This window comes from Primulina huaijiensis, chromosome 1 (genome assembly GCF_012295235.1).
Source record: "Primulina huaijiensis isolate GDHJ02 chromosome 1, ASM1229523v2, whole genome shotgun sequence".
NCBI classification, from domain to species: Eukaryota; Viridiplantae; Streptophyta; class Magnoliopsida; order Lamiales; family Gesneriaceae; genus Primulina; species Primulina huaijiensis.
In genome coordinates this window covers 21,130,483-21,269,492 of record NC_133306.1, presented here as the reverse complement: position 1 = coordinate 21,269,492, position 139,010 = coordinate 21,130,483, and the positions used below count along the sequence as shown (strand labels likewise).

At 34.5% G+C, this 139,010-nt stretch overlaps 9 protein-coding genes, 1 long non-coding RNA gene and 2 pseudogenes across 18 annotated transcripts; 7 read left to right on the top strand and 5 right to left on the bottom strand.

Annotated features, from left to right (window-relative positions):
- Nucleotides 1-19,562: 19,562 nt before the first annotated feature.
- Nucleotides 19,563-21,926, top strand: LOC140984097 (kirola-like). Its single transcript, XM_073451280.1, has 2 exons — nucleotides 19,563-19,844; nucleotides 21,378-21,926. Exons 1-2 carry the CDS (start codon nucleotides 19,658-19,660, stop codon nucleotides 21,644-21,646), a joined length of 456 nt encoding a protein of 151 aa, XP_073307381.1. The 5' UTR covers nucleotides 19,563-19,657; the 3' UTR covers nucleotides 21,647-21,926.
- A 2,263-nt stretch (nucleotides 21,927-24,189) lies between these two features.
- On the bottom strand, nucleotides 24,190-28,729 carry LOC140984085 (casein kinase 1-like protein 3). Of its 2 annotated transcripts, XM_073451273.1 has the most exons (15): nucleotides 28,515-28,728; nucleotides 28,375-28,415; nucleotides 27,776-27,845; nucleotides 27,252-27,400; nucleotides 27,057-27,152; nucleotides 26,893-26,963; nucleotides 26,459-26,520; nucleotides 26,309-26,372; nucleotides 26,121-26,205; nucleotides 25,916-26,042; nucleotides 25,655-25,731; nucleotides 25,451-25,505; nucleotides 24,892-25,028; nucleotides 24,502-24,689; nucleotides 24,190-24,345 (listed from the first exon to the last, which is right to left on the bottom strand). In XM_073451273.1, exons 1-14 carry the CDS (start codon nucleotides 28,588-28,590, stop codon nucleotides 24,510-24,512), a joined length of 1,290 nt encoding a protein of 429 aa, XP_073307374.1. In that variant the 5' UTR covers nucleotides 28,591-28,728; the 3' UTR covers nucleotides 24,190-24,345; nucleotides 24,502-24,509. The 2 variants fall into 2 exon arrangements, with proteins under 2 accessions (XP_073307374.1, XP_073307368.1); XM_073451267.1 differs by having other exon boundaries at nucleotides 28,375-28,729.
- A 2,035-nt stretch (nucleotides 28,730-30,764) lies between these two features.
- Nucleotides 30,765-38,043, bottom strand: LOC140984080 (putative E3 ubiquitin-protein ligase LIN-1). The gene is made up of 14 exons (XM_073451250.1): nucleotides 37,857-38,043; nucleotides 37,661-37,752; nucleotides 36,410-37,570; nucleotides 36,188-36,332; nucleotides 35,835-36,095; nucleotides 35,267-35,573; nucleotides 35,050-35,174; nucleotides 34,863-34,979; nucleotides 34,144-34,275; nucleotides 33,939-34,061; nucleotides 32,187-32,297; nucleotides 31,947-32,093; nucleotides 31,071-31,316; nucleotides 30,765-30,972 (listed from the first exon to the last, which is right to left on the bottom strand). Exons 1-14 carry the CDS (start codon nucleotides 38,037-38,039, stop codon nucleotides 30,955-30,957), a joined length of 3,168 nt encoding a protein of 1,055 aa, XP_073307351.1. The 5' UTR covers nucleotides 38,040-38,043; the 3' UTR covers nucleotides 30,765-30,954.
- Nucleotides 38,044-38,504: 461 nt separating this feature from the next.
- Nucleotides 38,505-43,520, bottom strand: LOC140972481 (putative E3 ubiquitin-protein ligase LIN-1). The gene is made up of 8 exons (XM_073434901.1): nucleotides 42,487-43,520; nucleotides 41,294-41,479; nucleotides 41,098-41,189; nucleotides 39,847-41,007; nucleotides 39,625-39,769; nucleotides 39,272-39,532; nucleotides 38,704-39,010; nucleotides 38,505-38,611 (listed from the first exon to the last, which is right to left on the bottom strand). The coding sequence occupies exons 1-8, from the start codon at nucleotides 43,288-43,290 to the stop codon at nucleotides 38,505-38,507; spliced, it is 3,063 nt and encodes a 1,020-aa protein (XP_073291002.1). The 5' UTR covers nucleotides 43,291-43,520.
- Nucleotides 43,521-51,309: 7,789 nt separating this feature from the next.
- LOC140972472 (chloroplast processing peptidase-like) lies at nucleotides 51,310-54,576 on the top strand (annotated as a pseudogene).
- Nucleotides 54,577-58,535: 3,959 nt separating this feature from the next.
- LOC140972464 (heparanase-like protein 3) lies at nucleotides 58,536-66,534 on the bottom strand (annotated as a pseudogene).
- A 1,478-nt stretch (nucleotides 66,535-68,012) lies between these two features.
- Nucleotides 68,013-72,182, top strand: LOC140984054 (translocase of chloroplast 90, chloroplastic-like). 4 transcript variants are annotated; one of them, XM_073451232.1, is made up of 3 exons: nucleotides 68,013-68,228; nucleotides 69,221-69,356; nucleotides 69,752-72,182. In XM_073451232.1, exons 2-3 carry the CDS (start codon nucleotides 69,233-69,235, stop codon nucleotides 72,022-72,024), a joined length of 2,397 nt encoding a protein of 798 aa, XP_073307333.1. In that variant the 5' UTR covers nucleotides 68,013-68,228; nucleotides 69,221-69,232; the 3' UTR covers nucleotides 72,025-72,182. The 4 variants fall into 4 exon arrangements, with proteins under 4 accessions (XP_073307333.1, XP_073307319.1, XP_073307327.1 ...); XM_073451218.1 differs by having other exon boundaries at nucleotides 68,014-68,228; nucleotides 69,746-72,181; XM_073451226.1 differs by lacking the exon at nucleotides 68,013-68,228 and adding an exon at nucleotides 68,242-68,463 and having other exon boundaries at nucleotides 69,746-72,182.
- A 3,827-nt stretch (nucleotides 72,183-76,009) lies between these two features.
- On the top strand, nucleotides 76,010-83,570 carry LOC140984042 (probable sucrose-phosphate synthase 1). The gene is made up of 13 exons (XM_073451208.1): nucleotides 76,010-76,379; nucleotides 76,466-76,555; nucleotides 77,475-77,716; nucleotides 77,906-77,969; nucleotides 78,146-78,847; nucleotides 79,396-79,509; nucleotides 79,659-79,790; nucleotides 79,881-80,057; nucleotides 80,752-80,805; nucleotides 80,887-80,949; nucleotides 81,052-81,978; nucleotides 82,177-82,304; nucleotides 83,026-83,570. Exons 1-13 carry the CDS (start codon nucleotides 76,197-76,199, stop codon nucleotides 83,303-83,305), a joined length of 3,156 nt encoding a protein of 1,051 aa, XP_073307309.1. The 5' UTR covers nucleotides 76,010-76,196; the 3' UTR covers nucleotides 83,306-83,570.
- A 1,655-nt stretch (nucleotides 83,571-85,225) lies between these two features.
- Nucleotides 85,226-105,200, top strand: LOC140984016 (uncharacterized). 3 transcript variants are annotated; one of them, XM_073451175.1, is made up of 16 exons: nucleotides 85,227-85,538; nucleotides 86,500-86,567; nucleotides 87,443-87,598; nucleotides 87,689-87,856; nucleotides 89,004-89,154; nucleotides 89,725-89,799; nucleotides 93,325-93,605; nucleotides 93,678-93,821; nucleotides 98,410-98,544; nucleotides 98,737-98,835; nucleotides 100,891-100,947; nucleotides 102,284-102,488; nucleotides 103,612-103,730; nucleotides 104,283-104,351; nucleotides 104,683-104,781; nucleotides 104,857-105,200. In XM_073451175.1, the coding sequence occupies exons 1-16, from the start codon at nucleotides 85,415-85,417 to the stop codon at nucleotides 105,094-105,096; spliced, it is 2,190 nt and encodes a 729-aa protein (XP_073307276.1). In that variant the 5' UTR covers nucleotides 85,227-85,414; the 3' UTR covers nucleotides 105,097-105,200. The 3 variants fall into 3 exon arrangements, with proteins under 3 accessions (XP_073307283.1, XP_073307276.1, XP_073307268.1); XM_073451167.1 differs by having other exon boundaries at nucleotides 85,228-85,538; nucleotides 89,725-89,804; nucleotides 93,330-93,605; XM_073451182.1 differs by lacking the exons at nucleotides 103,612-103,730; nucleotides 104,283-104,351; nucleotides 104,683-104,781; nucleotides 104,857-105,200 and adding an exon at nucleotides 103,370-103,566 and having other exon boundaries at nucleotides 85,226-85,538; nucleotides 89,725-89,804; nucleotides 93,330-93,605.
- LOC140984034 (uncharacterized) lies at nucleotides 103,614-107,335 on the bottom strand. Of its 2 annotated transcripts, XR_012176531.1 has the most exons (3): nucleotides 106,674-107,335; nucleotides 105,836-105,914; nucleotides 103,614-103,624 (listed from the first exon to the last, which is right to left on the bottom strand). XR_012176531.1 is itself a non-coding variant. In XM_073451193.1 (2 exons), the coding sequence occupies exon 1, from the start codon at nucleotides 107,262-107,264 to the stop codon at nucleotides 106,686-106,688; it is 579 nt and encodes a 192-aa protein (XP_073307294.1). In that variant the 5' UTR covers nucleotides 107,265-107,335; the 3' UTR covers nucleotides 105,698-105,914; nucleotides 106,670-106,685. The 2 variants fall into 2 exon arrangements, 1 of the variants encoding a protein (XP_073307294.1); XM_073451193.1 differs by lacking the exon at nucleotides 103,614-103,624 and having other exon boundaries at nucleotides 105,698-105,914; nucleotides 106,670-107,335.
- Nucleotides 107,336-125,968: 18,633 nt separating this feature from the next.
- LOC140984006 (homeobox protein knotted-1-like LET12) lies at nucleotides 125,969-130,262 on the top strand. Of its 2 annotated transcripts, none has more exons than XM_073451157.1 (6): nucleotides 125,969-126,642; nucleotides 128,505-128,625; nucleotides 129,227-129,420; nucleotides 129,515-129,646; nucleotides 129,732-129,868; nucleotides 129,950-130,262. In XM_073451157.1, exons 1-6 carry the CDS (start codon nucleotides 126,136-126,138, stop codon nucleotides 129,951-129,953), a joined length of 1,095 nt encoding a protein of 364 aa, XP_073307258.1. In that variant the 5' UTR covers nucleotides 125,969-126,135; the 3' UTR covers nucleotides 129,954-130,262. The 2 variants fall into 2 exon arrangements, with proteins under 2 accessions (XP_073307258.1, XP_073307250.1); XM_073451149.1 differs by having other exon boundaries at nucleotides 129,942-130,262.
- A 2,622-nt stretch (nucleotides 130,263-132,884) lies between these two features.
- LOC140960045 (uncharacterized) lies at nucleotides 132,885-133,637 on the top strand. The gene is made up of 2 exons (XR_012172096.1): nucleotides 132,885-133,267; nucleotides 133,298-133,637. It is a non-coding gene; the product is annotated as an uncharacterized lncRNA (long non-coding RNA).
- Nucleotides 133,638-139,010: the final 5,373 nt, after the last annotated feature.

Here is a 139,010-nt window from a genome sequence, read left to right as displayed (position 1 = left end):
ATATATTAGATTTTTAAATTCGGTTTTATGTGAGGATGGGCTATCGAGTAGAAGCCTGACCTGACGTGGTATGAATCTTTTATTTGGGTCAATTATGAAAAATTATTATTTTTTATGTCAAAAATATTATTTATTAGTGTAAATATAAACATGATTGATACGTCTATAAAAATCTATAAAATCGTCACACAATAGACTTATTATCTCGAAACCCATTAATCGTAAAAAAAAAAAAACTATTGTATTAATATTGTGAATTAAATAAAATTGAGGAAGTTGGTGAAAAATCTCTAATCAAAACATTTATTTGGGTTCACTCCTTACCCACAAAATTGTTGTACTATGTCATACAAATTTTTGTACATTTTATGTGGAAATGTGGTATACTTCATGTGAAAATGTGGTACTAAAAAAGTATCCAAGGACTGAACATAAAAAAAACGACGATTGGAGATTGATGGTCAATTTTACGAATAAAATTCTCTTCAACTTCATTTTCGGCTCGTCAATTATTGTAGAGACAAGGATTGTGTATGCATCAGATGATTTAAATACCGTGGGCCAAAATCATCCGAGTATTTATTCATTTGATGCGTCATACCAAAATAATATATAATATTTTATTATTTATTATATGATTGCGTATGATCTCACTTAAAATTAATTTCGAGATCTTATGCAACAATTATGTACATATTTGAAAATGACTACAATTTAAATAATGAATCTTGCAGATTTTTTTTGAAGGAAGTGGAATTAAAATAATGACAAGCGTTTACTAATCTAGCTTCTTGCCTGCTTGTCGCGAAAGAAAAAACTTGTATGAAACTATTTCACGGGTCGTATTTTGTAAGATAGATTTTTTATTGAGGTCGTCAATGAAAAAATATTACTTTTTATGCTAAGAGTATTACTTTTTATTGTGAATATCGATAGGGTTGACCCGTCTCACAGATAAAAATTCGTAAGATCGTCTCACAAAACACCTACTCGTCGAAAAAATAGGCATTCCAAATCTTGTAAAATCCTCGAATTTGTTTGTTTTCGACTCATACAAGTCCAAGGCTAAATATGTAAAATCACCAAATAAAATATAAGCAACTAGTATCACTGTTTGGTGTAAATAATTATACATTAATTAATTACATATCATTGTTTTTTCAAGACTTAAGAATTGTCGTGGGAATTTTCGATACGCATTGGATAAATATCTCGATTAACTTAATATTCTACAAACCACATTATTATTCAGATAAACAATAATGTACATGTCGTGTATGATAAATTCGTCCTAGAAGGTGTTGGTTGATAGTGAATCAAACCATTGACTATTGAACAAACGTTCACATACTCCACCAATTGTTTCATTTAATGCTTGAAACATGACGTTTAAATTACCAGATTATTTTAATTTTTATCATTTTATTATTCATAAAATAATACTGAATAACTGATACCAATTCTAACCCAATATTGTAAATCATATTGTTCAAATTAGGGGTGGTATATCGTACCATACCGTACCGAAAATTTCTATATATCGATTTTCGGTATACGAAATTTTCGATACATATAACTAACATACCGATTATACCGAAATTGTACGGCATATCGAGATTTCGGTACGGTATCGGTATATACCGTTTTATACCGAAAAAAACATTACATTTTAAAATTTTTATAAATTTATTGTTTTAAAATATTATATGTTTTAAAATTTTTGTATATTTTTTCGGTATTTCGATATTACGGAAATTTTCAAATTGCATACCGTTACTCAACCGAAAAATTCGGTATTGTTATCGTACCGTACCGAAATCTTCGGAAAATTCGACATTATTTCGATAAGATAATCTCGAAATACCGAAAATTTAGTATTTTTTCCCATCCCTAAATTTCAAATGTTTGAAATATGTTATTTGGCTGCCATTGGGAAATAAAAAATATCAAATTCCACTTAGAACCTACTTCATGCCACTATTCAGACACGTGATTGATCCAACTCTACCAGTCTACCAACCAGTCACAACTTACGTTTAATAACTTTGATTAAAGCGCAGCGAAGGACGGGAATTGCGATAATCGACAAGGTTATCGTAAATAAATATTTTGGGAAATTGGCCGTTTCACGCCGTCGATTTTTTTTATATTTAGTTCGTGGGTATTTTTTTATTATCACATTTCTACATGAAGTGTAACACATTTCTACATGAAGTGTACCACATTTTGTATGACATAGTACCACAATTTTGTGGGTAAGGAGTGAACCCAAAAAAATGTTTTGATTAGTAATTTTTCACCAACTTCCCCGATATATTTGACCCCAGACACGTCATGATGGTATCTATATTTGCATCGATTTATGTGCCATAATACAGACCAAATTTGGAGAATTATAAAAACAATATTAATTCAAAGAAAATAATAATTATGGATTTTAAATAAATCGCCTGAAAATTAGAGTAACAATATACAATAGCAAAGTTCTCAGTGCTTTATACGAAATATATTTCACAAACAACAAAATAATAAATAATTGCATTTCAATAAGTGATATAATAAAATAAGTTACCAAAATAAATATAATTAACTTATTTATCAAGTTAAAGATATAGAACATCTAGAGGACAAATTGAAGTAAATTGATTTCAAATCTATGAGTTGTCAAGCCTATCAACTGACCCGTCTCACCATATAAAATAAATATGATAAAATTAGCAATTTCTCAATCCGTCAAAACGGTGGCTAATTCGTCTTCCTAAATGATGGGTTGTAGCAAGTTACAGATCGAACCGTCCCAATCCATAAAATTACACACAAAATATGAAAAGATTATCATCCCGTCTCTCTGTATAAAACAAGCATAACGTCATCTCCAACCCATAAATATATTTTGGTGCAGAAATAACATTTATCTCCAACCAATTTACTTCAAATCTTACATTAAAAAGTATATTCCAAGAATATTCTTTTTGTTTATTATTTATTTATAAATTTAACAATATAAATTTGTGTGTTAGATGTTTAATTATAAAATTATTGTAAAATATATTTATAAATTTATATAATTAAATATTTTAATTTTTATGATTTTATATTTAATTATTAAAATAATACAATAAATATTATCTAATTATTTTTATAATATAATAAATATTATACTATTATTTAAATATATCTAATTATTAACTTAATATAATAATATAATATTATTATATAAATAATATTTATGATTAAACAAAACAAAAAAAAATTTAAAAAAAAGAAAGAAAAATGGCGCAGAGAAGATGGAGCTGCGCTATTTTGCAAAATAACGCAGCTCCATTGGAGATGAACCCTGTGCCAAAATAGGGTTGGAGATGGTCTGATGTGAATGACAATATTTTCGGGAATTTTGACAAAGCATTCATATATTACATCAATATTTTTCATGAACATTGACCAACTTAGATCTTATATAATATTTTTTAGATATATTGATGATTCTTATATCTTATATAAAAATTTCTGAAGAATGTTGACGAACCTTAAATTTGGAATAATATTATTATGAATATCAACATATTCTAGATCTTATATGAATATTGATAAATCTTCATCTTAGATCAATATTATTCAAACAATATTGACATATCTTATTTCAATTCTTTTCAAGAATATTGATAAATATTATATTTTGGATTAATAGTATTCAACAATATCATCAATCTCTAAATGCTATGGTATAAAACAAATTACTGCATTCAACACTAATTATGAAAATGACACATATTTTCTAATTTGCATTATATTTAGCCAATATTCTTCTTGAATATTGGCAAACTTTAGATCTTAAATAAATAATTGTTGAAAATCTTAGATCAAAATTCTTAAACAATTTTCGACAAATCTCGGAAGATCAATAATCTTCAGAAATATCGACAAACTTTAGATATTTGATCAATATTATTCGGGAATATTGATACATCTTAGACCTTTATATTTTATTCATAGATCTGTCAAGATTATCAAAATAAAGTCGTGTCGTACTATTTCAGGAGCATCAACATAAAATAAAAAATTGTGCTTCTTCAGTAGCATCAATATAAACCTAGCATTTTTTCTATTTCGAGATCATCAATATAAATCTAAATATTGTGCTTCTTCGAGACATCCATACAAAGGCTAAGAATAAAATTATTTATGATTTTTATCTTGAAGATCACTTGTGCTGAAAACATGTTATAACTTTAATAGAATATTAGATAAAGATAAGACGGAATATAGAATATAAATAGGATAATTGAATTCTATTTCACTTCAGTACAGGCACTCATATTTATAAGATAAGTGGAGTGGTTTATACATGGAAGAATGTAATTATTTCTCAATCAACAATACAATCAAATCAATTACTATTATAATAATAACATTATTCTCATTTAATGTTAATTCAAACAATAAGTTTTGCTTTGAAGGATAGTGTGTGTTGTACCACTATCTGTTAGACATTCATCTCGATATTGCATCATTAATCTAAAAATAAATGCATAATTAAATAAGTTATAACTCAAAGATAATTACATCCAAACGTTTATAAATGAAACATTTTATTAAGTAAAACTCCAAAATAATAATTTTAACATAAATTCAAGTGCTTCAAAGACAAGTATGATGATATTAGTAATTGCAATCACTATACAAAAATGTCAATAAAAATACATATCACATCAAGCATATTCAATTTTCTTTATTTTTCGTTGTCAATCAAATGATCTTCTGGATCTTTAATTCATTCACACTAGGTTTCGATGAAATATAATTTTAACAGACATTGATTGCTCCACAAACTTTATGTCATACTTGATAAAGATCGATTTAAGTAACCTCAGTATATTCGAAGATTGATTTGAGGTCAGGATATCATCAAATACGAGTTAGAGAGGAGGATATTCAGATGACAGCATTCAGGACCAGATATGGGCATTATGAGTTTTTAGTTATGCCGTTTGGATTGACGAATGCTCCAGCTGTGTTTATGAGTTTGATGAATAAGGTATTTCAGCCTTATCTCAATCAGTTTGTTATTGTGTTTATTGATGATATATTGATATATTCCAGGAGTGAGGCTGAGCATGTTGGGCATTTACGTTCAGTATTACAGGTACTGCGAGATAGACAGTTGTATGCCAAACTCAGTAAGTGTGAGTTTTGGTTGGATCGAGTGGTCTTCTTGCGTCATGTTATATCGAGAGATGAGATTTCTGTTGATCCAACGAAGGTCGAAGCCGTGTTACAGTGGTCTGCACCTACATCTGTACCAGAGATCTGTAGTTTCTTGGGTTTAGCAGGTTATTATCGTCGATTTATCGAGGGATTTTCAAAGATTGCTAGACCTTTGACACAATTGACTCAGAAAGGTGCGCGATTTCAGTGGTCTGAAGCATGTGAGAGGAGTTTTCAGGAGTTGAAGCACCGACTGACGACTGCACCGGTGTTATCAATCCCTACAGAAAACGAGAGGTTTGTTGTTTATACTGATGCATCATTACATGGTTTGGGATGTGTTTTGGTAGGATCGACATGTTGTGGCATACGCCTCGAGACAGCTGAAACCACACGAAACAAGGTACCCTGTGCATGACTTGGAGTTGGCCGCCATTATCTTTGCCTTGAAGATATGGTGACACTATTTATATGGTACCTCGTTTACGATTTATACGGATCATAAGAGTTTGAGATTTTTGTTACTCAGACAGAGTTGAATATGAGGCAGAGACGGTGGTTAGATTTGTTGAAAGATTATGATTGTGAGATTGAGTATCATACTGGTCGAGCTAATCTTACTGTTGATGCATTGAGTCGTAAAGTTAACTGTACTGCAGAGGATGTGGGTCGTTTATCAGCTATGATGATGTCTTATTGTTCTTTGGGATATGATTTTGATATCTCGACGACTCCGATCCAGGTATCTACCTTATTAGCTGAACCTGATACTTATGGTTGTATTCGTGAGGCACAGATGACATATGAGAGAGTTCAGCAATGGAAGAAGTTAGTTTCTCAGAAACAAGATACTCATTTTAGAGTGGCTGATGATGGCAGTTTGAGGATGAATGATAGATGGGTAGTTCCTGATATATCTAAGTTGCGTCAGGGTCTGTTGCGGCGTGCACATTGTAGTCGATATTCTATCCACCCTGGTGGAAATAAGATGTATAAGGATCTACGCTCTCAGTTTTGGTGGAAGAGAATGAAACGTGATGTGATTGATTTTGTATGTCGATGTCTCAATTGTCAAAAAATCAAAGCCGAGAGGAGAATGCCAGGAGGTGAATTGAGGAGTTTAGAAGTACCGACTTGGAAATGGGACCACATATCGATGGATTTTGTGACACATTTGCCAAGAAGTACTGGGACTATTGATGCTATTTGGGTGATTGCNAATATATCTAATTATTAACTTAATATAATAATATAATATTATTATATAAATAATATTTATGATTAAACAAAACAAAAAAAATAAAAATAAAAAAAGAAAAAGAAAAATGCTCAGCTCTGTGCCAAATTTGGCTCAGAGGAGATGGAGCTGCACAGCTCCATTGGATTTTTAGCGCAAGTTGGAGATGGTCTAATGGCTCCAAAAAATCAGGCCGCTAAACCTAATGATGGGTTGCGAGACGACAACAGTGCCAGCTGTTTTTGGTAGTCATCATCTTGGTTGGATCGAATGGGTTGATGGTTCACATTTGTATTTGGACACCATTGGATGAAGGTTGTTCACTAAGGTAACACCAAATGTCCAAATCGTGCTGTGTACGTCAATTAATGTTTCCGCGAACAAAAGTAAAATATGAAACACAAGACATGCATCCACCAGCTATTGGAACTCATAATTAATGATTACCAATTTGAAGTCCGCTCTCGAACACTCATCAATCAAGTGTCAGATTTGATGTTCACCAAATCAACTTTTAATTTGAATTTTATTGATTTTTGAGTAAAAATAATCTTTGTTTTAATAATATTTTACGATTTTATCTGATTATGATATTTATTTTATATGTATATACATGTAAGCTGTATGGATAAAGTATTTGAATATATTATAAGTATCATGGGGTCCAAAAGTTACGTGAATCATAAAATTTGTTAAGAAGTGTATTGTATATTCTAAATTCATTCCTAGTCGATTAATCCATTTAAAACAAAGATAAAGGTAGATCGAGCTTGAGACTCGTATCTGTGATGTAAACAACATGTTTCATTGATAAGAATATGAAGATGTTCATTCATGCATATGGTTGCTCATTGGATGAGGCACTGAACAATCATCCATCAGACTTTTCGAGTGGTTATCACTTATCGAGTATATTAGCATGTGTTTATTATTGTACAACGTTAGTCCTTTGAGTCGGGACAATATGGAGGCTCTATGTTTTAGCATTGTAATTTGATTCATTTACATGCTCCATGAGGGTCATCGGATGGCCAGGTTGTGTGTAGTTTCGACATACGTGGGAGCCGATACATTTTAGCGTGGAATTCACCGCTCACATATGATTGTGGATATCATATGTGTTTTAATAAGTTAATAATGCATCTGGCCAGAGTAAGATATATGTATTATGGAAAGGTGTTTCCTGAATTGTGCATACGATGTCACTTTGATTACTCAAGATACATCATGTCGTTATCAAATTCATTTTCAATTCTCATATACCAACGGTATACGATCGGGATATGTGTTTAAGGGACCATATTGTACGTTAAACATATATAACATATTGGTTCTGACATGTACAATCAGTTATACATAGGTGATCATGAGCCAATGCTACTAAATGCTCTTACCTTGCTCCGATGGGTGCAATAAGACCCAAGTTCTGAAGTTCTTGATCAAAGAGTTGATGAAAAGAATGAGTATTATTAGGATAAGCCTGAATAAGGATAAATTTTGTTCTGAATCACATGAATTTGTTAACTCACGGCTAGTTGTATCACTGAACCATTGAGAGTAAAAAAAATATTGAATTTTGTGTTCTTGTTGAGATATTCGAATTCAAATAGTTGAATTTTGTATTCTTGTTATTTATGGTAAAAGATGTTTTACAAGAAATTTTAATTATTAATAAATCATTTGGATAGGTGAGTAAATGTGTTTGTACAATTTATTAATTTATTTTTAATCATGGAGGTTAGTGATACATTTAAAAGAAACGTGATTTAAGTGATAATATTTGATATTATGTTTTTTATAATATATGATATAAGGATGATAAAAATTATCATGACTAAAGTATTAAGTGTATGTTATGATATTTTACATTGCTATTTTTAATTATTTGATATTTATTAAATTTTGTTTGTTTGTGATCTGTATCAACCCGTTAAATTTTTATTCAAATGTGTCATGAAAATTTAAAATATTATATTTAGTGAGAAATTAAGATTTAAAGATGGTGGACAGAGCCTTTACGAGTTTTGAAGATCGAGTAGATGTAAAATATTGGTATTTTTTGTAATATTGCATTTACATAATTGCATTTACCAAGATATTGGACATTGGATTTGTGTATGTTTCTCACGGATAAAATAAATCTCGATTATCGATCATATTTTATTATTTATAATGCATGTGATATATTATAAATAATTAATACGTGTGTTATTATTAATAAGAGTTGCATGAATTCGGCAAACATACAAACAAACATGACATAAGATTTTAAATTAATGTTGACTAAAATTTTCAAAATGAAAAATCCATCATTTTTGTAAGATTAAAAATTTATATCAAGTCCATAAAGGGAAAAATAAACTGAGCTTAAATTCTTCTTGCCTTCTATCAACGATTATTAGATGATGAACGCTACATGTGGCTATTGTTTGATCATATTATTGGGGAAGATCTGGAGGTCGGAAAGTTTTGATTTTCATTGTCATACTTGATGTGAAGTACGTGAAATTCCCATGAGTTTAGATCAAATTTTTGGGAGGCTTTGATGCCGGAAAGTTGTGACTTCCACTGACATACTTGATGTGAATTACGTGAAATTTCCATGCTTTCAGCTCATATTATTGGGAGAGTTCATGGTGACCGTTCACTAAGATTCGACATTGATGGGTCGAGCTAGACACGTGAAGATAAATGGAATCATATCCTGCTTATGTGAAGCATAAAATAAGAGACAAATTAGACAGTAGAGCTAATTTATGATATTTTGTGGGATATCAAAAGCATTATGTTAGATATTACTTATATGATTCCAAAGAAACAAAAGTCTTTATTTCAAATAATGTCACCTTCTTATATAAGTATCTCTTTAGAGAATGAGTTTCTATTAGGATATGTGAGATGAGAACTCGAGGAGATTCGATAAATACCCGCTCTTGAAATAATAAATACCATGCTCCAACATCCAGTTGAATAAGTACACTTTCCTAAGATATCTGAAAGGATCTCAAGGCCACCTAAGAGGATAAACATGCTTCTTGAACAGGTCCAAGATGAGTTCATTTCTAGGTGTGATCCAAAAAACTTCAAAGAATCATTAACTGATGTCGATTTATTCAAATGACTTGCAGTCATGCAGTTTGAGATGAACTTCATGTATTCAAATCAAGTATGATCATTAGTAGATCCGACTAAGAGAATTGTTCTCATATGATGCAAATGGATTTATAAAAAGAAACTTGGAGCAGGTGAAAATGTAATGATCTTTAAGGCTATATTGGTAGAAAAATGATATACTCAAATGTAAGAAATTGACTATGTGGAAATATTTTCTCGAGTTGCAATATTTAAGTCCACTAGGATACTGTTAGCCATAGTAGCATAGTATGACTATGAGATACAATGAATGGATGTGAAGACATCGTTCTTTAATGGTGATATTAAGGAAGATAATTACATTTTTTAGCCTGAAAGATTTATATCAATAGGAAATAAGCATATAGTATGCAAACTTCATATAGATATTTATGGACTCAAACATGCATCAAGGAGTTGGAACCTCAGATTCGATAGCATTATTATATTTTGATTTTGTCAAGAATCTTAAGGGTACAAGAAGGTTTGTAAGAGTGTGGTGATATTCCAAATAATTTATGTTGATGACACACTACTCGTTGAGAATGATGTATGATTGTTACAATTAACTAAAATATTATTAGCGAATAAATTATCAATGAAGGACATGGGTGAAGAATCATGTATATTAGGAATACAGATCCTTAGGGTTAGATCAAAGAGAATGATTGGGCTCACCCAAGCCACTTATATACTAATGAGATTCTCTACGAAGGATTCTAAGAGAGGATGTCTATCAATGTGTCATGGTGTAACTCTATCCAGGTCTATATACTATAATATTGATGAGGAGATAGGAATCATGACAAGGATTTCATATGCGTTTGTCATTGATAGTATTACGTATCGTCTTATATCTATTCTACCTAATATAGCACTTGCACTGAGTGTTGCCAGAATATATCAGTCGAACTCTGGTCCATTGCATTGAAAAGTTGTAAAGGATATTCTTAACTACTTGAGAATGACTAAGAATTTGTTCATGGTTTATCGGGTGGAGAATTAAAATTAGAATGCTACACCGACTCTAGCATATGAATGATTTTAAATCAACATCTGGATTTGTATTTATGCTCAATGGTGGTGTTGTCTCTTGGAAAAGTTATAAACAAGACAACACAACTTATTCAACCACTGAGGCCGAATAAACGGCAGCAACGAAATAGGCTATTCGGATAATGAATTTCGTCCAAGAGTTTGATGTCGTTCCTAACAGAGTTTATCTGCACGCAGTGTATAGCGACATCACTGGTGTCGTTGTGCAAGGAGCTGTATTGGTGATTGCCAAGTCCAGAGATGTTGGCGCACATGCGCGATGAGGTGCACGCATATGCGCGAGGTGCCCAGTATCTAAGATTTCATTCCAGAGAATGTCGCGCATATGCGCGGGATTAGGGCGTGCATATGCGCGAGTAGTAGAATTGGTTGACGCCGAGACCAGTAGGTCTCGCGCATATGTGCCGGTAGAGGTCGCGCATATGCGCGAGACGTGCAGGGCAAAGAACGAGCCACTTGCCCCTCACCATGTATGATATATAGATATATAGTCAAACCTCATTCAGTATTCCTCAGAAAGATTCGAGAAAAGCTCCAGAGGAAATTGAAGTTTACGAAAGATCCGTCCGTCAGAATTTCAATCCGACTTCAGTATCGTGTTTCTATCGACAAGAGCTTCCACTAGACGTAAGTTTCTTATGTTTTTTATATGATTTGAAATTATGGGATTGCCAGAATCGGATATGATTCATATATGGTGTTCTTGACATAGTAGACATCGTATAATTGAAAACAGATTGAAGAACAGATACCGTATGAAATTGTTATTAATTTCGGAAGGGATTTGATTTAGATCTGATATCAGATTCGTATTGTGATTGATTATGAGTTGAGATTGATATCAGTTGATAATTGTATTGCTGGATATATTGAGATTGTGCAGTTATGCCGTTGAAACCAGAATTTGATTTAGTTCTGATTATATTCAGTATTGATTTGAGTGGTGTATTGATATTATACCCCTCGATATTGTCAATGCCCCTCGATATTGTCAATGCCAGATTGAGTATTGACAGGCTTTGAGTTCGAGACTTCGACAGAGTCAGATCGACAGAAAGAAAGGTATAAATCAATGTTGATCCGGGATTGCACAACTCAAGTTAGATTTGACTTGAGTTTCCCTAAATCACATACTTTACTTTATTGCATTGATAATTGCAATTGAATGAGATTGATACACTTGAGCTATTGATTGATGTATGGAGTCATAGGCTGATTCGCCTAGTCGTTGGCTGATCGCCAAGGCACTGGACGTGTAAATTATATCGATGTCGCTTAGGAGTTGATTCATTCCTATCGCTGAGATTCGATATATGTGTTAATGTCCAGAAACTGGGATCCCTAGATTAGAGATGAGTCGAGTCTGAGATGACGAGTCAAAGAGTTTTATCTGTATTCACTAATGTGTCATAAATTATGATTTATGTTTTGTGATGCATGGTTTATGCTTTTGTATATGACTTTATGCATTGCATGTATACATTGTTTATACTTGGATTATATTCTCACCGGAGTTATCCGGCTGTTGTCTTGTTTGTATGTGTGCATGACAACATGTGGAACAGGATCAGGGTCAGGAAGAGGATAAGAGAGAGTCAAGATTAGCGTGGAGATCCAGACTTAGAAGTGAATCTGTTCCATTACTCGACATGTAGTAAATGAACAGTAGTCATTATGAATCACTTTTGTACAAGACTTGTACCATAGACCTGGATATGGATCTTATATCTGAAATAAGATTTATTTCATTGTTGCGCACTCATGTAATTTAAAAAATTTTATGTCCCACATTTTCTTAATTGCTATATTAGATCTTAATAGTGATTAAAAATATGAATTTGGCTCGGGTCCCCACAAAAATACCATAAGGTCCACAACTCACGTAGATCATGAAAATCATTAAGAAATGTATTATATATTTTATATTTGTTTCTAATCTATTCAGCCACATATAACAAATAAAGATCGTTTGATCTCGAGACTAGCATATGTGATGTAAACATCATGTTTCTATGGTAATGACATGGAGATATTCATTCATACATACGAGTGTTCATTGGATGAGGCACTAAACAACCATTCATCGAACTTTTCAATTGGTTATTATTTGTCGAGTAGATTAGTCAATGTTTATAGTTGTACATCATTAATCATTTGACCCAGAAAACATGAAAGCTCTATGTACTAGCACTGATTTTGATTCATTTACTGACTTCATGAGGGTCATTGGGTGGTGAGGTCGAGTGTAATTTTGACATATAGGAGCCGAGGTATTATAGTCGGGGATTCACCGACACGTGTGGATATCATATGTGATCTGATGAGTTAATAGTACAAGAAATCTTTAGCCAGAGTAAGACATGTACACTATGAAAATGTGTTTCCATGGTTGCACATACAATGCTACTATGATTACACACACACACACACACACACACACATATATATATATATATATCACATTGTTATCGAATTCATTTGCATTTATCGATATTCCAGTGGTTACAGACTCGATATGGATATATATGTTGAAGGGGTTGTACTACACAATAACCATAATATATACTAATCATAATATATTGGTTCTTGCAGGCACTATCAGTGATACCTAGGGGATCATAGGGCGATGCTACTAAATATATTACCATGATCCAACGGGTGCAATCATACTTTAGTTCCGAAGTTTTTGATCAAAAAGTTGATGAAAAAAATGGTCTAATTAGCATAAGCCCGAATAAAAAAAATATTGACCTGAATCACATAAAATTGTGTTCCCGTTGAGGTAATCAAATTCAAAATATTGAATTTGGTTACTATAAGTTTGATGAAGATCAAACATATGGCTTACAAAGGAGTTTATAAGTGTATTTCTTATTTGAAAGTTGTGAAAATTAGCTTGACTGCTAATTTTGTTAGGATAGTGCAACTATCTAATTTAGTAAATGATTTTCATAATAAATAACTGTAAAAATTGAACAGTAGATTTTTCATTATATTAACGAGTTTTGTATCTTCATCACATCTACGTTTTCTGATTGTCGATTGAGAATGTAATGAACCACAATCCTAAAATGTTTAATTAGAAAACATGAAAATTTAGTCAAATTTTGATCAATAGATTTTCAATAGTCAAAGCACACATGTAATATTTTAAGAGAATCTGGAATTAACTTATTATTTAAATAATTGTTGGTTAATTAATTTAAATATTTTCAAGAGTTGAAAATAGTGTATGTGAATATTCTAGAAGGATCTAGAGTTTGTTGATTAAATAAATAATTATTTAATTATATCATGTATTATCAAAAGTTGATTTGTATTATTACATTATTCCCTATCTTTTTTTTTGTATTTGTTTAAAAAATTAATATTGTTATATAAATCTAAGTTAATAATTTTAAAAAATAGGTACTAAAATAAAATTAGTTTATGATTAATTTTATTATTTCATAACTTTATGAATAATAATTATGAAAATTTTAATTTTTTAGGAAATAAATAATATTGCACCAAAATTAATTATTTAAAGACAAAAACTTGTGTGAGACGGTCTCATGGATCGTATTTTGTGAGACGGATATCTTATTTGAGTCATCCATGAAAAATGATTACTTTTTATGCTAAGAGTATTACTATTTATTGTGAATATTGTTGGTCCCACGTGCGAAATTTGAGATAATAAACCCGAAAATAAAGAATAAACTGGACACCGAGATTTACGTGGAAAACCCCTAAAAATTATTAGGGTAAAAACCACGGGCAAGATGAAAAGAATTTCCACTATAATATTTTATGGTGTACAACTCATTCACTGTGTTTTCAAAGAGAACACACACTCTCTTAATACATGAGAACAAAACACCTCACTAATATTATAGAACTAAGCACTCAAATGCTTATAAGATGAGAGAAAACTCGAAGAAGGGATGATTTCAGAATGAAGGGGGGAGCTCTATATATAGAGCCTCCTGTCAGTGTGAAGACGCGTATAAAACGCGTCTTCTAAAATTTCCACGAAATTTCATTTTGTTCAACAGATGCGCAGCCCATGTTTTATTTTTATTTCTTTGTGGTCCCCTCTCCCACTTTTGCCGACATTTCTCCCACTTGAAGATTTGATTGAGAATCAAACATATCTCCACACATCCTTTCAATCTTGACATTCCCTGCTGCTTACGTTTCTGCTAAACCACTTGAGAATCTACACCACTCAAACTTATCAGTGTTTACTGGCTTGGTCAGAAAATCAGCTATGTTATCCTTTGTATGGATCTTCTGCATATCCACGCTTCCTTCCTCTACTACTTCCCGCACAAAATGAAATTGTACTCCAATGTGTTTAGTCCTGGAATGAAAGTCTGGATTTCTTGCGATGTGCAAGGCACTCTGACTGTCACAAAACGAAGAAACATTTTCTTGTTTGTGCCCGATCTCCTCCAATAACCTTTTAATCCATATTGCCTCCTTGCAACCTTGAGTAGCTGCCATATATTCTGCCTCTGTTGTAGATAACGCTACAACTGTCTGTAGTTTTGAAACCCAGCTTACTGCTCCCCCTGACATAACCAGTAGTAGATTTCCTCTTATCAGGATCACCAGCATAATCTGAATCGACATAGCCCCTGAGTGTAAAATCCGATCCTCCATAACATAATGCATCATTCGATGTACCTTTAACGTATCTAAGGATCTTCTTGACAGTGCTCCAATGCTCTCGTCCAGGATTGGCCATATACCGACTAATTGTTCCCACTGCTTGAGCAATGTCCGGTCTTGTACAGATCATGGCGAACATCAAACTCCCCACTGCTGATGCATATGGTACTCGAGACATCTCCATCCTCTCTGCTTCACTGCTAGGACACATATCGGAAGATAACTTGAAGTTAACAGGAAGAGGGGTTGATATTGGCTTACTATCTTGCATGTTGAAGCGTTGCAAGACTTTCTTCAAATAATTTTTCTGGGAAAGCCAAATCTTTCTATTACTTTTGTCTCGGTTAACTTGCATCCCAAGAATCTTGTTTTCTGGTCCCAAGTCCTTCATATCAAATTTCCTAGCCAACTGTGCCTTCAATCCTTGGACCTGATCTTTATTGGGGCCTGCTACCAACATGTCATTCACATACAACAGCAAAATGATATAATCATCACCAGACCTCTTGAAATACGTACAAGGGTCTGCACTCAGTCTGTTGTATCCAAGGCTCATGATATAGGAATCAAATCTCTTGTACCAACACCTCGGCGCCTGTTTGAGACCGTACAGAGATTTGTTCAACCTGCAAACCAAGTTCTCTTTGCCTTTTTCCGCAAAACCTTCTGGCTGGAGCATATAAATTTCTTCTTCAAGATCTCCATGAAGAAACGCCGTTTTCACATCTAGCTGTTCTAAATGTAGGTCAAACACCGCACACAATGTCAGCATCACTCTGAATGTTGTAAGCCGAACCACAGGAGAAAATATCTCATTGAAGTCAATGCCTTCTTTCTGAGCATATCCTTTTACCACCAATCTAGCACGATACCGCTCCACTTGGTTATTGCCATCACGCTTGATCTTATAGACCCATCTGTTTCCAATGGCTTTCCTTCCTCGTGGTAGTGTATCAAGATCCCAAGTTTTATTCTTGTCTAATGCCTCCAACTCTTCTTGCATTGCTATCTTCCACAATGATACATCCGAGCTTTGAGTAGCCTCGTGGAAACTCGATTGCTCACCATCCTCTGATAATAGACAATATGCAATATTGCTTTCAGTGACATAATCTGAAAGCCAACCTGGTGGTCTTCTGTCTCGTGTTGACTGCCTCACATTGGAAATTTCAGACTCAATATGTTCTTGTGCTTCGTGCTCTGGTACTGCTTCACAAGAAATTTGACCTTCATCCGTTTTATTTTCCACCTGAAATATAGTAGTTTCTGAATTCGATGTGCTTTTTGTCTCCCTTTACTTTATCTTCCTCAAAGATAACATCCCTGCTGATGACAAGCTTGTGAACAGTAGGATCCCACAAGCGAAACCCCTTTACTCCATCAGCATAACACAAGAAGATACATTTTCTGGATTTCGAATCCAACTTTGATCTTTCTTGCTCATTGTACAGAACGTACACAGGACTTCCAAATGTATGCAAATGAGAATAATCTGTTGGCTTCCAGTCCACATCTCCATCGGAGTCTTCAGATCAATCGCCACTGAAGGAGAACGATTGATAATATAACAAGCGTTTTTGACTGCCTCCGCCCAAAATGACTTGTCTAGACCCGCAGTCCTCAACATAGCTCTTGTTCTGTCCATCAAGTTCATGTTCATCCGCTCCGTCACTCCATTCTGTTGAGGTGTGTAAGCCGTTGTGAACTGTCTTTTGATGCCTTCATGTTGACAATATGCATCAAACTCGTCACTGGTATATTCTCCTCCATTGTTAGTCCTCAGACACTTGATTTTCTTTTCAGAATCAAGTTCAACCCGCGCTTTGAAATCTTTGAAGATCTGAAAAACATCTGATTTCTTCTTGATTGGATACACCCATCATCTCCTAGAGAAATCATCAATGAACGAGACAAAATATCTCGCTCCTCCTAGGGATACAACCGATGCTTGCCAAACATCCGAATGAATCAGCTCTAATATGTTTTTGCTCCTGGCAGTAGAAGTGTCAAACTTTAATCTGTGTTGTTTACTGGTAACATAGTGCTCACAAAAAGGTAGTGACACTTTTGTAAGTCCTGGCAGCAGCTTCCGTTCTTAGAGAATTTTCAACCCTCGTTCTGACATATGCCATTGCTTTCTATGCCATAACACTGTTAATTCTTCTCCTGAATCAATTGATGCAACAACTAGTTCTGCCTCTTTGTGTGTTTCTCCCAAAAGTACAAACAGATTTGCAACGACCTTTTCCGCCTTCATAACCACAAGCGCGCCTTTCACAATTTTCATGATCTCATTCTCGATACGAGTTTTTCACCCGATGTCATCCAATGGCCCCGAGGACAAAAGGTTTTTCGTCAGTCCTTTCACATGTCGTACCTCCTGTATGGTGCGAATGGTGCCATCAAACATTTTAATTTTGATAGTACCGACCCGAGCGATTTCCAAGTCATGATCATTTCCCATGAATACAGATCCTCCTGAGACTGGGTCATAATGGTCAAACCATTCTCTCCGAGATATCATGTGCCATGTCGCTCCTGAATCCATAATCCATGTGTCACAAAATTTGTGTCTGCCTTCTGCAACAGTTGCTGCTTCGCGGAATAATATTTCACCACTGCCTGAAGTACTAGCCACATTTCCTTGAGAACTCTTCTCGATACTCGTACACTCTTTCTTGAAGTGCCCTTTACCGCCACATTTAAAGCAGTAAATATTTTTCTTCTTACTTCTCGACTTTGATCTACCTCGTATTTGGCTCCCACTGGAGTCACGGTCCATAAATCTTCCTCTTATCATCGGTAAAGCCTCCGCCTGCTTCGAGGTTACCAACTTGTCTTCCTTATTCTTGCGCCGACTTTCTTCTCCGAGAACCGCAGTTAAAACATCATCGAATCTTAGAAAGCCCATAAGAATATTTTTGGTTATGTTGATGATAAGTTGATCATATGAATCTGGTAGACTTTGAAGTAGAAGCTCCGCACGTTCATTTTCCCCTATTTTATGCCCCATGGAAGTGAGTTGGGCAAATAGAGTATTCAGTGTGTTGATATGGTCGGTCATCGATGAAGAATCCGCCATCCGAAGAGTATAAAGCCTTCTCTTTAGGAAAATCATGTTGTGTAGGGACTTTACCTCGTACATCTTTGTCAGAGTATCCCAGATAACTTTTTCTGTTTTTATCTCAGAGATATTTGACAGTACTTCGTCTGCTATGGCCAAGTGTAAATTGGCAACAGCATTATCATTCATCTCATTCCACTTTCCATCATCCGTAATCTCCACCGGTCTATCTGCAATAGCCGCCAAGCAATTCTCTTTTCTTAAAACTGCTTGTATCTTTATTTTCCACAGCATAAAATTGCTTCCGTTGAACTTTGCTATCTCGTACATGCTCGTCATTATGTCTACAACAATTTTAGTAGACTGGGAAAAATAATCCCGCTTTAAATAAAAAATCTCAAAAAAATCTTTTCTGATGTGGAAGATCAGTCTAGGCTGCAACCACAGAGCATACTTAGAATTTTAAGAAATTTTAAACCAAGGCTCTGATACCACTTGTTGGTCCCACGTGCAGAATTTGAGATAATAAACCCGAAAATAAAGAATAAACTGGACACCGAGATTTACGTGAAAAACCCCTAAAAATTATTAGTGTAAAAACCACAGATAAGATGAAAAGAATTTCCACTATAATATTTTGTGGTGTACAACTCACTCACTGTGTTTCCAAAGAGAACACACACTCTCTTAATACAGGAGAATAAAACACATCACAAATATTATAGAACTAAGCACTCAAATGCTTATAAGATGAGAGAAAACTCGAAGAAGAGATGATTTCAGAATGAAGGGGGAGCTCTATTTATAAAGCCTCCTGTCAGTGTGAAGACGCGTCTTCTGAAATTTCCACGAAATTTCATTTTGTTCAACAGATGCGCAGCCCACATTTTATTTTTATTTCTTTGTGGTCCCCTCTCCCACTTTTGCCCACAAATATTGATAGGGTTGACCCATCTCACAGATAAATATTTGTGAGATTGTCTCACAAGAGACCTACTCATATTTAAATTATTCAAGATAAAATTTAATATACATATTTTGATAAATTCTTGAAATAGATTATTTGTTGTAAATAAAATGGCAAGATAATTTCAATGAGTTGAAGATAATTCTGAATTTGGCGTAAAATTATTCTATTTGTTGCAATAAAATAGAGTTATTAATTGAAAAGAGGATTAGATGCAACTAGCCCGTCGTCATCTTATTTTCTGTTCTATATAATGAGGGCAAGGCAGAAGCTGCTTGCTGTAACTTTCAACCAAACTTGTTAGTAGCCTTCAGTTTGCATTGTATCCCTAGGAATAGCGATGGGTTTGATCGGTATGCTGATTGCTGCGACGGAATTCAAGGCCGGTGGAGATTTGTTTCATGACCTTTTCAAGAAAAAGCCGCAGCACATTTCCGCCGCGAGCCCCGACAAAGTGCAGGGCTGTGATCTGCATGAGGGTGAATTTGGAAAGGTTGGTTCCATCATCTGCTGGAGGTATACTCATGGTGAGACTAAAATATTTAATTTCCTCAAATTAAAGGACATTTATTTACTAGCTTCTCTTTATGTTCTTTAATTTGTTGCATGTTAATTTTGTTTGTGTGTGTGTGTGTGTGTGAATTTAAGCATGTAGATACGCATGGATATGATTCAGTCTATGTCATATCGAGAGTGTTATATCTTATATGTTTTGATATAAGATGATTAATATAGTCATCTTATCAAGCTTTTTTCGGAAGTTTGGAGAAAACTGTCATCAATAGGATTTCACTAATTCTATCTTTCCGGTGAGAAAGAAAAAGCGTGAATCAGTTAATGATTTTGTATTAAAAGACATCGAGAATAACACTTTTGGTATAACATAGATTCATCGGATTAGTGTTACCCAAATCCAAGAGCTTGAAATATCATAGGGAGGAGATTCAAACTTAAAAGTTGGCCGAATAATGGAAAAAATCAATTGTGATGATGATGATGATGATAAACTATTATAGAAAATTAGCACAAGAAATACTCCATCTTCTGTAAAACTCATGATAACTACTTATATAACTTTTTTTTTTTTTTTTTGGTATCAAAATCCAATTTTTTTTTAATGATGTTATAGGATTTCGATTTAATTTTTTTACACAGAGCATGGATTTTATTATTCAGTTAATGCAAAAATTATCAACATGTTGAGTGAGTATTTAATGAAGTGTAGATTACTACAGTAAGACGTATTTTATTAATATCAAATAGATTATTCAACACAAAAAAAATTAAATTTTATGAATATAACTTTTCTTGAAATATGTTTCAGCCCAATTAATTTTATTGATTCACCCCAATTTCCAAGATTAATTCTAAAGTATACATGAATCTGTTAGAAAGTAATGGGCATATAAAAATTCGAGATCACGTATAAGTCTCTGGTGAGACAATCTCACGAATCTTTATCTGTGAGACGGATCAACCCTACCGATATTCACAATAAAAAGTAATACTCTTAGCATAAAAAGTAATGCTTTTTCATAAATACCCAAATAAGAGATATGTCTCACAAAATACTACCCGTGAGACCGTCTCACACAAGTCCTAGTTATAATTAGCTCGTTTTTCCTTTACTCGGGGTGTTGATGGATATCCAAGTTTAGGGACGAAAAAAAGAATTACAATACAGCCTTTTCACCAAAAATCCGATGGGATTTAATTTCAGATGCAATCAAATTTGTTTTTTCCCTAAAAATAGAGGTTTGAACCCAAAAAAAAACAAAACACCTAGGGAGATATGATTTGGTAAAAAAAAACAAAATTCAAAAGGTCGAGATCTGAGTTTAGACAACTGCGTAATGCCTCGGGCTCGTATCTTCAGATTGTACGCTTCCATACAGCTCGCATTTATATCAACATGTGGAAGACTGACAGTACAATATTATATTATAAAATAAATCATATTATTTTAATATATATTTGGTTGCAATATCATCTATTAAAATTTGACTTTTATCCTAATTTGTTCGAGTTTTGAATATTTTATATTTGTGAGCAATAAATAGATGGGAAAGAAAGGACAGCCAAACAAGTGATTCAAAAGATAGACGAGAATAAAAAGTTGATGGAATTCAAGATGCTTGAAGGAGATTTAATGGAGAAATACAAGGCATTCCTCATAACCATTCATGTGGAAAACAAAGGTGACATTGAATTGGTAACATGGACTTTGGAGTATGAGATGCTTCATGATGAAGTCGAGCATCCGATTTCGTTGCTATCCTACTTCATCGACGTCACAAAAGACATCGAGACTCATCACATTGGGAAATAGTATGTCGAATGTTAATCCATGCTGCATCGAGAATAAATCTTTAGTTGTATCTGTTGCATATGTACTCGTATAAGTAAGAACGGTTCCCCTCGTTGTGTTGTATATACCAACTTATTATTGGTGTGTATCAAGGCAAAGTGTGTGTACAAATAAGTGATAGCTTGGTAGAGATTGTGAACAAGCTGCACATGCGTCTGAATGTTTGTAAGAGATGTCATCTACTATGTTACTTTGAGTTCAAAACCTATATAAATGTCTTTCCAATGTTGTGTGCTCAAAATTTGTCTCTCTAAGATTTTCTTTTATTATAATGAATTTGATAGTTTTGTTGCTTAGCAAATTCGAGGAATGGGATTATTAAATTCCTTGAATAATAGAGTGACATTCATGATTGGGCTTGGGCTGTTTTTAGTATACTACGAAACCGGGCTATTAGGCTGGTCATTCGGTTTTGTTATAAAGCCCAATAACCTGCCCAAACGATTTGTGCCGGTTTTTTAATCGGTCGAATATTTTCTACGTTTCCTAAACAGATTCGGGGCTCCGCTAAAAAGGAGCTCAAAAGCCAAAGAAAAGATTGAAATTGCTCTATGTTAGTAATACATTAGTATTATTACATTTTAGAGTTTTCTATGTCAAATTTATTAGAAATCATTTGAAACCGAGCAAAAAGAGGCCCCCCAATACTTTCACATAAACGCATTGTTAAACCAACGAAATCGAATATATACGATCACTACGAACTCCACGCTATAAACTGACACACAAAGAAAACGAGTGATTTCGTATGCGAATATTTAAACTAATGATATTGGAATGTCACATTTTTTTAAAACCAGATTATTAATTTGTAATATAAAGAATTAAGGTACCTTACCCTGATAGACGATAGTAGATTTTTTATAAAAAATAGAAAATTGAACTTGAAAAAAATAAACTGATACATTACACATATAAAAAGCATAGCGATAATATTTGAGTTAATAGAACTTCAAGAAGTTAAAAAGCATCCAACATGCCAAAGTTGGAACTTGGGACATCAAGTGAAGATACGCTAGTGCACTGCACCAAAGAGATTTACTTCACCGCAATATAGGTCCGATCATATAAATATAGACACACATTCGCCAATAATAACTCCCACTCATTTCAAGGCACGAATAAAATAGATGAACTGCACAATTTCGTTAGTAAATGTAAAGGTTGAATAATCAACAAATTATCGGTAGTTTGTTCCCAATCACAGAAAACTTTAAACTTAGGAAAATCAACAAATAAAGCAGCCCATGTTCTTGCTTCCTACGGTTTATTTGGGGGGTCTTTTGTTTTTAAAATTTGTTGTCCACTTATTCTCAGCCCCTTCGTAAAACAGAACTTTGTTGGATCATTAATGAAATGTTCTTTCATCACAAATAAAAAAAAAAAGAAAAAAGAAAGAAAACTTCACACTTATCTGGCATTGGTTGCATCTGCTATAGCGATAAACATCGCCACCAAAAATTTATCTGTTTATACAATCAAAATCAGCATAAAGCGCTGGTGACATTGGTATTTAGCAGTAACAAAAGCAAAAAACATCGGTAACATTAAACCATGCAAGAACCCAAATATAAGAAACATGGATCATTCAGTCTGGTTTAGCAAGCTAGAAGGATACATAAATGACACCAAAAACAGTTTCTTTAACAAACAAAAAGATCTCGACATAGAGTAACCAGATGATGCAGAAACATAAATAGGATAATTTACATAGGATTCAGCACATCATAACATGCTGGATACGTTACCTCCCAAAATTAAACGAAAGAAACAACACACACAAAAAAAAAAAGATTCAAAATTAAGTGTGTTAAGCAGATGGTGCAAGATAAAAGTTAGGAGAACAATTAAATTCAGCATGGTGAGAAATTATGATCTATATGACGCTAAAGAAGGAGAGGACTGAGAGAGGGATCAAAGATAAAAGGCATTTTCTCCTTTTGACAATCGCAGAAAGGGAAAAGAGCACTCGGATTCCAAACGCCAGTAAAAAGCTTGAGAGAACCAGGAAAGGACCCACGAGCAAATTATGACAAGAAACAAAAACAAAGGAACCAGTCAATGGAAGAGGTTTTTGCCCTAAACGAGAAATAACTGAACAAGGCACAAAATTTGACAAATATTTCATCGCCAACAAATCCAGTCAGATTAACCAGGCATTCTCATGACAACACCGGGTGCACAGAATCAGAATCTAAAGGTGTCAAAGTTACATCATAGCATTAAAATGTCGTGCACATGTACAATAATTCAACAGCCACCACATGGACAAGTGAGACAAAATGATTTGTCACCGATTAACATTTCATTCCTCTTACTGAACAAAAAAAAAAAACAAAACAGCAACTAAACAGTTGCTTCAATGTAGGAGAAACAGAACCCTGACCTATATGCAAGCGCAAATACCAAAGTGTTCACTGATGATCTTAATTAAGACATCTAACATGTGCTTCACACCATAAAAGAATAGTGCATTTCACTTTAACGGCACACCAACTCCTATGTAATTGAACATTACCATATTCCACTGAAATGGAAATGAAGTCTTTATACAATGGTCATCCCATCCATTACTCATTACAACCTCAACAATTTCACACAAGCTGGGGAATGAACTGAAATGCATAGAATATGTGCAGTACTTTTGACAATAAGTTTACCTGGAAAACATAAACAAGAAGTATCTAAGCAAAAGAAAATGGTTTCGTGAACATGCATCATAAATTGCGTGCTGAAATAAAAAAAGCTACAGATAGAAAAATAGAGGTGGAATTGGCAGGTGGTTGAGGGAGAAAGAGGCTTAAGGGGATGAGTACCATATAAATCATTTGGAAGAAGAAATACGGCGTAGGGAAGAAATCCAACTACTTGAAGGACCACTGCTATCACCATTTTCTTGAGTAGCATTTGCTTCGGTTGATAAATTTGGTTTTGAGGCATTCCCTTTTGCCAAAACAGCAGGAGTGAATGAAGTAGGTGTCAACTGCGGTGCACCGCTTTGCACCTACAAAAGAAAGAACATCATCTTTCCAGTTTAACTAAAACAGGAAGAACATGATATGATTGCCTCAAACAATAACAAGCACAAATCAAATGTTATGAACCCATTATCACAAAAACAAACTTATTCTTAAAGAAAGAAAAGGAAATAAAAATGCAGAAGAGATTAGCTTGCTTCACTTTCTCTAACCAAAAAGGTTGCGTACATTTCTATCCATAGGGATCCCATGGGAAGGATTTCGATTCGCCGGAGATCTAAATTGCATCTGAACACCAGGATTAGTAGCAGCATTATTCGACCTCATACGATCACCCAATTCAGCTGAAAACAATGTATTATTGTCTGAAAAAACGACATGCAAAAGATTCCAGAATTAGCCATCTCAAAAAAATTGGAAATTATCCTTCTTACATGCATAATAAAAATATTAAATTTATCGTTATTCTTATTCTGTTTTTCATGCCTTATATTTCAATTTCAACCTTGTTCATATATGTTCACAGCACCGAAAACCATATGACAAAAATTAGGCTCCAACAATTAACTAAAGAGACTATATAGATTCCAATGCATAACTCCATTACTTGAAAATAATAATAACATTAATAATAGCTTCATCTTTACACCAGCTAGTAAAGACAGTGTTTCAATGCACAGGAACCACCTTCAAACAATTGAATCGTTAATATTATCTTTGATGGGAAACAACATATACTCATAAGTTATCACTAAACTACCAAATCCACGTGTCAAAAAAATCTAACCTCGATGCTTTTCCATGTCCATTGGAACTGCTCGACTACCCTCACCAGAAATTGGCTGTGAAAATCAATCGCAGCAGTGTGGGAATATTATGCACACCAACTCACACAGTAAATGAATATTTTTTATAGTATTCTTTCCAAGAAAGTTATGAAACATGTTGAATCAGAAAAAATAAATGAAATAACAATGAAAACAAGTTATACCTGCAGCTGGGTTTTACTTGTTTGTGCCTGTTGATACTTCAGAATGGTCCAGTCAAATACGTAATCAAATTCATACCCTGCAAGATGACAAGAAACAAATCAACACTTCAAGCAATAAAAGATATGGGGACGATCCACAAATCAATTTCAAACTTCAGTTTTCCGACCAATTTACAATATCCAAGAGTGATTTATCACCCACGTGAAACTTTTATGAAGCACGGTATCTATGTAAACTTGGAATAAAGCCTTGGCCCTAACCTTCACGGGTAAACAGTTCGCGAAACAGGCGTTTCAAAAATCCATAATCAGGCCGTTGGTCAAATGTCAATGAATGACAATAATGGAAGTAGGATGCAAATTCCACAGGATGAGACTTGCACAAAACCTTCAAGATATAATTAATGAACAACAAAATACAGAGAAAAAAAAGACCATAAATAAAATTATAGATTAATGTATCCACCTCAATGGGAGTTGACAGTTTTTTCTCACATATTTTGTCATATTTTTGCTTCTTCGTTGCAGCTTTCAGTCCCTGCCATGGAAGGCTAGAAGAAGATTCGGTTGGTCAAAAATTGTACAAGCAATGATCACATCCTTAAATAATGGAAAGCATATTCAAAATAGCGAAGGAGAAAAGAACAAGCAGACCTTCCTCTCAAGAAATACAGAAGTACATATCCAAGGGACTCCAAATCATCCCGACGGCTTTGCTCTACATAATAAATAAAGGGGGATTTCAGAGCCTATCACGTCACTCTTTTATTGAAATAAATAAAACAAAGGGAAGTCTAGCTTTACCAATCCCAAGATGTGTATTACAACTTGCATATCGTGCGGTTCCTGTCAAATTCTTATTCTCCCTGTAGAGTTTAAAGTTAAACAAAATAATGAAGATCAATAAACCTGAGATAGACTGCCGCTCACAAGTGTAATGACATGAAAACACTGAAACAAATCAGAAAATGATTCAAAGAGAGAGAAAAAAATCGCAAGTTTAATTTCCCAAACAACAAAAATGAAGGGTGTTGAAAATGACCCAAGATATCAAATGAGGTGTGGCCAACCTCAGGCAAACCAATTACTCAATTGGTAGAACATGTGGTTTCTCAGGACTTCAACTCCCAAGCTCAAACCACATCAATTACATCATAAGCAAAATTTATTATAAAAACTAACAAAAATGTAGAAATTTTTGCCAATGGCTTCACAATTCAAAGAGTGAAAAATGTAACCTGTATGGAATGTGCCGGTTTGTTGTGGAATCTCGATATCTTTTAGCAAGACCAAAATCAATAATATAAACCTATAAAGTGTAGTAAGGGAATAAGAAACATAAAAAAAGACGAGGTGAAAGGCTAGAAAAATCACAAGAAATGCTAACATAAAAATGCCATACCTGATTTGCTTTTCGACCAAGACCCATCAGAAAGTTATCAGGTTTAATATCTCGATGTAAAAACCCTTTAGAATGCACAAATTCTATTCGAGTTATCTATAGATACAAAAAAGGAGAAAAATTCCAAATCAGAACACCGAAACAACTTGTTACCACAGAAAAGGAGATAACAAAGACCATTTATCTGTAGCTTACCATTTGATCAGCCAACATCAAGACGGTCTTCAATGATAATTTCCGACCGCAATACACAAAGAGATCCTCAAGGCTCGGACCGAGCAAGTCAAGGACAAGAACATTATCATCCCCGTCCACACCAGACCACTTTATACCTGGTATGCCGCCTAAAAAGAGAAATGGAAATGCTTTAGAGACACGTAATGAAGACACAGTTCGATAGTCAGTATGACTTAACCAAACATGTTTACTGGAAGTAAGACCATGCCTCAGGACATAAAATAAATCTCAAGGAGACACTATCAACTTTGTGAGCGTTGCCGACAAGCAAACAAATTTATGAATCTCAAGTGAATATATACACTAAAGCTTAATTTAACATATTGGTAAAGCAATTTCTGATATATTTCATTTGTCTCAGACATCAAATCAAAATAATTGGAACGAACCAAACATCAATCTATTGTCATTCACACAACCCATGGATTTGAATAACACGTGCCAATTGCATAGCGAATCCCTTGGGATTCAATAGTACATACTTCCTCCTTGAAGAATGTTGTATAACTTGGCCTCATAAAGAAGTTGAGGGTGCTTCGTTTTATTATTTTCCTGAAAACAGAAACAAATAGCAAAAAAACTTTGATCAGCATAAAAAATTACATTGACTTAAAACCTTATCTTCAACAAATAAACAAACAGACCCAATTGTTCCATTTCTGGAAACATGACCCTTAAAATAAAATAAACCAAATTTCTAACAACCCACGTATACTCAATTTAACAAAGTATTACCAACCAATTCATGTGCAATGTGGTCATGTTTTTGAAGCAAATGAATATGAGGAACCTGATCCGATGTTCCTTTAAAACAAATAAATGTGAAACCCAATCGATGAAGCACTTAAAACCTACTTACAATTAAACAAAATAACAATGGACCTGAATTACAGTAGCTTTAGTCTAATTACCACTTCCATTTCATGAAAACAATAATAATGAAACACGATAAGCGATCCACTCCCGCTGCATGCAATTTTACAATTCTATTCTCTCTCAGCAAATATGCAGGAATAGAATCCACCAGTTTCATGAGCTAAAGACGAAAATAAAAATAAAAAATAATAATGTCCGAACTCACGATTTTCACAGCGACGATCTCAAAACTATCGATATGCGTAGCTGCGTAGGGGGAAAAAATCAGAAAAATAATATATAAAAAAAAGGTAAATCTAAAGTGACGAAGAGAAGTATGATACACAAATTCAAAAGAAACCTCACCGAGAAAGATTTCACCGAAGGATCCACTACCGATCTTACGGCCGAGCTTGAATTTGCCTCCGATGATCCTCTCCATCAGATCCAATCTCAATTCTCATCAACCGAATCCAAGCTTCTCGAAATTACTGTTTACAAAGAGCAATCGAGGAATTTTTTCCGGACAAAAAACAGAAGCCACACACCGAAAAGGGTTTATTGTTTGTTAGGTGATATATATTATTACCCCTATTAATCTCAAAAATCAAAAAAAGAAAAAGGAAACCGATGCATTGACCAGTTGTACAGTACAACTCGAGTCAGTACTCGATCTGCCTGGCAGCCATGCGGATTTGGGATGGCATGCCAACGTGGAGGAGAGAGAAATACTGTGGATTTCGTAATTTCATGTATATTTGCTTTTAATTACAGCAATAATTTACTTTATAGATGATTATTGAAAGATTTTTTCCAAAATTTTAAATATTCAAAAACTATTAAAAACAAAATTTTCATTTAAAATTAATTACTCAATTAATTTTTTTGGGTGATTTCTCAAACATATTTCTCGATCATGTAATAACTTTTCTTTCTCTCTATAATCTTTATAATTAAAACGAAAAAAAAAATCATGTTAATTAAACATTATAAATATTGATCTCGGGTATATTAGATAGATCTTATCAAGTTAATTAAACATTATAAATAATGAAAAAAATCATGTTAATTAAAATGAAGATATATTTCTCCATTCATAAATTAGTATTATTGATGGAATAAATATGATTTTATCGTTAAGTTATCTAGAAATATATCCAACCATCTTGTACTTATCAATTATTTAATAAACATTGTCTCTGTCTCTGAATAATAACGTTTGATCAATAGTTATGAGATTGATTTTTCCTAACAATACAGTTCGGACAAGAATGTCGCATATGATTTGTTCGGCTATCAATGCATATCGATAAATAACGATGGAAGATTTTCTATCATTTTTTAAAAAAATTGAAAAAAACCATTATGTCTACCTTACTCAATGGGCACATTATAGGGTGTACCATCAGGAAGAGGTTAGATATTTCGGCCAAACAGCTCACTTCTTTTTAAATCTACAAATTAATCTCTAATTTACTATCAAATATCATCAAATCTTCTCTCTTATTTCATTTTAGTCTCTAATTTTCAAATAACAGCCCTTAAAATATGAGTCCTGTGACATTTAGCTTTAAACTCGGATTTATAATCATAAATTTTAAATTCAAAAAACAAACAAAATTCAAGAGTTGGTAGATTGTCATAAATCGATAAAATTTGAACTTGTACCTTGCCAAACAAGCTATAATGACGACGAGCAGTTCTGTTGTGAGACAATTTTACGGATCTATATCCATGAGACGAGTTGATCCAGTATATATTTGTAGTTAAATTAATATTTTTTATATAAAAATTAATGTTTTTTCATGAGTTGGATCGAGTTAAAAATTTGTCTCATAAAATTGACATATGAAACAGTTTAACATGAGTTTTTTGGTGTATGATAATTATCTAACATCCACAAGAGTATTATTGTTTTAAAGATATATCTCATTCAATGCATTTACAAAACATATCTCATTGTCCGTATACACAATCTCCAAACATAACACGGATACAAACCGCTTGGGAATGACTCAAACTCGGAATGTTATGTGATTTGTGTCAAAATTACTGTTTCATTATTAACATTAAAATTATAATCGAAATTCATAGATTTCAAATTCATAACATAATTGATTTTATATTCAAGTCGAATTAGTTTGTTCGATGTTTCATAAGCTTGATTCTCATATTACTTTGTTCCAAAATAGTTCATTTTTCAAGCATACGTGCCCAGAGTATTCGTACACTCATTTTTTTAATAATGAAATTTTGATTTAATGATAAAAAAAAAAAAAAATTTGCTCAATTTGGTTGATTTGCACACTAATAAACAAGTTATATCCACATGGCTACAGTTAAAAGCATTAAGACTATACTTTGATAGATATATTTCATTTAGTTTTATTGTTTACAATAAAACATTATATCAAATCTTAAATCCGCACATTACTTATTTATACATAGTACTACTACAAAGTAAAATGAATTTCAAATAATATCATTATTGAGTGAAACTTGAAATTCATCTTTATTAACATTAAAATACTATATAAACATGTAAGTAGCGAATTTCAAGCTTATGATCTTACTTCTCTAAACAACAAACATACATTTGGAATTTATAAATTTGAAATACATCAATCCAAGCACAACCTTAGGTTTTATTACGAATTGACTAACCATACATTTCTTTGTAATAACATCTCCATCAATGATGGATAAATATGTGTGTGTGTGTGTTTATTCCTAAAAGAAAAGAATGTAAGAATTTAGGGAAGTCTTGATTCATAATCACCAAACTGTACCAATTTGAGTGTCTCCTTCAACTCAAAGTCCACGTCTGAAAGAAAAATGAATAAAGTTTTTTAAAATTAATCCTCTTTTCGTGAAATAAAATACTTTAAATTAAGACATGTCTTGTGATTTAGGAATGAATACCTGAATCCTGCCATCAGAAGTTCCAATAAGCAACATATCTTGATTGGGATCAAGAGCCAAACAATGAATTTTTGCGGTTGAAGAAGTTTGGAGAGTTTCAACTTTGTTGTACTTGTTTTTGCACCAAACTTCTACTGTCCCACCTTTACACCCCAAGTATATCAGTTCGGAGCTCACCGCCATCGTCCGGACTTCCATCGTCGACGCCAATGATCCGACCAAATTATAGTTTGAAGTGCTCCATATCTATGAATCATGCCGGATTAGTCAAAGATTGGCAGCATTTGGAGATGATAGTGAACATTTGAGTGACTATCAACATGATCTCGACAAAAAATTTAAACATACAAATATAATGGAAAAAGTGCCTGATCGGCCTTTTAGCCGTCTAGTTTTCAATTTTATTAATTTTTTCGATCGTAAAAAATGTCAACACATGTGTGTGCTAATGACACGTGTGCATCGGTCGATAGTGTATATATATATATATTGTTGGGTGCAATAATTGTCCCTGCTTAGTAGAGCGATCGAACCGTGGTGCTTGAGTTGATGTGCGATTTAAAAGATTTGAGTTGCACCATTACCATCAGCTATAGTTTTTGGTAAAGGCGGTAAGCACTCGGTCCTACAATTGGTATCAGAGTCAAGGTCATGGGTTTGATTCCCATTGATTGCAAGGAGTGCAATTATTGGGAGGGATATTGTTGGGTGCAATAATTGTCCCTACTTGGTAGAGCGATCGAACCGTGGTGCCAGAGTTACTGTGCGGTGCAAAAGGGATATTGTTGGGTGCAATAATACCACCAGCTATAGCTTTTGGTAAAACGGTAAGCACTTGGTCCTACATATATATACACATGTATGTATGTATATTACCTTGACAATGGATCCATCGAATGAAGAACCTGCAGCATATATCAGCCCATCATGAACTTCCAAGGCATAAATAGGATAGGCTCTTTTAATCAATTTCTTGGATCCATTTTGAATATTTCCCATTGTTCCCGTGACCAAATCAATTTCCTGAAAGGAAAAAAAAACAATTGTCAATTTATTTTTCTGGTTTATGCATATTTTCTTGGCACATATTCCACAAGTATTGTACTAAAAACATACCTGAATGCTATTATCTTGGCATCCACAATACAGTTTTCCTTGTACAAGAGCCAAACATTTAGCGTACTTATTCTGGTTAAGGAATTTTGAGGATCCATTCCACGAGTGTACCTAAAAACATGTGAACAGAAGATCTTTAATTATCTACATTAACTATATTATAATAGAAAATATATTACATGGTCGCACCCACAAAAAATAACTTAAAGAATATATTACGTTAGTATGTTAATCTTAGTAATATACTATGATATTTTAAAAATGTTAACACGTTGATAAATTATACAAGTGAGTATGTGCTTGTGATATAAAGTAATTTTCATATACATTAGTTAATGAATAATTATTTAAAATATATATAATTTATATTTTTTATCAAGTTTTTATATACGAATTATTGTTATATTTTTTTTTATGTATTTGTGTATGTTTAGTTCTTATTTACGTATGTACTTTGAATATTACAAACTATTTGTTTTTATGATCTATTTTTTAATATCAAATAGGCTGTAGTATTAAACATTTGAAATCATTTATACTTTTTAAGTTTTAGAGTTGTAGCGTAGTCAAATTATATGCAATATTTATGTCACTTACTTGAACGTGGAATTTTTTATTTTCTTAATTTTTTATAAATAATTAAAAAAACATAATATAGAAATTGAAAATCACAAATCAAAAGATCTCGTACTACCAAATTTTGTGTATTGAACTTATAAATTTGTCTGATATATAATTTTTTTTAAAAAAAGTGCAATCGTGATCCATTTTTTAATATAAAATAAAATAGCTATATAACATGTGAGACAATGAAGCTAATTGTTGAAAAATTATGCTTAAAATTTATATATTATAAGAGCTGATTTTGGAACTGAAACGAAGAAAATTTTAGTTCTAATTTTGGCTCCAATGTTTTTGAGAACCAAGGTCGAGTTTACATTTAGACCCTTAATAAATATTAAACAATCTTAGTAGATGTTTCAAATAATACCAAATTTTGTGTATTGAATTTATAAATTTGTCTCATATATAATTTTTTTAAAAAAAGTTATACAAAAATATTTACATTTCTTGTTATATCTAAACTCTCTGAATTCTTATAAGATATTCATATTTTATGAGATTATTAATATATTAACATTCGTAATTACTGATATAAAATCTAATAAATAATTTATTGAATTCTTTACTTTCAATTCTTAGTTAAAAAACCAATAAAATATGTTAGTATTAAACTTCATATTATCATATTATTCTATTCTTATCATGTTATTATATTATTGCATATATAGTTATTTTTTTCATATATCTTCTTGTGACACTGTAATTTATTACTTAACTAAAAATTGCACTAAAATATAATTACAAAATTGCACTAAAATTATATATAAAAAAACATGTACATAGAATATTAAAAGGATAAAACATTTAAAGATAATATAAAGATGGATTATTTGATAAAATTAATATGAATTACATTTTATCCTTGAAGTTATATAAATTATTACAATAATGTATATTGTAGTGATAATTCTTTAACTATTAATTATGTATTAGATGGAATAAATAGAAATTTTGATATTTTGTTTTTGTCGTTGAAGTAATTAGAATTTTACATATATATCCTTATTGAGTTTTTGGATTTGTATTCATAAGAAGATCATTTTTATCTTTTTACAATTATAAAAACAAAGCTCATTTATCTACACTGTTATAGACATATAAATATAAATATAGATATAGATATATTACCTTGACTCCGGCACCTTGAGGAATATAGCAAGCCATGCTATTAGCAACCACTAGGCTGTTTATTTGATCCTTCATCTCCTCAACTTGTTCAAAATGGATTCCATCCTCTTCTACAGACCATACCTGCATACATTTAAGCGAAACTTTCGGCAAGTCGAAATCTAACTCGACTAGCGCGGACTCGAAGCACGAAAAAAACCTGTACCCTGACAGTGCGATCGAGTGAACCGCTGTATAGTTTGTCCGATGATTGTAGTATCGCCAAGCTTGTAACTGGTTTAGTGTGTTCTCGAACTTCTTGAATGATTTGTATCTTGGAACCTTTGTTGGCCCATACCTTTAGCAATGAAGAAGAAATTATTGCAAGTTTTAAGTGCCAACGGCACCATTTTATTAACAAAATTCAAAACAATTCAGACAGGAAACTATGTAGCCAATCACACTAGCTACTCCCACGCAAGCAAGACTAGGCATAATGAGTTCCGGTAGCACTATTTCTTATCCAGCCTGTTCCAAAAAATGATTAACTCGAGTTGTTGTCGATTTTGAGCACTTATAAACACATTCATATTCCCCTGATATTTTGATGCGACATTGGGCATTACCATCATCTCGGTTGGATATACAATGTTCACATGACATTCTTTCGCACTCCACGATCTCCAAGTACGCAGCTAGTGATCTAGATGAACAATCCATGCACACACGAATTAATTCCCGTTCCACAAGTTGGTAGATTGTTGCATCATGAGCTTCAGTAACAACTACTCCGCAACTCTTACATCCAACTAGAATGATTAATCTAAGTCGCTACCGAAGGAATGATACCCATTTTTAAACACATTTAACGAGCCTTACTTGCAGGAATGGTTGTGTTACTGTGTATGAATGCAATCAGTCTAAAAGGAAAATGATGATACTTACTTTTATAGTTCCATCTGAATGGCCGGAGAAAAAAATTCCTCTGAAGCAGGTTATGGCCAGAACTTCTCCATTCTCGCTGCAATCTTCTTGACATAATTCTTGATGATTCCACAGATCCTGAAACCCTTACGAAGATTAAGGCGTCTAATTCATTAGAATAAACTGTTGCGAGGTGTACAAAACTTACTGCACTCGTGTCGTGCTCTTCTGAGAAGACCTTTAGCATCTCAAATGCCATGACAGATGATTTCTTAAGTTCCCTCAATCCTTTCAGAATATCCTTCATGTGCAAGGATAGATCATGCAATCCTTCTAAAATATGCAAGAATGCAGGAGTAATAACAAAATGCAACTTGGAAAAATTCAAGCACGCTGTTTACTATCCATTTAAATTGGCCACAGACCTGGATCACCGATGAAAGTGTTGAGTGCAATCATGGAAAGGACTCTATTTTCAATGTTCTTTTCGGTTTTGAAAATGGACACAAATCGCTTGAGCAAACATACGCGCGCAGCACCTACAATCCCCATGTCCGGAAGAATGGACAACATGTGCACAAGCCAACTAGCCGTCATCAAGCATATTGAATATAAATCCTCGTTTGTATTGTCCAGGCCTTCTGCTAAAGCCTCAAACAGCAACCCAAATTCATGGCTGACTAGAACAAAAGCCACTCTTTTCTCCCAATCTTCAGCAGCTTTCTCTTCTTCCTACAAAGTCAGTAAAAAGTATCAACAACTTCAGCAATCAATTCGCAGCAAGACATGGTCGGAGCCAGAGGTGGGTGAGCAGTAGTGGCATTGTGGCAACGTATTTAGTTTTTCGTTCTCTCTTGATCCATGTAATTTTAGTAATATATTTTCACGATTTTGCCCGTGAATTTTTCGGGCTTAAAAGCTTTAGTTTCACGCGATACTAAAATCCTGACTCGCAGCTAGAATCACAAAATTTGATGAAAAAAAGAAACTGACCATTGTGTCCTGAGGATCGGCAGAAACATTGTGGCGCCGCTGATCCTTTCTCATAAAGGCTCGATAAGTCCTGTCAAGCCCGGCTCGTTTAAGAAGAATGGCTCTTGACAGGGATTTCCCTGAATATGAGAACCTTCCCTGCAGTGCAAGCACTGTCTCTGCAGCTGAAATCTGAGTAACCGGGGACTCTGAATTTCTGAGACATGAAATAAGAGCATCCATGGCCTCTTCACGATATATGCTCATCTTTCTCGGTTCATCCTAAAATATTCACATAGTTAGTTCAGATGTTAATAAGAAAAAGAACAAATACACAATAAGTAAGAGATACACAATAAGTAAGAGAGGCGTACGAGAAGATCAAGTTGCAAAATTAGGCCGGCCACTATGGGAGACTGAGTCTGCGGCGTATTTTGTAGATATGTAAGAAGAGAATGCATCGTACTGAAGGTACCTTCTTCCTTCAAGATGTGCAAGATTTGTTCGTTCAAATTTCTTCTGCAGAATTTTGGACAGAGTAAGTCACACACGATCATAATGACAAACAAATACTGATGATGAATAGGCTTCACCACCTGTTCATTTTTACTAGTTCCGACAGAAAATGAACGATCTCGAACTGTTCATCGTCATTTACTTCAACAAAGATCTCCAACATAGCAGCTAATTTGGCTTTACTAGAAATAACGTTCCTGCATTTCCCATCCTCCAGCATGCATCTCAGCAAAATACTCACAGCTGCAGTCTTTTCCTCCACACGTTCAGCTTCCAAACTAGATATCACTTTCTCAATGACTTTGGCTGAAAGAATGCTTCTCAAGATTTCAGTTATAGTTGCTTCGTAGGAACTTCGAAGAATCTGCCCAAGGAGAATCACTGCCGCTGTTTTGGCCGTTGTATGCATCTTCGGCACATTATCATTAGCATCATCATCAAGTACTTCCAAAAGATAGTCCACGATATCCATGTCAACAAGACTCTTAGCCGCAGGCCTTAAGAGGTGAACTAAAACAAGTGCTTCAATTAAGCCTTTCTTGAAAAGTTCAACAAAGCATTCCACATCGGAATCAACCCTTTTTAGTGTCTTGATAACATTGTCATCTCTTGATCCGAACTCGGTCAGGAGAAAAACAATTGACCTCAAGACTTTGGTATCCGCGGAGTTGAACATTGTCTCCACGAACCCATTAATCACCGGTGGTTTTGATAACATGGCCATCATTTCCGAATCCGCGTTTGCTTCCTGCCAGCACCTCTCGATTCTGAGGACAGCCATTTCAGAATCCCCCAAGACTTCTGATGCACAAAGGTCTGTAATCGCAAGTCGCAGCTCGCTCATGGTTGCATCAATGGTGGCTTGACTTATCACACTATTTGGTGAAGACAAATGAATTGACGGCCCGAATTTCGGTTCACTAGCCGCTCTTACCCCTCCATATGGGCTATAATCAGAACCTGGATTCTGTTCTTTCCAGCTTGCAATAAGACGTTTGAGCACATAGTTCGTCTTAGGCAGCACAGTACCGGTATGCAGCGTCTGTCGAGTAATGGGACACGTAGAATTTCCCCTGTCCAGCCATTCTTGAATTGCGCTCCTCTCGTAGGTCTGTCCGGTCTCGAGCGTTACAGGGTCATCGAATATATGAGTAGTTATGGGGCAAACAAAATCCTTTGGGAGAGTATGCTTTCCTCCACCAATATGAATACCCACATCTCCCATTATAGAAGAGAGATAACTGATATAAAACAAAGTTCAAGAAAAGAATCAATCACATTTTCAAACAGATAAAACAATCCCATTAATACTTCCAAAAAAAATCACTTACCGGCTTGATTCTTCACCCGAAAAAGGTCGCTTTTGCTTCTGGGCTGGTTGGCTCCGCCTGGAGTCAAACAAGGCCGTTGGTTTGATCTTTTCCTATGAGATAAATAAATAATTAAGACAAGATCAGCATAGGAATATCAGAACATAAAACATCGGGACTTTAATTTATTTTCCTTGTTAATGTCGATGAATTCCACCTCTATTTCAGCTTCAGAATCCGAGGAAGAATCATGGGTGGCGTTGGAATCATCACCACCTTTGCTGGTTTGATTTCCCGTTAAGATTCTGGGCGAAACTCTCTCGGGGAAAAAGGATGGAAACCTTGACAGATTCTTTGTCCCGTTGCTCAGTTCAAACGATTTATCTGCTTCAGTCCACATAGGCTGTTTTAACATTCAAAACAAAATTTTCTTTTTTAGCTGTTTCGTCCTTTTCTTAAAAATATACTACACCAAAAATAATATTTCCAATATAAATAGAGAAAAAGTGCATTAAAACCATATATATATATATATATATATGTATGTGTATATATATAAATATATTCCCGTATATGGTGGACTTCATCGGGTGAACTAATTAAACAGCACAGCCATATTGAGTATTTTTGGCGGATTAAAAATATTAAGGTAGTAATAAAAACGAAATAAAGTATTTTATCATTTATTACAAACAGTACAATAAACAAGGTATTGTAGAAAACAAAATCTGTCAAACCAAACAAAATAGATAAACTTAATACGTACTTAAATATTGTCACTCAAGCTATGGTTTGAATATCTAAAATGCTTGGTAAAAGTTTGTGTGAGACGGTCTCATGGGTCGTATTTTGTGAGACGGATCTCTTAANAGAAGACCTTTAGCATCTCAAATGCCATGACAGATGATTTCTTAAGTTCCCTCAATCCTTTCAGAATATCCTTCATGTGCAAGGATAGATCATGCAATCCTTCTAAAATATGCAAGAATGCAGGAGTAATAACAAAATGCAACTTGGAAAAATTCAAGCACGCTGTTTACTATCCATTTAAATTGGCCACAGACCTGGATCACCGATGAAAGTGTTGAGTGCAATCATGGAAAGGACTCTATTTTCAATGTTCTTTTCGGTTTTGAAAATGGACACAAATCGCTTGAGCAAACATACGCGCGCAGCACCTACAATCCCCATGTCCGGAAGAATGGACAACATGTGCACAAGCCAACTAGCCGTCATCAAGCATATTGAATATAAATCCTCGTTTGTATTGTCCAGGCCTTCTGCTAAAGCCTCAAACAGCAACCCAAATTCATGGCTGACTAGAACAAAAGCCACTCTTTTCTCCCAATCTTCAGCAGCTTTCTCTTCTTCCTACAAAGTCAGTAAAAAGTATCAACAACTTCAGCAATCAATTCGCAGCAAGACATGGTCGGAGCCAGAGGTGGGTGAGCAGTAGTGGCATTGTGGCAACGTATTTAGTTTTTCGTTCTCTCTTGATCCATGTAATTTTAGTAATATATTTTCACGATTTTGCCCGTGAATTTTTCGGGCTTAAAAGCTTTAGTTTCACGCGATACTAAAATCCTGACTCGCAGCTAGAATCACAAAATTTGATGAAAAAAAGAAACTGACCATTGTGTCCTGAGGATCGGCAGAAACATTGTGGCGCCGCTGATCCTTTCTCATAAAGGCTCGATAAGTCCTGTCAAGCCCGGCTCGTTTAAGAAGAATGGCTCTTGACAGGGATTTCCCTGAATATGAGAACCTTCCCTGCAGTGCAAGCACTGTCTCTGCAGCTGAAATCTGAGTAACCGGGGACTCTGAATTTCTGAGACATGAAATAAGAGCATCCATGGCCTCTTCACGATATATGCTCATCTTTCTCGGTTCATCCTAAAATATTCACATAGTTAGTTCAGATGTTAATAAGAAAAAGAACAAATACACAATAAGTAAGAGATACACAATAAGTAAGAGAGGCGTACGAGAAGATCAAGTTGCAAAATTAGGCCGGCCACTATGGGAGACTGAGTCTGCGGCGTATTTTGTAGATATGTAAGAAGAGAATGCATCGTACTGAAGGTACCTTCTTCCTTCAAGATGTGCAAGATTTGTTCGTTCAAATTTCTTCTGCAGAATTTTGGACAGAGTAAGTCACACACGATCATAATGACAAACAAATACTGATGATGAATAGGCTTCACCACCTGTTCATTTTTACTAGTTCCGACAGAAAATGAACGATCTCGAACTGTTCATCGTCATTTACTTCAACAAAGATCTCCAACATAGCAGCTAATTTGGCTTTACTAGAAATAACGTTCCTGCATTTCCCATCCTCCAGCATGCATCTCAGCAAAATACTCACAGCTGCAGTCTTTTCCTCCACACGTTCAGCTTCCAAACTAGATATCACTTTCTCAATGACTTTGGCTGAAAGAATGCTTCTCAAGATTTCAGTTATAGTTGCTTCGTAGGAACTTCGAAGAATCTGCCCAAGGAGAATCACTGCCGCTGTTTTGGCCGTTGTATGCATCTTCGGCACATTATCATTAGCATCATCATCAAGTACTTCCAAAAGATAGTCCACGATATCCATGTCAACAAGACTCTTAGCCGCAGGCCTTAAGAGGTGAACTAAAACAAGTGCTTCAATTAAGCCTTTCTTGAAAAGTTCAACAAAGCATTCCACATCGGAATCAACCCTTTTTAGTGTCTTGATAACATTGTCATCTCTTGATCCGAACTCGGTCAGGAGAAAAACAATTGACCTCAAGACTTTGGTATCCGCGGAGTTGAACATTGTCTCCACGAACCCATTAATCACCGGTGGTTTTGATAACATGGCCATCATTTCCGAATCCGCGTTTGCTTCCTGCCAGCACCTCTCGATTCTGAGGACAGCCATTTCAGAATCCCCCAAGACTTCTGATGCACAAAGGTCTGTAATCGCAAGTCGCAGCTCGCTCATGGTTGCATCAATGGTGGCTTGACTTATCACACTATTTGGTGAAGACAAATGAATTGACGGCCCGAATTTCGGTTCACTAGCCGCTCTTACCCCTCCATATGGGCTATAATCAGAACCTGGATTCTGTTCTTTCCAGCTTGCAATAAGACGTTTGAGCACATAGTTCGTCTTAGGCAGCACAGTACCGGTATGCAGCGTCTGTCGAGTAATGGGACACGTAGAATTTCCCCTGTCCAGCCATTCTTGAATTGCGCTCCTCTCGTAGGTCTGTCCGGTCTCGAGCGTTACAGGGTCATCGAATATATGAGTAGTTATGGGGCAAACAAAATCCTTTGGGAGAGTATGCTTTCCTCCACCAATATGAATACCCACATCTCCCATTATAGAAGAGAGATAACTGATATAAAACAAAGTTCAAGAAAAGAATCAATCACATTTTCAAACAGATAAAACAATCCCATTAATACTTCCAAAAAAAATCACTTACCGGCTTGATTCTTCACCCGAAAAAGGTCGCTTTTGCTTCTGGGCTGGTTGGCTCCGCCTGGAGTCAAACAAGGCCGTTGGTTTGATCTTTTCCTATGAGATAAATAAATAATTAAGACAAGATCAGCATAGGAATATCAGAACATAAAACATCGGGACTTTAATTTATTTTCCTTGTTAATGTCGATGAATTCCACCTCTATTTCAGCTTCAGAATCCGAGGAAGAATCATGGGTGGCGTTGGAATCATCACCACCTTTGCTGGTTTGATTTCCCGTTAAGATTCTGGGCGAAACTCTCTCGGGGAAAAAGGATGGAAACCTTGACAGATTCTTTGTCCCGTTGCTCAGTTCAAACGATTTATCTGCTTCAGTCCACATAGGCTGTTTTAACATTCAAAACAAAATTTTCTTTTTTAGCTGTTTCGTCCTTTTCTTAAAAATATACTACACCAAAAATAATATTTCCAATATAAATAGAGAAAAAGTGCATTAAAACCATATATATATATATATATATATGTATGTGTATATATATAAATATATTCCCGTATATGGTGGACTTCATCGGGTGAACTAATTAAACAGCACAGCCATATTGAGTATTTTTGGCGGATTAAAAATATTAAGGTAGTAATAAAAACGAAATAAAGTATTTTATCATTTATTACAAACAGTACAATAAACAAGGTATTGTAGAAAACAAAATCTGTCAAACCAAACAAAATAGATAAACTTAATACGTACTTAAATATTGTCACTCAAGCTATGGTTTGAATATCTAAAATGCTTGGTAAAAGTTTGTGTGAGACGGTCTCATGGGTCGTATTTTGTGAGACGGATCTCTTAATTGGATCATTCATGAAAAAATATTACTTTTTATGCTAAGAGTATTACTTTTTATTGTGAATATAAATAGGATTGACCCGTCTCACAGATAAAAATTTGTGAAACCGTTTCACAAAAAATCTACAAGTGGAAGTGATAATGATGTATTTGGATTTGGGTTCGTTTGACTTTTTATACATATTAATATTAAGATTTTAGGTATTTGTACAATTTATTTTTTATAAAAAAAAATAAAGCTCATGTTACATGTATAACAGGGTTTACACTTTATGTTACATAATGCATTCGAAATAAAAAAAATTATCTTAAATATATTTTTGAAAGAGTTTTCTAAATAAAATATAAATATAATTTTATTATATCAAATACATTTAGTAATTAAATTTGTAACTTTTATTGTACGTATAATTTTTTTTTTAAATAAACGATAAAATAAAAAATACAAAAGTGACGTTTTTTTGTAAATAAATGTCCACCAAAAGACAACAAAAATGTGACATTTTATGGAAGATGTTAATTGCTAGGGTAACAAGTATAATTACATTATACCGTCTGTAAGTGGGACCAAATTCCTGGCTGTTCATCTTCTTCTCTTCATCGCTGCACACAGCCGTCTCACCACGGCTTTCAATATTGCTCCTTCGCAGTACTATTGAAGGTGGATCAACGACATTTTCCTCGTCTTTATTTTGCAAAACCTCTTTAAAGTAACCCACAAATGTCCTGCAATTCTCGTCGAGTAAATCCTCGTAATCCCTCTCCAATTCCTTGAAGGCAGAAGCCTGGTCGCCGCTCATTTTCGACAACAGTGTTGTATTGTTGGAAACTATGGATAAATGATCATCACTGTAATTGACACCTGAATCGTCAATAGTAAAGGATGGATTAGAGGCCAAGATGTTTGATCTGTGATCGTTGTACCATTCGAGTACTGGGAGAAAATGCATGAGAAACAATTCTTCGAACAGAAATGGCGCGATTTCTCGTCGACATAACGAAGGGTCTGCGCGGAACACATCGAGAAGACTGATCGAAGCGTCAACGGGCCGGTGGGAGAGGGAGTACACTAGAGACAAAAGAAACGAAGAAAACGCAGTATTTTCAGAAGAAAGAAGCTTTTCCGCAAGGCGGAGAGACGAGCTCCGTATTGAGGAGCTGGTGGTGGAGATGGCGTTTTCTACAGTTTGCGAGGCGAAGTTGAGGGATTTGGTGAGTGGGGCAGGAAGTCTGCTCGTGAGAGCAGAGAAAACATGGCGGCGTAGGTCGGGTCGAGAGAGTGTTTCGGCGAAGAAGGCGGTTGTGTGCCGTAGCACCGATTCCTGCACCGTGGTGGCTCCGGCAGCCATTACGGCGGTCGTTCGGAAACTTCAATCAAGAGAGGTGGATTTGGATTGAATTAATGATGGAGCGCAGCTACGTACAAATCAATAGTTGTTGATAATTGGAGAGTTGAGATTTGCCGGCTGGGCCGGCCATGTCTATTGTCCATTTGCCGCGTCGGAGAATGAATCTGAATTCTTAATTTGGCGGAAATTCTGATTCAGACAACACAAAGCGAACATAAAAGTGGACCAGATCCACCAGCATGAATCAGTCATCCTATGTATAATAATTAATTTAATTACCATCTTCTCAAAAGTGATTTTATGAATTATCATAACAAATTCATTAGTCTAAATCGAGCTATATTTATTTAGAGAAGGACCAAATTATGTAGAGTATATCTCTTGTGAGGTGGTCTAACGAATTTTTATCTGTGAGACGGGTCAATCCTACCGATATTCACAATAAAAAGTAATACTCTTAGCATAAAAAGTAATATTTTTTCATGGATGACCCAAATAAGATATCTGTCTCACAAAATACGACTCGTGAGATCGTGTGACATAACTTTTTGCAAGTATGTAATTATAAATTGGCTCGGAAGGTGCATGGAGACAACAAATGCAGACCAAACAAAGTGTAGATTTCAAATTCGAAGTCGAACAAAAAGCATTTTTTGAAAATTTATCCGGGAAAAAATACTTTATGTATGAACGTGGAGGTTAATAATGAGAGAAAGGAAAATATTTTCGAAATGAACTTAATAAACATTTATAAATTTATGATATGAAATAAAAAGGACAAATTTTATATATAAAAAAAGTTTATGGTTTACGTATTTTAAAAATTGTAGAATATATGCTCTTGTTTCCGTGAACTCAACTGGGAGTGTAAACGAATCGAGTCGGTTCGTGAATATTTTGAGTCGACTCGATAAATATTTGATTTGTATTCGAATTTATCGAACTCGCGCTGAACCTAGACATGTTCGAAATTTTTTTTTGAGCAAAACTCAAGCTAAAATTATTATGTTCGATAGTTCGAGAGTCTTAATATTTTATTAATATAATATAATGATATAATAAATATATATATATATTTCGAATTTTTCGAAAGTTTTGAGCTTCCAAACAAAGTTCTCGAACTTTAATATACAAGCAATAGTTCGAATAGTTCACGAACAGGTTCAACTATTTTGAGCCGAACATTAACTTGAACTTCATTTCGAGCCGAGTTCGAGCCAAAATATTTGAAATTTGAGCCGAACTCGAATATATTTAATTCGAGTCGACCTCAAACCTTAATTTTTTACTATTATTCAGCTTATTCGATTCGTTTGCACCCCATCTCAACCAACTTATTTCTAGTTTGTAACAAGTTATACATCTAAAAGTTTAAACAAAAAAGAAACCGATGTAATATTTCAAACAAAATATTAGCAAGGTAATTAGGGATGACAATTTTCCTAACGGATTTAGAGCTCCGCGGGACAAATTTTAACAAATTTAGAATTATTATAAGTTTACAAAAATTAACTAATACAAGTTTAGAATAGGGAAAATTTAATTTGTCGGTTTTAGATATTACTCATGTATTTATTAATGTTTGGTTTTCATTAACTTGTAATATTAGTAGGTATTTATTTCGCTAGAAGTCAATCTACCCATCAAATACTATTTATTTGATATTAGCATTTGCACCGAGAAAAACATATATTACACGTAGTAAAATAAATCCAAACAATAATAAAACAAAAAAATGAAGTAAAACGATGTTTAATATTTCAAAATTGTAAGAGAAAGTTGTTATTTTCTTTTACTTTTACTTAGATGAATTTTAATACGTATAATATATGTTTTATTCTAGAGTCATGTAAGAAAACATCGGTCCAAATTCAATGAGTTTATTGGCTTCAAATGGAAAAAAATTAAGAACAAAAATAATTCCAAAATTAGTGAATGGAAATCAATTATTAACAAATTATTGGAGTACAAACTCACAAAATACCAACTTTATCGTACTAAAATTACAATGTTCCTAAAAAAATTTAGGTGGCTAATTCATGTAAAAAAAATTAACTAAATACAAAGTTTAGAAATTAAGTGGCTAATTTGAGTAATGCTACATGTACAACCAAATTTGTAAAACAATTCTTATAACACAAAAAATTCAATACAAAAATTTTATTTCTCAAAATATCATGATAAATTCAATACAAAATTTCATAATATAATAACAAAATCATATGATTTAATTATTGTAAATATCATTGTACGATATTTTGATTCTATCTCTATATTGTTAGCTAATTTTAATAAGTGGGAATCATGGGTCAGCGAGGAAAGGGGGGCACTTTAAAATATAACCCTAAGCAAATTTTAATTTTAAATATTAGCGTTTTAGAATTTAAAATTTGATAAATAACATCCACTTAAAAAAATAATTAATTAATTAAAAAACAAAAGAAGCGTACAAAACAGAAAGGAGAGAAAGGAAATGAGTTCTTGTTCCCTCCATTCTTCTCAACCTTCTCACAACTATTCTTCTTTTCTTCATCCTTCACTCATTGGTCTTCTCTTCAATTTTTTTTCTTCCTCTACATTAAGCAAGAGAATATTGTAGTCATTTGTTTTCCTAAAAAAAGTTTCAATTTTTCTCAACATTGTCAAAGATTTTAAATCAAGTGTAAGTTCTAATGTCATCTCAATATTTTTTATCGATTTATTGGTTTTTATTACAATGTATATATTGTAAATATAATTTTTCATATATTTCATTCTTAATTGTTCGGTCGCCCAAACATTCTGTTTTCAGTCGCCTAATTCTGTTTTCAGTCGCCCACTTTGATATGTTATGTCATCCGACTATGTTAAATCATTTAATTTTTATGACATCTTTATTGCTTATTTTGTATAGGAATGACGATCAGCCAGATTTTGATTAATTCTAATGGAGAGTGGAAGAATGATAAACAAGAAATTATGAGTTGTGCTCACCTTATTACCTTGTATAGGAATGACGATCATCCAGATTTTGCATTAGCAGCTTGTCCCTACTCGGATACCATTTACCCCGTGCCTCATTCAAGAGATTGGAAGATTCCCGATTATATTTCTAATTTGGAAATGTTACCTCCTAACTTCAAGCCAAAACGGGGGCGACCAAATAAACGAAGAAGACCATCTATTGGAGAGTTTGGACGGCAACAAAAAAGGAAATGCAGCCTATACAATGATGTTAAGCATTATAAGACGAAATGTACTCGTAAAACCACTTGATGTAATAGAAAATATTGTTTTTTGAAATTGGATGGTTGGATGTTTTTTTTAAATGTAATTGAACATTAATGATTTAGTATGAATGAATCAAAGATATTTTGTACTATTCAATCTATAAAAGGTGATCAAATTAATGTTTTGTGGACTATTTACTATATTATAGTATATTATAATCGTGTGAGTATAAAATATAAAAGTGACGTAAAATAATTCAAAGAGCGACTGAGAGCGACTGAGTGATATATGATTCTTATAATAGAAAATACAAGCAACTTCACGTTTGGAGTCTATTTACTCTATTTTAGTAAAGTATAATGAAGTGATAGTGTAAAATATAAAAATAATGTCATAATACAAAGAGCGACTGTGTAAGGCCCGAGATTCTATCATTTTAATTCGAGATTATTTAATTTATGAATTATGGAATGTTGAGTTATATTCCATGGTTTTACAATTCCATAGAACTGAAATTGAATTAAAAAGAGTTGTGAGGACTAAATTGCAAATAGTGAAGATTTCAGGAGCTAAAGTGCAATTAATGATATTTAATGGGACACTTGGCTTGCTATGTATTGAAGTATTTATATAATTCCAATCTCTTTCACAATTCAGAAGCAAGAAACCGAGAGTTCTCCAGAGCAAATTCTCTCACGCTTCAATTTTGCTTAGAATTTGATTTTGTACGATCCGTCTATCAGAATTTCAATCCGAGCACAGTACTGTACTCCTCTCGTCAACAGCTACTACAGGACGTAAGTTTTATTGAGTTCTTTTATCATTTGAAATTATGATATTGGAGGAATTATTATTTGATTATTATATGGTGTTCTGGATATGTTAGACATCGTAGAATCGAAGTCAGATCGAAGAACAGATTGATTATGGTATTGTTATGATTTTATGATTATATTGATTGAAATTGAATAGATTTGGATTATGGATTGATTACAGATTGTATTGGATATGGGTTATGATTGGTAATTGATATCTGTTGATATGGTATTAACGGGAAGATCGGGATTGTACCGTTAGGCCGTTGATTTTGAATTAAATTCAGATTGATCAGATTCGGTATTGAATTGGGAATGGAATGTTGATATTGTTATTCTCGATATGTCCTTTCAGATTGATAGAGACAACCTTGAATTCAAAACTTCTATTCTTCAGACCGAGACTACAAAAAGAAAGGTATAAATCAATGTTAAACCGGGGAGAATGACTCGAGTTAGATATAACTTTAGTTTCCCTAAACCACATACTTATTGTTATTATATGCATTTATTTGAATTGATATGCTTGTTCTATTGATGTATAGAAAGCGTGATTCGACGATTGGTCTTGTGACAGAGGTGCCAGACTGTGATAGAGTAGTCACTGGCCCATTGCACATTGTCACAGAGGACTTATTGGCGGAGGTGCCAAAGTCTTTGACGGATAGGTCAAGACACTAGATGTTTGGTTTATATCGATGTTTGATTAGGAGTGGATTTACTTCTATTACTGAGATTCGATATAGTATGCCAACGTCTGGAAACCGGGATCCCTAGACTAGGAATGAGTTTAGTCTGAGCTGTAGAGTCACGAGTTATTTACAGTTTTAGATCGATTTATGTTTTCATATTTAATACATGATATTGATATTTGTTTCATGCTTTTATATCGATTATATGATTGCATGTTTTGTTGATTTATACTGGGATGTATTTCTCACCGGAGTTATCCGGCTGTTGTCGTGTTTGTATGTGTGCATGGCAACAGGTGGGACATGATCAGGGTCGAGGAGATGATGAGAGATTGATTAGAGTGGAGACTACGGACTTTGATGCTAATAGGGTTTCAGCACTTGATGTATAGCTGTTGAACCTTAGTTATGAATGAATGTATGTTGTACAAGAATTGTACTGTTATTACTGATATGTATATTAGATTGATTCCATTATGTTCCGCACCGCATTTTAAAAAAAAAAAATTTAGACCCAGATTAATTAAATTGATCCAATTATTCCAATGACAATTAAGAAGATGATTAGCGTCCGGGTCCCCACAGACTGAGTGATATATGAGTGCTCTAATAGAACCACTTGATGTACTAGAAAATATTGTTTTTTGGAAGTGGAAAGTTGGATGTTTTTTTTTTTAATGTAATTGAATATTAATGATTTAGTATGAATTAATCGAAGATATTTTGTACTATTCAATGTATAAAAAGTGATCAAATTAATGTTTTGTGGACTATTTACTATATTATAGTATATTATAATCGTGTGAGTATAAAATATAAAGTGACGTAAAATAATTCAAATAGCGGCTGAGTGATATATGATTCTTATAATAGAAAATACGAGCAACTTCACGTTTCGGGTCTATTTACTCTATTTTAGTATAGTATAATGGAGTGATAGTGTAAAATATAAAAATAATGTCATAATACAAAGAGCGATTGAGAGAGACTGAGTGATATATGAGTGCTCTAATAGAACCACTTGATGTACTAGAAAATATTGTTTTTAGCTTATTTCACACTATTTTTCATTTTATAATCTCTTATCCATAAAAATATATCATAATATATTAAGTAGCATATAAAACATGAACTTGCTAAATATTTTTTACTATATAACTCAGTCGTCATTCGGTCGCTCCCATGCGCCATTCGGTCGCCCTCAGTCATTTTTGTCTTATTTCACATTATGTTTAATTTCGTAATTTTTTATACATGAATACATACCATAATATAGTAAATAGGATATAAAATACGAATTTGCTCACTTTGTTTTTACTATATACTCAATCGTCATTCGGTAGCCCTCAATCGCTTATTAGTTTATTTCACACTATTTTTCATTTTATAATCTCTCATCCATAAAAATATATCATAATATAATATATCATAATATATTAAGTAGCATGTAAAACATGAACTTGCGCACTACTTTTTACTCTATAACTCAGTCCCCATTCGGTCGCTCCCAGTCGCCATTCGATCTCCCTCAGTCATTTTTGTCTTATTTCACGCTATGTTTAATTTCTTAAACATGAAAACATACCATAATATTGTAAATATGATATAAAACACGAATTTGCTCACTTTACCATATCACTCAATCGTCATTCGGTAGCCCTCAATCGCTTTTTAGCTTATTTCACACTATTTTCCTTTTATAATCTCTTATCCATTAAAATATATCATAATACATTAAGTAGCATATAAAACATGAACTTGCTCACTATTTTTTACTATATAACTCAGTCGTCATTCGGTCGCCTTCAGTCATATTGCCTTATTTCACACTATGTTTAATTTCGTAATTTCTTATCCATGAAAACGTATCATAATATAGTAAATAGGATATAAAACACGAATTTTCTCACTTTGTTTTTACCATATCACTCAATCGTCATTCGGTCGCCCTCAATTGCTTTTTAGCTTATTTTTCATTTTATAATCTCTTATCCATAAAAATATATCATAATATATTAAGTAGCATATAAAACATAAACTTGCTCACTATTTTTTACTGTACAACTCAGTCGTCATTCGGTCGCTCCCAATCGCCATTCGGTCGCCCTCAGTCATTTTTGCGTTATTTCATATTATGTTTAATTTCGTAATTTCTTGTACATGTAAACATACCATAATATAGTAAATAGGATATAAAACAATAATTTGCTCACTTTGTTTTTACTATATCACTCAATCGTCATTCGGTCGCGCTCAATCGCTTGTTAACTTATTTCACACTATTCTTCCACATTCTATATTTACATCAAAATCACATTTTCTTTTTCTATCTTCTACATTAATATTATAATTCACAGCACTACCCTCCACATCTCCAAAATGCACATCACTGTCATTAACGTTTTCTCTATCAACTCCAATATCACAATTCTCAATTACTTCCACATGCAAAACAGGTCTAGTACGCGAATTACCAAATGATAGATATGTTCCCAAGGATCGTGAATTTCGTATATAGATTGGGTATGGTTTGCAAGAATCTACTTCTGGTAAATAACTCAATGTCAATTCAACATCTGATTTAGCCAGACCAAGTGTCTCGTATATTTCATTCATGACACATTCTATGGTCAAATTACTATCATCAATGGAAATAGATGTTCATTCTTTAGATTCGGATAACCATGTATAAGTTTCTTGTTCATCATTCTTCCACTCTCCATTAGAATTAATCAAAATCTGGATGATCGTCATTCCTATACAAAATAAGCAATAAAGATGTCATAAAAATTAAATGATTTAACCCATAATCGGATGACATAACATATCAAAGTGGGCGACTGAAAACAGAATTGAACGACTGAAAACAGAATTAGGCGACTGAACCCATAATGTTTGGGCGACTAAACAATTAAGAATGAAATATATGAAAAATTATATTTACAATATATACATTGTAATAAAAACCAGTAAATCGATAAAAAAATTGAGATGACATTAGAACTTACATCTGATTTAAAATCTTTTACAATGTTGAGAAAAATGGAAACTTTTTTTAGGAAAACAAATAATTACAATATTCTCTTGCTTAATGTAGAGGAAGTAAAAAAATTGAGGAGAAGGTCAATAAGTGAAGTATGAAGAAAAGAAGAATTGTTGTGAAAAGGATGAGAAGAATGGTGGGAATAAAACGTTAGTTTATGGTTAAAAGAAAAAAAAAGAATTTGAAAATATTTAAAATAAGGGTAGAATAGATATTTTAAAAATGAGTTAATTTTGTAAATATGATGTTGTTGAGATATATGTACCTAAATTTCCCCCCTCGGTTCGCTTCTCTCGATAACCCAATCTTCACTTCTGTACATTTCTTCAGCCCCGTAGCCACCAGTTTTTGTGAACTGAACCTTACCCGTCTCCCGAAACCCGCCAAGTTCCTGTCTATCAACCACAATAGAAGAGCTCAAATTCAGACCCTTCATTGTAACGGGTCCAGACAGGACACCAAAGGAGACCGCGGCCTTCGACGCTCAAAACGACGGGAATGGAGGCGGAGACGACGGGAGTGGCAGTGGAGATGACGAGCAAGCGGGGAACGGTAATGGGATTCTTCCAAATTGGCTGAATTTCAACTTTGACGATGCCAAAACTGTTTTAGCGGCTCTGGCCATCTCATTAGCCTTCAGGTCGTTTGTGTCTGAGCCTAGATACATTCCATCCTTGTCCATGTATCCCACATTTGATGTTGGAGATAGAATTGTTGCTGAAAAGGTTATTTATTCAATTATTTTGTATCCATTTCTTGCTTGGGTTTTATGCTTTATTTATACATGTTTATGTCGGGCTGGATAAAGACCATACTGGAATCAGTCAAGTTGGAGAAACAGTTGAAAAAATGTAGACTTGAGTTTTGTGATAATAGAAATGAAGACTTGATTTGTATCAAATATTCTCTGTAGAAGATTTTTTTTCTTTTTGTATAGAGTGAATGAAAGCAACGAAGATTGCAACTTAGATTGCCCCTGCCTATTGTTCATCCTTAATAATCCAGGAGAGTAATGAATGTAGACAAGAAATAACCATAGTCCATGATGAGCTGGTCGACAATATGGACTAGTGGTAACTTTTCTTCCTGATGAATTTATATTTCTATTCATCAATTGCAATTATACTTCTGACATCCCGCCTTAATTTTTAATATGAATGGTATTCATGAAATATTCGAATTTTCCATGAAAATTAGTTTATTTTGTGGATGTTCTATTTGACCTTTGGTATTGACAAATATCAATTGAATTTCTTTATCATCTAGAGTGTCCTGGTAAAACGATGCAAGGTTCTTTCAATTTCATCTGTGCACCAGAGGCAGGATTTCTTGATAGCAGTAAGAGAATGTTATCGCAATATTACGGTAGGAGCTTCAGCCTTTTATTGTAAATTTTCTAAAATTCTCCGATACCTAAATTGCTTCTGTGGTTGTATTCCAAAAAATTATAAATATCGAACTGGACTATATGTTCATTTAAGAAAATTAGATGAAAGTATATAGAGAATGTATAGCCTATAGGATAATGTGATTGACACAAACTTTCTCCAACTGCAGAGAAATATTACTCATTCTCTTTGAGCTTCAAGCTTATCAATTTGTATTCCTTGTGGGGTTCGAAACCTGACTTGTAATCAGAGGTTCTTTTTCAATGNCTTGTATCATTGTTTGGTCTTATTCGGCTTTTTATGAGCTGTTGTCACTTTCTTCAACGGCGTCCATTGGCATACTTTCAGGGTTCACATCAACTAACATAGTGAAGAGAGAACATAACACAATACAAAATTTACGTGGTTCGTCCATGAAGGTATACATCGGCGAGAAGGCTAAATGATTAAATCCATTTTCAATGTTTCTTGATTTAGAATACAGTTATCTCCTAGTTATATTGACGAAATAATTTTGATTTGAGTATCGAAGAAAATCTTTTTGAACTAAACGAAAGAAAATTCATATAAAATATAGTAACACACAGTAAACTAATGTAAACCAGGATTACATATGTTTTCAGTAAACTTTATGTTTCCACCCTAATTCCTCTAGGCCACAATTCCTAGGTTTTGCGTTGAAGATGGACTTACTATAGTGAGCAACATTCTCATGTTTTATCTCTAAGCCAACCTCTTCAGACCAAATTGCCATTCAATATTTACTTACATTGATCTCAACTTACAGGTCACATATTGTTTTCGGAAGCCTTGTCCCAACGATGTTGTAATTTTCAAGAGCCCTCCAGTTCTTCAAGAGGTTGGCTACACAGATGAAGACGTCTTTATTAAGAGGATTGTTGCAAAAGAGGGTGATATTGTGGAGGTGCTATTTAAAAGCTTTTCTGACTTAGTTTACTCTGTCACTTGAATCCACTCACTTTGGAACTACTGTTTGACATGATCTCCTGCGCATCTAAAATATCACGGGAAAGAAATCATTCAGTTGTTTGCCTGCCGTTAAGGATCGATGAGAGTTAATCAGCATGCTACTTTTGGTATTTTTATCATTTTGTGACCCGCTCATTGCTAAGATGAAAATGATGGAGAATGAACTTGTCAAATCGTGACTATATGGTTTATCTGGTTGATATTGTTTTGGGGATTTTATGAATAATGCACCATCATTATTATAGTAAAATATCCTAGATATTTTGTGGAGCTTTATTAGATCTCCACAAGATTTGCATCTTGTAAGATATGTTGTCATCATTGTAATAGAAGGAAATTTAGAATGTCTGTTGGATTATCCCTCAAAATCTTTGACTGCTCTCAGCTTTTGAAATTTTACTCTTAATCTTGCTCTTTTTTTGAGAAGTATCATATAGTGTGTCTTATTTACAGCAGCTAATGAATACTTACATACACATATACATAGTGATTCATTTCATATCTTATTTTATTGCTTCAGACTGCATATTTGTTCATCTTATCCAGGCTTCTCTAATGTTGTCAATCCCATAACCTTTTGTTCAAATTTTGAGGGAGTTCATGGCTTCTTGCGTACGACTTCATCTTGAGCGTGAAGGTCTCTTTTCCTGATCACCAAAACAGTTTATTTCAAAGTCCTTTGGTTTCAGATATTCAATTTTCAACAAATTCGTCCGTCTATTCTCAATCCTATATTTTCTTCTATTCTCTTTCTCAAGCTTTTGTTTCTTTGAAGAGGTATCAAGTTTGTTTGCCTTCTAATTGTTTTAAGAATGTGAATGTGTGCGGTTTTTTACTTCCTGATTATGCAGGTTCATGATGGGAAGCTGATTTTTAATGGCATTGTCAGAAATGAAGACTATATCCTTGAAGGACCTAAATATGAAATGACACAAATAGTGAGTCCGGTTTTTTCAATTTTGGAGGGCAGATCATGCAGTTTAAGAAGTTTGCTTCACCTTTCTTTTGTTTTGATGAATGATAATAATGAACAAGCAACAATGAGATGTAGAAGCACAATGGGATCATTATTCTTTTTTTTTTTCCCCCAAAATTTTAAGGATTTGAAAATTTTCAAGTATTTTAAAGATAAAGATAAATGTATTTGAAATTTCTTCAAGACCATCAATTTCAATTTATTTCATTTAAAATATTTAAATCTTGCAATTCGAACTAAATCTTAGGATTCGATCTTCAAAAGAAATTTAAAAAAATCATAGGATTCAAATAATAAATACACTGCATCTGTTGTTTCCTAGTCTTTTAAACAGAACTTATAATTTTATTTTTTTTAAAAATGAACTTATGAAATTTAAATGTTGTAAAATAAAAGGTTTTTTTTTAATCTATTGTAATTGTCTCAACAAAATTGTAAAAATGGAGAAATCAAAGATAAATTTGAATACTTTCAACAGTAAATTGTATGAACTGGGGCAAACTGAAACACATAAATTTATGGAATATAAGTTGATACGCCATTTTTTGCATCTCACCACATCAAACAACACTGCAACCATTCGACCAACATACTCACCAAATATCCATATCAATTCCATCTGACAATTTCGACCAAGAGTAATAATCAATGATATAGTTTTTTGAAGTATCACTGTGAATTCTGTCTGAGATCAAGCCAACACCAATCAATATATAATTAGCGTCAAAAAGTAGCTCTTACCTGGTGTGCCTCCTCTATCTTGTGCGTCGGTTCAAGAATCATTCGGGTGGATAAATATTTTTCCCAACCGTGACTTGCTATCAGTTCTTGTGCTGAAAAGTATAAAGTTTTCATCTGTTTTTATCATCTGATATATATATCAATGCATGTAGATACTACACTCACAAACTTCAAGAAACATGGCATTTCGGCCATGTGTCCACAGCCGAACATGCTAGGAGTGCTAACTGCCCGAAAGAATGCGAATGGAACAGGGCCAAGATTTCTTCTTCTCGGGTTGGATTCTAACCATTTCCAGGCCACCTGAACATGTTCCAAGCAAATTATTGTCAACCTTCTGATCAAGATTGCAACTTGTACTCACCTGACAATCTCCATTTCAATTCTATCTGATAAATTTGAGGGGATTACATCATCTCCAATCCTTGACCAAGACCACCTTAATTAATATGAACTTTGATCATCTGCAATACATGACCAAACGATTACTCGGGCTCGATCCAGTTTGTAGTTTCTTGAGAGGAGATGAGTTTATAGGAGAATCTACAAGGTACTCCAAGTTTATACCTTAGCAAGAATTAACAATGCATTTGTAAAGGAAATGATTGAGAAATTTTAATAAAAGATCGAGGATTTTATTTGTATTATTGTTGATTATGAATATCTATCAGAAAACACTTACCTATACATATGCATACACTTGCATCTTAAATGAAACTGGGAATGAGAAGACACCATACTGAATTAAAATAATGAATGGTGAATTCAAGAGATCTTGCAGGTGCAAGTACTCGGTAACATGTAACCATATCTGGAGGAAAAGAGCTGCTCCAAATCTACAGATGAAATACTCAAGAATTTCTTAAAATGAAATATTTTGTGAAACTGATTTTTCGCTGCATGAGTTATTGTCTACTCTGATAATAATGACAAATATGAAAATCCATGCAAAAGGAGCAAAAAGTGATATTGGCGCGGCTCAATCTGAGATCGTCGTTTACTCGCCACATGTGTAAATCCGTCTTCAAATTGAACCTCACCAATATCTCGTTCTTTAACTCCCAACATGCATCCATTACTAGAGTTATTTTTTAATATTCTTGATTAAACTTCTTGAAATTCTTCTTAATTCCTCTCAAGATTTTGCTTGGTAACAACCAAAAAACAAAACATTCCATTATAAAAGGAATAAAGGATGCATCAAAATGGTCCTATGTAGGATCAGAAATGACAACATAATCATTACTTATGCCGACCTTAATCAACAGAAAAATAGACATGGAATCATAGGAGATGTTTCTGAATAGGGTTTTCTATGTTTGGTCGTTGGGGTTGGTGATTTAGAAGTATAATCGCAAAAAAAATTATTGATTTTTTAACTTTGCCAACCAACATGACCTGGGATTTTTTTCTTGAGGAGCGCAATCATTCATCAGGCAAGAAAATATGTCCATTAGGTCCTACCAAGAAATTATAAAGAGCTAGAGAAAAATAAGCAGCAATGCATTAAATATATGTAACATAAATATGCAGAAAGATACTCGAAAATGTAAGTTGGGATGAGGATGAGAAAAAAGTGAGGCGAACGATATCCATGGGGGGAGTGAATCTCATTTTAGAGTTATCATGCTTAATTTGAACTCAAATTCAAAAAACTTTCTTCCTTGTCTTGCGCATGCACCTGAAATATTCTCCACCAAGAAAACACAAACCACCTCTTTTTATTGTACCTTGTCTCCATTATTTTATTTATTCCTTTTATATCATGCTAGCTTTCTTTTTTCATTGATCAAGATTCTGCGTGGGAGGATATGTGAACATTGTTGTATACATACCTTTGTTTCAGGATTAGTGACAAGAATGAGACAGTCTTTAATTTAGCTCACATATGTTATAAACTAATACTTATTTTTGCTCAAATTAAGGTTGTCCGATTTCAACCTTTTTTTGTATCCTCCAACCTTATTTGCATGTTGTAGAGATATTTGAATGTTGTGTCATAAAATGTAAGTAAAATGTTTACNACACACACATACACACTTAATTAAAGGAGAATTAAGAGACAGCGGGGCAAAAGGAGAGGTGCCTTGGTGATGCAACTGCAGACAACAATCTTGGTTTTCTACACTTTATACTAACTCACTACTCATGCTTTTACCTCTTTAATTTAATATAATTTGACGAGATTTGGGAACCCAAAGAGCCTTCGATCGCTGTTGAAAAGCGACCCTTTCGATTTTTGTCTCTAAAAATGTAAAACTCATTATTTGGGGTGACCACTTCGCGTGGCCTGATTCTCACACGCCTTATTAAATCTCGTTCTCACTTCGTGTCCTACATTTAATTTAGCAAAATTGGTAAATTTTGTCGTTTCTTTGCGATTTTGATCATTTATATATATCGTTAAATTTAGATTTTAGTCCTACGAATTTCAATTTTTTACAATTTAATATCGTTTTTATGTTGGTTTCGTAACACACATGAGTGTCAAGTCAACTAAAAAACAAAGATATCGGATTAAAATAAGTGTTCTAGAACGTTTTTTTAAGTCGATCTTGCTTAATCGCACTTAAGCTTGAAGCGTCCCTAAAGCACTTATCTTTGGCAAAAAAAGGGTGATAGATTGACCACATTGTGCATCATTAAATTATATACATTTAAGTGTGACTTATAAAAAAAACAAAACAAAACAAAATTGACGAATAAGAAGAAGTTCAAACACATATTAGCGATTTTATTAGTAAACAGTGTTAGCAATATACAAACATGCTTAATAACGATTAAGTGTACATGGTTTTTTTGGGTTCAGGTCGAGTATTATCCAATTAAAAAATATATATATTAAATTCAAATCTATCGTTTTTTAATTATAAAAATATACTTAAATTAAAAAAATAAAAAAAATTAATATATCAACATCATCAACTAAAATATAACAAAAAATACATAATTTTTTTAAATTAATTATCATTTTATCTATAAATTTAAAAAAAATTAAATTAAGTTACTTGAATTATCGGACCGGTTAGTCATTATCACTGGATATCCGAACTAATATATTTACCCAACCCCATAAAAATTACCCTCATTATCTAATATTAATATATGCTCAGATTCGAATCGGTCAGGACCCTAATTACCCGATCGACCCAAATGCCAACCCCAACTTAGCACATTAGTAAATCTTAGCACAAGATCATCTATGCAAATAGATTAAAATTTTAATATGTATGACACATGGTGCAGGGAACATATAAATAGTCTGTAGAATAGAGACCAAAGCGATTATATTTTTCATTTTTCTTCCATTTTATAGAATGAATGTTGATATTTTATCCTCCGCTTTAACATGGAATACATGTCATCTGATTTTGGATGAGTGCTTATAACCTACACACATGCTTGGAGGGCAACACTAGGCAAGTGAACAAACACAATGGAGTAAGGAGCAACAGTTATTGTCTCTGATGAATTGAAGAATGCAGGTTCCATGGCAGGTATAGCACCTGATGAATCAACAGTTAACGCCTATCTGGCTTTGTATATTGCCATCCATTGGGGTTAGATGGTATTCTTCTCTTGTTGCTACAGATACTTGTTTATCAGGGAACAACACCTTGGACCTGTGTTTGTGATATCTGTGTCTTCTGTGCGCTTGCATTGCCGTTCCACTGAAGTCAAGTGCTGCCCGGACAGTTGTGTTCCTGGCTAGATTTATCAGTAGTAAAGTGACACCTCGCTGAAGGGAAGATACATGACACTGTTAGGTCGATAGCTAGCGACAAGAAATGTAGGAAAAAGGTATTTTTTGGGTGGAGGAGCTAGGCTGGACTTGGACAACTCAAACATACCAATTGTTTTGAACAATGAGCATAAGCACGGATCATATTAGTCCCTGTGAAGTTGGTTGACAAAACGTAACTCCCCATAAGTCGGTGCCAAACAAGTGCGCTGCAAGAAGGGCGACAGGTTGTTACTTGTTAGCAATCAAGAAAGGATGAACAATTAATTAAATTCGCTAAAGCTTCAAATATCTTGAAAAATTGCATCAGCAATAGCTGTCAGATCAAGGATTTTAACATAGATCAGTTTCAAAATATATACTGGCACTGGTATGAAGTTATCTGCAATTGTTGTAAACTTTTTATAGCCAACCAATTAAAAATCTATTTGATAATAGTGAAATTATAAAAATTCTTTTCACTAGAATTTTCTTTAGGTGGAAATTTTGAAAAAACAAACATGGATTTCATAATATCATTTTGGGAGGTTGGAAAATCCCAAGTTCAGAATTTCAAAGGAAATTTAAAACAAATAGCACAACAATAATGCAGGAATACTTTCATTTCACCTGTAGTAATCTGGATTTGGATTAAAGGTGGTTGTGTTTAGTAAACCATTGTAGCCACCAATCTACGACTGCCTACAATACGTCTTTGTGTCGTGAGTAGATGCCATTCCCAGTTGATTCAGGTACCTATAATATAATCACCAAACCAAATACATCGATCAGCTCTAAGCAGCTACATGGTTCGGTTGCAAACAACAAGTGGGATTACCAGAAACTGAACACAAATGTGCTCGTTACTTTATCACGTCCACTATTATATGCCCCTCCAGCCTCACCGACCCAAGCAGCAAATGGGGTCCCAGAGCTGTTCACGATGCTATGGAGTCTTGGGAAATCATCACCTCCAGAATCAAGAATAGACTGATTGAGAATCCTATCAAGATGCTCGTCGCTACCTACAAATACAACGAGTGATTAAATCTTGATCTTGTTAAATTCATCATTTTTTGACGTTCTTAGAAAGATATACTACCAGGGCCCAGATTGTACATATGATGAGTGATCGCATATAGCGATCCATTTGTGTTACGTATGTATTGTCGGAACCATCCAGCATCAAAGAATCATCCAGGACCAATGGTTAGTGGCTTGAAACTAGTCTTCTTGTAAATATCTCGAATTAAATCATGTAGAACGACTGTATCAGCAGCATATCGATCCGCAGAGATTCCAACCCCCGAGCCCTCTCCCATTCAGCTCATTCCCTGACAAGAGACGAGGCATATTAACAAACTTTTCAGATTATATAAATGTTTCTGATAAAATATCTCATTAATCTGACCATAAATTGCAGGGATTCTTACAAAGTTCCCAACTATGAATATCATAACCTTTATTGATAGTGTAACGAATGAGAGATGCAGCATTAGTAAGATCCCAAGGACCGGTTGCAGTATTATCTCGCTGTATTGATTTCCCATTAAGCGCATTTAATCCAAAAATTATGAGAGCCCTGAATTGAACTCATAAAATGTAGCAGCATATTAGAGTCAGTTAACATTTTGTTAGTTAGTTAAGTAGTTAGTAGTACGGTTATTGATTGCATGTAAATACAGAACACATTGGCTCCTGAAATCAATTTTGGAAGAATACTTTCGCTCTTCATTCATCATCTGTAATATGGTATCAGAGCCGCTTCCACGCTGTAATCTCTGAGGTTTCGTCACGACATTGATCGGCGGTACTATTCCGAAGTTCATCATCTCAGATTGTTTCTCCAATTTCAGCAGAGCAGAGGTGAGTTCATTATGCCATCAGTTCCTCTGAAGCTGTTTCGAATTTGTAGAATCTCGTATTCATGGCGAACACAAATCCATCTGCATGGAATTTAGCATCACGATCGGTATTTGATGATCCTTCGAGCCCTTATTTTCTACACTATTCCGATAATCCAGCGCTCGTACTTGTTTCTCAACCACTCACGGGAGATAACTTTGCATCGTGGAGTAGAGCGATGCGAATTGCCCTTTCTGTCAAGAACAAACTGTGATTCGTTGACGGATCGATCTCCAAACCATCAGATTCTGAAGTGAACCTGCTCAATGCATGGGCCAGGAACAACAATATAGTCATCTCTTGGCTATTAAACTCAGTGTCCAAAGACATATCGGCAAGCATTTTATTTGCGGACTCAGCAAAGGAAATCTGGAATGATCTTCAAGATCGATTTCAACAAAGTAATGGTCCAAGAATCTTTCAACTGCGCAGGGACTTGATCACTCTCAGACAAGATCAAGATCCGGTCAGTGTTTACTTTACCAAAATCAAGGTTCTTTGGGAAGAATTGAATCACTTTCGACCCATGTGTAGCTGCGGAAAATGCAATTGCGATGGGGTCAAGAACTTTGAAACATATGTTCAAATGGATTATACCATGATTTTTCTTATGGGACTGAATGATTCATTTACTCACATTAGAAGTCAAGTTCTACTTATTGATCCCCTGCCACCGATCAGCCGAGTGTTTGCTCTAGTAGTCCAAGAAGAAAGACAGAGAGCAATTGGTAATCAAAGCTCCATGAATGCATCAAGTCGTAACATGGCATTTGCGATCAAGAATGAACAAACTCAGCCACATGTCAACAACCAAGCACCATCAAGATTTCCAAAAGGCAGGCCGTTCTGCACTCATTGCAACATTCATGGCCATACGATTGAGACTTGCTACAAAATACATGGCTATCCACCTGGATTCAAGACCAGAAACAAACAAGGGAACAAAAGCTATGCTGCTGCTCTTGTCAATCAAGGGAATGACCAACTTCATCATTCTGAAATTCAGGCCATCAATATGGGTACACCCTCGAATGTTTTTCAAGCCCTCGACAAGATTCAGATAGAACAACTCATGGACATAATGATTCAGCAGCTTTCTACCGCTGACAAGAAAGATGATCAACATGAGAGTGAAAAACATCCAACTATCTCAGGTACATGTCTATCCATTTCAATCCCAAATGCATTGAAGTCTGCTACTTGTTGGATAGTTGATCCAGGTGCCTCTAGACACATTTGCTCAAATGCAAGTGCCTTTACTTCCCTTAAGGCAGTAGAAAACTCAAGAGTGATGCTACCTAACAATGCATGTGGATGTTCGATTCTTTGGTGATGTTAGACTGGGAGACTCTCTAATTCTGTTGGATGTCTTTTATATACCAAATTTCAGATTTAATTTGATGTCTGTCAGCTCTTTTATTGCAACAACGCAAAATGTGATCAGTTTCTACTGTCACTCATTCATAATTCAGGACATGGTAACAAGGAGGATGATTGGTAAGGGTAAAAGAATAGAAGGCCTATATGTTCTAGATGCTAGCTCACTCCGCTCAGAGGCTTCAATTAATCAAGTTGGAACACAAACTTGGCACAACCGTCTTGGCCATCCATCACTCAAAGTGCTGAAGAGTTTAAAGACAAATATCCCTTTTGATAAGGTTGATTCTCTTGATGACACACCTTGCTCAATATGTCCGGTAGCAAAACAAAGACGACTACCTTTTGTTTCTCTTAATAACAAATCCTCCAATGCGTTTGATCTTATACATTGTGATACATGGGGACCCTATCATGTTCCTACATTCAATAAACAAAGGTATTTTCTGACTCTAGTCGATGACTGCACACGATTCACATGGATTTTCCTCATGCAACATAAATCCGAGGCTTTAAGTGTAGTCACCAGATTCTGCAACATGATTGAGAATCAATTCAATAGAAGAATTAAGGTCTTTCGAACCGACAATGTTAAAGAACTTGTCTTCACAGAACTCTTTCAGGATAAGGGAATATTACATCAATTTCATGTGTTGAAACACATCAACAAAACTCGGTTGTTGAAAGAAAACATCAACACCTACTTAATGTAGCTCGATCGCTATTCTTTCAGTCACGAGTGCCTCTTGAATTATGGAGTGATTGCATCATGACAGCTACTTACCTAGTGAATCGAGTTCCCTCTCCAACCACTCAAAATAAGTCATCGTATGAGCTTCTATATCAGAAACAAGTCGATTATACACATCTACGGGTCTTCGGGTGTCTTGCATTTGCCTCTACACTAACAGCACATCATGACAAATTTATGCCAAGGGCACGCATATGTGCTTTCTTGGGATATCCACCAGGCATGAAAGGATACAAGCTGATAGATGTAAGGAGTAAGGAAATCTTTATCTCACGGGATGTACACTTCCATGAGTCAATCTTTCTTTTTTCCCATTTACCTCATGCAACATAAGTCATTGATCCATTCCCATCTACTGTCCTTCCTAAACCAACTCTTGTTGACACCCAAGTCCCATTAGAATGTCATATCCAACGTCCCATGCCCACTCTCAGTCAAGACCAAGATCCTCTCAGTACACAATATGAACCACCTCATCAATCATCTGAAAACATTTCCCTACCAATTATGCCAACTGAAGTAGAAGCTACAGATGCTCATGATGATTCTGAAGGCACATCCCATGTCTCATTACCTCTAACCATCACTCGCTACTCCTCCAGGACATCTCGCCCTCCTTCTTATCTAAAAGATTACCACTGTCATATGCTAAAATATAACTCCCCACCTTTTTCGGCAAGTGCATATCCTCTAGATCATTACATATCTTATGATTCCCTATCTCCTTCTTATAAAAACTTTGTGCTCAATGTTTCATCTCAGTGTGAACCCCAATTCTATCACCAAGCTGTTAGATTTGACTCTTGGTGTACATCAATGAAAGAAGAACTTGATGCAATGCAAGCAAACAACACATGGTCAGTGGTTCCACTTCCCACGGGAAAACAGCCCATTGGTTGTCGTTGGGTTTACAAAGTGAAATACAAATCTGATGGCTCAATAGATAGACATAAGGCTAGATTGGTTGCTAAGGGCTACACACAACAAGAAGGTGTGGATTTCTTCGAAACTTTCTCTCTAGTTGCGAAACTCGCCACTGTCAAAGTTCTTCTTGCTTTGGCAGCTAGTCAAAATTGAATTCTTGCTCAACTTGATATTAACAATGCATTCTTAAATGGTGATCTCTCCGAAGAAGTTTACATAGATCTTCCTCTTGTTCTCCATACTCATGTCCAGCATCGACCAGAAGATATAAAACTTGTCTGCAAACTTCACAAATCCCTTTATGGACTCCGTCAAGCATCTCGGCAGTGGTACATCAAATTTTCCCATGCCTTGTTGGAATCTGGTTTTAGGCAGTCTCCATCCGATCATTCCATATTCGAGGCAAGGGTCAATCTTTCTTAGCTCTTCTCGTATACGTCGATGATATCATCATAGCAGGGCCATCACTCGCTCTCATTCAAGATTTAAAATCTGATATTCAAAGCCGATTTAAACTTAAGGATCTATGTGATCTTAAGTATTTTCTTGGTCTTGAAATTGCTAGATCATCAAAAGGAATTTCCCTATCACAAAGACACTATACACTACAATTACTTGAAGATACAGGTTTACTATCATGTAAACCAGCAACAGTACCCATGACACCACATACTTGTCTCACTTCTCTTGATGGAGATCCGCTTACAGACATCACACAATATCGACGCATCATCGGACGTCTCCTATATCTAACGCTGTCCAGACCAGATATAATGTTCGCCGTACACAAGCTCAGTCAATTTGTGTCTAAGCCACGAACCATTCACTTACATGCAGCACATCAAGTTCTAAGGTATCTCAAAGCCAACCCTGGTCAAGGAATTTTCTTTCCAACAACTTATGCCATACAATTAAGGGGATTTTCAGATGCTGATTAGGCAAATTGCGCCGATACAAGAAAATCAACCACATGTTTTTGTGTCTTTCTTGGTGAAGCATTAATCTCATGGAAAACTAAAAAGCAAATGACGATTTCCAGGTCTTCCACTGAAGCAGAGTACAGGGCATTGGCCACTACAACCACTGAAGTATTATGGCTCACCCAATTACTCAAGGATCTGCAAATCAATTTGTCCACACCAGCCATCATATTCTGTGACAATCGATCCGCCATTCATCTTGCCAACAATCCTATGTTCCACGAACGTACCAATCGCATTGAGATCGATTGCCACTTCATTCGTGATAAAATCAAGGACGGATCCATCAAGCTTTACCTATTCGTTCACAGCTCCAGCTTGCGGACATGTTCACCAAGCCACTCTCCCTGCCTACTCTCTCCCATTTGATGTCCAAGATGTCTGTACAAAACATTTACAGTCTATCTTGAGGGGGAGCTATTAGAGTCAGTTAACATTTTGTTAGTTAGTTAAGTAATTAGTAGTACGGTTATTGATTGCATGTAAATACAGAACACATTGGCTCCTGAAATCAATTTTGGAAGAATACTTTCGCTCTTCATTCATCATCTGTAATACAACAACTTTTAATACTAGCATGATTTTTTAAATTATTAAAATTTAAACCAAAGTTGTGTTCTTACCCAGATTTGTTAAAGAAGGAATTTAGCTCATCACATCTAGCCAATGGAAGGCACCCATGGGTGAAACCAATCATCAAGGATGGGTTCTTGGTAAATGATTTGCAGGGCTTCGGATTATCTTTCTTTTGATATATGGGTTTGTCTTGCAAAGTGCAACCAGTCTGATCTTTAGTGGTGAAAAAGCTACATGATCCTGTAAAAGATTTAAGTTAATGCCCCATCATTTTCATTGCACAGTGCAGAAAAACTTGCAATTACTTATTTCATGTTAATCAATCCATTCCTCGTATTGCATTTAAGAGAACAATATTCTTGAGATTCTGCGCTCAGAAACATGAAACAGGTTGGAGAAGGACGTCGAAACTCATAATTTGCATCAAACTGTGTCATAATATATAATTTAAGTTTCACAATGGACAAATTTTGGATAGCAAAGTTTATTGTTTTCACCAATTCGTTGAAAAAAATTAAATCAATTTGCAAAGACGGTAATTTTCTGGTTCAACATCATCTCATATCTCTTAATCATCAGTAGATCGCGGCCCAGGCGACCGAGTTCTTTCCTTGCCGCACACACTGTGAAAATATCTTATGTTAGTTAAAAGAGTTCTTCAAAGTTATATATAAAGACATGAACGATCATTTTTCTTTCAACTAACTTTTGAGATTGAGTTATAAGGTCTAAATCTCAATCTTAACATGGTATCAAGCTCAGGCTCGTCGTTATGTGTTAGATCATTCATAGTTGAGTCACTTGTTAGTGTCTTCACGCTCTAGTTGTTCATTCATGGACGTAAGAGAGGTGTGTTAAGAAATCTTACATCGGTTGGACATAGTTTCTGAGAGCTGAATATATAGATTTAGACAATCTTCCTTCTTGTACTAACTTTTGAAACTGAGTTAGGTTTAAATGACCAATAATGACTTCAACCCTCAGTCGGTCCTTTGTAGCATGAAGATCATTGATCTCCCACAATGGAGCTGCTGCTTCTCGGCCTTCATCTGGTCGAGCTTCACCCGAGTTTCCTTGGCCTGACGACGAGACGTGGAGGCCTCGGAGGTACGGGTCGAATCGCGACCAGTGGCCCTCATCAGCATGTTCATGCATGGAAAGTGAAGAAAACCAAATAAATAAGAACAAAAAGAAGATTGATAAGCAAAAAAGATATTATAGAAAGACTTGCGGAGACGAGAATTTAGGGATGGCAATGGGGCGGGGGCGGGTTTGTCATCCCCGTCCCCGAATTTCATCCTCACCCTCATACCCGCCCCGATCCCCGTTTTTTCGGGTTCGGGGAATCCCCAAACCCGAAACTTCGGGGATCAACTTTGAACTTCTCATCCCCGTTTCAAAAATATTAATATGGCAAGACGATGACGGATTCGGAGATTTTCTCAAACCAAAACTTATTATTATTAGTGATAATATTAATATTAATAATAATATTATTATTATTACTATTTTAAAAAATAATAATATTATTATTATATTATTATTAATAATATTATTATTATTTTATTATTGATATTATTTTCGAGGTGGGTTCGGGGATGAGGATGGTAATCTCATACACGCTCTGAACTACATCGGAGATTTAAAAAAATCCCCGAACCCGAACCCACACCCGAAAAAATCGGGGATCCCTATCTCCGTTTCGGGTTTTCCCCGTGAGGCCCCAAACCAGTGGGGAAAGTTGACATCCCTAGACGAGATTGTTGTTGCCTCCTCATATATGCCTACCAAGGGCATGAAGTACATGATCTCTCGCTCTTGGGCTTTTTGATAATTTTTCAAAATATCATACTTTACATATTTGAAATATCTAAATCAGAAAATGTATTAATATATTTGAAGATGTTTAAATTTTTATTTGATTAAAGTCAATTTCAATATGTCGATCGTTATAAAAATATAATTTATGAAATTTGTTGAATGATTAACCATTGTTATCAGATTGTGTGTTAAAGTATATGATCAAATATATATTTTATAATAATGTCTAAAATTTTAAACTCACATATTGAGTATGACTCCTATGAGACGGTGTCACCCGATTCATATTTACAACGAAGAATAATATTTTTCATGGATGTGATCAAATATGATATCCGTTTCACAAAATTAACATGTGAGATATTTTTGACTTTTGTGAGTAAGTGGATAAAACTGAAAAAAAAAAAAAAACAATTTTCGAACCTTTATTTATTATACAGTTGGGGAAATGGGCATATATATATGGTAATTGGAACTATTACAAAATGATAGCTACATAAAAATATGATTTGTTTAGGAATTTGTAAATTTTGGTGATATTATGAATTTCAAAAGTGATATTGCAAATATTGATTGAAGAGTAGGTCTCTTGTGAGACGATCTCACCAATCTTTATATATGAGACGAGTCAACTCTATCGATATTCACAATAAAAAATAATACTCTTAACATAAAAAGTAATATTTTTTCATGGATTACTCAAATAAGAGATCTGTGTCACAAAATACGACCCGTAAAACTGTTTCACACAAATTTTTGCCAAAATGGACTGTTCTTGTATTGTAACAGCAAGATCACCTCATACACAAGAAATTTAGGTACGATTCTTCTTATAGCACACGCTTTTCGTTGAAAATTGTTGCGGCCTCGTTGCATCTTATCTTTCTTTGAAATGGCGAACATTGAAACCCCACCTTGATAGATGATCCTTGGTTATCTTCGACTGAGCCAAAGATTCTAACTTTACAAGCTGAAGAAACCGTTGGATGCAATTCAGAAGATAGACAGACGCACAGCTGGCGGCTGTGGTATGGGAATTGAGAAACTATTTTGTTTTTATCTGCGAATCTATTGGATTGGATATTTCAGCTGTCTTTCTAATTTGTTCCTTGTTATTTCAGCGCGGGCTTAAATTTAAGGATTGCTTGCGTTAAAACCAGTTTCATTTGTTTGCTTAAATGTTTGATTATCGGTTGTTTCTTTGCCGAGTAGAGTATCGGAAGTTGTTAATTTGTGTTGCTGTACTGAACTTCAGTACCAATTGTGAGTTTCTGAAGCTTCATTTGATATTTGTGGAGGTGAAATGAGTGATCTGAAGAAGATTCGAGACATGTTTTATGCATGTGGCTTCTTGTCTGTTTATTTGTGGTGTAATTTTGGGTAAATTTTCTGGGAGTTTGAAGTATATGAATTATACTTGAGGTATATGAATTATCAGGATATAAAAGAAAACTTAGCAACCTAAGAGTCGGGTTGTCTGCATTGAAGGGTCATCAAGATTTTCCTTTTCTTTTTTTGACGCAGTTGAACTGTTCCGAAACCTTCACTTCTATAGACTTGTCCTTTGTCATTTACTTATTCATACGATGGACACCATAAACTTCTTTAGGTTGTGTAATTAGGAACATCTGCACTTGAATAATGAAAATGCCAACAGTTGAATTTTATTTAGACAATCGACTATCCAGCAAGACATGGTTAGCAGCGATATAATATAATAAAATTCTTTTGATCATAGATGAGGATGTAGTAGAGGATAGAGCACACCGGTGTAGGAGGATCCATATAGTCAACCTTACTTAGTGGGACAAAGGCCTATTGTTCTTGTCGTAAGAGGCTGCTCAAATAAATATTTACTTTTTTGGACAGATATGTTCTTTTCTTGGTTCCATGCTTTTTCACAAGGATTTCACTGCCATGGCTCTATTCTTTTGCATGGTATTGGATGATTGGAAATCTTGTTTGTCGGTTTTAATTACACTTGAGAGAATATTATTCTTTGATTTACTTCCTTTTACAGGTCACAGTTTGCATGGCAAGCATTAAGGATTGGGTTTTATCTCAGATGGTATCGAATTCAAAAGGTTCTATGAGACCAATCTCAGCATCAGAAAACTATCTAGACGAGTCTCTTAATGAAGAGTTAGGGAATCAAGGTAACACCCTTTCCTTTACATTGGTGCTTTTGGTTATTTTTTAGCTGGAGTTTCTTTTATTTGTAAGGGTTTTGATATGAAAGCATATTGGTTGGATACAGTCTGAAGATTTATTTTGGAATGAAGTATTATATATACTTTATTTCATGGATAGGAATTTCTCGTTGAGCTTGAGTAGTGAGATTAGGAAGTTACAATGATAGGCTACCCACAATTTCCTTGTCAGAAATATTCAGAAAATTTTCAGATTTTTTACTCGCTAATTTTGACATTTTAAATTGCTTAGGATCTTTAATTAAGAGAAAATCACTAGTTTAAAAATAAGATGGTTGGGTCTTTTTGTAGATTATGAATTTTTCTGACAGCAGTTGCCTGCTGTAATTTTTAAGCTTCAGGGTTGACCCACGCGAACACTAATTTGGTCATGCAACCAGAACCAGTTTCTGCTGGGGCGCCATGCTCATCTGGTGATAATCAGTTGGCTTCACATCCCTTATCCATGGGAATGGAAAGTTCTTCTGGCTCTGGTCTCAGCAGTGACGAGACGGATTTGGAGCCTCTTGTCATGGTTGAAGCTCTACAAATCAAATTTTTGCGTATTCTTCAACGAGTTGGCCTGTCACGAGATAATCTTTTGGTGGCAAAGGTCTTATATCGGATCCAACTGGCAACTTTGATTCGAGCTGGTGAATCAGATCTAAAAAGGGCTAATTTCAAATTAGACAGAGCTCGAGTCACAGCCGCAGAGCAAGAAGCCATAGATGTACCGAAACTGAACTTCTCTCTGAAAATACTTGTTTTGGGTAGAACTGGTGTTGGCAAGAGTTCAACAATAAATTCCATATTTGGTGAGTCTAAAGTGACAACTGATGCATTTCATCCTGCCACACGTCAAGTCGAAGAGATTGTTGGGCTTGTGAATGGCATTAGAATATCTTTTATTGATACACCTGGCCTGTTGCCTTCGTCGAGAAATTATGTGAGTAAAAATAGGAAAATTTTACATTCTGTGAAGCGATTTATTAGAAAATCGCCACCGGATGTTGTTTTGTATTTTGAACGTCTCGACTTGATTGACATGGGATATCGTGACTTTTCATTACTGAAGCTTATCACTGACATCCTTGGCCCTGCAATTTGGTTCAACACCAACATTGTTATGACGCATGCCTCTGCAGCCCTTCCTGAAGGTCCAAATGGGTATCCTGTGAGCTATGATTCTTATGTTAGTTACTGCACCAATGTGGTACACCTCCAAATTCACCGAGCTATTTTGGATACTAAACTTGAAAACCCTGTAATTTTGGTGGAGAATCATCCCCACTGTATGATGGATAATAGTGGGAGGAAGATACTTCCAAATGGACAGCTGTGGACATCCCAGTTCATGTTATTATGCATATGCACCAAAATTCTTGGTGATGTTAATACCATTTTGGAATATGGGGACAAAATACAGTTGGGGCGTTTGAGCAATGTCCGACACCCTTCTTTGCCTCATCTACTCTCGTCTTTCCTCAAGCACAGTGTTCATTTGAATCCTGGTGGAGCTGATAGTGGAGAAACTGACGAATTCTTTTTTTCTGATATGGAAGAGGAAAATGAAAATGAATATGAGCAACTACCTCCCATCCGTGTACTGAATAGAGTTCAATTCCAGAAATTGACATCATCTGAGAAAAAGGATTATCTTGATGAGTTAGATTACAGGGAGACACTTTATTTGAAGAATCTACTGAAACAAGAGTATATCAGAAGAAAGGAAAAAGGTTCTTCTGGTTTGGGATTAGATGAGAATGCCGAAAATCAAGAAGGGCCACCTGAGGCAATTATGCTGCCAGACATGGCTGTCCCTCCAAGTTTTGATTCAAGTTCCCCCGAGCATAGATTTCGCTGCCTTGTTACAGGTGACCAATTGGTAGCAAGACCAGTTCTCGATCCACATGGATGGGATCACGATGTAGGTTTTGATGGAATCAACCTTGAGATAACCACGGAAGTAACAAAGAACACAATTATGCATGTCACGGGACAAATGAGCAAGGACAAACAAGATTTCAATATACAATCTGAATCAACGGCAGCCTTCTTATTTCCAAGGGGGCCCGCATGCAGCATTGGCCTGGATGTCCAATCTACCGGCAAAGAATTGATCTGTTCCATCCGTGGCAACACAAAGCTGAAGAACTTCAAATACAATGCCACTGAATGTGGTGTTCTTGTGACATATCATGGAAATAGATATATTTTTGGTTCCAAGATTGAAGACAGCATCTCAGTTTGGAGGAGGCTTAACTTAAAAATGAATGCAGGTCACGTGACAGGTGCTGGGCTAGTTGCCTACGGCGGGAGTCTTGAAGCGACTTTACGAGGGAAAGACTATCCTGTGAGAGATGAAAAGGTCAGTGTGTCAATGACAATCCTTTCTTTTAACAAAGAACCAGTTTTGGGTGGAAACCTGCTGTCTCACTTTAGATTGAGCCGGAGTACATCAATGTCAGTGAACGCCAGTGTCAATAGCCAGAAAATGGGGCAGTTAAGGGTAAAGATAAATAGCTCTGAGCACATGGAAATAGCTCTTGTCGCAGTTATCTCCATGTTCAGATGCCTGTTTAGGAGAAAATCAAAAAATGATCTTAGCAGTAGAGAAACTCTTGAAACAGGGTAGTTTTTTTTCGTAATACAGGGGTTTTTTTTCTGTTTAATGGGAGAAAGAAAAATACCTGATGAATTTAAACTTTTTTCATATCATAAAATAGAAAAAGATTTGTCAATATTCCTCAATTATTTAGAGAAAATAACTTGAACCCGAATGTCGTTGTATCACTATCAAGCATAATTTGTAAATGAGTAATGCTAAAAACAATTTTTAATCAATAAAAATTTTAGTTGAGGACATAAACTATAGATTGATTATCAAATTCATTTATGAACTGTTTTATGTTGAAGTATATACCACTTTAAATGCCATATTTGATATATATTAAATCAAAAAAATTAAAAGGTTAAATTTAGACACTTTAAATGCCATATTTGATACATATCAAGCATAATTTGTAAATGAGTAATGCTAAAAACAATTTTTAATCAATAAATTTTAGTTGAGGACATAAACAATCAAATTATGTGTTATTGATTAATCTTTGAAAATAGAGACTTGTTCTTCATTAATAAAATTAATAAATTGAAATCTATGCCGGAATTTTTTTTATTTGTTTTATAAAAAAAATAACAAATTTCACTAGAGGTTAGTTCCAGACTTCCAGTATCCCTCGTGTTAGCAAGCCCCACTCAAATTCTATGTTAATGATGATACCTGGCTAGATAGTTGTGACTTCTAAAATGAGTCCAACATGATTCCTTCATGGAGCAAATATCCCAAAAAACTTTTAAGAAATTAAATTTCACGAAAATATTTGTCGAGACAATCTCATTTATCAATTTAGTTAATTTAATTTATATTTATAATACGATTTATTTTTCAATAAAATAGTTTTTAATTTAACTTATATTTTCCATAAATTTATCCATATATAGCAAAATTAGAAAGCTTAAATATATACAAATTAAGCTCAAATACCAAAGTGGGAATAGGTATATTTTTAAAGCCAAAAAAAATTGGCTTAGCAAGCTTAAATGTATAAATATTTTACCCAAATAGATACTAATATAAAATTAATTTTTTTTAAATGAACTAATCATTCATTAAATAGATAAAATGAGTTATTGTACAAATACACTGGACATCCCCAGGAGATAGTAGACAGCAAATAAAAACCAACAATTACATCAATATAACAATAGTTTGGTAGCGTTCGGAATATAATGGTAAGTCTGAATCTTGATCTTCATCACTATTTATTGAACATGTGGCTTCTCGTTATCAAACATCACTCTGTTTCGCATATTCTATACATAGTAAACAATAGCTGAAAGTGTCGCAATACACATTTTGGTAAGTGTGGAATTACCTCTATACATAGTCCGAAAAACCTTCAATAACGCTGTCGGTGTTCCCATCGTTTTCTTCATGTGCAGTCATTCGCGAACACTGTTCCAAATACTTTTAGATATAACGCACTCAAAATATAGGTGGAGGACCGATTCATCATATATTAACTCATACTTGTCTTTGGATATGCGATTCTTATGTCCTTGTATTTTATTCTTTTATGGTTGCTATGATTTTTAAAAGTTTTTTAGGTTAAAACGTGCGTACTCGTGATTCTTATGATCCGTAACACGGTCTCGCATATTTTTATTCCTTAAATAAGTCAACTCTATATGTACTTTATTATTTTTTTTCGAGTAATTCAAATAAAACATTTGTCTAGTAAAACTATTTCACAATAATTTTTGTGATTTGAAATATTGTTTTCAATCAACCCAGACATTTGGTAAGCAAAACTCCTGAATAATTGGATGCCTTTTTTGAAACCAATTAATAAATATAATAGAGTATGTCTCTTGTGAGACAGTTTCACGAATCTTTATCCGTGAGACGAGTCAACCCTACCGATATTCACAATAAAAAGTAATACTCTTAGCATAAAAAATAATATTTTTTCATGGATGACCCAAATAAGAGATCTGTCTCACAAAATAAGACCCGTGAGACTCTCTCACACAAGTTTTTGTCAATATAATATATGACAAGACATACACGTAGCTTTCGAAATAGTATTGGTTTGATTAATAAATTGGGACACGTAGCAGGTAAAGGATGGGACGTTGGATGTGGTCCAATATAACCAGTGCCACGCAGTAACAACCCCGAATTAAACTATTCGACAAAAAAAAGAATCTACACACTCATCGTACTTGAATGTTCCTTTTATTATTTTCTCCATAGGCAATGAAAGGACATAAACCTAATCATTATCAGTCACTTCAAACATATAACAAAAGCTAACTATGTCAAAATCACATACAACTTATCAATTCATTCGATTCGAAAAAAAATCAGATTTAAGTTTGAAGTTTTTAGGATCAGATCAAATCGGATTGGATCCGATATCTAACTCAAAAAAAATAATCAGGTTGGGTTGACCCGAAAATTTTAATTTTTTAAAATATTACCTACATTTTTATATATTATATGTCTGAAAAAATATTTATTGTATATTTATATCATAAATTTTTATAATTTAATATTTATTTTGAACATTTTTTATTTGATTTAGTAAATATAATTTATTTTTCTATAATTAGATTTACAAATGTAAATCATATATATGAGGGAAATTTTGTTATTATATGTTTAAATTAATTTTTTTTGAATTTTATTTAATTTTTTTTAAAAAAATTCAAAATCGGGTTGATTCGGGTTCGGGTTCAGTTGAGCAATTTGAATAGTACTAATGTTTAACCCGACCCGACCCAATCCAACCCACCCAAATGGACATCCATGTCAAAATCACATGAAATTATCGAATTTGAATCAAATTTATGAAAACAAAGACGTGAAGTTTCATCGTTCGATAAACTTCTGGTTAACATTAGACAAACACAATAATAGAATTCTATTTGATTAAGTTTGAATGTCTAAGCTAATAATTTATCAATTGTCCATTTTGTATCAATATCGAATACTTAGTGTATGTATAGATAGTTGATTAGTATTAGATTTTTCTACGAGTTTGACTTAATTATATTTTGACGATATAATCAACTAACATATCTCGATCTAATCGAATGCTGTTATTTTTCGAATTTTTAAATAATTAGTTGGTTTATATTTGCTGAAAGATTAATATTGATTACATTAAAAACATAATAATTTTTTCGTTCTTAAATGTAGACATAAATAAATCAATGTTTGTTGAGATTTTAAAAGTAAGAATATAATAGAAAGCGATTGAATGTAAATTTAAGTTACACGTCATCTGCACAACTCTTGGAAAAGGTAGAAATTAAGAAAAGGAAGAAAGAGAGAGGCACCGATTAATACACACATGACACGTACACACATAAAAATAAATAAATAAATATTAATTCTATTGAAGCATAATTCGGTGGAGGGTATTTATTCTCACGCATATTCCTTAATTGTTACTATTTATTGAAAAATAATTCTTATTACTTTTCGGGTGTACATTAACTTTTGGTATAATAATTATATATATTAATAAAACGTTAAAACTCTAATGCAAATCATATATATTTTTTGTTTTCTACGCATTAATTTTTTAGATCATTTTTTAATTTTTTTAATTCATATATCAAAATTACAGTACAGTTTCTTACTATTTTTTGTAATTATATATTGATCCTCAGTTAAATATAAACTAAATAAATTATAAAAAATATTGTACAAATACGTCATATGTTCATGGGTGTATTAATGTAAATTATAGATAAATTGTATTAGTCAAGATAGATTCGAACGAAAAACACAAAAATTCTTGTGAGACGGTATCATGGATCAATTTCGTGGGTCGAATATCTTATTTGGGTCATCCATTAAAAAGTATTACTTTTTATGCTACGGGTATTACTTTTTATTGTAAATCAGTCTCAAAGATAAAAATTTCGTAAGACCTTATTCAACGAAAAAAATATTGATAAAATTCAAAATCATTTACTTTGTATATTTCACCGACTCGAAAGTCATTTTCTTTGTTGATTTACTAATAATACCTTGGTAGGCCAATTTATTTGAAAAGAATAAAGCGATGATCATTTTTTGTCAAAATTTCTAGAATCTGAAAATCTCTATATATCATGCTTTCTTTTTGGATGCACAATCTGTCTCTACGCATGTGAATTGGCGTTCATACTCAGTCACGGGGATATTAGATTACAAGAAATAGACGGATTCATACGCAAAATTATACTGTAATGGCGGGAAACGATTGGATTAACAGCTACTTGGACGCGATTCTGGACGTTGGCCCTCCGATTGCGGATAAGAAGTCATCTCTGCTGCTACGGGAGAGGGGGAGATTCAGTCCCACTAGGTATTTTGTGGAGGAGGTGATCACTGGATTCGATGAGACCGATCTCCACCGCTCTTGGGCCAGGGTATGTGTGTTTTTTCTTCTCTATTGATTGTGCATGTGTTTATGTTTAGATGATTCTAATGATGTGTGTTTTTTGTGTGGATGTAGGCTCAAGCTACGAGGAGTCCGCAGGAGAGGAACACGAGGCTGGAGAACATGTGCTGGCGGATATGGAATTTGGCTCGCCAGAAAAAGCAGGTGATTTTTTTTAATCTTTGAGTATTGAGGGGATTGCTTCGCTTATGATCTCTTTTACGGGTGTCTGTGGGTTTTTGATTTCTTCTGCTTTTTGAGCTTACTTTATATATTCGATAGATGCAACGGCTGATGGTTTGAGATTTTAGCAGAATCTGGTGATTGTCAAGGATATAAATGCAATACAAGTGGACTAAATTTGTTTTCTGAAAGCCGTTGGTTGGCTAAAATGTAAAGGTGAAACTTCTGTACTAATTTAACGTTATTGAGTGTAGTGGCAAACAAATGCTGGTTCCTTCACCGCGAAATGCATTTGCTTGATCACAATCTTTGCTTGCAAGTTGCAAGTGATCATAATAGTTGTGGGATATTGGATAGAACACCGATAATATGCAACCTGAGATCCATTTTCATCAGCTTCTTCTACAGAACAAGATCGAGAAATCCCATCCATTGTGCTTGAATGCTTTCTTGAAATATATTTATACATTCATTCCTGATTTTTGTTTGGATATGCAAGGTTAAGCATCTCTATGGCTACATTTTTTGTGATTACTACAATTTGCGGATTCTCCGCTACATGATTTTCTTTGACATCAATCTGATTTGCTTACGTGCTATGATCACGATTCCACCCTGTTAATTCCTAAAAAGTGTCTTTAATGTTTAGCATAGTAAAACTTTGTTTAATAAACCAAAAGTTAATTGTTGCAGATTCTGGGATTCACCATGTTTAATTGACTTAGTTTTTAAATTTGTCACTATTATTGACTTTTAACGTTTAAGGTTCAACGAGAACAGGCCAACTTGCTGGTGCTTTGATTAGAAAAAGCTTTTTACGTACTTTTTGTTGGTTTATTTGTTACATTTTTTATACTCTAGCTCTATATTCATAATTTCTTTCAATGACTTATAAGTGTAGCTGGAAGGAGACCAAGCCCAAAGGATGGCAAAACGTCGTCTTGAGCGTGAAAGAGGTCGCAGAGAAGCTGTTGCTGATATGTCTGAAGACTTATCTGAGGGGGAAAAGGGAGATGCAGTTAGTGACATTTCAACTCATGCTGAAAGCACTAGAAGTCGACTGCCTAGAATTAGTTCTGTTGATACAATGGAGGCCTGGAGTAGTCAACAAAAAGGGAAAAGGCTGTACATTGTACTGATTAGGTATGAAAATAATATTATAAAGCTTGAGTAGTTATAAGAAGGAATTGGCATAGATAAAATGTGTTTTTTCATGGCTGAAGGGAGTATGATCTTTCAAATTTTCTTATTTGATGCTTCTGTCAGAAGATTGTGATCTTCCAAAAGTGAAAACATAATTACCCTGCTTTCTTGACGTTAGTTCTCTTGCAGCCTTCATGGTTTGATACGTGGTGAAAACATGGAGCTTGGCCGTGATTCTGATACTGGTGGTCAGGTAGGGCTGGTTTCAAGGAATGCCCATCTAACTGTTATTTTCCTTGTCACGTCCATTTGTGCTTGTGTTTTATCGAATTCTCAACCGCATCGTGTAGCACCGAGTTGAATGTGTCTTGAATAATTCCATGTACTCTTTTCATGCATGTAAATGACGTCTTTCCTATATTTCTTTAGGTGAAATATGTTGTCGAACTCGCAAGGGCTTTAGGTTCAATGCCAGGTGTGTATCGCGTCGATTTGCTTACTAGACAGATATCATCGCCAGAGGTAGACTGGAGCTATGGTGAACCGACAGAGATGCTGCCGCCTCCACGAAGTTCAGAAGGCTTGATGCATGAGATGGGAGAGAGTAGTGGTGCTTACATAGTTCGCATCCCCTTTGGCCCAAAAGATACATATATTCCAAAAGAATTACTGTGGCCACACATCCCTGAATTTGTTGATGGTGCTCTTAACCACATTGTACAGATGTCAAAGGTACTCGGTGAGCAAATTGGTAATGGACACCCAGTTTGGCCTGTTGCCATACATGGACATTATGCAGATGCAGGTGACTCTGCTGCTCTTTTATCTGGTGCTCTAAATGTACCAATGCTTTTCACTGGCCATTCTCTTGGTCGTGATAAACTAGAACAACTTTTGAGGCAAGGCCGACAGTCGAGAGATGAAATCAATTCCACATACAAAATAATGCGTAGAATAGAGGCAGAAGAATTATCTCTCGATGCCTCTGAAATAGTCATTACCAGCACAAGACAGGAGATAGAGGAGCAGTGGCGCTTGTATGATGGTTTTGATCCAATACTGGAGCGTAAATTACGTGCTAGGATTAGGCGTAATGTGAGCTGTTATGGAAGGTTCACGCCTCGCATGGTTGTAAGTACTCATCACTCCGTTCTCGAAATTTTTTTCTGAAATCATAAGTTCATATGATTGTGTATCTTGCACTTTCTTTATGACATCTTCCGCTGATCCCCTTTTTTAGCCAAGACCGATAATAATTTAGCATGCTGGTACTGAAGTCACGTTTATCATCATGTTTTTATAGTGGCTCTTTTTGGCTTGATGAAACCGTCTAGAAGAATTTTCCATATTTTAGTTGGGAAGTAATTGAAATAAAGGATTCACCAATGATGTAACATAATTTGCAATTTAATGCCCGAGTCTAATATTTTTAAGCTAAACTAATTTTTTTTTCAATCATTTTGTTCTTGAACTCAAAAGAACTGTGTTACTTTATCATGAGGATGAAAAAATAAAAGCTCTCATTGTTAGCCTCAAGTTTCAGATAAAAGTGGTATCTATCTTAAATGTTATCTGTCATCAGACAGCGTAAATTTATAGTCGTGCTTTGTGGAACTTATAGGTAAGATAGTTTTACTCTTCCATTGTGATTTAATAATAGCATGATTTTGTGCTTTCAGGTGATTCCACCTGGGATGGAATTTCATCACATCGTTCCACATGATGGAGACATGGATACTGAAGCAGAAGCAAACACAGACGGGAAATCCCCAGATCCAGCTATTTGGGCTGAGGTTAAAGTTGTTAAACCTGTAGTCTCATTCATGTGTGACGACTTTATTTCTGACTTTTTCCCACTATTTAAATATATTCCTCATATATTTTGTAAGGCCTCTAGAGTTTTCAAAGTTCATGCCACTTTCTAATAGTGATCTGCAAACAGGTAATGCGCTTCTTTTCAAATCCCAGGAAGCCTATGATACTTGCACTTGCCAGGCCTGATCCAAAGAAAAACCTTACTACCTTAGTTAAAGCATTTGGGGAATGTCGACCGCTGAGGGAGCTCGCTAATCTTGTAAGTTGGATAAATACTGACATAATTGTGTGGTGAATTCCGATAATGCACTAGTGTTACTATTTTCAATTGTTTTATTTGTGATAACAGACCTTAATAATGGGGAATCGAGATAATATTGATGAAATGTCGAGCACGAATGCTTCTGTTCTTTTATCAATCCTCAAGCTGATCGATAAGTATGATCTATATGGCCAAGTGGCATACCCAAAACATCACAAGCAGCATGATGTTCCTGTCATCTACCGTCTAGCAGCGAAGACTAAGGTATTCTCATGTTTTGGTTACATCAACAGCAATATTGACTCATTTGACGGGACGAGACTGGCCCATAAAGTCATTAGTATGCTTATTAAGTTTCCTTTTTGGGTATCTTTTCATATTCCCTTACCCATCTGTGCTTGGGACAGCTCTCTGTTGCTATGTTTAAATCTTTGCTTATCCGAGCTGGATGAGTATTTTCAAAACTTTTGACAAAATACATTGACACCGCTATTAGTTTTCTGGTAAAATTTTGTGTTCTAAATCACTCATTATAAGAAGCCTGGGAATTAAATTTGGGAAAGGAAATGAAAAGATGCTTTTTGAAATATTGTCATGTCTAAAAAACCCAATGAACTTTTTTCATTTAAACACCACCCAATATAATATTTTCATACCGTAGGACTCAACATGTCAAAATTAAATAATTTTGTTTTTCAAAATGCACTTAATGTACTTATTTAAGAATAGAAGCGAAATTATTAATCAAATTGGATTTTTTTAAGTCATTTTCTAATTTTTTGACTTAAAGTTATATTTAACTGAAATTAATGAATTTAAATACTTAACCCGGGCATGAAAATTTAGTCTTGACTAAGTAGTTTTACCAGTTCTAGGTTTGTATTATGTCACTGAAGTTATAATATCTCTGGGTTATATCACAGGATTGTTTGAGCATTAATTCATTAATTTTTGACAGGGTGTTTTCATAAATCCCGCTTTTATTGAACCTTTTGGACTTACTCTAATTGAGGTGCGCCTGCCTTCACATTCATTAAGTTTTGGCTAGTATATTATTCAGGTGATCAACTTGATTTATTTGACATAAAAACAGGCAGCAGCACATGGTCTGCCCATTGTCGCCACAAAGAATGGTGGCCCTGTCGACATACACAGGGTATTTTTAATCTTTTTCCTAAGATGAACTTGCAAGGATTCCATTCAACATTAGGTATTTTGGTATATTGTATCTGACATTGTTTTTCCATGTTGATGGTAGGTCTTAGACAATGGTCTCCTTGTAGATCCACATGATCAGCAATCTATTGCTGATGCTCTTCTGAAGTTGGTTGCAGATAAGCATCTCTGGGCAAAATGTAGAGCAAATGGATTGAAAAATATTCATCTTTTTTCATGGCCAGAACATTGTAAGACTTATCTCACCAGAATAGCTAGTTGCAAACCAAGAAAACCTCGTTGGTTGAGAGACGAAGAGGAAGATGAAAATTCAGAATCAGATTCTCCAAGTGATTCCTTGAGGGATATACAGGATATATCTTTGAACTTGAAATTCTCCTTAGATGGAGATAAGAATGAGAGCCAAGAAAACATGGATGGTTCTGTGGAATTAAAAAATAAGCTAGAAAATGCCGTGTTGACGTGGTCCAAGGGTGTTGCGAAGAGTGCACAAAAATCCTTGTCTACTGACAAAGGAGAACAAATTTCTAATTCTAGTAAGTTTCCAGCATTGAGGAGGAGGAAGCACATATTTGTGATCGCCGTAGATGGTGATGCAAGTTCTGGTCTCTCTGAAAGCATTAAAAATATATTTGGGGCCGTAGAGAAAGAACGTAATGAAGGTTCAGTCGGATTTATTTTATCAACATCCTTCAACATTACAGAAGTACGGGCTTTTCTGATTTCAGAAGGCTTGAATCCCAGCAACTTTGATGCATTTATTTGCAACAGTGGTGGTGATCTTTATTATTCGTCTGTTCATGCAGAAGATAACCCGTTTGTAGTAGACTTATATTATCATTCACATATTGAATACCGCTGGGGTGGTGAAGGGCTGAGAAAGACTTTGGTCAGGTGGGCAGCTTCTACAACAGATAAGAAGGGAGGAAATAATGAACCTGCTGTCATTGAAGATGAAGAGACTTCGGCTGACTGCTGTTATTCTTTCAAAATTAAAAAGCATGGAGTGGTATAATATTTATCTTTACACATTTAATTTCATATTCTTCAGAGCATCGATCCTGTTAGCGACTTGAAATGTGTTACAGGTAGTAGCATATTATAGAATTACATCTGGTTTAGGATTAGGCTCTTACATTTTTTTAGTTACTCTTGAACTATAACAACCTTTTATTGTTTAACATTACCACTTAATTTTGTGTTGCAGGTTCCCCCCGTGAGGGAACTAAGGAAAATGATGAGAATTCAGGCACTACGTTGCCATGTGATCCATTGTCAAGATGGAAGTAAGATTAATGTAATTCCAGTCCTGGCGTCACGTTCTCAAGCACTCAGGTACCAATTTTTATCAATGAATCTGTTTTAGAAAGCAAGGGTTTTATGACAAGCAAGGCTATCAGCTTCATCTTGGTTGTATGTTAAGGTTCTGGTGCTGCTTGAGTGTATTGTACTTTAGTGTTGACAATATAGAACATTAACCCTTGCAAAAAAATAGTATGACCAAAAGAGAAATCAAAGTTACTTATCTGTAATGTTGTACGAGTATCTCATCTGATCTTGTAGTAGTATTGATGGTTCTGTGATTCCACTTATGCTGTTCTGCTGCTGATGTGGCATGTTGAGGATTCTACTGCTCTAGATGATCATGCAAGTTCATATGTTCCTGATTTATAAGCGTTATTTGACATCAAACTTGTAACAAAGTCTCTCATGGGCATGCCCCAGTGACAAATCTCTCATGCATGGTGTGTGTAGCCCGGCCATCTAATTCAAATAATTAGGGCTTGTTGTTTCTATTTCGTATTCACTTGGCACCTTTTCCATTTGGATAACCTAGTAAGAAGAAATTGCTATCCATGCATGTGGGTCACTGACTACACTTCTTGGCCACCCACAAGACCACAACTTGCACATGTTTTGTATGACCACATGCCTCTTTTTGTAACTCAAAGGTCAATTAGAAATTTTTATGATAGGATATTAGAGTGTTAGATTTCTTGCAAAGTTCGATAATCCTGCTATCGATTCAATTAATGGAGAGAAACTTTCTTTGTAGGTACTTATATCTTCGTTGGGGTATGGAGTTGTCAAAAGTGGTGGTTTTTGTTGGGGAAAGTGGTGACACCGACTATGAAGAAATGCTCGGGGGTGTTCACAAGTCTGTAGTGTTGACTGGAGTTTGCAGCGGTGCGAGCAGCCAACTTCATGCTAACAGAAGCTACCCTCTTACAGATGTTATATCTTATGACAGCCCTAATATCGTCAAAACCTCCCAAGGTTTCAACAGTTCTGATATCCGAGCTTTATTGGAGGACTCACAGGTCTTCAAGGACTAACCGTTCCAATACTAGCCCGATAATGACCTGATATTATACGTTACTTCATGCTACTTACAGGTATTTACAACATTGTTAAGTCGATCTGCTTCATGTTTGTCACGATCATGTGATCAAGAAAGAACTCTTGGAGCAAAGTCGTCCCTCTAATGGTTTGTTTAGATAGAAAAAGAATCGCTTGGGGTTGGCAAATTTGTATATAGACATAATAATTATTATTATACAAAACCCGGAAGATCTCTTGGAGCAACTGACATCAGATTTTTGAATAACAATCGGTCGGAAAACTTGATAAAACCTACACTAAATCTTGTTATTGAGTTTCAGCACCATATTTTGAGTTATTATTTTACTTTCATAGTGAATCTTATACTCACCCAAGTTGTACCATAACAAAAGGTTTTCATTTTTTGCCTTTTCTTTTTTAAGAAATTACATTTGATATTCAAATGTTAATACCATATCATAAAAAAGACATTGTATATATACACACACGCGCACGTACTCACACACTTCATCAAATACTAGGTAATATATGAGATAATACTTTATAGTTAGGATTTAGTATATTTTATGTAACTATCTCGCTTGCATATTCAATCCTTATATTTAGGCAAGTTATATTTTACACTTGAAACATTCCATATGTCCAACATAATAATAATAGTTTTTTTTTTTTGCCTTATTTTATTGAAATTATACTTGATCTTCAAATATTAGTGCCTCATCAATAAATCCTTTTATATTGTATATGAAGGTTGGGTCATAATAAAGAAAAACACCTTGATGTCATGGTATAACACCATGATTTTATTTCTCTACCTCCACCGTGCTATTTTTTTTTAAAAAAATTTAAATCAAATTTTGATTTTGTACAAATTTAGCGTATCTATTTTTTTATATATATATATATATATATAAAACATATCAAAATGATTAAGAAATTATACAATTTGAAATGTGATTTTTAATTTTTAGTTTTTAAAATTCGAGTTTTAATTTTTATGAAAAGAGTACTTATAAAAATAATCAAATTTACACAGATATCACGTTTTTAAAATGCTAAAATACATTAAAAATATAAGTTCGATATTTGATATTTAAACCGACATTCAACCCACATTCAAAATCAACCGATACATCTATACTACTATGTTTAAGAATGAAGAGTTGGAAGATTACTTAGTTAATACAGCGATTCAAACTTCGATTTCTTCTTAATAGCAACACATCAAAATACTTCGAGATAAAGATTCCTCCGAAAGATGAAATTGACAATTGGGGAAATGAGAATATAAGTCATTTCATAATACGTGAGTTTGATCTCTGATACCATTTATAATTAGGACTTGACTTTAACTCTACCTCAAAAGTTAACTCAAAAGAGAGATTGTCCAAACTCATATATACAACTCTCGCAAGTAGCCCGACCCATAAGAGCAATCCAACAAATAACGGTGAACCTGAACTCTGATATCATGTTAAATTATGACTGAGACTCAACTTCATCCCAAAATCTAGCTTCAAATGTGAGGATTGTCCAAATCAATATATAAAACTCTTAAAAATTTAATTCAAACGGTGCAAAACATTTAACATTGGTATCGATAGTCGTATACACACTTTCCTATGACTCCAATTTACTTTCTAGACTAGGTTTTGTTTGATTTTTTAGTTCGAATATGACCAAATGCCGATATTGATATACTTCTTTAGATTTTTGTAATCGATGTTAAACATCTAACATTGATACTCGTGTTCCATGCTTATATACGTACTTTCTCGTTTGTCGATTTGACTCGCTCATTGTACTTCGTATTTAATTGTCTTGATCTATAAATTTTATTTATTAATAAGAAAAAAAATGATATGGATTAGAGTCACTAAAGTAATTTGACACAACACTTTGATAAGAAACTTATGTAGCAATATTATGTCGTCTTCCAAGCCGGATCCATAGTCTTCCGGGCTCTGCCCTATGCCAGGCGAACACACACTCCAAACCAGTGAAGACCATTGAGAGATTCGTATTAGACGATTGGACACTCCGCCCAAACTTCAAATTCGAAACCGATCGAAAAACTTGTGGTGCAGTTGAGTGACAAATTCATGGCGAAGAAGAGCGAATCGGAAAGAACTGGTGACGCGGAAGAACTTATAAGCCCTTCCATACCTTCCAGCGACGGCACCGTTTGGGCGGATGTCTCCCACCTCCTCGACCTCGCTTGCAACGGTTCTTTCTATCTATCTCATTGCAATCGTCGTTGTTCTTTGTGTCGATTTAATGATTTCAAACTTAGAATTTACTGGCTTATACACTTGCAGTAGTAATCGTCTGCTGTTTTACTAGTCCTTATGGGCTGTTTGGTTCCAATGAACGTGGATGCTTGGAATGTGAATATCGTATTCGAAGATTAGTCTGTGTAAATGGCTTACTCATATAATTGTTGAAAAGCAGTAAGTAAAGAAGTTTTTAAGGTATTGGAAGTGATGGGCTAATAGATAGCATCATTATCTTGTTTTATTGATTGATCCAAAGGTAGAAAAAATCCTTTTCATGTGATTATACCACTGTTAGATTGATGTTATTGTGCTCACACAAAACAATAGTAAAAACCAAAAACTTTGATTTGTTTCACCGGCCATACTCTGTTGGCCTTTGGCCTCAGTAAACTTGAAAGTCTGATTAGTACTCCATGGCCCATGCCACTTGTTTATATTTAAGAAGCCACTCTCCAGTCTCCAATCTCCATCATGCTTCTGGCTTTGTTTGAGGATCACTTCCACGTTGTAGATTGACACCTCATGCTGCTTTCTTGAATGGTGGAAGTGTTAAAAAATGGTGATGAAAATACGAGCTAGTGAGAAAAATCAGTTACGACTTTGCAAGCGGGTCAAGTGCTCTAACTTCCCAACCAAAAACTTAGGTTTTGTTAGAGAAAGACAGGGATGGAAGCAGATAACTAATTACTTTCCTTACCATAGTTCTGATGTTCTGAATTTTTTGTTACAATAAATGAACAGTGAGTTTTTCAGTTTTAAGAAGCAGGAGGATTAAATCATCAATTTGTAGAGATTTGACGTATTTTATTACAGTCTTCGCATGGGAAAGTACTATCTCTGGTTACATAGCTTTTTCCTTGATGTATTTCATACTCATGGCTAACTCTTTCTTTTTCGAGATATGACCACAGATCTTCGAAATGATGAGCTAATAAATGGAGAGAATTTTAATCTTTTCGCTGCCATGTCTGCATTAGAGGTAATACATTATATTTGTTCAACAGTTCTCATACTGTTAAAGTTATAATGTTGAAAATTGATAAGGATCTAGCTAACTACGCATAATTTGATCTTAAAAACAATTTATTATTGGGATCTCAGTAGAAAAGAATTGTCTTTTTTTTTGAAAAAAATTACTTTCCTTTTTCTCATATTTACATGCAGTAGTAAATTATTGTCTAAAGCTGCATTATTGCCAGCAGTTAACTGGAAGCCATTTTGAAGAATAATCTTTTTGAAGTTTTATTGTTTGAAATGGGCCAAATAAATTTTTACATTCTACATTTTTAAGTTTTAAGATGTGGAAATAAATCTATGAAAGAACTAGTTAGAAATTTTTTTTGGAAAGCTAGAAGAACATTATTTACTTACCACTGCACACATTTCTTTCATGTTTGAATTTTCCTGGTGATGTTTGCTTAGTCTTGTTATTTGATGGCTCATTTTGTAGAATTGGCATCTTATGCCTATGTTAATTGGTTTTGCTTGCATGACTGTAATGTTAGGCCATGTGAATCTGATGGTATTGCTTCTCTTAATGATTTGTTAGACTTGTCTTTTTGTGAATGTTTTGTAAAAATAGGTGTTGAACAAGTCTAGTCTGGATTTCGTTTACATGCGTAGATGCACAAGGTTTCAGTTTAGTAGATTGGATCCACTGCTGTTTTAATTGCACACACACATTGTCTATAACAAATTACTATTTTAAGGATGTGCCAATTCTGCTTTTATTTTATTAAGTGTACCATTTCTGATTTTAGAATCAACTCTTAATGCATGAACATAAAAATTTCTTGCATTTCTCATTATTTTCTGTTTTGGTATTTATTGTTAAAATTCATCCTTCTTAAGTAGATTATGGACCCAAAGATGGATTCAGGCATTGTTTCAACATATTATTCTGTGGATGAAGCCATTGAAAATGGTGCTGCTCCTGTTCCATTGAGCTTTGATCGAACTATGGATATTCAACTTCTTATTGACATCATGGACCATCTTCTATCTTGTGAGGTGTTACTGTATTACCTTTTAGAAGAGTGATAGAGTATACTCATGACAGATTGAGAACAGCTGTCCTTGACTTCATTTCTTCTTTTGCAGGCTACATGGCATAAAGGAGGATCATTGTCCCAGACAGTTTTTTCATGCCTCTACCTTTTAAGCCCGGAGAGAACATCATCTCATGCTTTGCTACATTCCTTCAGCAGAGTTGTACGTGCAACTTGCAATGCCGTTGTTTCAGCTGTTTCAGATGCACGTACAAATGAAGTAAAGTACTTCAATCATTCTTTAGCTCGTCCTTTGAACATGAAACTGTCAATACAGTTGTCTCTGATGCATGCACAATATTGGAATGCTCTCAAAAGGACATGTTAAATAGAAAGTTCGGAATCAGCCTACATTAGGATTCTAGAAGATGGTTGCTGAGGTGGTTTTTATCGGAGAGATGTCCTAACACTTTTTGACCAAGAGTGATTTACATTTTTGGTTTGCGGAGAGCTCGGCTGCCTTTGCATGAAAAATACATATTTTGTTGATTAACAACCATTCCTCTCATTATACAATTCTTCTCTTATGAAAAACGACTATGATCATCTAAGTTGAAGTATTTAGTTGGATTTTATTGCATATTGCATGATGCTTTGATTTCATTATGGTATCACAGTATCACCAAATGGTGTGTGCTTGGTAAAGCTTGCAAGACTATGAGATCCTTAAATTCATATTAGTTGATGCCAGATTTTGAAGTATTTGTTTTTCATTTGGTTTGTCCTTAAAAGTAACACATCATGGGATATCGAATAAATATCTCGAAGAGAGAAAATGCAGAAAATATGGAAATTAATGGCATTAGCAAGTATTTTAGATGGTCTGGAGAGAGAAGAAGCGGATATTTTTATTAAAGGATATGAGAATCAGTCGTGGACAACATCATATATTGGTTTGCATTAACTGATGGTGCATTCTGGCATAAATCAAGAGTCTTATGCCATTTTATTTGTCACGTTCAGGAACATAAGATGATGCATTCATATTTTGTATGAGGATCTCTTATATTGTCCAATTGTACAGTTTTATTGTCATCAATGAAGTTTGTTTCTCATAAAAAAAAGAACATGCTGTAACTAATGCTACACCATTGAAAATTTTTGTTTGATAGTTACCATCAATGTCAACTCATTACATGGTTGTAGGGCATCGTAACATAATTGAGTTTTGCAGTCACGTGATTTAAATTGTTATATATAATGGCTTTTGGGGACCTAGACGAAGATTTAATTATTAACATGATTAAGATGCCCAATGGATTGGAATTCTCAAATTCCTCCTTGTATATATTTGCTTCTTCTCACCTCACCTCAGGTTTCTGACATTTTCAATCATAGTGGGGTTTCATTTCGTTACTCATTTTCAGGAAGATGATTTTTTCACAATGGCGTATGGTCTTCCATTGAAGGGAGATGGAGATGAAAAATGCTTATCAATGTTGCATGCAGTGGAAGAAACTATTTTGCGTCAGCTTAAGGCTTGTAAAGCACTGTTATCGAAAAGGATAGTTGTAGAAGGTACTTAACCTATTAGATTTATTGTACTAATATTAGTTAAGGTATGATTCAGGTAAAATTGTTTGTATATACAATTTCTTATGGCCTAGCAGATTTGATAAATGAGGACCATACATTTATCAAGTAAGGTGGAAATACTCTGCTGAAAGAGTAGTTTACTCTGCGGCATAGTCCCCTTGTTGGTATCCATGATGTCTTTTTCCTAAACGCTACAGCGTGTGTCATCTATCTGAACGTTCCGTTTACATTTGGATTATTGTGCTTTTGTATCTAGAGGTGGTACTCTATCATATGATAGGTGTTGTGATGACTTTATTTTGTGTAGTTATTTGCAATGTTTGATATGCACCATCACTTGAGAATAATCAACTCAGTTTAGCACTATTATCTTCTCCAGAATGCCTTTTCTTTTCTCATTTATACGTTTTTGTTGGCCCACTGGCGTGGGATCATAATGTGTATTGGTAATTATGAACATATTTTTTGCTCTAATGCATTTGCTAAATAATTACATTCTTCATCAAAGGCTGCTTAGATCTCTATGATGAGGTATTCTGCCTGATTATGCAGATGTAGAGCCACAGCAAACTGATCTCGGACTTGAAGAAGGGTTTTGCAAAGCATTATTGGGTCGTTTACGCGTTCGTAAGGTCTTATCTTTTAATATATCTTTTGCATTCTACCATTCACTTTAAATAAATGCATCTATGAATATGTTTCACAGAAGTGGTTTATATGCTTATTTTTGGGTAGTTGTTGTATTGCTTATTTTAGTAGTTCAAAAATGAACATCTCAGTGTCTCAGACTTATACAGGGATTGGAATTTCGTTTTCGATTGATGGTCGTGTTGTAGATGGGTTTTGTTTTTTTTTAAAAAGTTCTATCTAGACTAAGCGGATTACTTATCCGCCGTTTGTAACAAAAATCTTATTATCATTAATATATTATGTTTCTTATCAAAAAAAAAAAAAAAGTAGTTCAAAATCAGGCTGCTTTTGTTAAAATTATTTTGGACTACTCGCTGCTTAGAAGGTGATACTCATTTTTTCCTAACAAGTTTCAGATATATTACTCAAAATGAGCCAATTTGTTCTAATATGTTGGCAATCTAGAAAGCATCACAAATATGTAGATCTTTTGGTGTAACTTAAAAACTTCTTGGATGATCTACATTTCAGCAATCGCCGTTGGAATATGGTCTAATTTGAGTGATACTATTCCCTGTTTGATTTGTGTGACTTCTGTTTTTGTAGTATAATATAATGTTCATAACTAGAGTACAAAGCTTCGTTTTGTTTTCCTGCTGGTGTTGTGCACTTTAACTAGCAGGAACCTTACAAATAAAATAAAATAAAATCTCAAGAAACAGATATTTCTTGTTTAGTGAGTTACTAACAAATATACTCTGGGTTTCATATTTTAGTTCTATACCATATTACGATTCTTCTTAATTGTTCTTCCTTTTACATCTTAATTGCATTTTATTGTGTGAGACATAACAAATTATAGAACTGTAAAATTAATTAAATTGCAGGCCATTGGTTCAGTGGTTGGGCGAAAAATTATCGAACTGTTACTGTGAGTGTGACATTATAAGTATCCAATAAATGTATCTAAACAATTAATTGACCTTTTGAGTTTTGTTTTTTCATGATAAAGATTCCCCTTTTCGAGCAAGCCAAAGTAATCAAGGAATACTCGAAAACTTTAACATGATTTACCTTTATAATTTTGATCATAAATCATCTAGTGATGTTTCAGGACATTGAATTTTCCTGACGTACATAGATAAGCAAATAGCTAGTAAGGGAAGCGCCTCACCTTACCATCATTCAATATAATAAAAACTTAGAAATGAAAAGAAGAGAATTAGTATAAAATTGCCGCATAACGTATATGATGTCTTGCATACATCTTATTTTGTCCAATTTGGCGTCAGGACGTGTAAGCATATGTCGTTTGTGTTGGATTACAGTGTCTTTTGATTTTCCTTTTCTTGATTCATTGACATATGTTGTGTAATATTTATGTTAAACTATGATCATGTTGTGCCACATGTTGGACATTATCACAGCTCAGTGTGAGTACATCGGTTGCTGTACCATAAAGAGGCAGGTAATAGATATTTGACAGAATTATAAATTCATGCATGAATATTAGTACATTACTTGTAAAAGGATAATCATATGGTATATCATAGTCTGGTGTTGCTCCAACCATTGGAGACAAATTAGAGGATATGGATACTTATCTGGGCACATAAGAGTGCAGCAAGTTTTTATCTTTCCTAGGGATCAGTGTGAGTGAAAAAAAAGTATATTTTCAAATCTGTTTTAAGTTAAGAGAGGACGAGGATATGTCTGACGAGGATAGCGATGGAATGGCAATAGCAATTGGGTGCAATAGAGGCAACTTTCCGATTAAATATTTAGGGGTTTCTTTGGGAGGAAACCCAATGACTATGGATTTCTAGGAACCGGTATTATCCAAAATGGCAAAAAAATTAGCAAGCTGGAAAAAATCATTTTTGTCGAGGGGGGTCGGCTAACGTTGATCAAGGTTGTTTTAAGTGCCATGCCATCTTACTTTATGTCCATCTTCAAAGTGCCGAATAAGGAGGGGATATTAATGGAAAAATTGATGAGGAATTTCTTTTGGGATGGTGCCGACGGGGATAATCATTGTCATGTAGTAGGATGAGAACAAGTGTGCAAACCAAAGGACAGAGGAGGCCTGGGATTGGGAAACATCCGTTTACGAAATAAGGCGCTTCTTGGAAAATGTTGGTGGAGAGGTTCGGTGGATACGGAGAATATGTGGAAGAAAGTGATAATCAGCATTTAGGGTACTCAAGAAAATGGATGGGATTTGGGGTTGGCGGGGAATACGACCTTCATAAGTCCTTAGAAATGTATTTCTCGATCTTACCCGACTTTTCATCAGTTGGTGTGGGGGGTGCTTCAAGAGGGTAATATCATTCGGTTTTGGGAGGATGAGTGGGTAGGGGAGGTCTCGTTCAAAGATCGTTTTCCTTTATTATTTCAGATATGCACTTTAACTAACAAACCAATCATAAGCTTTGTTGATGTAGTCAATAGCAGCGCTAACTTTCTTATCCAATGGGATGTCCGTTTTAGAAAGAATTTTAATGTGAGAGAAGAGATTGAGTTCACAGATCTTTTACGGGTCCTATAGGACGTTCGATTGGAGTGGGGTGTTGAGGACTATAGAAGTTGGTTGGGAGATTTTCAGGGTTGTTTTCTGTTAAATCTTTTTATAATTAATTTTTTTCCACATCTATTTCTAATCCTTTCACATATTGTTCCAACATCTGGAAAATACCTATCCTACCGAAGGTTCAAGTGTTTTCGTGGATTGTGGCTTTGGGGAAGTTACAGACTTGCGATTCAGTGCAAAGAAGATGGCCGGCATGTGTATTAAGTCCACAATGGTGTTGCTTGTGTCGCAGGAATGAGGAAAGTCAGGATCATTTACTACTTCATTGTTCCTTCTCATCACACATTTGGCTAAAGGCATTGAAAGAGTTGGACTTGGTATGGGCTTTCTCGGAAAAGGCAAAGGAGATGTTTATTATGGAACCGAGTTTGTAAAGGAAGAAAACATCTGAGGTTCTGGTTTATGATTGTTCATTGTATATCCTGGTCCATTTGGTTGGAAAGGAATACAAGAATATTTGAAGAGAAGTCGGAGTCAGTCGACGAAGTCTGGGATAAAATTAAATTCAGGGTTGCGAGTTGGTCGACGATACAGCCGGAATATCAACATCTTTGTATCTCAGATTTATCTCGGGATTGGAAATTTGTATTGTCATGATTATTGTGTTGTAGTTTGGTTTTAATTACTTTAATTAGAGCGGATTTCTTATCCGCTAATTGTAATCACTAATAATCAATTAATAAAATGTGTTTCCTATCAAATTTTTTTTTGAAATGTGTGTTTCTCAAATATGTTTCTTGATTGATGCATTTTCATTTGCAATTATTTGTATAAAGCTAACCTTTTGCGGTAATATTATAATTCATTATTACCTGATACTTTATTCTGTTCTATTACTTGGCTATTTTTTCAGTGTTGTATCTCATTATGGAAAACGTTTGTTGTGAGGCCATTGTTTTTCCTTGGGTAACATTTGATCTACACTTTGTTAGCTCAGCACTTTTACCATGTGCTGACATGTATGAGGAGACCTCAAGGCAAAGGTTTGGAGTTGGCTAAGAAACATATCGTTTCCTGCTTATCGGAGCTAGATTCCATTCTTAAATCAGAGGAATTTTTGAGAACAACCCGTGCTCGTGGAACTTTAGAGGATAGGTTAGAAGACAAAACAACTGCCTCTGGTTGTCGACCAATTGGTTTTGATTCCACCTTGAACAGTAGATCAGCGACACCAACTCCTCCTCGTGCAATTAGACTCCTTAGCTGGAAAGAGGTAAATGTTGAGCGACACTGAATGTTTTATTTATCCATATTCTGAATCTAAGTTCTGGTTTTCCTGTATCAGGCGGTTAATTATTTCCGGAAGCTTCTTCATGATCTAGATATTATATGTTCCTACCCTTTGGATCCGGTTTTTGAAGGTGCTTTACGCTTTGTGGTTGACTTTCAGAAATTTCAACCTGATTTGGTTGCTAGAGCTCATCTTCAGGTAGGAGTGCTCGCGTTTTGAAGTTTCTGTTTCTTCCCTCCACAGTAATTAATATAGAAAGATGATTTAAATCATGTAGTTTTACATAGATGAATATATGAAAATTACGCTTCATGCTTTGATATGAAGTTTTCGCTAGGAAGATGGTAAACTGGCGACATGACATCACTACAGCAGCTATTCATCAATGACTATATACTTTGATGACTTGGATGGGAGAGCTGGGAACTGAGAAAATGTCTGGACTAAACTGCTTGAATCTGATTCAGTTTTGTCCAGAAAAGATGGAACGAGTAAATTCGGAAATTAATTAAATTCGAATAGCTTGGAGGGAGGTTCAATGATCAAAACTTTATTGGTCTAAATAAATTTTCATTAAATTATTCTGCAAATATTGGTGTTGGATGAGCATGCAATGTTGAGAATCAATGGGTTAACTTTTAGGTTGAGTCCCATTTCTTATTTATCAACAATGGTCTCATCTTGAGCATGTTCCAAATAATCTACTCTTAATTATGTATTTCAGTTCGAATTGTATGCAACGGTTTTACCGCAACCACATGTAAGAGCCACTTATTTCTTGGGCCACTGCAGGTGTATTGGGAACTAGAGCAGACAACTTTTCGATGATTCCACCATGCTTATTCGTGTGGATATTGTGCAAACACAAATTCATTGAGCCTTGATGAACTGACATAGTCATTGAAGAAATTAGGTATTTACTATTCTGCTATCATGTTTATTTGGGTGAGAGGGAGTATCTGATGGTTTAGAAGCTATAATGGTTTAGGTACCTAGGTGCTAATTATAGAACCACGATGTACTAGCTTCAGTTGGGTTACCTGGCCAAGCAGTGCATAGTTCGGGTTCTTTTCAGATTTTCTCATTGCCCCTTTTTTTAACCTCATTTTATCATCCCAGAAATCCCAAATGATTTTTGATCTTATGCTTTAGTGTATAATCAAATGCTATCCAAATTGATTTTTAGCCCTCATTCTTCGGTTTTTTTGTTGAAAACGGACTTAAAATCCACTCAATTTGCACTTGGCAAAATGCAATACAGACTGATGATTTTCTCTCATCCTTTTGCTTCTCCTTATCGGTATAACCAATAGTTCTGCACTGGGCATCCCCTCTCTCAATTTCTCTCTTTTTTTGGCCTCCAATCTAGAAGTTTGTGGCATTAGTGGACGAATGGATGAGTCTATGAGGTAAGAAAATAACGTGCTGAGTGTGAGAGATGAAAAGAGGGCATCTTTCAAAGCCATGAATTTTGCACACAGGGGCACAACTTGAACGAGCCAATTCAGGTTTAGTGAAGATAGAGTGTTCATTAAAGGCTGTTTCAGAAACAATGTATTTGTCATGAAGATTGATGTACATGCAGAAGAAAGTGATGAAAATTTGAATTAGTGAAACATTAGAATTAACATTTTAAAATGAATAGACTCAGTTAGGGTGGTGTATTTAGACATCATATATAATACTTGATTAAGGCTGCACGGGTTGAACTGATTGACTGTGATCTGCATTCTCCATTAAATTCTAGAAGATACCAAATAGCAGCTACATCTGAGGAACAATCCCACCTTTATGAACTATAAATGCACGAGTACTTGCGAGAATGGTAAGCTGGATTTGTGCAAAAACAAAAAAAGATAGAATGAAGGCATGGTCGGTCATATGCACATAGAGATTCAGATAGCCCCATTAACATTAGACAGTGGGAAACTAACTTGACAAGATTTGATCATGGATAATTTCCATTTGCAGGGAATAATCATGAAATATTCTGACATCTTTGGAAGACTTCAACTTGGTGTCACCTGAAATGGCATTATCAAGAATATTGGTTCTTAACTGTTCACAGAGGAAGGATGAGTAGAATCCATGTAGATGACTGTTGGCCAGTTGGGGTATGGTTTTTTAAGTAGAAACGCATTCTCTCACAAATTTAGTTAGACATCTCAAATCCTTTAGTTAGCTCTAAATGCCAAACTTAGCAGAAATATGAGTACTCAAAGAGTTTTCTTCAAAAATAGAACTGGCAATCCATGTTGAGTTTCTATTCATGGAATTCTTAAAATTGAATATTTATTGTTGTTAAACCTTCCATGAAAGTGGACCACTAGTCCACTAATGTACTTGTTCTCATCATATTATTAATAAAATATCGTCTCTTATAAAAAAAAAAACCTTCCATGACGAATCTATGTGTTGCAGCCTTGTAGACCATTAGAAAAAACCTCCAATGCAGCCTTGCAGACCATGGAAAAAACCTCCAATGTTGATTTCATTCAGTAACACTGGCCGAACCAGCTTTTTGAATTTTTTCTTATGAACGTCGGGTATAAAACCCTTCAGCAGAACGATACCTCTCCGGGTACAAAAGTTGAATACCCATACCCGACCCTTACCAATTTAACATTACCCAAACTTGACCCAAATGGGTTAGGTTTGGGTCGGGTACCTGTTCTACCCCTACTCATTGTCATCCCTAGGTGTAATTATAAATTTTCCACTCGATTCAAATCATTTAACTTGTGCTTGGATGGATGGATTTGAATATATGAATTTCAAATCCATTTGATTGTGTCGATGGATCAAAAATGGGTGAATTTCAAATACTCTCCTCCTTGACGTATGTAAATGCAATGGCGATTATGATGAATTTGAAATCTACCCAAAAATACTTCAAGAAGGTGTTATTTCAAATCCATTCTTCAAATCATCTCAAATCAAATCCACCTATCTAAGCGCAACCTTGGAATATAGCCTACTTGTGAATGCGATTGGGGCTAAAATTAGCTACTGGCCGAGACACTCAATATCATATGTCGGAAAGATCGATTTGATTCGATCGGTACTTCAAGGGGTGGAATGCTTCTGGTTGGTTATTCTACCATTCTCTTCTAATATCGTGGATGACATTTATAGGATTTGTAGGAAGTTTGTGTGGCCCTCGAAGCACCATCCTATCTCATGGAACATGTTTTGTAGACCAAAGGAAGACGGGGGCATGAGGCTTAAGAATTTATTTACTTGGAACAATGCTTTGATTGCAAAAACATAATGGAAGATTCATATGAAGAAGGATAGCATGTGGGTGAAATGGGTGAATGAGATCCATGTACGGTTTGGTAGTGTTTGGGAATGTAATTGGAACAAAGATGAGTCTCCTTTGATTAAACAAATTCTGAGAATCCGAGATGTTCTTTTGCTTGGACAACGCTCGACTGCGAGTGCATAGATGCTGTTGGAGAATTGGTTTGGATGTCATGGTGATCTTGCTCGAGCTTATAGTTCTTTGTTCAAAAAGAAGGGCGATGGCCATGGAAACCTATCATTTGAAAACATTGCATACTCCCCAAGCATCATTTTGCCATGTAGTTGTTTGCACATGGTAAATTCCTAACTAAAGATCGACAATGTTATATTGAGAACGAGATATGTTTACTTTGTAATAAAAATGAGGAATCGGCTTGTCATCTCTTCTTTGCTTGTGACGTGTCGAAGAAAATCTGGAACGACATCAAAGAACGGCTAGGCATGCGTCAAATCATGAGATCTTCAACATCGGTTGTGAAAGCTTTCCGAGGTGTCTATAGAAGTAATTTTGCATTGTCCAAGTTGATATGTATTGCAGTGGCAGCATGTGTCTACAACATTTGGAATGCACACAGTCGAGCTATTTTTGACGAAGAAATGTCGTATCCCAAGGATATCATTAGTAAAATCGAGATCGTTACTCTTCATGTTTGCCAAGTCATCTTGATATAGGCTCTTGATTGTATTATTATTTTCTCTTATGATGTTTGTGGATATGATCATCTTTGCTTGTTTGTAGAACAGGGGTATGCCTCGTGTGGTTGGTGATGGTATCGTTGATTCTATTGGTTCAATATTTGCCATCTTCTGGGATGTCTGATGTACTTGTACAAAACTTTTTTTTACCTTATTTTAATGGATGTTATTCATTAAAAAAAACACAAAATTAAACATAGCAAATTTTTTTAGATTGATACCGAGGAGGAACTAATTAAAACATTGCAATCACTAAGTAAGGTGTTTCTGCCAAAAAATCGTGCAATCACATTTCACAAATGCCGTAGGAATCTCAAGATCTTTATTTATGTATATTTTGGGCACACATAAAAGTTGCTATAATAATTCTAATTTTGGAAATAAGAGTTGTATGGTGTAAATTATAAATAAGCTAACACCTTACTTGAAGGGCACTTACTCCCACTATTAGATCAAGGCAATTCCTCGAGAATCGAGCTACAGTAAGAATCAAGATGAGTAAACGTCTGCCAAAAATCTGACAAATTTCGTGACATATAAGATGACATGATATATACAAATATGCCTCTAGGCAGGTATTGGTCTAGGTTGAACTTTTAGTCTAAAATCTGTCTTGGATTTGTGAAGTGGATTTTTGTCACATTTCCTTTTCTTGTTAAGGCATATATGTTCTTCTAAGGAAGAAATACTTAGATCACCTGATCTCGTTCTTTTATTTTTTTTATCTTTCTTCTGATAAATGTTTGGTTGTGTCACCAATTCTCATGCTAAAACTAATGGACAGCTTCTACTGGTTCAAGATGGGAAGCTCTATGGACGTGACCCTATATTTGCTGTTATTTGCAAAGCTTCCCTTCTACCTGATGGGACAAAAAATCACGATATCCAGAAGAACGAAGCTGTTGTACAACTAGGGCAGGTGAATTACCAGATATGATCTTCATACTAAAACCATGTCACTATAGCTTATGATCAGCATGTAAACATTGTACTATAATATCTTGTTCAGCCTTCTCTTATAGGTTTTTGGGTTTGCCGCTCATTTCATATTCGGTTTTTGATGCAATGGATAACTGCATTTTAATTGAAATCACTTGTTTGTGCAATGCAGTTATTAATCAGCTTGCTTAGAGTCCTATGCACAAACACCGCATGGCAAAGGCGTAAACTTGGGAAGCTTGTACAGGATTGGCGAATAATATATGTTCAGGTTTGGCAATGTAGATGGGTAATCCTTGTATACCTTTGCAACATGTGCCTTTTCAAGATTGCGCTACTTTTGTTGGTTTTTGTGTTTCATTCTCCATGGTTGAATTCAGCTAGCTAATGCCTTTCTTTGGTGTGTCTTATCTGATTTTTGGGTCTTTGTTGAGCCACCAAGTAATATCTTATATCTCAAGTTGACATTACTCTGGAAAACATAGATGTCATGCATGTACAAATGAAGCTAGCAAGTAAAACTAAAGAAAAGTGAAGATTATAATAAGATTAGTTTTTCTCCATTATCCGTTTGTTCACTTGAATAATCCCTCATTCATCAAACTATTGTCTGTAGAAACACAAATGGTTGAGTTTTCAAGAATTTTAACCAAGCTTCTGAAATTTCGATTTCTGCAAATTTGGGGCTAATTGTTATTGTTATATCTCAAAATCGCAAGTGAAGAACAAGTTGAATAAGAGCACAGAATTTAGAAGAACGATGAATAACCCAAAGCCAACGATTTCAGAGATCAAAGAAGAAATCTTATTGCCGAACCAAAAGTTTACAAAATAACTGTTGCATTTGCCCTTTTATAAAATCAACCTTTTAACAGTTAACCTGTTGATCCTATCTAATTCTAGCAGTACACATTAAGTAACAGCCCATTAATTGATATCGGCTCCCTTTTTCTCTTCACTAATGTTGTGTACTTCACGCTTGTTCCATCTCTTCTTATTCTCCTTAGCTGTGGGCTTTGTTAAAAGGCAAAAGTCTAAGTCACCAACTGAACAGTTCTTTTGTTAGACTTAGATATATCTCCAGGTGGATATAACCTTGATAACTAGTGGGACCAAATAAGACCTCGATTCCGGCTCTTTACACTTGGGCTATAGTATGTTTCAAGGGTTCGGCTGCTCGCCCATCAAAGCAGTATGTGGGCTGGGTTTAGAATGGTGTGAGACAGTTCAGTTCATATCTTGTGTGGGAGTTCGATTGTTGAGATTAAGGATCTGAAGTTCAATCGTGCTTTGCTCCCCAACTTCTACTCTTATGAGAGGTTAAAAGAAACTAAGGCAAGAATGCCCACTCATTTAAGCATTTCTTTGCACTGCGGTAAAAGTATCGGCAGAAGCAGGTGTAAGGGTTCCATAAAGTCGAAGAGGAATGAGTAGCAGCTACAGGAACTCAAAAGAAGGCTTCCCAGCAATATGAGTTCTAGCAGTAGAGGAAATTTCACCTTATTTTTTATTGACTTTCTTAGCTGACCTATTCCATCCTCTGTTTTCAGTAGTGGGTCAATCCCATAACCTCCAACTGCAACTAGTGTTAGCCATTGAACCAAATAGAGGGAGTCATGTTCATGTGTGGTCAAATCCCTTCCTTAATCAGTAGTTGGTTCAAGAATAACGTAGTTCGATCAAGATTGGTTTCCACTGGAGGATTAGCTCCATATAATTTCTGCTTTCACTTACAAATTACAATCTTAAGGCATTCCATCTGGTCAGTTTTCAAGCTTAGCAATGTCCTTAAGAAAATTAAGAGCATACTTTGTTTATGAGATGAAATTCTCTCTATGTTTCTTCCAATTTCTATGCCTAAGATGTATTTAATGCTTCCCAGGTCTTTCCCTTTAAATTCAGACTGAAATTTCTTCTTTTGGGTTCTCAATCTGAAGTTCATGATCTTCTATAATGATAATATCATCTACATAAACAATAAGATCCTTCTTGTACTTTTTAACTATGGAGGTGTGATTCACGTGCCTTTCTTTGTAGTCAAGATGTTTGATTACAGTGTGGAAATAAGTGAAACACGCCTTTTCTAAATGAGATTGGAAGGTCCAACCAATGGTATTAGGTTGAGCTCCTCATAATCGTGTTTAGCATTTTTAAAACAACAATTTTACTGTTTGGACCTTGAATTTGGTGTAAAATTAATGTTTTCCTCTTTGGAAGATATGATAGATCAGCTGTATTTATTTCAAACTTGAGTTTCTTCGCTTCAACTAATAACCTTTACTGTTTGCTGATCTAAGTTTGAACTGATTTCACGTTTGCTGAACAGCTTGAATTGGCTTTCAGAGAGAAGTTTGGTGATATAGCGAGCACTTCAATTGATCAGGTAAATGGTCTCATGCTATCTTATCTTTAGTCACATGCCACTGTTCTCTCAGCCCTATTGTGACACAGTTCATTGGCTACTCAAGAAAAATGGGGTTTATCATTAAGAAACTTTTATCTTAAATATACTGTAAATGATTAAATTTTTTCTCCATGTGTATAACCAAGACTGACCTCTATATTCGTGTTACTTGTACACTTGTAAAGGACAATTATTTATGAAATTTTGTTGCTGATTCCAAACATGCTCCCACAAAAGTGGTACTGGAGCATGTGGTGCAAAATTTTGTGGTTTATATCTAGTGGCAATACCTTGTTGCGACATATTTGATTCTCTTGGCATGTGTTTTCTAAAGAAGTTGTTTGACGACTATTGATGAAACAAGATAGATTGATCTTTAACAGATGCATGTGCTATTACTGGATATACTTCATAATGAATGTAGCGAGAGGCCGTGATTCTCTTTAGGGGAATGTGAAAATTACAGAACATCTGTTGTCGAAACTCATGGTATTCACATGGCCTTTTGTGACATTTGCCAGAGATAATGTTGTGAGAATATGACAAGAGTTGATGTTGTTTAAAATTTAAATGATGCTAAAAGCTTGTGATCTTTGAATATTAATTTCAAAGTACTGTGTGTGCCTATATGTAATCGACCTGCTTTTTTATATTTGTGGTGTAGAAGTCTAAACAACTCGTCAAAGTCAAAGGTGGTGCTAATTCAGGGAAGATGGAATACACGTGAAATGCCAAAATATGAAGTATTTTATCTAATTCCTAAGATTTGCTATTCTTGAGTAAATTTAAGACCTAACGGCGTAACATTTGATGTGAAGTGGAGGTCTGAATTACTATAGACCTAATCATGCTAATCAATTATGTTCTAGGCCCAATCTGAAAGCCAATTTTTCAACCATGTTCTTGTTTGTATCTATTAGGTAGGTTTAGCTGCTAGCAGTATATGTTCACATGTTCTCTTGATATTTTCTAGTTAGGATTTGATATAATTATTAGTGAGTGTACCTGTTTAAGGCTATTTTTTTTAATTGACGTTGGCCAACTATTTCATTCTGTTATGTGCTGATGAATTTTGGTGTTCCTGAATGATTATTGTCAAACCTTTTACCTGCTACTTCTTCCACTGTGCTGCTACATATGGTTGAGCTATGGCAAGAAATCTTCTATTTTTCAAAATTGTTGAATGAGGCCTTTTAAAGCTGTATGAACATTGATATTGTCTGCACCGGGGTGTGGTTGCTCTGTGTCATTTGTCTCGTATGCTATTTTGATATGCATGTGCATTCTCTAAATCTCTTCTTTTTACTTCCTCCAGGACGTGTGTCTCAAGATATGCAAACACATTCTTATTTGGGTGGAGGAGCAAACATATTGGATAGCTTTGCGTTTCCTCACGCTTGGCTTTGAGTTGGAGCTATATTCTCCAAATGAATATTGCATGGTGTATTGGTACATTAATGTTATCCTGATCAAACTTGCTGAGAAAACACATCTGAAAATGATGCTGGGAAATGACTCCTGTGAGTGTCCATTCTTTATTTATTTATATATTTGTGTATTTGTGTATGTGGGTGGGGGTGGTATTTGCATTTGAACACATCCTATTTGTAGGTGACCTATGTTATGCTTCAATGGTGTTGTCTTCTTGTTCTTTTTTCCTTTTCTATCTGCATTGGAAAACAATCTTGATGCAAACTTTTCAGATGATGTTTTTAAAAAAAATAAATTGACTCAAAATTTAAGACCGAGGAATACGGAATAAGCAAACCTAGTCTTGAAAGGGCAAGGAATGCATCAGCAATTTATAGAGGATAATCAAGGAAAGTTCTATTTAGTTTTGTGGAAAATAGAGATAACTGAGATTTTTGTTTGAAGTCGAGGTTATCAGGATTGATCTTAAACTTGTAAAGTGATACAAAATTAAAAAATATGATTGAGTTGAAGTACAGCTTTTGTGTCCTACTTATAATCATCTAGTTAGTAGAGTCACATATCTTTTTGCAACTTTGAGTCAACATGCAATGCAATTCATCTTGACCAGTTGGGCATTCACTTGTTGCCTTACAAGTGATTGATTATGTGTCAAAACTTATGGCATTCAGTTATATCTTCTATAAGTTGCTGCAAAAATAGTGGCTTAAAGCTCTCTGCAACAGGACCCAGAGCATAGCTATATGTTGTAGTCTTTGACTGAACTCATGCGGTTATAAAATCAATTTCCAAGATCTATACGTTCTCATATTATTCTCAACAGTTGCTTTTCTCCTTAAGCTGGTGGATAGAAGTTTTATTTTTCCTCGTGTACTGAATCATTGAAGTGTGTCTATTTATCGTGATTCTTTGCTTAAATTGATTTCCAAAAGCAATCTTTCACTACATTCACCTATTTGTGGTAGTGCAGGGGTTGGTCAATTTGTACCGTATGAAAAATTCATATTAGATTGTTTCGAACTCAATTCCCATGCACGTGACTGGAGACCTGTGATAATGATTTTGACGTGACACTGAACCACCCCCCGCCCTTCCGATTTTATACCTTGTGCAGAAATTGTTTCATGTCGTATAATTTTCTTTCCTGCTTTCAGTTTGTGCATTTTGCATGGTTGGGGTGACTTACGATCAAGCCTTCTGCTTTTGATGCAGCTCGACGGAAAACAAAGAAGAAGAAAGATTTGATGAAGGACGCAGGAAAGGAATATCAGATTCCGCCTCCAGTCTTACTTCTTCAGTGTTACATCCATGTTGCCCAAGGTCTTATGATGGTAATTATTGTATAATTGATTTCTGGAATGTCTTCTCAGTTCTCATCCTGTAACATGAGGGTGTGGCCATCTGCCAATTTGATACCTAGCGATGGAGAGCAGTTGCTATCCTATCCTTGACAACTGTGAACATTTATATTTTATCTTCTAATTGAAGCTCAATATTATGAGGAAGGATGGTGCCTGCGTTGAATTAGTTTTATGAAAACAGCGGAGCTTTTGAATTGAGTACGAAATTGTGAATGATTAATTAGGCCAATTTGAATATAGCTTGAACTTTTTTGTCTCTCAAAGATCAGCCAAGTCTGAATTTAGGAACTGGTACGAAGACAGAAGCATTTTGAAACTACATAGCACTTATTGAATGGGCGCAAATTTTGTTTTTCTTTTCTTTTTCCTTGTAACTTATTCCGATGGAATTGCAATGCCACAGACAGAAAGACCTAAACTTCAGTAATAATTTGCCAACTTGTACATGATGCCTTGTGAACAGAACATAGGCTTAGTGCTGTCCATCTCCCACTGGTGTGATTCTTTTTATATGATTTTCAGATGCTTGCTTCTTCAAGGAATCAGCAGAAAGTCTTTCCTTGCGTGGGTCCTTTCAACAGCGAGCAAGAGGTATCATTTTGTCCCTTTCTTTTAAAATTTTGCAGCTTACTCTACATATAAGAAAAAATGCCAAACTTTCTGTTGGCCTGTTATTTATCAGAAGGTTTGACTATGAAAAAACCACTTCTATTTTTTTTTAAAAAAAAAAAAAAAGAGAAAAAAAACTCATCTTATAAATACCTAGACTTGGCATTTCGAAATTTAAATAACACGGAAGATTTTTATTTTTGTAAGGCTTGTAGTTTCACGTGGTAATGGTATTAGTCAATTGTTCTGTGCGTTTTGGCTAGTGAGAGAATGACTGACTGCTACATTTGCATGGCATTCATAATCTTCGCAGAGATTTATCCAACACTTTGAGCTATTACAGAAAGCTTCCCTTCCTAATCATGCCTCTTACTTTTCGTTCAGAGAAACTACAGATCACGTTCATTTCCCTGTAAGTATTTATGATGAATCAGCAATCAACTTCCATTCATAGTTACAAATGTAATATTTTCATCGCAATTGGCAGACTCTAGCGATGCATAATTGCTTCAAGGACGCTCAGAAGATTGCAAAAGAACTACAGGCAAATTTTACTGGTGATCCAGAGAGAATGGCAGAGCTTCGTCGGTTACAGCAGGTGGCAGAACATAATGATGTTGCTCTTAACCTTCTTCGCCGGTTAGGGACCCTTGACCCATCCCTTAGAATCTCCTTTGAGTTCATCCACCATCCACATTTTGCTGTTGCTTCTGTGAAGAGGTCTTGAAGGAATTCCTCGATGACCTCAACAATTTTGATATTTTATTTGTTCCCATAACTTTCTGTAACATAGAATATTCATAATATCGTCGTTGATTTTTCTTTCTTCAAGCCCTTTCCCCACCAAAAAATCTAAGTGCTCTGATTCCGATTGTTCAAAAGGCTATATCTCATTGATGATCATGTACATTATGCGCGATACGGTATAATCGTGGAGCTTTTACCCAGTTCAAAGCCTGTTCCTTAATGTAATGTAGATTTATAATTTGAAAGGAAGAACTTGACTAACGAGTTGTTTCTGTGCATGGTGAAAGAGATGTTGCATGTTCTGTTTAAAATATAATTTCCAATAACTAGTTATAATGGTCTGAAATAGATGAGATAATACTATTATTATGCTAAATGGGGAAAGGTCTCTACCCACACCATTCTAAACTGAACTGGGTCGTGAAATTTACCCATTTTTTCAATTATTGAATTAAGAAAAAAATACTCAATTAGTGCAGTATTTTAATTAAGGTCGAGTAAGAAAATAAAATTCCTGCATAATTAATCGATTTGTCGTAGCCAGCATTTTAGTATAATCTATTACTGGGTAAGATACATACTTAGAGGAAACGGAAGATCTTTAATTCCGTACAAGAAACAATCAAGAAATAATTTTACAGAATGAAATGATGTTCAACGTACAGTAATAGAAAATCAATAACAATTCCAATAAATACATATTAACGACATAAGGAACGGAAAACGAAAACGAAAACAAGACAATATTTAACTTGACTTCCAAATACGTCCATTTGAATTAGTGGAATCAACGTGCACCTGCGCAAAAATAATTATTAGTAAAAAAAGTGTAATAAGTAATCATGATTTAAGTTATATCAAAACTTATTTTATGTAATAATTTATTTTAATAATTAGACCAACATATATACATTGTTTTCTCTCAATTTTTTTTTAACTTATTCGGGTCAAAATATAATTGGAATGATTTAAATATGTCGTCCGGAAAAGGGAAAAAAAGTAGAATTAGTCGACAATAAAGAATCTTTATTTTTCTAGTGAATAATTTTTGAGAAAAAAATTTAGTTAGATATTATGTGATTGAGCAAACTTTTTTTTTTTTAACTGTTAGGCGGAAAAAGTTGATGTAAAAATTAATTACAGAAAAATGTTGGTATTTTGCGATTATTAACAGAACTCCTTCAAAATACTTGATCATAGTTTAGTTAGAAATATTTCAACTTTTAGTAATTATATAATTAATTGAGTGTACAAAATTTTAGTATTTTTTTGAGAAATAAATGTAGGATTTTAGGGTATGAATAAAGTGTCTGCGAGGCATCACATTCCTCTTACACCTAATTTTTTACTAGTGAATTCTTGCTCTCTGTTGAAAACTTATTTTTTCCCACTCCAAGTTCTTCCCGTATATTTGAGTGTTCTCTTACATTGTGTTTTATTACATAACTTTGACCTTTTTGATATCATATATTATTATGTTACCTTGGAAAAAATATCAAATTTAACTAATTATAAATTGTGTTAGTTGGAAAACCATGCATGCATGTACTTACTTACTCATCTACAAGCTTAGATAGGGCAAGTGTATCCGGGAGGTGGAGTCTTCCCACAGATGACCAGCAGCTGAAGAGCAATGGGAACATATATATTAAGATTAAGGGCCTTAATCTTAAGGGTTGTGCACAAGCACGCGGCGGCTTCCAGCTCAACCAGCCCTGAGAGCACGGGGCAACACTCGTGCACGGCTGGATCCCCCACCACAGCATGAACCAAACCACCGAGAAGATCCACGCAGGCACCGAGTTTTAGTGTATCAATCGGGCAAGTAGTAGCCTTTGCCGGAGGCGCGCACGGTGTTTCCTTGGGTGGGGTGAGTACGGGAGGAACTGTGACAGGCGGCAACAGTGGCACGTTGGGAACAGTCACCGGTGGGACAGGCACGTTAGGCACGGTCACGGGAGGAAGGGTGACGGGAGGGAGGGTGACGGGTGGAAGAGTCACAGGCGGCAACGGCACGACGGTGGTGGGTGGCTTGGGGGGATGGGGCTTGTGGCAGGAGCCACAATCTGGTTCGATATTGGTGGCTGAGGAAATGGAGAGCATGGAAATTGTTAGGAGAAGGAATAAAGTGGTGGACGAGGACTCCATGATTCAATCAGAGGATGTGATTGGAGCAAAGGACTGAGCAAGCTCTGCTGTGTTTTATAGAGCCTCCCAAGTTTGGACAACATTTTTTATTATATATATATTTATATATTTACGTTGTTCCTCAATTTATTTAATCCTCTAATTTTTTTATTTTTTCAACTTTAATTATTTTTCATCATAATATTGACATAGTTCGAAAAATTATATATAACATGACAAGGACATTTGTTGACACGATACCACATAACACTTAAAAAAAATAAATTGATGGATTAAGACTATGAATTGACCGACAATATAACTAAAATTCAAAGTAGCGTAAGTTGAAATCGGGAGCCTGAAGCTATTGGGGTAAGAACCAGTCCGAGTAAAAAAAATGATCTTATATAATTCATCTCTAGATATGTAACAACTAGAGAAGCTAATTAGACTAGCATATACTCATACAAGTCTGGGCTCTCAGCCTAGCCTGAGCTATATAAGAAGGCCAAGTTAATTAATCGGGGACCTGTATATGCCCTCACATCATTATCATGCCCGAGCATATCGGGACATGCATTGACTCTGGGCCCATAAGTATGGATCATCATGCTTCGAAATCATTAATATACCAACACATGTAGGAGCGATGTGACAATTCTAGCTAGAAGCAGTATGGGTTGTCAGTCATAACAGTGTCAGAGGGCCAAACATGGGCAGTTGGTTGATCATGATGAGTAACCAAGTATTGTAAACAAGGTCATAGTTATCTTTTCTAATATAAATACTTAGGTTTGCTCGATCATTAGAGAGATTAATTCACTCAACATTTCCATCAGCATGTATTCTCCATACAATATTTTCTTTTGCGCAGATATTCGACTGATTTGAGCGTCGGAGTCGGAGTAGTTACGCTGAAAACCCTTCCGACACCTCACTAACTTTTTTGCTCTTCAAATGTACAGATTACTCAGCTCAAGAGCCTTTTTGCTTGGTCACTAGCATTCACAATAAAAGAAATAATTCAACACGATAAATTGCCAACTCAGTTCACCAATTTAGTCGGGCTTCATCAATTCATCTGGGCCCATCTTACATCGAAATCAGTAATAAATCTTCCCCTTTTTATTTGATCACGTACGAATCAGAGTTGAACAATTAGTGTTTTTATCTTTGGTTACATGGTAATGATTAAATGATGATACATTTGTCATCATGATGTTCAAGCAGACAACGCTTTAGCAACGCCCTAAAAAATAGAAAGTGTCTAGCTAGTATTGTTTCTTCTTTATCAAGAATCTCTCTTCAAATATATAATTGTAATACATTATAGTTCATGAAAATCGAACATGTGACTTTGCATCTTATATCAATTGTAGGATCAAACAATTGTCATTTTATTGAAAATTATATTTGATGATTATAACAACGAAACTCCAATATTTTAAACTGTATAACAACACAAATATCACGTTTCGATTACTCCAACAGTGAAGACAATTATAACATTACGACATATTATAATACAAGTGTAATTTTACTCCGACATCCTCATAATCTTAATGAAGTTTCACACATTTCATATCAATAATCAAGGTGAGTCACGACTGCCCAAATTAGTTATCTACGTCTTCTCACCACAGAATATTTAAATTTTATTTATAAATATTCTCTTTGTTTTTAATGGAATATTTCGTACATTCTGATTTTTTACGCTATAATTTAACTCATAATTGGTCTGAACATGGTCTCGTGAATTCGAGGCTGGATTATTTTGTAAGTTTGTGACATCCGTGAGTTTCTGCTTCATCATCTTTGCTGCCACAGGCCCCCATCCATTGTTTGTCCATCTTCCCTTTATTGGTTTGTATTCTTTATGAATTGCATCTTTATAGTTAATTAAATTCTAATTAAAATGATCAATAAAACATTAATTTTTCATTTTTGAAATTTTTTTTTACTTTTTTGTTTTTAAAAATATTATTTTCTTTTATCGTGAAATAGGTTCAAGAATTAATTACTAATTAAACTATATATTTAGAGAAAGTTAATTATAGTGTTAGATTATATAATTTTTTTTTGAGAAATAGGTTCAAGAATTAATTACTAATTAAAATATATATTTATAGAAAGTTAATTATAGTGTTAGATTATATATATAAAAAAATTGTTCATAAAATATATGTTTCTATAGTGTGTAATAATTTATTTTAAATTTTTGAATATGTATTAGTTATCTAGAAATAAGATTTTATCTCGTTTAAATCATTTCATAACAATATGTTTAAAAAAAGAGCAAGTGTAAAAGGAATAATGTGTATTTGCAATTATAATTAAGAGATCTTTAAAATAAATAATTATCGATATTCAACCTTCGAATATAAGCTTTAACATAACTTACATATTAGGATTGGAGCATTGGATCCAAAAATGAGAGGCTCCTATCAATTCAACAAAAATATCATAGCTAATCCAATATATAAAAAAACTATGACAACTTTATATGCAATATACAGAAAAAAAATAATCAAATTAATCATATAACTTTGTCTCTTTTCATTTTTTGTTATCAAATTATTAAGTTAGATTTTTACGTAATAACTTTATCTTTTTTTTTTTTAAATTCTCGTGTTGACATAATACCACGTCAGCAATTATTGTGTCACATCAANAAAAAAAAAAACACACACACACACACACATATATGTGTGTGTGTGTGTGTTTTATCCCCTAACTACTAATGTCTTGCATAGATATGATCACTACCTTCATCATTTGCCTTTTTACTAACTACATTTGGCTTTAGAAACTTATTGAGGACCTGTTTTTTTTTTCGATATTTTTTATACATAAAATTGTCTTATTTTCCAGTAGTCGGAGGCTCTATTTATCAATTTTAGTTCAATAATGATTTAAAAAATTCTAATCTGAGTATAAATGAAAACCTGACTCCGCCATGGTGTGTATTCAAGTTCAAAAATGCATGGGACCTATATATTGTAGGTTAATATATCTTACCAAGATATCTTGTTGGATTGTGCTGGTAAGTGTACGTCTAAAATATGAACAACCATTGAATTTCAATGAAGAATTTTTGAAGTACGTTAGGTTACATGAAAGAAAGGACAATTTCTTGTCCACTAATATATGTCAGAGATTTTATGCATGATTGATTTCTTCGACCTTTAACTTTAAGTACTGGTTTCAACGAGTTGATGGATCATGTGGACATGGACTTGGGAAATCTGGTGGATGTCCTTTTTTCTTTTTTCTTTTTTTTCTTCAAATATTTTATTGTAAAAAAATTAGATTGTAATTTTTCTGAAAATATATTCGCCTACTTATAATCTGTAAGCTTAAAAGACTGTTTTATGATAATCTTCTGAATATGCAGCAATTGGATCCTTGCAACTTGAGACGAAATAGAATGTTTAACTCCATTTTTTTTTTGGAGTTTTAGTTATCTCATGCATGACATTTAGGTTCTTTAATTTTCATAACATATACTTGTATATATCTAGAGATGACAATGAGTCGGATATATAAAGAACCAAAACCCGGCCCGTTGAATTTTTTTAGGGATTCATACCCTACCGACTTATACACGAAGTTTAACCCATTAAAAAATTTATATTTATACTATATTTTGACATTTTAAAATTTTAATTAACACAATCATAACAAAACAAAACAAAAAAAGTAAAGTAATTCAAATTAAGTATCTTGTTACGAAATTAACTCAATTTATAGATTAATTAATCAAAGCATTCTTTTTGTAATTCNATATATATGGTGATACGCCTGTAAGGACCTGGGTCATCATTGACCCGGGATATCAATTGGAAAATAGAGGTCAGCTTCCCGGGCATTTCACTTCCACCCGGACACTTCTCTTCTTCACCAGGCAGTTGTCATAGCCCGGGCTCCTATACAAGCACCCGGGTAACCAACCACCCGAGCCACCTCGAGAATTGATCCACACTCGAGTATGATTGATATAGGCCGTCTAATCTGTCAGAACAACTTGGGCTTGGAGTATCCGAGAAGTCATCAGAAGCTAGGGTATGGGCAACTGACTTGCCATACTTAGTAGGTGGCACTGGAATCGTGGTACCTACCCCATTTTCTACTATAAATAGCAGGTACTAATGTCATCTACAGATTCTGAAAATCTTAAAAACTCTTAAGTACTATACATATTTTCACTCAAAAAATATTGTTTCTGTTCATCTTCAATCTGCTGACTTTAGCATAGGAGTGGCTACGCCGGACACCCTTCCGGCGCCCATTCACGAGTTCCTTTCATTGTTTGCAGATGCTATTGAAGCCATTATCCTCACTCAAATTCCCAAACATTATAAATTATTGATTTGTTCCTTTCATTGTTTGAATGACATTAGATGGCAGTGGACGGATTAGCAATCCCAACCCTAAAATGGCCAACAAAAGCACCCTAAGCAAGACCCAAGTACAATCCATCCCTAGGCTTTTGGGCTTTTTTAAATGAACTGGCCCGAAGTCATCTATTGATCAATTAGGCTTTCTCCTCAAATTTAGCTTTTAGATTGATCTCTTGAATCTGTAAACCCGTTGGATTCAAATATACTTGCATGTGGCATATGCGTAGTGTGTATATAATATATGTTGAGTTATTAGGGTGGAAAATCGTTTAATTAGTTTTATTATTGGGAAACCTCTCGTTTCATGAAATTTCGGAGAGATCAACAAAGTTATGATTGCAGAATCTATATTAGTGAAGATCTTACGGAACTTTATGAGGTATAACTTTCGCCACAACATTAGCGGCTTAGCTATTTGGGCTTCCAGCAGGATAGACAAATCTTATGGAAACCCTAATATTCTTGCGGAATCTCTCTCATCGATGTCTGATAGTTGAGTTAGTCATTGAAAGAAAATAATCAAATAACTTTTTGTTATTTTTAAATAATTGTTTTAAATATGATTTTCTATNTGTTCGGGTAAAATTGGAAAGTTTTTTGGTGCATATGTTATATCAAAATAGTTATATTTCTAATAGTCTCAAACTTATTAACTTAATAACATAGTACGTATACATAAACTAGGGATTGACAAACTTCTAACCATTCAAAATGGTTAATACGAGTAGATCCGTGAAAATAGACTGGCGGGACGGGTGGTCGGAAAATTGTCAAAATAAGTGGTGTACTTGTCGGACGGACCTATTACATTTTGACAAGGGGTGTTTCCAAGTTCAAATAATGTTAGATAATTATAACTCTTTCAATTAATTTGACTTTCTTTTAACTTTTTAAAATGTAACTAGTGCACAATATGAATCGCAAAAGACCCAACCTACTTGGTTCGATCAAGATGCCTAGAAACAGATTCAAGATATAGCATTGAAAACGACGTCACCCAAGAAATAATAAAAATAGTAGAGCTTCCTACAAAAACAACATCGAAATGCAAGTCATTTTGCTTCTGCCAGAGAGATAGAAATCGAACAATAACTTCAAAAATCAATCTTTAAATATTATAAAAAAAAATTAAATAAAGGGCTGAAGGGAAATATAATTTCATGTTAAATTTATCTCTCAAGATATATTCTTCCTTGTTAATATGATATTTAATATTTAATTATGGTTTTGTCTTTCTAGATAATTATGTTAATATTTTATTGTGATATAATTTCTTCCTTAAATTTAATTTTCTATTGATGAGATTATGTGGAATATTGGGTTTTACCTTTCTAGATATTATAAAGATTTTCTAGATATGGTATTTATGATAATAATTTGTATGATGTGATATCTTATTCTTAATAGAATTCTTGTTTACCATATCTTGTAGGTTTCCTTGAGGAGATAAACTCTAGGAGAGATGAAGTCTATAAATAAGAGAAACAAGGACATTGTTGTGTGTGCTTGGGAGTTTTCGTGGGAGAAGAAAATAGAGGAAGAGAAGAGAGAAGAGTTATTTTTCATGGAGATTTTCGTGGGAGTTTTTAGTGGGAGATTTTCGTGGTGTTCACTTCCCTCTTGATCATACACATATACATGCACTTGTGCACGCCGTGGGATGTCAGAAAAATAATTCTAAAAGGGCGTTGCTAATTCGAAGAGTGCAGATATCGGGTGTTGCCTTGAATGTTGCCAACATCTTCAGACAACATCCGTAACGAAGTTGACTGAAGATCGTGTTTCGTTGATTTTGCTTTTGGGCTTACGTTTTTGCTTTCTTGTTTACGTTTTATTATTGTTGGTTATTTTAGAAAGCATTTGTTTTCTCAAATTGTTGAGGAAATTGATTTTCTTGGAGATCACTAGTGATAGGTTTTTGTGTAAACGATTTGGTTTTCTAGTGATTAATTTTTGCCATAAGGCACCGCGCAAGTATTTATACTTGTGCATATTTAATCTTGTCCATCTATTTATTTCAAGTCAATTTGTGCTATAAAAAGTTTCCGCTGCATGAAGATGTTGTCCGAGATGTTGTAACATCTGGCACAACATTTAATTCTGACAAAACACAAATTTACTACTTTTACTCTTATTCTGATATTTTCATTATTTATTGATATCTGTCGGACAAAATAATCCTTACAAGTGGTATCAGAGCCTACTCTTGATATACTAAGTGTTGATTCTGGTTTTTTTGTTTTGTTTGACAGAAATATTTAAATGGACACCTCCTTGACTGCATTATTGACAGGAAGACACTGGCTGCAGGTGAATCTTTTAGGTGTTGCCCTAGGTGTTGCCACACCTGGCCGCAACTTCTGCGAAAAATCAATTTGTTTAAAATCCACAGCCTCGGGAAACTCAAGTGCGGATGATGATTTGGAAGCTGATGATGAAGAAATCACTCTTGAGAGTGTACAAAAGCTTTATGAGGAGCTGTTTGAAGATTGGACCAAAAGAAACAAGTTGAACTCAAGTCTCATGAAGGAGAACACAGATCTAAAAGCAGTAGTTGACAAACTTGAAGTAATCTTGAGCAAAAAGGACTTAGAATTGGGTAAGACCAAAGAAGAGCATCAAAAGGCAACTGAAACTTTATCAAAGTTCAATACGAGCACATCCAAGCTTGAGTCCATACTTTTTGATGGGAAGAGATGACAAAAAAGGCTTAGGCTTCAAAGACATTGTGTTTGAAATTGGTGAATCTTCCAAGTCGACTGTTTTTGTGAAAGGAAAGGCTGATACATCTCCACAACCACAATCCAAGTCACCAATCAAAAGCTCTCCACCGAAAAGACAACCTGCTGCACATATCCCTACAAAGAGAAAACGCAGGTATGTATGTCATTACTGTTTTAAGCCTGGACATATCAGGCCCTACTGTTTTAAACTCAGGGATGACTGCTTGAATCGAAAGTCGAGTCAGATAATGCCCCGAATGTTGTCCAACATTTCCCGCAACATCTCCCACCATCGACCTACAGTAAGACAAATTTGGGTCCCAAAGGTAAAAACTCATTGTAATGCTGTCTATACTTCATTGAAAACTAACACTTCAGGTCATTGGTATTTTGATAGTGGAAGCTCACGCCACATGACAGGGTCAAGAGAACATCTCATCGATTATGTTGAACAAAATTGTGGTAGAGTGACCTATGGAGGGGGAGCTAAAGGAAAAATTATTGGAAATGGTACACTGAATGTTGAAGGACTACCAAAGCTCCACAATGTGCTTCATGTTGAAGGATTAAATTCGAATTTGATAAGCATAAGCCAATTGTGTGATGATAATTTGCATGTGTAGTTTGATAAGCATACTTGTGAAGTTTTTGATGAAACTAACATGTGCATTATGACAGGTACAAGGTCTTCGGACAATTGCTACCAAATAAGAGAAGAGCTTTCATGCAAACATGCACAAGTTAGTGAACTCGACCTTTGGCATCAAAAACTCGGTCATGCAAATTTCAAAACTTTGAAAATTTTGAGTAAGTACGATGCAGTACGAGGTATGCCTAATCTTTCTTTTGGTATACCATATGTTTGTGGCGATTGCCAAAAGGGTAAGCAAACTCGCGTGTCACACCCAGTGTTGCCAACATTTGGGACAACATGCTGTCTGGAATTGCTGCACATGGATCTTATGGGTCCTATGGAAGTGGAAAGCTTTGGATGTAAAAAATATTCTTTTATATGTGTCGATGACTTTTCACGGTTTTCTTGGATAATCTTTATTAGGGAAAAGTCAGACACTTTCGGTGTGTTTAAAAAAATTGGTAACAAGAATTATAAACTTCCATAATTTAAAGGTGAGAAGGATCAGGACTGATCATGATAAGGAATTTGAAAACTCTTCATTCTCATCTTTTTGTGACAGGAAAGGAATTTCACATGAATTTTCAGCACCAAAAACCCCACAGCAAAATGGCATTGCCAAACGCAAGAACAGGACGTTGCAAGAAATGGCAAGAGTGATGCTAGCTTCGATGGGTATTTCAAAGCGTTTTTGGGCAGATGCCCTAAATACGGCTTGTCATATTTCAAACAGGGTGTATTTGAGAAGTGGTTTAACCATGACTTCTTATGAAATAATCATGGGAAAGAGGCCTAATCTTAAATATTTTCATATTTTTTGTTGTGTTTGTTACACTTTGAATGACTGGGATCAACTTGCAAAGTTTGATTCAAAGAATGATAAGTGTTTGTTTTTGGGTTACACCACTAATAGTCGAGCTTATCGCATGTTTAATTTACGAACTAGGACTATTATGGAATCCATTAATGTTGTTTTTGATGACTGTGCAGATCTGAAAAAGAAAACAACTGAAGATGATGTGGAAGACCTTCTGGAAATTCCCATCATACTGGAAAATGTAAATGTTGCCCTAGATGTTGCAACATCTAGCACAACATGTGACACTAAAGTCACTGAATCTGAGAAAGAAACACATAGCGATGATAATGCAGTAGATGATGGACAGAATATTCCAAGTAAAATTCAGAAAGACCATCCATCATCTCAAATAATTGGAAGTGTGCATAGAGAAATCCAAACTCGAAAGAAAGAGAGAGTGGATTACCGCAAGTTGGCTGGACTTATATGCATGAGCTCTACATACTCACGGGTTAGATTTTCATGTTTTATATCCAATTTTGAACCTAAAAATGTTGATGAAGCTTTAAAAGATGAATTTTGGATTAATGCAATGCATGATGAGGTTGAGAAATTTGTTCGAAATGATGTGTGGAACTTGGTTCCACCTCCTGACCATGGTAACATAATTGGTACAAAATGGATTTTCAAGAATAAAACTGATGAGTCAGGAAACATCATTCGAAACAAAGCAAGATTGGTTGCTCAAGGTTACACACAGGTTGAGGGGGTTGACTTTGATGAGACCTTTGCTCATGTTGCCCGGATTGAGTCAGTCAGACTATTGCTAGCTATTGCATGCTACATGAAAATCAAACTTTTTCAAATGGATGTTAAAAGTGCACTTTTAAATGGAATTTTGAGTGAGGAAGTGTATGTTAGACAACCTAAGGGTTTTGAGGATCCACACCATTTGGATCATGTCTACAAATCGAAGAAGACACTTTATGGTTTGAAGCAAGCACGACGTGCGTGGTATGGGAGATTGACTGAATATCTACTTGAAATTGGCTACAAACGAGGTGAGGTAGAAAAAACTCTTTTTATTCCAAAGTCTAAAGGTGAGATTCTTATTTGTCAAGTCTATGTTGATGATATAATCTTTGGTTCTTCATCTGAAAAGCATGCTAATGATTTCATTAAGTGCATGTCATCTACTTTTGAAATGAGCATGGTTGGTGAGTTGAGTTACTTTCTTGGTTTGCAAATTAAACAAATGTATGATGAGATCTTTTTGTGTCAAAGTAAGTATGCTAAAAATTTGATTAAAAAATTTGCAAATGAGAACACCAAACACATGAGAACTCCTATAGGCTCGAGCGAAAAATTGTGCAAAGATGATGTTGCAGAAAATGTTGACAACACCTTATACCGCATCATCATAGGAAGCCTCCTCTATTTGACAGTCAGTCGCCCTGACATCATGTTTAATGTATGCTTATGTGCTAGATATCAATCTAATCCTAAAATTTCTCATTTAAAAGCTGTGAAACACATTTTACGTTACATAGCAGGAACAATTGATTTAGTATTGTGGTATACATATGAAACCAACTCAAATTTAGTAGGGTTTTCAGATGCTGATTGGGCTGGGGATTTAGATGATAGAAAAAGTACTTCTGGGAGATGCTTTTATCTTGGAAATAATTTGATCTCGTGGCATAGTAGGAAACAAAATTGTGTTTCACTTTCAACTTCTGAATCTGAATATGTGGCAGTTGGAAGTAGTTGTACTCAACTTTTATGGATGAACCAAATGGTAAAAGACTATGGGCTTAAGAGTGAAACCTTAGTTGTGTACTGTGATAATTCGAGTGCAATTGATATTTCAAAAAATCCAGTACAACACTCTCGAACTAAACACATTGACATTCGACATCACTTTATTAGAGATCTAGTAGAAAAGGGGTTGATTCGAATGGAATTTGTTGGTACAAATAAACAATTGGCATACATATTCACTAAAGCATTAGACTTTGAGAGATTCTCCAACCTTAGGAAATCTCTCAGCATGTGTGCAATCTGATTATTCATGGATGTTGTTTCGGATGTTAAAACATCTCAGACAACACCCCATCTGCATGTGCATTTCTAGGACTTAGGCATACTGTTATATGATGTGTTTTCACAATATTGCATAATCTTCTGGTGCACTTACAATTTCTTGTTCTATTTAAACTTAATACACTTAGACATGATTAATAATCTGTTTAAATCACAAAGTAGTTGAGGAATGATCATGGACTCAATGACATTGATCCATACGAAAAGTGACTTGAAAAGATTAAGTAAAAAGAAAAATAAATATGCTCTGTATCAGAAGAAAAGATTGGAAAAAGCTACCTAAAAGAGTCCAATGAAGACTGTGCTTTTAGTGTGGGAGCTACCTCTTCTGAATTTAATACAGAAGGTAAAATAGAAGAAATTGGAAAAAGCTACCTAGATGAGTCCTAAAGAAGACCGTTCTTCTAGTGTGGGAGCTACCACTTCTATTTTCAGAAAGTGGATAAGTCTCTAAGTGTGCAGAAAAATCAAAATAAATGTTTGGAATTGGACGTGTTGTCAGGAGATGTTGCCAACATTTGCGAAAACACTTCATCTGTAAACATATTTCATACTCGTTTGCATGTTTCTATTTTTGTTTCATTCTGTTATTAGGCATAATTAGGACATGCATTTACACTTCATTGTGAATATTGTTGAGCCAAAAAGGGATTGAATATTTCAACAAAGAAAATTCGGTAAATTCCATATTTTGCTAGAAATCCAATATTTGTGATTTTTAATGTTTCAGTGGTGTTAAATCGATGTGGGTTTCAATTCTGGAAATTATTTTGAAATGATTTTGGACGCATTTATCTCAGTATTTTTGACAAGTGGTTACGGGACAAAGCTGATTTGGTATACTACGAGAACTTAGTTTCTAACTATCGTCTGGCTATGGAGGTAGATGTCCATTCTGGACAAAAAAGGGGAGAAGATGCAACTCAAACTCAAGGGTGAAAGGATCAAATGATACCATCTATCTGATACATTTGCTTGCTTTCTCGTTTCAATGTTCTGATCTGTTAGGTTCCGTAATGTTTCTGTTTTCCCTGATGTAATCTTTTTTAATGAACTGTTAATGATTTTTGCAGGTATTGTCTCAGGTGTTGCCAACACAACGAACAACACCCGTACTAACTTGATTTTATTCAGGGGGAGAAAATTTCTCATATTAAGGGAGAGTTAACTAGAGTTTAACTGAGAAATTGAGTTTGATTTGATTTTGTCCAGAAAGGCAAAAAGGAGGAGATTGAAGAGAAATATAATTTCCATGTTAAATTTATCTCTCAAGATATATTCTTCCTTGTTAATATGATATTTAATATTTAATTATGGTTTTGCCTTTATAGATAATTATGTTAAGATAATTTCTTCCTTAAATTTAATTTTCTATTGATGAGATTATGTGGAATATTGGGTTTTATCTTTCTAGATATTATAAAGATTTTCTAGATATGGTATTTATGATAATAATTTGTATGATATGATATCTTATTCTTAATAGAATTCTTGTTTACCATATCTTGTAGGTTTCCTTGTGGAGATAAACTCTAGGAGAGATGAAGTCTATAAATAAGAGAAACAAGGACATTGTTGTGTGTGCTTAGGAGTTTTCGTGGGAGAAGAAAATAGAGGAAGTGAAGAGAGAAGAGTTATTTTTCATGGAGATTTTCGTGGGAGTTTTTAGTGGGAGATTTTTGTGGTGTTCACTTCCCTCTTGATCATACACATATACATGCACTTGTGCACGTCGTGGGATGTCAGAGAAATAATTCTAAAAAGGCGTTGCTAATTTGAAGAGTGCAGATATCGGGTGTTGCCTTGAATGTTGCCAACATCTTCAGACAACATCCGTAACGAAGTTGACTGAAGATCGTGTTTCGTTGATTTTGCTTTTGGGCTTACGTTTTTGCTTTCTTGTTTACGTTTTATTATTGTTGGTTATTTTATAAAGCATTTGTTTTCTCAAAGTGTCGAGGAAATTGATTTTCGTGGAGATCACTAGTGATAGGTTTTTGTGTAAACGATTTGGTTTTCTAGTGATTAATTTTTGCCATAAGGCACCGCACAAGTATTTATGCTCGTGCATATTTAATCTTGTCCATCTATTTATTTCAAGTCAATTTGTGCTATAAAAAGTTTACGCTGCATGAAGATGTTGTCCGAGATGTTGTAACATCTCGCACAACATTTAATTCTGACAAAACACAAATTTACTACTTTTACTCTTATTCTGATATTTTTATTACTTTTAGTATCTGTCGAACACAATAATTCCTTAAAAGGGCCTTTTCATAAAACAAAATAGAGTAGAAAATTTCTGAAAAAGATTAAAATCGGAGGAAAATGATACGAAGTCCATGTTATGTTGTGTTAGGGATATTGGATGAGTCGAGTGGACAGCAAATGGTCCCTCCGCCGAATTTTGCCAAACAGGTTTCTTTGTACAACCCTCTCCTGTTCTTTCACAGCTTGTTCATACATTATTTGATTTCAAATAACTCAATATATTCTCTGGAAATGTCATTATGACATTTGTTGATTAAAAATCAAACTACAGATCGATCACTTGGATTTAAATTCCAAAATATGAATGGTTATTTCATTACAGTCGCGTAGGTTCTTGTAGTAAAGTTTCCTGTAATTACTGTTGACTTTGTACTATCTTTTTTAAAAACCTGAATGACCAAAACAAGTAGCTCTGTGTAAAGCTGTTCATGACGGGCAAATGTGAAAATAAAACGAAACTGTTACACTTTGGTATGAAAACTGACCAAATAATCTTAAGATCGACTCCAATATATTCTTTTTCAAATGAAAAAAAAAAAATTTTGAATTCTGCATGCATGTCTCAAATAATATGCTCATTTTACCTAAAAATAAGTATATTAAAAAAGAGCAAATTGGAAGGGTGATCAGATGTTACACATCAGGTTTGGCTTGGTCATCCGTTCGATAAATAATTATGATTTATTTGAAATACGTTCAAGATATATTTTTCTCTTGTGATAAGTCTAAAAGATTTAAAACTCGTAAAAATATATATATTTGTGGGCTATTAATATTTTTTTCTTGATTTCTTTAAAAAAACCATAATGTTTTAAATGCAATTAATTTTATACAATGTGTTTTTCGTTTTTTTTTTTAAAAAAAATTGCCTTGCATAATGTCTCAACGCAATAATTTTTTAATCTGACGGTTCAGTTATTCTTTTTTCTTTCTTTTCAAAATTGTCTATATTAATGATTTTTATTACGCGATTCATATATAAGTATTGGATTTTGATATGAATTGTGAAATTATATAAAGTAAGTTATTGCGTGATAATATTGATTTATGGTTTTTTTAATATCTAACATTGTATTTGAATATCTATTTTAATGTAGATAAAATACGACAGCTAAATTTGCCACGGGCGATGCCAGGTGGGGTTTGTTTGGTTCTGATTTTGATGATTGCAAACGTGGACAGTAACTAGTTCAATGATATCTAAAACTAGTTGTTATCGAATAAGTATATCGTGAGACAATATTAATTATTAATTTTCAAATAAAGAGTAACTCGATTTATATTTAAGATAAAAATTAATATTTTTAACATAAAATATAATAATTTTTCATGAAACCGAGTCGGGTTGGAGATTTGCATCACAAAATTGACTTGTGAAACAATCTCATGAAAATTTTTGTGCCGTCTAAATTACAAATACTAAATTCAATTCAACAATTATTTCTAATTATATAGTTAATTAATTTATTGTAGTTACAGAATTTAAAAATATCAAAAATACTATATCAGTTATGTCGAAGAAACAATCCAATTAATATTATTGCATTTAAAAAATGATTTAGTGAATACGGTGAGCAAAAAATAAATTAACAATATCGCACCTAAAAGTTAAGAGTGACATGCAATTTAGTTTTAGGACTTATCTAAATCATATATTTTTCAAATTTTGACTTTTTTAAGTATTTTTTTCCTCTACAATATATTAATGTCACTTTACGTTAACAAAAAACTAAATTAAAAAATAAAATACATCGGATTAAAATTAAAATTCGATAATATTAAAATTCAAAAATCGTATATATAAATTCGAGTTGACCCGGAAACATGGCCCATTGATTGTTGTGTCCGAGACAGTACTGATTTGTTTTGTTTCAAAAGAAAAAATATATATTTTTATATATATCCGTAATAATATCCACTTTCGTAGGTAGGGGGCCGATCCAGAATTAAGAAAAATTAGCAGTGGCGGGGTCCAACCGCCGTGAACCAGCACCGGCCGCCGCCGCCGGCTCCAGAAACAATGTGCTCAGAGTCATACAGTCGACGAAGAAAGTGACACATGCACTGTTCAGACAGGTCCTCGAAAGAAATCTTTTATTTTCCATGAAATAAATATCTGAAATATATATATATATTAAATTTAAATTTTTTTATATATAGAAATTTGTAATATTTGAAAAATAAAATAATGTAATTTGTTTTTTTAAAAAGGTTAGTTAGAATGTAAAAAGGCGTGGGTCGATAATCAGTTAATCACGGCGCGTGCTCCGATGGGGGTGTTGGTGGTCCTTTAGGTCAGTGTCGGGCTTTGCTTTTAATTTTATCCGCCTGTCTCTCTCATTTTTTTAGGTTTTAAATATTTCTAATCACAAAATCTATTTTGGTGTAAATTTTACACTAAAATAATTTGATTTTTGCACTAAATACAACATCGATCTCCAACTCATTCACTTCAAATTTTACACCAAAAAAGATATTCTCGAAATATTTCTTTTATTTATATTATTTATAAATCATTAAATCAAATTATTCGTTAATTATTAATAATTAACATAAATAAATATTTAAAAAATCAATAATTATTATTTTTAATTTTTTATGTTTAGTATCTCATTATTAAAATAATAAAATAAATATTTTATTATTATTTAAATAATATTTATATTTAAAAATAAATAATAAAATTAATACATATTTATAATAATTAAAACAAAAAAAATTAAAAAAATAAAAAGTACCTCTGCACCAAATTGATGCACGCAGAGGTGGAGGCTGCGTTATTTTGGCCAAAATGGTGTTAAAACATCATTTTGTGTAAAGGCTAGAGATGCCCTGATGCTCTTATCTCTTCATAGAATCTATGTTCTTCTTACATATTGAAATCCTTGTTTGATATTTTCGAATTCTATATATTTCAATTTCAATAATTATATACTCAAAAACTCCACGCTCATTTTGATGGAGATTTCGTCTTGACTTTGATATCATTTACTATTATTAACATTTAAGTATAGCATTAGTTGTTGATATATTGATTTTAGTTTTTTTTATATATGGATTTGTACAATCGTTCNATATACAAACCGGAGATCTATTCTTAAACTTATGATGTCGGTAACAGATAATTTTAGGCAAAGCCATCCTCTTATAGTAGCAAACTTTGAATTTGAAGGGAATTTTGATGAATTTCTGGAATATTTGAGACATTTCAATAACAATTCTGCTAGATTATGCCAAAAGTTCTCATGTTGTTTGGTAAATAAATCTGAAATGATAATGAAATCTCTGAGAGATTTGTTTTTAAACTCTAATAAAATAGTTAAATATGTTCATTGTTCAGTATCTATTGATCGATACTTTCTCTACATGTAGACTCTGATTCAAAATAAATGTTTTTGCGCTCTTTGGACCCTCAATTATTTTTTGTATAGAATTCGTGACAAAACATTAAAAATCTGGAACATATAGATGATATTGCATAACAAATTGTTTTAGATCTGATAGAAAATATAAAATTTTGAGTATAAAATTAGAACAACTATATTAATATCATTATTTTCTATACTTGAATATATACTCAAATATCATATATTAATATCTCATCTGAAATAGTTTATACTGAAACATCATATATTAGTACCAAAATTTTAATGTTTTTTTTACTAATTTTCATCCGGAAAAAACATGTGTTATTAATATCGAAATTTATTATACATATTTGGTTACTCATAAATCATATATTAGTGTCAGACCTGAAACATTTAGTAATCAAATATCACATATTAATAACAGTTTTTCAAAGATTTGTACCGAAGTTTTATTAAAAAAGATGTGTCATTAATATAAAAATTTGTTATACATGTTTAGATACTCAAAAAACTGATATTTTCAATATTTTGTACTGAATTTCATCCGAAAAACACATGTGAGCTAAGAGAATACAAAAATATTTTTTGTGTTAATCTGAAATTGCAGGAAAAAAAAATAGATCTAACATAAACTGAAAACATATTTATTTATTGATATTTGGTCAATGACCCAAACTTATTATTGTTTTTTATCAATCAAATGGTGAACAAAAAAGTAAATAATAATAATGCATATAAAAAATTTAAATTATTATATTATATAAAAGACGAGGATTGTCTCTCGTCAGCAAAATAATTCATGTAGATGAACACTAGAAAGTTTCCTAGAAACGTCAATCAAACAGTCATATTCATACACGCCTCACGCTTTTTTCTTTTTCCTCATTTTTTGAGAAATAATTAATATACAATTAATTATATAATATAATATAATGAAAATAAAGTTTATACATCAAAAAAATATAATAAATGAATAAAGCAAAATCCAATCAATCATCAAGTTTTGTCATATTCCGCCATCTTTTTAGAAAACATGGACAATTATTTATTTATGTATCATATAATTTTGCATGAGAAGAAAGGTGTGATTATTAATTAAGGGTATTAATTAATTAATTTATTTTATGTTTTTCTTGCCGTTCATCCAACGAACTCTCCTAATTCAATTAGGCTTATTTTATATATTAGGTTAACAAGTTATATACATAAAAATAATCAATTATATTTATTTTCAAGAAAAAATAATTTTCTTAGTCTAATAACGGGTTTTTTTAAGTCCACAAACTTTTTAATTTGTTGTATTAGTACAACAAAATCTAAATTTTAGTTATTTTGATTCATCTACTACCAGAATGTTCTTTTTTTCTTCGAAAAACTCTGATTAGACGAAGGCTAAAAACTAAAGCCGACAAAAATTCAAGGATTTCTTCGTTTTCGAAGGAAAATCAATGTACAAATCAAGCAAAAGCTTTATAAGTTTTATGCATTCCACCCTAATCATTAAACCAATATAACATAAACTAGATCCAAAATATTCAGATGAGATTTGAATTCAATGTCTCTCATCCTCACATTTAACCTTGAGTAGATTTTTTGTGCGACGATCTCACAAATATTTATCTGTGAGACGGCTCAATCCTAACGATATTTACAATAAAAAATAATACTCTTAACATAAAAAGTAATACTTTTTCATAGATGATCCAAATAAGAGATCCGTCTCACAGAATACGACACGTGAGAACATCTTACACGAGTTTTTGTTTTAACCTTTGGGTAAACCCCTTGATTTTTTTGAATAAAAGTGATATCAAACAAATTGAAAGAACTGATCTTTCCAAATTGCATGAATAATAAAAGGCAAAATAAAATTCTACACGCAAGTGATCATAATGGACCACATATCGGCTATCGCACCAATTTTAATAACCAGAAATGCTGCAAATAAAAAGGTCCCCCCCTCCCCCAATCAACTTGCATCTTGTTAAACTTGTCACATAATTTAAGTGCAATAATTCGTTCCTCCTAATATTTGTTGACTTTTTATTTTATTTATTAAATGTGAGTTTGGTTATATATATAAAAAATTATTTATGTATATTATTACATATAAACTGCAAAAACTTGTGTGAGACGATCTCACGGATCGTATTTTGTGAGATATATATTTTCTTTGGGTCATTCATGAAAAAATATTACTTTTTATGCTAAAAATGTTATTTTTTATTGTAAATATCGGTATGGTTGACTCGTCTCACAGATAAAGACTCGTGAAACCGCACACAATATATATACTCCATATAAAGTTGGAGAATATCCTCCCTATCAAGAGCAAAGTGAGATCGGAGAATGAAATGGATAGGATAATGTATTTTCCATCTTAATTAATATGCGTCCATGAATTTATTTTGTNAACGTCCATACACTTCTTCTATTGAGATTGAGAAACACAGTCACACACACCCGTTCTCTCTCTGAAAATCTTCGATAGCAGCAGGAGGAGGAGGCAGCCGCTGTGTGTGTGTGTGTGTATATATTTGTATTATAAAAAACTGTTGGGTATAGGAGGCAGCGGAGCATCGATCACGACGCACATGGCATTTCAGGACCACCACCACCTCTCCCAAGAAATGCCTCTCCACTACCCGGCCGCCTCCGCCTCCCTCTTCCGTTCCATCCTCCCCGATCACCACCACTCGCCAGACGACAAGCCGCAGCCATCTCAACCTGCAGTCGCCGCAACCAACACCTGGCTCCATCACCCCCACCACTGGCTAACGACCCAAAGTCAACCAAGCCCCCCTACCCCGCCGGACAACAACGATCACCACCAAGAAAGCGGCGGAGGGGATAACAGCAACAGCAACAGCAACGGGAATAATACCAACTGGGAGAGAGAGAAGTGCAAGGCGGATATCCTCAGCCACCCGTTGTACGAGCAGCTGTTGTCGGCGCACGTGGCCTGCCTCCGCATAGCCACGCCGGTGGACCAGCTGCCGAGGATTGACGCTCAGCTTGCTCAGTCTCAGCAGGTGGTGGCTAAGTATTCTGTTCTCGGGCATGGTCATCCCCTCGATGATAAAGACCTCGACCACTTCATGGTACCAAACATATCTATAACTTCTGTCCATTAATGTCGTGTCTGTATATCTCCATGAATATGAATTAAATGTGTTCTTTTGCGCTTATCCGGTGGATTATGTTATGGTCTGTAACCAAATTGCTTTAGGCTGAAAATTTTGGTCTTCTAGTTTCCAAGATTAAATTTTTAGGAATTTTTGGATCTCCCTTGATGATTCTTCTGTACTACTTTTCTTGTTCTATGTGCCAACGAACATGTATGCCTACTTTCATTGGTGGTATGCAACTGCAAGAACTAGTTAATCGCTAATGCCATAAATTATATAATTTAGTTAATATGGTTGTGAAAAATTCACTTTTATTACAAGAACTAGGTGAATTTGGCTCATATACATAGATCGCCATATTCTAAAAAATTTTAATATATTTTACGTTCGTGTAAATTATGAAAAAGAAAGAAAGAGGAAAGTTGATTTCAATAACATAAATTTTTAGACTTTTTTTTGTTTGGTTTTGGACCCCTTTGCCATTTCTACCTCTGTTGTTGATGGAATACCTTTTGGAATTCTCCTCTATCGGAATATCTTGTTGTCGCATCAAAGAGGAATCCTGTTGTGCTGTGTACACTAATAATTGAAACTCTATTTTTTTAGTGCTTCCAAGAATCTCTTTGTTGATGGAGTTCTGCAAGTACCTTCGAATAGATTAATTAATTTATTTTATTTTATTTTTGAATATTTTAGCCATATGGGAATTTCAAATTAAACTTAAGATTGTGTTTTTTTTAGTGATGGATTTGAATTTGTGAGTGGATTTCAAAAAATACCGAGCCGAGTAGTGGATTTGAAATTGTAGGAAAAAAATATATAAAGGATTTCAAATCCTTCAATCAAATTTTGAACCAAATGTATACCAATGGATTTGAGGGGCTGCTTCTGTCACCTGAAGATTAGATTGAGGATACATAATCTTTTTAATCTTGTTATTCACGGCCGCTTATATCTATGCTTGGCCACCTGAGAATGTACATTATTTGAACTCATCCGCATGGATTAACTTGGTCGTCCAAAGTTCGAAACATGAGCTAAGTTATCCTTTATAACCTCATTTCCTTCCCCCACCACTTCTAAAACAAACTGAAACTGGACTCCAGTGTATTTAGTTTTGGAATGAAAAGTTGGATTCTTTGCTATATGCAAGGTGCTCAAACTGTCATAAAGTGAAGAAATCATTTTCTTGTTTGGCCAGAGCTTTTTCAACGACTTTTGAATCCACATTACCTCTTTACAAACTTGGGTAGTTACCATGTATTTGCCTCCGTTTTGAATCCAAAATGAGGGCCTGCAAATTCAAAGAAGGAAAATGTAATGCGTTTTCAAGTAGGGGGAGCTCCTTATAGATAGAGCTCCCCTCCCTCTGTCGTTAGTATATCTCGAAAAATATGTAGAGAATCCATGTTTGATATATTCGTGTTATTACTACTGTTGCATGTGAGACCAAGAATTTGATCTTAATTTAAACTCTTTTATTAATAATTACGATGGATATCACAGACAGACAATATTAAAAGTTTATATTAACATTTACAACGAGTTCTAAATATTACCCAATAAAGATATCACTTGAATCTGAATTTTAAAAATATTTTCAAATTAAAGCAATCTTCTACTTCTATTAGTTGTGCTAATAGTTGTGCGAGCTCCAACCTACATGTAAGAAATTGAGAGAAGGCCTAAAATAGACTTGATTGAACTGAAATGAACATAATCTAAGCATCCACTGTTCCATCAATGATTAGATTTTAGATGATATTTTCTATTTATTGCAGTTATAATGTCACATTAATGAGTGAAATCTTTATTTGTTTATCATTCTCGTGTAGACGCATTACGTTCTGTTACTCTCATCCTTCAAAGAACAACTGCAGCAGCATGTTCGGGTTCATGCAATGGAAGCAGTGATGGCTTGTTGGGAGCTAGAGCAATCTTTGCAAAGTTTGACAGGTGATCATTTACTTCTAAACTCTCATGTTTCCTATCGAACGTCGCATGTCGATCATAGTGTCTCATCTGTACCAGCATTGCCATGGAGTTTTAACTGTTGAACATCCATAGTCGTAATTAAATGCGACTAGTCTGAAGTTGATCGTGGCCCAAGAATTTATTCAAAGGAACTGAAACTTCTTAGCACTCGAGCCAACAGTTGCGGGTAGAGGAATAACATTTATTCTTTAAGTCAAACCACCACTCCTTTGATTACCCTCTGCAAATCATTGAATTTGAACGAGTCACATCAAATCAACCATTTCCCATTGAATATACTTCACATTCAAATATATTTGCAGCATATTGTTTCCTATATACCCCACAAACATCAGCTCAACCGGACAATCCTACCTTCCATTAAGTTGCTTTTCTTGATATTAAGTTGCTTTTCTTGATCAGCCATGTTGAAGCAATAATAATCTTTCTTGTGTATGCTATCTCATTTCCCCTTCCACAGATGTGATTGTATAGTTTAGTGCGGTTACTAGTGTCCCATCTAATTTTATGGATGCAAGTTTCCACGTATATCAGGCTGATGCACTTAAACATTTGTTGACAGGGGTAGCACCGGGTGAAGGTTCGGGAGCAACCATGTCTGATGATGATGAAGATCAGGCTGATAGTGAAACTAATTTGTTTGACGAAAGTCTAGACGGGCCAGACAGCCTGGGATTTGGTCCTCTTGTACCCACTGAGAGCGAGAGATCCTTGATGGAACGAGTGAGAATAGAACTCAAGCATGAGCTTAAACAGGTTAGAGATCAAAGATGTAAACTTGATCAGATGATAGTGCTTTATAGCACACATTCACGTGATTATAATTGATTATCATTTTTCTTCTTCATAGGGTTATAAGGAGAAGATTGTGGACATCAGAGAAGAAATATTACGCAAAAGACGTGCTGGAAAACTTCCGGGTGACACCACATCTGTCTTGAAAAACTGGTGGCAATCACATTCTAAGTGGCCTTATCCAACTGTAAGAAGACGCTAAATTGCTATGACAGCTCCTTTCTACAACCAACTTTCACATCATCGTCTAAATTCGTGATACATTTGTTTAGGAGGAAGACAAGGCAAGACTGGTGCAGGAAACCGGTTTGCAACTTAAACAGATTAACAATTGGTTCATCAACCAAAGGAAAAGGAATTGGCACACCAATCCTTCATCATCTACTTCCCAGAAAAGCAAACGCAAGAGGTTTGTTCATCTCTTGACTCGCATATCGTTTTTTACTTTGGCTCAAACACGGACTTATTTCGTGCTCAAATAGTGGTGCAGGTGACAAAACAACCAGTGATCGTTTCGTGTGATGGAAGAAACATACAGTAATATCCTTAACCACACCACAAAACTCACATTCCGTGTAGAATGGTGCCGGGGCCGGAAATGGACAAATTCAGCAGCTGCTAATTGACAAGATCGTGAATGTAGGTAATATGCTTTGAACCATGTAAGAAACATGAAACATGATTCTTGATATCAGATGTAAACTTCTAGGAAGGTTTCCCATTTGATAGGTTTTGATGTTTGTATTGCTTGATTTTCTGCACCGTTCAGTGTTCTACATAAAAATTATTCCAAAGTTTAGCAACTCAATGAAATACCAGTGGATAAAGTACACGTGAAAACAAAAATGAATACTTTGTTAGTATTTTGAAATGTAATTAAGAAATTATTTGACAATTAAAATTAATTTCATTTTATTCATGTTTCATTTTTTTTGGTACCAATCATTTGAATTGAATAAAACTATAATTCTTTGTATATTCTCATTTCATTCCAAAGTTTATTCCATTCTTATCTTATTTCATTCTAGTATACCAATCATGGCTTAAAAGACTTTCGTTTTACAATAATTTGTAACAACTCGTCTTTACTAAAAATTATCAAATGCATATAATAAAACTCTTAGTATCTCTTCTACACAAATACGATCACAAAATGTTTATTGAATCATAGGTCCGGAGAAATACAAACACGATTCTTTAACATGTAGTTTGAACAACTAGATTTTGTAAGACATCACAAGTTGATCATTAATAATATGTATGTGCTATGGATCAACTTGAATATAGAACAGTAAAGAGTGAACAAAATCCTTGATAAGACGGGTTGTGAATGTTTCAGTAGTCTTTTCGATCTTATGCAAACTCCTTCAACAGTCAGATCTTGAACAAAACAAATACTTGTACTAATATTCGACATAAAAATAAGTTGTCTTTGGTCTCATTTTTCTTCATAGTACGTCACAATAAATGTACATTGTCATGTATAAAAAATGACAAATAACAACTTACGAGAATTTGATTCATGAGAGATTATGAGACATTCTTAAACAACTGAAGATGTCAGATAATATGTATTGATTGATCTGATGATTTTCTAAAAAAATTTGGGTTGGTATGTACGCAATTTGTCTTGGTGTGCTTCCTAGAGATAAATCTGTAGCTTGAGCTTTCTTGTGCAGTCCTAACTCCAGCAAAATGTCTTGAATACAAGGTTGTCCGGCTTGAACTATAGCATCCAGCAAGACACTTACAATACAAAAAAATAACAAATGGACTCATGAACAACTTGACCGTTGTTATCACCAAAATCGATACATTTTCAATCTAACAGATATGATGGTCGAGCTCGTGTAAAAACATATTTCCCCAGACCTCAGTATATAAAGTCCACTAATAAAAGGCCCACAAGGCAATCCCAAAAACAGTCCCATGCACCAAGCTAGAGAGCGGGGTGCAGGTAAAATTTTGACGATTCGATTGCAAATTTGATATAATAGGAACAGTCAACAGATAAAGATAAGTTATGTTTAACTATTAAGCTGGATAAATAGGATATCAAATAATGATGGATTATTTTGAACCAACATGTAAATATATTTATAAAGAATAGTTTATTACCAGCATATTAATCCAAGAAGGAAAATCCCTAGGCTCCCAAAAGAAGGAGGTCGGGGTTACATGTATGATCTCTACTCCGCCAAATCGTATACAGTAAATTTTGAATCTCTTGTATGCTCATCTCTGATTTTCCTAGGTTTTCTGTCCGGTTGGTGACTGTTTGTACCGCCAACAAGTAGTCTAAAGCTACCTGGTTAATCATTTCACGTTATTGATTGCTTTCTCAAGTCCCTCCTTGATTGCTCTTAATTCTCCATCTTTCACCGATGTCGGCCTTAGGATTAGTTTTCACATACCACTCCTCTAATACCAAACTTGTGATTCTCATAATTAACACATGCATCAACATCTGATCTTAATTCATGGTGCGACAGGGGTTGCCAAGTGGTTGAGTTGTTTATGTTTGGATTGCTGTTACTACTGACTTTTGATTCTTTATTCGCTCGGCGGAAATCTAGAGCCACTCAGTTGCTCATGTTACATCCTATTGCCTCATGTCGTTACTAAACTCTTCCAAATTGCCCATGTGATAATTGTTAAACTCCTCGAATGATTTCCTATCAACTTGCATTTTCAACCATATGATGAACTTTATAGTTTCAGCATTTCCTACATGCTTAATAGTTACCCAAAAACCATTTTTTCCATATAGCTTTGGAGTCGGGGCATCGAAATAAAGCATGAATAGTAGTACTCTCATAATGGAACCCACAATGTGAGCAACTCGGCGATGTTGGTACATGGTGTTGCATCAAATTAGCAGCTCTTGATATCAAATCATTTGAGAGACGCCACCAAAAAATGCGGACTTTTGGTGGTACACTAAGAGACCACATAAACTTCCACAAGTCGTGTAGGCTATTGTCTGTGCATAGGAGGTTCATACATTCCTATTTCTTCCTTGTATTCATTTCTTACTGTATAAATAACTTTTGAATCCTTGGGCCAGAAGCGAGAGTCCTCTGATACTAGCAAGTTTAATGAAGTTCAAGTATTGTTCCGCAATGTAAGGCGGTAGATTTGCTCTTAACAAATTTAGATGAGTTCCAACCTCAGGTATGAGATCTTTCGAGGTCACCATTTCCTACGCTCCAAAACATTCCTTTCCTGAAAAGATCTCGGCTCCCTAATACTAATCTCCAAATATAAGATGGTTGTTGGTAGCCATTTGTCCTTGTTTCTTGTTTGCTCTTTATTCATGTCTCGTATTCTTTTCTTTTCTTTTTTTTTTTTTAAAAAAGTAATTTTTCATTAAAAAAAAGTTTATTTAATGTTCATGCCGTGAATATTTGATGTCAAGGGGAAATAGCATAAATGCATTTATAAATTACCTTTTCTGCTTCATATGGGATGAAAATTGTCATAAAACCAGGCGCTATGGATTTCAAATGAATTGCATACAAGGAAGTAAACACTTGATCTAATCAAACAAAGTAAACTTTACCTGAGTGAATAGTATATATGAAACTATTTTATTTTATTTTAATTTCTCCAATATTTGATTATTTCCTAAAATATGAGTGATTGAATCCAACATTCAAAATCTCCAATATATAGAATTAATTTTGTACTTTCTTTATATATATAAAAAATCACCTTAAAAATATTTATACGTTACTTGTAAATTTTCAAGTATTAGGTGCTTATCCTTATGAACAGTCATGTCAAATTTGTAATCCCACTACGTTTGGTTGGACTTGTAATAAAGAAAGAACTCAAGAATTGGGAAACAATGAAGGAACCCACCATGTGACTTGCATATGCGAGAAAATTAGTGTATCCCATGTTATTGCCAGTTTGCATTTCCTTGTATTTGCTGAAAATGGCAATTATCTAAAATATTAAATTTGAAATTTTAAAATCTTTTTCTAAAAAACAATCTCTGTTTTTTTTTTTTTGGATGTTTTTGTTTATTGTTTTCACAAACTTTAACAATTATTGTATCCAACCATAATCTTACTAATTGAATCAATCTTTTTTGTCATTTACAAGATCGATCTTTTCACATAGTTGTCGATAAATTTTGCTTGTAATCCAACAAAAAGAACAAATCTTTTGAATCATGAAAACGAATATCTAAATACGAACATGGATCAAACTCAAATTTATAGCAAAAACTCCCATGGAGAAAAAAAATATACCAAATATTAAAAAAGAAAACCTAATTCCCAAAATGAATGACAAATACAAACCTTCGGACCCAATTAATCTTGTTCATCGCACAACACCAATTGCGTTTTCACCCTCTTCAGCTCCCCCGATGCTGCGGCCACGGTGGGTGATGAGGCTGAAGAACACGGCGAGGATTGGCCGGACGACGCCATCAACAATAGGCACCCCTCGCTCCACGAACGCCGGATGGGATAGGATACGTTGTTGTATCGAGACATGTGGGGGCAATGACCACGCGAGCTGTGCAAAGCGCAGCCGCAGTTCTTGTGATAAGGGCGCTGTTGGATGCTCATATCTCTGCAGGAGATGCAGCCTTCGAATAGTCCCCGGAGAATCCCATCTCCGGCTGCTCCCGTCGTCATGTGGTACAGGCCCGTGGTGGTGTATAGAGTCACGGCGTTAGAAATGAAGGTCTTTATAGATTTTTCCGCGTCGGGTGGAATCGAGGCGTGTCCACGTGCGAGGGGTACGCGGATTTCTCGAACCGGCACGTGTGGAGGGTCTATGTCGATCTCTACACCTCTGTTGTTCTCTTGTTTACATATGGGTTAATTGCGTGTGAGTTCATTAGGTATGCAATAATTATTTTAAAAAAATTATATATACAAGCATATCAATATTATATGTATTCTCGTAAAGTTTAAAAGTTGTTGAGTAGGTATCTTGTGAGACGATCTCACGAATCTTTATCTGTAAGATGGATCAACTCTACCGATATTCACAATAAAAAGTAATACTCTTAGCATAAAAAGTAATATTTTTTCATTGATGACCCAAATAGGATATTTGTCTCATAAAATACGATCCGTGAGACCGTCTCACACAAATTCTTGCCTTAAAAGTTATATATATACATACGCACAATTTTGATATGTTATTCATCTATCATACTCATTTTTTGTTAATCACTGAGACCTAATGAATGTACAATTTTGATATTGTTCATCACATACAATAAATAAATGTCACATTAACTATAGATATAGAGGTGAAAACGATTTGTTAACGGTATGTCAAAATTGTAAATAGATAAGTTTTTCTTGTATATACCACATAAATATTTATTATTATGGCAAATTTTCAATAACTCCCTACATCCCTTCTCATCTTTATCTTAACTCCATATCCCTTCAATTCTTTGTTTTAGCTCCCCAATATTTTAAAATTTCCAATAATACCCTTATACTTTTATTTTAGTAATTGATTTTTCTTTTAAACATAAAGACCCATCATGCTTCCGTAAAATAAATTAAATCTTTTACCTCTTTGACCGGAATGCCACCGGATTATATCCACCATTTTTTACGAACTGCTCCTCACAGTCCAACCACACGATCGCAACCGATGGTTACAGACGTAGATTCTTTCAGCAGCACTTATCACAACTCTAATTCGTTTCCTACCTTAGAGTGTACAGTAAAAGATAAAATTTTGAAAATAATACATGAGAGGGGCTAGAGCAAAGATTTCTTTATTCAAACACAAACATTTATTATTACATAATAATCTCCTGTAGAGGAGGAAAAAATTACTTAGCTACTTATAGTAGCCGAACTTGAAAAACACATAAACTAAAAAGAGAAATATTACAATTGGTTTTTGAAAGAAATGAGGAAAATGTTTGATGATCTTCACTTCCTTCTTCCTGTCTTATTTATAGAAGGCTTCTTCGGATTTGAAACTCGGATTCCAAATCTTGATAAGCCTTTACAGCTTGCACATGGATCATGTAGTGGTTGAATGGTCCATTGAGGTGGTCCTTCCATTTGAAATGTCTTTTTCTATATCATTAATCTAGAAATCTACTTCTCTTCTTCTTTTATTTCTCTACAATACCAGTAGGGATGAGCTTGTAAGATATCTACCGAAATCTCGTCTCCTTTTTCTTTGTAATGTTTAATTATATATAGGAGAGGTTCCAGCTGATCTCTATATCTCTTGATTATTCTTTTCGAAACTTTTAGATATGTGAAATACATCCTTAAGTTTCGTTTGGTGTGATTTTACTGGTTCCATTTACCCTTATTTATAGTTGAGATTGTGTCCAGTTTTCTTATTTTATTGGATTCTCTTTATTAAAGATAAGGTATCTAATGTACTTATGTCATCTACCACCGATTATTGGTGGTCCTTGTCTTACCACTCACATGGTGGTCCTTCTTTTCTTAGTGGGTTTGGTCACCTATCCCTTTTAATTTTGTCGAGGAATCTTTGGCTTTTTGTTTCCTCGATCAAAATGTGATTGTGGTCCTTCCCCACGTGTCCTTGTCTAGGTAAAATATTTCCGATCAGATCTCGGTTTGAAACCTTTACCGAACTTCGGTTCTTTCTGATTCTGGCATTCAGGACAGATAATTTTTGACCATCTTCCTATATGTGCCATATTACAGAATTTTCGGCGAGTCTCTTTTCTGGCCGTCAGCTTGCTGTTCCATAGAAGATTTGTTTTCTTCTCGAATAAATCTTCTGCAAACTTGTTGTCTTTCCTATCATAGTGTTTAACAAGAATGATCCATTTAAAGAATTTTGGTAAAACTTAAATGGAAACTTGACTTTGTCCATCTCCGTGAGACACACTCAGATACCCCATGCTCTCCTGGTAGATATGTTATCTTCATTGAATGAAGAGACTAAGGGGGTTTCATTTGTAGGAGGATCCTTTATAAATTTTTGAGAATTCATGTCTGGCCTCCTTAGTTTGATGAAATGAAAGGCTTCGTGTGAGTCTTTTCCTGCTGGTTCTGGTGCTACACTGAAAAAATACAGCTCCAAAATATCTTCTCTGGACAAATGATCATTGTTTGTCCAAGTTTCATGTACCGCTTCCTGTATCCATTTGGTAATGCTGATATCTCCGGGAAATTGGGCGAAGTAGTATAAACTGAGGCAAGAGCCCCAAATTCATACCAGGCTTTGACCTCCTTTGGATATGAATTTTGTTTCATCCATACCCTAGGATATTTTTCTGCAACATCAACTCGAACCATGGTTGGGTTGATGCAAATTCTTGTGTTTAATTTCTCCCAATTCTGTTGGTAAACCTGAAATGGAGAAATTGCATTTTCATTAGTACCAACCTTAGTTTTGCCTTTGTCAGTAGAAGGCCTAAGGTTGATCTCTCCCTCTTCAATCTCTGAGGTGAAGGGTTGACTTGAGGACTGGAGATAAGGATCTGGAGTCTCAATTTTTGTTTCTACCGACTCATCTGGAGATGATCCCGGCTTAACACTTGTGCTAGGGGTACTTGAATCCCTGCTCTAGGTATAGAGTCTTATACTTGAAAACTCTTCATTTTGGAAACCAATGGTTTTTCAATGTCTTAGAGGATAGGCCTATGCATTACAGATCATAGCTGAGTATACGTCTATAAACATCCTGTGATTCGATCAGAGACAATTTTCTTATCAGCTTGTTGTAGCCTTCCCGCAACTTCTGCGTTTACGGCTAACTTGTTAAACTCGGTTTGAAGCATTTCAAGGTGTTCTCTCAAATGCCTCTGCATCTTGATAATAACATCAATATCAATGTTGTCAATCTCTTGTTAAAAAATCTGTAAGAATATTTTCATGAGATTTAATTATCATAATATCAAAAATGTAATTCTGACATAATGCTTGTCATATTAATAATATGGCCTTCTCAGGTTTAGAATCAATTCTATTTCTTAAGAAAGCTTTCACCTGTGTGTTATCAACTTTCAAAATGAATTTGCTTGCAAGTAAAAATAATGGTCATATCTCAAAAGCCTTTTTTACTGCATAAAATTCTTTCTCGTTGATATGCCATCTGATGGCTTCTGTATCTGAGAATAAACCACTACAATACATGCATGGTTCTCCATCTGGTGTGAGCTTAGTAAGGAGTACTGCCCACCAATGATCACTGGCATCGGTATACAATACCAGATTATCCCCATCTTGAGGAATAGCCATCTTTGGAAGATTCTAACAAATCTCCTTTAATTGGCATAGATTCTTGATAAACATCCCAGCAAAATTAACAACTCCTAAGAAACTTTGAAGTTGCTTCTTGTCTTTGAGACTTTCTGGAAAATTCTGCACTTTTTCTACTTTGTGTTCTTGCAGAATAGTGCCTGACTCATCGATTTCAATTCCAAGGAGTTCAATCTTTCTTGTAGCAATGACTGCTTTCTTTTCAGATAAAACTTGTCCTTCTTTTTTACAAACATTGGAGAAAATCTCCAAATGTTTAACATGTTCATTCATATCTTTAGACGTTATTAAAACATCGTCAATATAAACAAACATAAACTTAAAATAATCTTTAAAAAGATTATCCATCTTTCTTTGAAATATCTGAGGTGAATTAGCCAATCTCATTGGTAATACTTCCCAAATATAATGTCATTGTGGTGTAGAGAAAGCTGTGAATTTCTTGCTTTCTTCTTGCATCCTAATCTGGTAAAATCCAGACTTACAGTCGAACTTAGAGAATATCTTGGCATTGCGTATGCAACTTATTAGATGTTCTCTACTAGGTATAAAATACCCATCAAACTCCAGAATCTTATTAATTTCTTGATAATTAATAACTAATCTGGGTTTTCTTCGTTTTATCTCACCATGATTTCTTACCAGAAAACCTGGACTGCTATATGGTGACATTTCTGCTTTTATTAAGCCAAGGTCCAAATGTTCCTTGATTATAATCTGCATATCCCTTTGATCAATTATATTCATTGGGATGGGCTTGCAACGGACAAATCCATACTCTTTGCCTTCCTTAATTTTAAGGCAAGCTTTGAGTTGATTTCTGTCCCACCACGCCAAAGGATCTTCATTGTAATTTTCTTTGATCATTTTCTTGACATCTTCTAAAGATACCTTAGATTCAAACTCTACTTCATTCTTATGCAGAGTTATCTTAAGGTATTCCATATATTCTCGTTGGAGTGTTTAATCTGCTCTCAACTGGAGCATTGTTTCTCCAAACTTTCTAGAATCTTTCATTTTTGGGTTCAGAAGTTGTCCTGAATCACCACGCTTGCTGCGAAACTGGATTGGCAATTTTCGGTAAAATGCCTCTCTTAGTTTCTGGACTATAATTTTGTGGTTACAAGGAGTTGTAAACACTAATCTTCTAGTCTCATTTTCTTGAGTATAGGATTTGAACATTTGTAGGAAATTGTTTCTAACAAAATATACGCTCCTGTATCATGAAAATAAATTGGTGGTGTCTTTACCTTTTACCAAGGTGTTTGCCCAGCACCGCCAATCATGATTTCAGTCATCTTAATCCCT

Coding starts and splice junctions, on each gene's coding strand:
- LOC140984097 (XM_073451280.1), top strand. CDS start 19,658: ATGGGTTTGATCGGTATGCTGATTGCTGCGACGGAATTCAAGGCCGGT. Junction 19,845..21,377: donor CTGCTGGAGGTATACTCATG/GTGAGACTAAAA, acceptor AGCAATAAATAG/ATGGGAAAGAAAGGACAGCC.
- LOC140984085 (XM_073451267.1), bottom strand. CDS start 28,590: ATGGAGAGGATCATCGGAGGCAAATTCAAGCTCGGCCGTAAGATCGGT. Junction 26,521..26,892: donor AACCGGCACATTCCATACAG/GTTACATTTTTC, acceptor TAAACTCTACAG/GGAGAATAAGAATTTGACAG. Junction 26,206..26,308: donor CTGTATTTCTTGAGAGGAAG/GTCTGCTTGTTC, acceptor ATCTTCTTCTAG/CCTTCCATGGCAGGGACTGA.
- LOC140984080 (XM_073451250.1), bottom strand. CDS start 38,039: ATGTGGACTGAAGCAGATAAATCGTTTGAACTGAGCAACGGGACAAAG. Junction 37,571..37,660: donor TCGGGTGAAGAATCAAGCCG/GTAAGTGATTTT, acceptor GTTTTATATCAG/TTATCTCTCTTCTATAATGG. Junction 34,980..35,049: donor AAGAGCACGACACGAGTGCA/GTAAGTTTTGTA, acceptor TAAGGGTTTCAG/GATCTGTGGAATCATCAAGA.
- LOC140984054 (XM_073451226.1), top strand. CDS start 69,233: ATGGCAAGCATTAAGGATTGGGTTTTATCTCAGATGGTATCGAATTCA. Junction 69,357..69,745: donor TGAAGAGTTAGGGAATCAAG/GTAACACCCTTT, acceptor GTAATTTTTAAG/CTTCAGGGTTGACCCACGCG.
- LOC140984042 (XM_073451208.1), top strand. CDS start 76,197: ATGGCGGGAAACGATTGGATTAACAGCTACTTGGACGCGATTCTGGAC. Junction 77,717..77,905: donor CTGTACATTGTACTGATTAG/GTATGAAAATAA, acceptor GTTCTCTTGCAG/CCTTCATGGTTTGATACGTG. Junction 82,305..83,025: donor TCACGTTCTCAAGCACTCAG/GTACCAATTTTT, acceptor CTTTCTTTGTAG/GTACTTATATCTTCGTTGGG.
- LOC140984016 (XM_073451175.1), top strand. CDS start 85,415: ATGGCGAAGAAGAGCGAATCGGAAAGAACTGGTGACGCGGAAGAACTT. Junction 86,568..87,442: donor CTGCCATGTCTGCATTAGAG/GTAATACATTAT, acceptor CTTCTTAAGTAG/ATTATGGACCCAAAGATGGA. Junction 87,599..87,688: donor ACCATCTTCTATCTTGTGAG/GTGTTACTGTAT, acceptor CTTCTTTTGCAG/GCTACATGGCATAAAGGAGG.
- LOC140984034 (XM_073451193.1), bottom strand. CDS start 107,264: ATGGAGTCCTCGTCCACCACTTTATTCCTTCTCCTAACAATTTCCATG.
- LOC140984006 (XM_073451149.1), top strand. CDS start 126,136: ATGGCATTTCAGGACCACCACCACCTCTCCCAAGAAATGCCTCTCCAC. Junction 129,421..129,514: donor TCAAGCATGAGCTTAAACAG/GTTAGAGATCAA, acceptor TCTTCTTCATAG/GGTTATAAGGAGAAGATTGT. Junction 129,869..129,941: donor CAGAAAAGCAAACGCAAGAG/GTTTGTTCATCT, acceptor GTGCTCAAATAG/TGGTGCAGGTGACAAAACAA.